The sequence below is a fragment of the Nicotiana tabacum genome, chromosome 15 (assembly GCF_000715075.1).
Source record: "Nicotiana tabacum cultivar K326 chromosome 15, ASM71507v2, whole genome shotgun sequence".
In the NCBI taxonomy this organism is placed as follows: Eukaryota; Viridiplantae; Streptophyta; class Magnoliopsida; order Solanales; family Solanaceae; genus Nicotiana; species Nicotiana tabacum.
The window spans coordinates 49954476-50098654 of record NC_134094.1 but is presented as its reverse complement, the minus strand read 5'-3'; the positions used below and the strand labels follow the sequence as shown (position 1 = coordinate 50098654).

Sequence of the window (144179 nt, the reverse complement as noted above, 5' to 3'; positions counted from 1 at the left end):
TAATGAGATTCTTATATTATCATATTATAATATGATAGAGGCAGTGAGCCGCGAGGCATTGGGATTGAAAGGGGCAAGGTTGCGGTCCAGTTTTGAAAGGAAGATCATGAGTTCTAGACAGCATAAGAGATTTCATATGTTTGAGAGAATGATAGCAATATCGTATATCGTCTGAGAAGGGTGTATGTTGTAGAAGACACATTATGTATTGATTCGCGGATGCTTGACTAGTGCTACATGGTCACTGATAACCATCGATGTTCAGGTTTTGCTACTCGACACGGAGGATTTATGGAAGTAATTCTCAAGATGAGATTGCTTATGCATGTCATAACAGTTATTTAAGTGGTAGAGGTAGAGGCGAGGTATGGAGATTCTTGTATTCATGAAGTTTAGAGATTCAATTTTCGAGAGACGGACTATCCCTCGGGTTGCAGGTTCTGAAAGTGTGCTCAGGATTGGATAGTTGATGGTAAGTATCATGGATAGTGCCGCTGTGGACTTTTGGAAGGATATTTACCTATTTTGGAATATTTTTGAGATGGCTTGAGGGCCTATGGGTAGCCTAACGAGAATGTGTATCCTACATTGGGTTGGATTTGCTTACTCAACGCAACATTTGCTGTGGTGTTTCATCGAGTGGAATTGATTTTTACTCATGTCCTGATCTACTTCATGTGTTACTCTCTTATGCTATGATGGGTTGTGAGATAACTTGATTATTCACATGTATGTTATGGTTATATTTAGGCGTGTGACTCTATATGAGTGATATGGATCTAGGAATATTGAGCTGCTTATTGCACCTTAGTCGTGCTTACCTTCTTCATAGGTCATTATACTATCTGTCTCCCCATGGTTATGTTTTATGCACTTTTACGTGTTTGTTGTTGATACACGTGTGTTTGTTGATTTTGAGCATTATGGCTCGATGGGTATTCCAGGTAGATTGATATGTTTGGATTGGGTTACGCGTTGCATCGGAGCTATAGTTGTATATGATTCCTTGGGCTTACTCCTTGTGATTTGTTTCTCTCTTGTGAGGTGGATTCATAGAATTGTGCCTTTGCGGTTGTATCTGTTAAACTTGTTGAACAGTTCTCTTATTTGGTTCTCTTTCCACTATTGGTCACATTCGAGTTGTTGCTTGTGTGGTGCACGAATTGCATCGTATGTGGTTCTAGGTGGCATTTGGCATGGCATGCCGGTTGTTTACGGTCAATTTTGACCCTCCCTTTTAAAAATAATTTATTTATACTTAATAATTTACAATAAATATTTTGAAAGTATTTTCTATCAATAAATGCCTATTAACAAAAATTAACTAAGTATTAGTTTTGAAATTAAAATTTTAGTATTAGTATTATATAACTACAAATATACTTACTATTTTAAGATTATTAAAATAACCTTTAGGCTTTATAATTAATTTAACAAATTACTCCTCAATTTCTAATTAATTAGACTACTATGTGAATAATTTGAATTAAATATTTTGTAAGTAGTGGATTACAATAATAGTATATTTGACAATTATAATTTCCACTATATTTTATTAAAAATAATTAAATTTATTTAAATTAATTTCGAAAGGTTTAAAAGCCAAATGGCTATGGTTGCAATTCTTTAATTAAATGAGAATTGGCTATTTTTTAAACCAATTTTGGCCCAATGCACCAGCTGAATCCGAAAAATGACCCAGGTCCAATTCCCTCACTCTCCACCTTGGCAATCCATGCTACTCTCGTTGAACCAATCTGGTCCTGCCACGTCTCCCGTCTCCTACCCTCACAAAATAAACACAACAAATCTGGGCCGTCTGTTTCTTAGATCAACGGCCCACGACTTTTAACCTCATCTCCTCTTTAATGTTTAACATCCAGAGATTTAATCTCGATAGTTGAATCACAAGGATCCAATGACCACAACATTTTCCCACAAAAACCTTTTAAACACCAAAATACCCCCTCACTCTTAATTCGGAGACGACCCCCCAATCTCCTAACCGTAATCTCGTTTGACACTCCCACAACTGCCTCCCTTTCCTCTTTACCTCTTTCTTCTCTCGATCTCTCATGAACATTAATCAACAGACCTTGCACACATCCGTGCAAGGTCATGAAATCTCACAAATCGTCCTCTCCTGCTTCCCTATCCACGAATCCCGCTGACTTTTCCTTTTTTGTTCTTCAAATCTGAACTGTCAGATTCTGAACCTTAGCATCGAGACACCATTTCATCTTTTTCCTCAAGTCCAACTGGCAATATCAATAGCTTCATCCCTAGGCTATGAAGCTTGAGATTTTATTTCCACTTCAGTGATTGGATTTCAAAACCCTAGACTAATCGGTGCAAGGTCGAATCCTCAGGGATTCTTTGTGCTCAGTCAAAATTAGTGGCATGCATGGCCACTTTACAGCATTATCATCAATATTCTTGGTCCAGAGGTCAAGCGCAGAGATCTTTGGACATTGGGCCTTTATCCGGTGGTTTTTGTTCTCAACGGGTAGTCTTCCTCCCTCAGGTAAAAGCTATCCTTGTTCTCACCTCTGTCATCTCTGATTTCACTCGAGTTTGCTCACGTCATCCACTCTCCGTCATCTTCCACTATCTTAACTTTGAATCTGTAACCTAGGGCATTGATTGCCACAATAAATAGAGCTTTGAATGCTCTCGCCTAATAGACCTAACAAGAACAAAAATCCCTAATATGAGTATCAAATATCACTGATATTCGGCTAAAAGTATGTATATTTATATGCATATTGCCTCCTATTTTAGTCATATTTCGTAGATTTTGGATGTGTAATGTAATGAGTTGTGCTAATTAGTGGTATTTTTATGTGTAAGAATCATCCGGAGACAATTTGGGACGAATGTGCGTGAATTGAAGCGAAAAGGGGAAGAAAGGGAAAAAAGTCACAAAGTAGTGCCACAGGAAGCGAGGGGCACTACCTGTGGCGCACAAGTCAGGAGCTCCAAATTTCTAGCATCAGGGCTAGTTCCCCATGCTACCCTGGGTGCTGGTGACGTGAAGTTATCCCATTTCGTCCGGGACTTGGTTATTTCGACCCCAAGACGCCCCCAACTCATATAAAAGCAAACCTAAACCTATTTTGGCAGGGGGAGACGTGACTTTGAGAGAAAAACAAAAGTACGAAACACTCGGGAGCATGAAATTCATCAATTCTTCCATCCTTCATCTAGTATTCATATCTTTTATGTGTACAAACAATATTTTGATTATTGTTGTGAATATGAGTGGATAAAAACCTTATTATTCTGAGGTTATGGGTCATTTCTGACTATTGTAAAATGACGGTTGATTGTTTTGCTTGACTTTATCATCGTAATTTGTTTATTCAATCTTGTACATAATTATTTTGTTGCATAGCTAACAATAGAGTACTATGTATGAATTTATAGTTGAACCCGAAAGTGGGAATTATAAATTTCATATAGGATTGAATAGAGTAAGTTCTTGAATCCGGTCATCGGAGAATAGAGTCGTGATTAGGATAGACATATTCTAGTTGCCTTAGTTATTTTTATAGGAAATATACATGCGTTCTTGTCAAGTTTGATTCTATAGACATATAATTTTAGGTTGGCTTGAATAGGCGAGCAAAGCATCGAAAGAACTTCACGAGCCTAATAAACTATGTTAAGAAACAAATTAGATAAGTCAAGTGATTACATCAACCCGAAAAACACAATAGGAGAGACGTTAGTCCCATAACCCTGGAATATCTCCATTTCATTGAATTCTTCCTAAGTATTTGTTTACTCTACTTTCGATCTTATTTTCTTGCTTGCTTATTAGTTCGTAGTAATTTAGTTATAAAAACACAATCATCTTCTTCACACTCACTTGAGCAGTAAATATATAAATTGCTCAGATTGGAAAATAGTTTATAAGAAATCCCCGTGGGAACGAAACTTTCTTATCACTCTATTACTTGTCGACCGCATATATTTGCGTATGCATTTGGACCCAACAGGTGTTTGGTGCCATTGCTGGGGATTTAGAAATTAGTTATTGCCTAAAATGAGATATTATTTGTTTTTGTTCAAGTTTTAATCTGTTTGACTGTTTCTGACTCTACAAGTTTTCACCTTGAATGCTAAGAAGAAGCAACAATTTGAAAAACCTTCCTCCTCTTGATCCTGAACCCAAAAGACTCTTCCACAGGTTAAGGAGGGAGGCTGAAGAAACAGAAAGAATTGCATAGTTGGGTATTATAGTCCAACCACAGCCAATCGAGTGGCAGAAAATGAAGAAAGACCGGTGATTGAGGTCGTAAGGCCTAGTCTCGCAAACATGACTCTGGCTATCGTGAAGCCTGAAATAACTGGGCACTTTCAGCTGAAGTAGTTTATGGTGCAATTGATTCAATCCACAGGGCTATTTGTGGGGTTGGCAAGTGAGGATCCCCAAAGGCATATACAAAATTTCTTAGAGATTACGGATATATACAACTATCTGAACGTCTCTAAGGACTATGTCAGACTGACTTTGTTTCTCTTTTCTCTAATGGGGGAAGCAAAAGAAGGGTTAAACAAAGAGCTTGCAAACTCGATCCACACTTGGGATGATCTGGCACGAAAATTGTAAATTAAGTTTTTTCCCGCTAAGAAGACAAAGTCATTGAGGAGCCAGATTCTTGGGATTCAACAACGAGATGGTGAGACTTTTCATCAAGCTTGGGAAAGATATAAGAAACTACTCAGAGACTACCCACATCATTGTCAGACTGATGAGGCATTGGGACATACTTTTGTGGAGGGATTAGACGAGACCTCCAAGTTAAATCTAGACTCAGCTTGTGGAGGAAGTTGCTTGCAAAGGTCATACAGTGAGATTCAGACTCTGCTCAACAATTTCACTACAAATGATCATAACTGGTAGGGGGAAGGTGCCTCAAGAAGGATGATAAAACAGAAAGCAGCAGGTACACTCAAGCTGGATGAGATGTCAGGCGTGTGAGCAGAGATTGCTAAACTAAAAAACCAAATGGCTAAGATGGAAATGGGTCAAGGGCATCAGATATAGCAGAGGATGACCATATGTTGTGAAATTTGTGGAGATGGTCATATGAGAGACCAATGTTCGGTGAATCCTGAATCTATCTATTATGTGGGCCAGCAAGGTAGAGGTCTAATGAACCAGAATAATCAATATGGGAACACCTATAATCCCAACTGGAGGAATCACCCGAATATCTCCTGGAGTGGGAACCAGACCACTCAGAATCAATATAGGCCTCAAGGGAACTATAATCAGCTTCAAAAGCCACCTCAACATGTAGAAGAAAGTACCCATGATATGTTGAAAAAGCTGTTTAATGACAACCAACAACTTCGAACAGATAATCAGCAATTGAGGACTGAATTTTGAAATATAGAGAGGCAGGTTGGGCAGTTGGTTGCACAACAAAATACTTGACATGTCGGGGCCCTTCCCAATGATATAGATTAGAATTCACAGGTAAATGCTATAACTTTGAGGAATGGCAGAGAATTAGAAGAAGTCCCAAAAAGAAAGAAAGAACAAGTCACTTCTAAGGTTTAACCGATCCCCAAAACTTTGGGAGAAGCTAAGAAAGAAACTGAAGAAAGAAAAGACTTCGATTGCAAGGCCACCACCTCCTTTCCTACAAATATTGAAGGAGAAAAGTGATGGTAGGATGTTCAACAAATATCTTGATATGATGAGCCAAATTCAATTAAATCTTCCATTGGTGGATGTGCTATGTGAAATCATAAAATATGCTAAGTACATAAAAGATATTGTGGCAAACAAAAGGAGGTTGATAGAGTTTGAGACTCTAGCACTTACTGAAGAGTGCACCTCGAGAATTTAAAGAAAATTGCCACAAAAGTGGAAGGATCCGGGGAGCTTCACCATACATGTCTGAATTGGTGAGGTAGATGTGGGGCGAGCACTCTGTGATTTGGGGGCTAGCATAAATTTGATGCCTCTCTCAATTTTCAGTCAATTGGGGTTGGGAGCTCCAACGCCAACCGCAGTTATGTTGTAGCTTGCTGATAGATCTATTGTCCATCCCGAGGGGGTGATAGAATATGTGCTACTACAAATTGGGCAATTTAATCTGCTCGAAGATTTCATTATACTGGATTATGAAGCTGATGAACACGTCCCCATCATCTTGGGACGACCTCTCTTATCCACTACTGAGGCTGTGATCAAAGTTCGTGAAGCAAAACTGATTCTCCGAGTTGATAATGTGGAAGCAGTCTTTAATGTGTACAAGGCAATTCAGCTGCCAAGTCAGTATAAGGACCTAGCTATGATATCTGTGATTGAAAAAGAATAAGAAAAAAATGATGTGGGTACATATCTGGATAACTCTCTAGAGAAAGCACTTATGTTGTTTGACAACATTGATTTGGATGACGAGGTGAAAGATATGGTATATCATCTGGATGCATGTGCTTACATCAAGGGATTGATCGATTTCGAGCCTCTAGATAGACCAACTGGGCCACCTCCCAAGTCGTCTATCGAATAAGCTCCTAAATTGGAACTCAAGCCCTTACCCTCCTATCTTCATTACGCCTATTTGGGTGTCAATTAAACTTTACATGTTGTTATATCTTCTGAGTTATCTGTTTTGCAGGAAGAAAAGCTACTTCACATGCTTAGAGAGCACAAGCGGGCGATTGGATGGACCATGGCTAACATTCATGGTATTAGCCCAGCATTCTGTATGCATAAAATTCTCATAGATGATGGGCACAAACCGAGTATAGAACACCAATGCCGCTTGAATCTAGTCATGAAGGAAGTGGTAAGAAAGGAAATCATAAAGTGGCACGATGCAGGTATTATCTTTCCCATCTCTGATAGCAAGTGGGTAAGTCCAGTCCAGTGTGTACCAAAAAAGGTTGGAATGACGGTGGTCATAAATGATAATAATGAATTAATTCTAACTAGGACTGTCACTAGTTACAGAATTTGCATTGACTACCGGAAACTAAATAATGCTACTAGAAAAGATCACTTCCCCCTTCCCTTTATTGATTAGATGTTAGATAGGTTAGCCGGACAAGACTAATAGTGTTTCCTTGATGGATATTCCGGCCATAACCAGATCTCAATTGCACTAGAGGACCAAGAGAAGACCACCTTCAGTTGTCCTTATGGCACTTATGCTTTTAAGCGAATGCCATTTGGGTTGTGCAATGCACCTATGACTTTTCAAATGTGCATGATGGCAATCTTCACTAATATGGTAAAAACAATTCTTGAAGTATTTATGGATGCTTTTTCGGTCTTCGGACCATCTTTTGATGAATGCTTAACGAATTTGAGTAAAGTGCATGCTAGATGTGAAGAGATGAACTTAGTGCTAAACTGTGAGAAGTGTTATTTTATAGTGCGGGAAGGAATTATACTCGGGCAAAAGGTGTCCAAAGATGCGTTGGAGGTGGATAAGGCAAAAGTGGATGCAATTGAAAACTTGCCGCCTCCAATCTCTGTCAAAGGAGTTAGAAGCTTTTTAGGACATGCAAGTTTCTATCGTAGATTCATTAAAGATTTCTCTAAGATTTCTGCTCCCTTGTGCAGGTTGCTTGAGAAGGATACACCTTTCAAATTTGATGAACACCGCTTGAAGGCGTATGAGGAGTTGAAAAAGAGATTGGTGACTGCACCAATTATCACCGCCCCAGACTGGGGAGAGTCTTTTGAACTGATGTGTGATGTTGGTGACACGACAATTGGGGTCGTATTGGGCCAGAGGAAAAATAAAGTGTTCCACATACCATGCATCCATCTGGTATTTGTTTGAGAAAAAGGATGCTAAGCCTAGACTAATTCGTTGGGTTCTTCTCTTGCAGGAATTTGACTTGGAAATCAAAGATCGAAAAGGGACAGAAAATTAGGTGGCTGACCATTTGTCGCATTTGGAAACGCGCTCACATGTTGACGAAGGGGCCAAAATTTAGATAAGCTTTCCTGATGAGCAATTGCTAGCCATCACAGCTGAGATAGCCCCTTGGTATGTTGACTACGTGAACTTCATTGTAAGTGCGGTGACTCCGTCATAGTTATCTTCGGATGGTAAGAGTAAATTCATACATGATGTGTGGCTTTATATATGGGATGAGCCATTTTTGTTTAAACAGTGTGCAAATCAGCTGGTGCATCGATATGTTCCTAAGGAGGAGATGTAGGCAATTTTACATGATTTCCATGCATCAGCATATGGGGGGCACCATAGGGGAGACAAAATTATTGTAAAGGTGTTGCAGTCGGGATTCTATTGGCCTAAGCTATTCAAGGATACACATGCTTTTGTGAAAATGTGTGATAGGTGCCAAAGGATAGGTACAATTTCGAGAAGGAATGATATGCCATTGAAGGGCATACTTCAGGTTGATATCTTCATTGTTTGGGGAATAGACTTCATGGGGCCGTTTCTAGCATCAAATGGCCATTGGTACATCTTGGTTACATCTGACTATGTGTCAAAGTGGGTTAATGCTGTGTTTTTGCCTACGAATGATGCTAAAGAGGTGGTGAGTTTTGTGAAGAAAAATATTTTTACCAGATTCGGGACTTCGCGTGCTTTGATCAGTGATGGAGGTACTCACTTTTATAACAAACTGTTGGGCAACCTCCTAGCTAATTATGGGGTGAGACACAAGGTCGCAATTGCTTATCATCCGCAATCCAGTGGACAAGTGGAGGTCTTAAATAGCGAGGTAAAGCAAATTTTGGAGAAGACAGTGAGTGCAAGTAGGAAGGACTGGGCTAGCAAGATAGATGACGCTCTATGGGCATATCACACAACATACATAACTCCAATTGGTGCTTCGCCGTACATGTTAGTTTATGGAAAATCTTTTCACTTGCCTGTTGATCTTGAGCACAAGGCATATTGGGCAATCAATAAGCTCAACTTTGATATGGATCTAGCTAGGGAAAACAGATGTAGCAACTGAATGAGCTTGAAGAGTTTCGACTACACGCATATGAGAATGCGAAGTTGTATAAAGAGAAAACAAAGAGATGGCATGACAAACACATTGTGCATCATGAGTTCGATGTCGATCAAGCCATTCTATTATTTAATGCAAGGTTGAAGCTCTTTCCTGGGAAGCTCAAGTTTAGATGGTTGGGTCCATTTGAAGTAGTGCGGGTTACAAAGCATGGAGCTGTTGAGCTAAAGGATCCCGAAAGCATTGGAAATTTTTTAGTCAATGGGCAGCGAGTGAAACATTATTGGGGTGGTGACATTCGTCATCACAAAACCTCAATAGAATTGGTGGATGCGTGAGGGAACGTGTTGCATCGTGCCGCGATGTTAAATTAGACGCTTGTTGGGAGGCAACCCAATGTTTATTACTTTCATAGTTAGTTTTAGTTAGAGTAGATTAAAGTTATTTTCTTGTTTCTTTGTAGTCATAGAAATCATAGGTAGAATGGTGTGGGGTGTGTATAATGGATATATTAAGTGTTCGGGTAGGGGGAATGTTTATATAAAATAAAATATTTTTTGCAAACTAGCGCCCAGGCCAGCGCCCCACGCTGCCTAGAGCGGAGAAAATAGAAACTTCAAAACCCCCAGCGCCAGGCCTAGCGTGGGGCGCTGGGCTGGGGGTCACAGGTAAGATTTTTTTTTAATTTCGTTTCATTAATTTTTTTCTTGTAAATCATTAACCTATAAAACCTGACCCGAATACCCATCTACACTCACCTAATAACCCATACCCAGTACCCTAACTAATTAAAATAACTCTAACCCCCAAACCCCCATTCTCTCTCCCCGCTACTCTCTCTCGCATGTTTCCCTCTCTCTCTCTCTCTCTCTCTCTCTTTCAAGTTCTCCATTGTTTTTCTTGTTTTCATCTCAAAATCACAGGTATGTCTTCTTATTCTCCCCTCTTTTTTTGTATTTTATAATTTCTTTGTGTTGTAATACTCCCCCCATCCCAAATGACCCCCACTCCCCAATCTCCCCTAAGTTCTTTTGCACTTTATGTTGCTATGGTGGGTGGCCCTAATGTGCAAGAAATTAATTGTCAAAAATAGGTTTTTGTGTTGTATATGGAGTAGTAAACTACAGTTCTCTCTAATTCTTTTAAGATTTGGGAGGGCACCATGTTCCACCATTGTTGAATAAAGAGACACAATTTATTCCTGCCACTTGTTTGACAAAATGCTTGAAAGAGTAAATTGTGCACCTGTGAAGTCTGAGTAGCCGAGTGTCATTGTATGTGATGTTAGGCTAAGTGTGGGGTGTTTTGGGTTAGTTTTCAATAGCCCGAGCTTGTATTCCATGTTCACCATGCCATAATCACTCCACCCACACCATGTATCTTGTATTGTGTATGTTGTATCACTTTGTTAGAATCAACTAGTGTAGTATATTAGTTGTAGAGATTGAGGACCATGTGTTACTTGTTTGCACTAAGGCTAAGCCACTTCACCATGTTCGACTACTTGAAATGTGTGGAATAGTTAGTGAATTACAATTGTGTGGCATGGGGAAGTCTTGAGTACCCATCGTCTTGCGGTGCAATATTTGTGCACTTTGAACCACTATTGTGAGTAAATTACATAAAGCCTTTGGTTTTAAGTGTAGGGTCATCTCTGTTTCTCACGATGACCTTGGGCGAATTTCTTGATTCATTCTCATATCATGTTTATCGTGTGTAGGTTGATATGGCTCTTGATAGTGCTACCAAGGGAAAAGGAGAGGATAAGTCCTCTACTACTGATCCCCCTCCCATAAAACGCAAACAGGGTGATGGTTCATCTCGGCAAGCTAAAGTGAAGCAGGTTGCTAGCGGGTCTAGGAAGGCACCATCAGAACCACGACCTCATTTGGATCTGGTTTGTGAGGATGCCATCCAATGGTATCATACCTTTGTGCCATATGGGCGGTACGTCTTCGAAATGGGAATTAATGTGAAGACTCTGGAAAAGAACTTCCCGGATGTGTTTGTCCGATTGATAAATATGAAGATGGATAAGTTCCTTGAGTGCCTGGGGCATGCAAATTTGAGCATGGTGAGGCAACTCTATGTAAATTGGACTGGGGATCGATTCATGTCGTGGGTTTGAGGAAAGGAAGTACCATTGGACAGGGAATCCTTATGGGAATTCTTGGGAGTTGATTGCCCTAACCCACGGAGGCTACAAAAGTTTGTCAAATGCACAAGCTACCAAGCTATACGTCACACTATATGTGGTGTCAATTCTAATGCAAAGTGGACAAGGACTAATGGGGATGACCATCTTGAGATGATCCGATTCAACTTCAACAAAACTGCTTAGGTGTGGCGAAACTTCGTGCAGGCCAGACTGATGCCGGTTGACCACAACAGCGAATGCACTCGAGCCCGAGTGTGTTTGATATTTATTTTGATGACTGGGAGACCCATCAATGTGGGCGAGATCATGCTAGGGGAGATGGCCCGCACCCGCTTTAGGCAAAAAAAAAAGATTCTTCTTTGGCAACCTCTTGACGCAATACATGCTCTCCCGTGAGGTCCATGAGTACCCCGGCTATGATGAGGTGGTGGAGGCACCAAAGGGATTGCTGGACATTACGTCTTTTGTTGGAGTCTACATCCAAGCTAAGCCAGCCTACGAGGAATGAGAGGGACGGAAACTTCAACAGGTATCTCTATAGCTCCCTAAATGTGATAATGAGCAGGCTAGGCGTGACGGATGAGGAGCGTATGCATCTACACAATGATCTATCCAGTTCTTCAAAGGAGATGTTGGGGATTGCGCCTAGCAGTCCCATCCACCCATCAGAGGATGAGAATACCATCAAAGGCTTAGATAATGAGGATGATATTGGTGATGATGTCACTGGGCCAATGGCTTTGGTTCCCCTGGGAGCGGATAATGATGAGCCCGGAGCTGCGGCTGGTGGGCATTTTGAGGAGGAAGGATCGAACTAGCAGGGAGTTCTTCTTTCCACCTTACTATGTTTTGAATTTTTATATGTATCGGGGATTATGCATTATCTGTGTGTGGGGTGGGGGAACTACTTCCTGACTTGTAATTGTATAAAACTATTTTTTTATTTTTTTTAGTTTAGTTTAGAACTCACATAATCTAATTAGTTAGTAGTAGTTGTGAGAAAAAAAACCAAAACAGAAAAACAAATTAGAAAACGCTCGGACTCTTCCCGATGATGGATCTCTTGGGAAGTGTTCTTGAGGGATTAAAGTCCGATTGAAATACCAAAAAGATTTTCTTTATTTTTTTAGATAGTTAGTATCCCTTGGTTTTTCTTTGGACGCCGGTTCTTTTCCAAGGGTGTAGCTTGAACCTGGTATTTTGTATTTAATTTTTTTAGGAGTAGGATAGGAAGAAACCGAGTTGCTCTCAGATACCTACTGACATGTTTGGTGCTGGCACATTAGGAAATGGCATGCGCCCTGTCTTCTTCTATATTCGATTTGAATTGTAATGCCTAAGTAAAATAAGTAGCTTACTCTATGACGCCTTTTTCTCAGTTGTTTGTCCTGTATGTCACCTAGTGCATTATTGCTTAATATTTCTCAACTATATGTGCTTGCTTGACTTGAAAGTTGAATAGAACCGTCTTGATTGAGTCATGTGCAATGTGTGTGTTAGGATTTATGTTATTCTGTGCTATTCTGTGAAGTCTAGAACTTGCCCCGTGTGTTAATCAAACATAAATCATTTAGTTGTTCTAGTCTAGGAGACGACGTAGGCGTTTCTTGCTTGATCATAGAGGTGCTTGTCACTCACAAATAAAAATTTTCCGTTGCTAGCCCCTTTGAGCCTATAGACCTTTTCTTTGGCACCCAGATTACAAGTCGTATCCCTATTTTGTTCGTAACTTGAGCTTGTTGAACCTTTAACTCCGAAGGCACTTAGTTTTGTAAAAGAAGTAAGGTGAGAGATTTGGGAAGTAGCTTTCGAGTGGAACCATGGAAGAGCCCATAAGGTGCACTAAAGTTGTGAAAAATACCGCTAGCCGATGAGCCTTAATGTATGGATTGTGTGTAGAAAAAAAGAGAGAAAAGAAAATTTCAAGAAATAAATAGATAAATAATGTTGATAACCAAAAATAAGAAAAACACACACCTCCTAATATTACTAATTCGTGCTAGTGGGGATGTAGAGTGCTTAATTGATGAAAGGGCTAAGTTTTGTATGGTTTGTGGCGAGTGAATTGGTTGAGAAAAAAAAGTGATTGATGTTACACCCCATGTTTTTGTACCTGGAAGTACGCCATAAGTGCATTGATATAAGCTCGGAAATGAGATGTTACATTCCTCATTTTCGTATGGTAAAGTTTCGTCGTAAGCTAATCGACGTAAGTTCGAGAATGAGATTATTTTGAGATTATAGGCATTATGCTATTTCAAATAAGTGATGAGTAAATTCATGAAGGTGAGAGGGTAAGCAAATCGAAGAAAATGAATTTTCGCCGAAGTTTGATATTTTTGGATAAAATACAATCCGAGCTAAAATACCCGGTATTTATGGACTAGTACCATACAGGGTACCACATGGCCATGATAGTAAGATTTATAAAGTGTATTAAAAGTGAGTAGTATTTTAAGTAAATTGAGATAATTTTTAATTATGTGGATAATTGGATAATTATGGATTTTTAAGTGGGAGATTAACTTGTAAATTGAATTTTGTGGATAATTATTTGGATAATTGTTAAGGGGTTAGGGGGGGACAAATCCACGTGTGATTTAGGAAGACTTGGCAGCAAGATAAAGCCAATTTAATGACTCTTAAAATCATGAGAAAGGTGGCATTTTAAGAGATTGATAGGTGGCTAAATTAAGCCTTATAAGTGGGGCCCACACCACTCTAATAAGAGACCTTTCTAACTTGTCCATTCACTTAGGAAAGATAGCATAACGGATCTGCTATGGCAACATAGATAGCTTCAAAAACATTTCACATGATGTTATACTGTGTAATAGCAACGGGATTTTGCGATTCTAAGGGAATACAGTGCATTCTTTCTCAAGAATATCATACGGATTTTCTCCTACTTTGATCCGCCATTACATGTTTTGTCGCAATCAACGTGTGTTAGAGGGATTGTCAAGAGAGCCTTAATGCGCTCAAACAAAGATGACTGTGAAACAACACAAGTAAGGACTCTGCTTGGCTCCAAAATATTCAATCTCATCAATTAATTGGCAAACTCCTAAACATCCATATCTAAAGGCCTCTACCCAGCTGGTATAAATGCTAAACTTCCTATACTCTCCGCCTTTCTGCTCAAGGTGTCTGCTACCACATTAGCCTTCCCCGGATGATAAAGAATGACGATATCATAATCCTCCACCAGTTCCAACCACCTCTACTGCCTCAAATTCAAATCTTTCTGTTTAAATAGATGTCGGAGACTCTGATAATCTGTATACACCTCACAAGACACTCCATAAAGAGAATGCCTCAAAATCATAAGTGCATGCACAATAGATGTAAACTCTAAATAATGCATTGAGTAGTATGTTCTCATAGGGCTTCAACTGGCGTGATGCATAGGTAGTCACCCTACCATCCTACATTAACACACACTCAAGGCCAACCCTCGAAGCATTACAATAAACGGTATATGACCCCGATCCTGAAGGCAAGATCAAAACTGGAGTCGTAGTCAAAGCAGTCTTGAGCTTCTAAAAGCTCTCCTCACACTCATCCGACCACCTGAACGACTTAGTCAATAGGGCTGCAATAGATGAAAATACCTCTATTAAGCGACGGTAGTAACTAGCCAAACCTTAGAAGCTCCTAATATTTATAGTAGTAGAAGGTATGAGCCAACTCTGAACAGCCTCAATCTTCTGTGGGTCCACCTTGATCCCATCACTAGATACCACATGACCCAAGAACGCAATCGAATCTAGCCAAAACTCGCACTTGGAGAACTTAACATACAACTTCATCTCCCTCAAAATTTGAAAAACAATCCTCAAATGTTGTTCGTACTCCTCAGCACTATGTGAATATAACAAGATATCATCAATGAACACAATGATAAAACAATCCAAATTAGGCTGGAACACACTGCTCATCAAATGCATCAAAGCTGCTGGGGCATTAGTCAAACCAAAAGACATCACCAAAATATCATAATACCTATAACGAGTCGTGAACGCCGTCTTAGGGATGTCTGAAGCCCTAATCTTCAATTGATGATACCCCGACCTCAAGTTGATCTTCAAAAACACCTTGTCGCCCTAAAGTTGATCAAATAAATCATCAATGTGTGGCAACATATAGTTGTTCTTGATGGTAACCTTGTTTATTTGCTGATAGTCAATACACATCCTATTAGACCCATAATTCTTCTTTGCAAACAACACTGGTGTGCCCCACAGTGACACACTAGGCCTGATGAACCTCTTATCTAGCAATACTTGAAAATGTTCTTTCAATTACTTCAACTCTGCTGGAGCCATGCAATTCGGAGGAATATATATGTGCTACATACCCGACACGAGATCAATACTAAAAACAATATCCCTATCGGGTGGCATGCCCGGGAGATTTGCAGGAAACATATCTGGAAATTCCTCACTACTGAAACTGAATCAACAGTAGGAATATTATCACTAAAATCTCGAACAAAAGCATGTATGTCAAACACCCCTTCTCAACCATCCGTTGAGCCTTCAAAAATGACATCATTCTATTAGGAGTGTGCCCAAGCAAACCTCTCCATTCCAACCTCGGCAACCTCGGCATAGCCAACATCAAGGTCTTAGCATGACAATCAAGAATAGCATGGTATAGAGATAACGATTCCATACCAAAAATCACATCAAAGTTCACCATACTAAGCAGTAGAAGATAAACAATGGTCTCATAACCACAGCTAATGACCACCAAGACTAATACACATGATCCACCACAAAAGAATCACCAACAATTGTAGATAATGCACATGTGTATCAAGAGAACCACAAGGAATTCTCAAATAAGGAGAAAAGTATTATGACACATAAGAATAAGTAGACCCCAGATCAAACAACACAGAAGCATCTCTGTGACATACCGAAACCATACATGTGATCACAGCATCGGAGGCCATCGCCTCGGGTATCCCTGGAAAAGCATAGAACCGGGGCTGGCCCCCACTGGTCTGACTACCACCAACCTAACCTCCTCCTCTCAGGCGTCCTCTCAATGCGTGCCCTCCCCATATTGCTGTTAGAACAAAGGGTGATGCAACTGGTATCGGAACTACGGAATGAGAACCCTGATGAGTTGTGTCTCTAATAAGTCTGGGCAATACTTCCTCACATGCCCAAGCTCTCCACACTCATAACAACCCCAAGCTGAATAAGGGTGTTGAGACTAATACTGCCCTTGAGGGCCTGAATGCCCACTAGAAGAACCCTGAACTAACTGAGCATGGTACGAGCTTGCTAGCACTGAAGGATGATAGAACAAGAGAATTAAAATATGACTGAAAACCACACTACAGACCCCATGTTAAGTTAACTGAGCTGGCCTACCCTGATGGCCCCTAACAATCTAACCTCTACCTCTAGATGAGGTACCACTAAAACCACAAGAATGACGAGGCCTCTTGTCCCTTATCATGACCTCTCTACTCTGGCTATGAACACACTCGATCCTCCAAGCTATCTCTACCGCCTGATGAAAAGTAGTTCCTATCTCTGACTCTCTAGCCATAGTAACTCTGATGCCATAAGTCAGACCCTCAATAAAACTCCCTACCTTATCTATCTCTGTGGGGATCAAGTAAGATGCATGACCAGACAACTCTGTGAATCTCTCCTCATACTCGGTCACTGATATACAACCCTACTGAAGGTGCTCAAACTAGCCTCTCAACTCATCCCTCGTGGTGAGTGGAATGTACCTCTCCAGGAATAGATGTAAAAACTGAGCCCATGTAAGAGGATATGAACCAGCTAGCCTACTCAACTCATACGACTACCACCGCCTCCAAGCCACTCCTCTAAACTCAAAAGTAGTGAAATCCACTTTGTTGGACACTACCAAGCCCAAATTGCATAACATATAATGGCACTTGTCTAAAAAGTCCTAGGAATCCTTTGAAGCACTGCCCTAAAAATGTGGAGGAAACAACCTCTCTAGTCTCTTTTACTCATCAACAGACATGCCATGCAATGTCTTAGGTCTAGCTGCTACAATTGGCTGCTCTAGAGTACAAGTGAAAGAGGTCTAAGCTCCCCCTCCTGTCTGAGATGTGGCTGGAGCCACTAGAACCACCTCGGTCGAGGTCAATAAATTGATGAAACTGACCAGTACATAGCCTCCTAAAACATCAGTGCAGCAATAAAACCCTCTGGTTGTTGGGTGTGCACAAGAGCCTCAATATGCTCGTCTATGGTTTTCTCCTCAACTTGCTCCACAGGTGGGCCCGCTGTAACTTCCCTAGCATGGCCACAGGCCTCAGTAGATGCTCCACCCATAGTTGTTACAGTAAGTCCTCTAGTAGGGGCTTTGGCCCTACTCCAGCCTCTTTCTCTCCTGGTCACAATCGGCGGTACTGACTTGTATACTCTATTGCTCCAGATGTGCAAGTCCTCACAATCTGTGAGAGAATAGAATAGAAGGATTTAGATTCAAGACAATAATCAATGCACAATGAGGAATCAAGAAAAGGAAGTTTCCTAAATCCATATTGCCTCTCGAAGATAAGTACAGACGTCTCCATATCAATTTGCAAGACGCTACTATGCATGTTTATGATTTGTGAGACCCTTAAAACCTATTGCTCTGATACCAACTTATCACGACCCGAAATTCCACCAAAGGTCGTGATGACGCCAAACCCGCTCACTATGCAAGCCTACACAATAACAATCATAATTCTAAGGTAGATTAATCAACTTTAAATAAAATGCTCAATAAGATAAGAAATAGGATAATCTCAAGTCTAACAACATAGATAAACTATTCAAGGCAAGGTCTAAACACGAGCACAACTGCCAATATCACCCCAAACCCGGATGTTACAATCATCACAAGCATCTATCAAGAGTATGTAAAATTATCTGAATACACTATATGTCTGAATTAAATAGATGGACATAAGAAGTAAGTAGGGTAGGGGATTCCGTGTGCTGCAAATCAATCAAGTAGAGCAGCTCACCACGAAGTCTCCACAGATCCTTCTACTATCTCGGATGAATACCACTCACACCAGCCTCAGAACCTACACAAAATGTGCAGAAGTGTAATATGAGTACAAACCATGATACCTAGTAAGTATCAAGTCTGGCCTTGAAGAAGTAGTAGTGAGGGGTCGACTTCGACGCTCACTAACAGTCAAATAAACAAATGAGAGAATAATCCAACCTGAAACTAGACATGATATAATCAACATGTATAAAAGCTCGAAATACAGCTCATACGGAATTTAGTCATGCCTTTCAAATAACAAAAATCAAATAAAATATCAGTGTCTTAATTCTCGAATAAAACTTGACACTAGTCAACAATACTTACATTAATTCACAGCACGAGTCTAAGCAAATTTAAATATGCATGCTTAGTATCCCTTTCTCAACAACTCACAACACAAATTCATGTGTTTGACACAGACCACGTGTCAAACAAGCACCAAAGGAATCATGGGTGCCTACGCTCACAACGCCCAAACGTTACATGGTAATCACCTGACTCCGGAGGGACGAATCTATAATCCGAGAGTTTAATGATCATCAATCAATCATTTCAGTGTGCAATCTGATCCAATCATAACATCTTCAATCAAGTAATGAGAACCGATATATGTTCAAGTGTCTTAGTGCCAAAATTCTCAATAACCACCTTTTTCACTCAATGTGTCTAAGAAATAATATAATAAAAGGGCACAATGTATGATAATAATAATGCGGATAAAATCTCAAATGGATAAGTGATGGCTATGACAAATCATGAAACTCAATTTATCACAACGGTTCAATATGCTGTTTAGCATGTTCTAGCTTAATCATATTATTATTTTGAGTTAATTAGGCCAAAGAAACCCTCGAGATCATGGAGTAAATAAGGAAAGTATATAACTTTGAACTTATAATAAAGCTCGACATGGCAAAGTAATCCTCATGTCAAATCAACAAGTCATAGCCCTAGGTATGCTCCTAAATTATGAATATAAATTATCACGTAGTCGGAGAATAATTTGAACATGAATAACAACATCACATAATTCAATAAAAGTAAAACTCAAGTAAATCATACCGATGGTCAAACCTAGCTACGCAATATGCTCGTCACTTGCATATATGTGGCTCCTAAATCATGAATCAAGTGGCAATCATATCACCTATGGGGAGAATTCCCTCTTACAAGGATAGACAAGAGACTTACCTCCACCCCACAAACTCAAATCAAGAAAAATTTTCATAATCATCCAAATCCAACTCCAAATGACCCAGATTTAGTAAAAAAATAACTCAATAACACTAAATAAAGCCATAAAAAATAACCCCAAACAATAAAGTTTCAATCTTTACACAAATTACCAAAAGTCACCTCGGGCCTACAAGGTCAAAATCCGAGTTAAAGGATAGATCACGACTACCCATAACCTTATGAATCCAAATATGTTATTAGATTCCAAAACCAATTCCAAATTGACCTTCAAATCTCCAAATTACACCCTCTTAAGTTGTACACAAACACCCCAAATTTTTCCTTAAAATCCATGTTTATTGTGAATTATATATAAAGTCAAATCCCAGTGAAAATTGCTTACCTCCAATGTAGTAGTGAATTTGCTCTCAAAAGTATCCACCTCTTGAAGTCTAGGGTTCAAAATATGAGAGAATGGATAAAATCCTAAAATTAACATTACATACTCTGCCCAGTTATACCCTTCGCGAACGCGGCTACTGCCTCGGCGTTCCCGAAGCTCACACTGCCTAGCCTAGAAATCCTCCTTCGTGAACGCGACGGGGACCCGCAAATGTGAAGGCCAACAGCCTCTCCCCTTCGTGATCGCGGCTCACTCCCTCACGAACACGAAGCCCTTCTCCCAAGCCAACATCCTTCTTTGCGAACGTGACTTCCCTTCCGTGAACGCGAAGCACAACAGTCCCTATCCCCCAATTCCTTCATTGTGAATGCAGTACCATCCCCGCAAACGCGATGAACACCTGAGAACAGCAAAAATCTAATGCCTCAAACTCATGGAAATGATCCAAAATCACCCGGAATCACGCCTGGTCCCTAGGACCCCATCCAATCACACCAACAAGTCCCAATTTCTAATCCAAACTTGTCTGAATGCTCAAAACACCAAAACTAACATCAAAATGACAAATCGACAATTAAACCACATGTTAATCTTCTCTTAAGTTCATCAAATTCCAAACTTTAAACCAAGCGTCTGATTCAAGCCTAACCAATCCGGATTACATCCAAACTTTCCACACAAGTCTCAAATAAAAAAAAAACCTATTCCCACTTCCAAAACTCAAATTCAAATCCGATATCATCAAAGCCAACCCCCGGTCAAACTTAGGAAGTCTCCAAACCTCTAAATTGCCAACTTTTGATAAATAACACCAAAACATCCTCCGAACTTTTGAATCCAAATCTGAATATACGCCCAAGTCTAAAATCACCATACAAACCTATTGAAACCCTCAATTCACAAATCTGAGGCCATCTATATGAAAGTAAAACCTTGATAAACACTTACAACTTAAGCTTTCAAAATGAGACTAAGTGTCTCAAATCCCTCTCAAACCTTCACGAAACCAAACCAGCCATCCCCGAAAGTCACAAAACAACAAACACATATACAAGATGCATCAAATAGGGAAACAAGGTTAAAAGATAAGCCGGGTACTAAAATGGAAGAAAAATGCCTCAATAAGGTATTGGCGTCAATCTTGGTGAACTTTGATAGTGATGATATAGAAGGGTATGTGGAGACCATGAATGCACTTGAAGGGTTAGGTTCATACACCTACAAATCGAAGAATTTTTCTCTTGAGTTAGAGAAAGTGTCACTCCGCTCACTAAGCCATCAAATGTTGAGCCACCACAACTTAAGCTCAAACCACTACCGCCACACTTGAGGAATTAATTTCTTGACCTTGATGATACTTTACCCGTAGTCATTTCTTCTTTGTTGAGTGATAGGTAGGTTAAAGAATTATTGGAAGTCTTGAAAGAGTATAGAAGGGATATTGGTTGGCCAATAGCGGATATTCGGGGGATTTTCTCCAGTACTTGTGAGCACAAGATAAAACTTGGAGAGGATAGCAAGCCAAGTGTGAAGCACCAAAGGAGACTGAATCTCTCCCTATAATAAGTAGTTAAGAAGGAATTCATCAAATGGTTTGATACAAAGGTTTTCTACCCCATTTCAGATAGCCCGTGGGTGAGTCTAGTACAATGCGTTTTAAATAAAGGAGGCATGATCATGGTGCAAAATGAAAAAAAAACTCATCCCAATAAGGATGATTACTGGATGAAGGGTGTGCATGGATTATCGGAAGCTTAATTGAGTCACTTGAAAGACCATTTTCTTATGCCTTATATTGATCAAATGCTTGATCGGCTAGCGGGAATGTCATTTTATTGCTTCTTAGATGGATATTCCGGCTATAATTAAATCAATATAGCCTTGGAGGATCAAGAGAAGAAAACATTCGCTTATTCATATGAGAGCTTTGCTATTAGTAGAATGTCATTTGGGTTATGCAATGCCCCGATAACATTTCAAAGGTACATGATGCCTATCTTCTTGGATATGTTGGAATATTTCATTGAGGTGTTCACGTATGACTTCTCTGTGGTTGGTAATTCATTTGAAGATTGCCTTGACATCCTGGTCAAGTTCTTAAAAGATGTGAAAAATCCAACCTTATGCTAAATTGGGAGAAATGCCACTTTATGGTGGATGAGAGAATTGTTCTTGATCACAAGATTTTCAAGAGGGGTATTGAGATTGATCAAGCTAAAGTTGAGATTACGCACAAGCTTCCTCCTCCTACCTCCGTCAAAGGTGTTAGAAGTTTGTTGGGGAATGCCGGATCCTATTGGCAATTCATCAAAGACTTCTCAAGAATCGTAAATCCCATATAAAAGCTTCTTGAAAAAGAGGCAAAGGTTTTGTTTGATGAAAAGTTTCTCAAAGAATTTGAAGAGTTGAAAGAATAGCTTGCCACGACACCTATTATTGTTACTCTCGATTGGTCTCTTTCCTTCGAAATTATGTGTGATGCTAGTGGAGTTGCTATTCGGATTGTACTCGGCCAAAGGCACGATAAAATTCTAAACCCCATTTATTATTCTAACAACAGCCTCAATGGAGCGCAAATGAATTATACAGTGACCGATCAAGGTTTACTTGCCATTGTATATGCCTTTCAAAAAATTTGGACATACTTGTTGAGGTCAAAGGTGATAGTCTCCATAGATCATGCCACTCTCCATATCTTATAGAAAATAAGGATGTCAAGCCAAAGTTGTTAGATGGGTTCTTTTATTACAAGAACTTGACCGTGAAATTAAAGATAAAAAAGGCACGGAGAACCAAGTTGTGGATCATCTATCTAGACTTAAGGAATTAGGAAGACAGAAAGGAGAATTTGATATTAATGATGCTTTCCCAGATGAGAAACTCTGGAATTGTATAGTACTCTAGCTCCATGGTATACCAATATAGCTAATTCCTTGGTTAGTGGTCTCATTTCCGATAAAATAGAATCTTATCAAAAGAAGATGTTTTAGAAGGAGTGTAGGCACTATTATTCGAAAGAGCCGTATTTGTTCTGAATATACACCGACAGCATCATTAGATATTATATCCCGAAAGATGATGTGATGCATATTCTCAAAGCATGTCATAGCTCTATAGTTGGGGGTCATCATGGTGGAAATTGGATGGCGGCAGAAGTTCTTGATTGTGGCTACTATTGTCGATCTATTTACCAAGATGCCAATTTGATGACAAAATTGTGTGACCAATGCCAAAGACAAGGGTCAATTTTCAAAAGGTAGGAAATATTTTATGTGAGGGGCATCGATTTCATGGGTCCCTTTGTGAGCTCATATGGCATGACATATATCTTGGTAGCCATAGACTATGTATCAAAATGGGTTGAAGCAGCATCTTTTCCAAAAGATGAAGCGAGAAGTGTGATGGCCTTCTTAAAGATATACATCTTTACTAGATTTGGCACTCCAAGGGCCATCTTTAGTGATGATGGAGCTCATTTTTGCAATAAGGCCTTTGCGGGGTTGCTAGAGAAGTATGGTGTAAAGCACAAAGTGGTCACTCCGTAACCTCCTTAAGTGAGTGGCCAAGTTGAAGTTTCAAATTGAAAAATCAAGAGCATCATAGCCAAAAGAGTTAATGCAAATATGATCGATTGGTCGAGGAAGTTAGATGATTCTCTTTGGACTTATAGGACGACGTTCGAAACTCCTATCGGGACTTCACCTTACTAGTTAGTTTTTGGTAAGGCATGTCATTTGTCGGTTGATCTAGAGCATAAAACCATGCGGGCATTGAAGAAGTCGAACCTTGAATGGAACGAAGCATCTAACTTGAGAATTTCTCAACTCAATAAGATAGATGAATTTCGATTCTATGCTTATGTGAGTGCATCCATGAACAAGGAGAGAATGAAGAACTTTCTTGATAAAAAGATCTTGAAGCGGGAGTTCCAACCCAGTGATTGGGTCTAACTATTCAACTGAAGAGTGAGACTCTTTTTAGGCAAAATCAAATCCAAATGGTTTGGACCTTTCAAGGTAGTTAGTGTATCTCCTTATGGTGCTATTGAATTGGAGTTTGGAGATGGCACTCAAACTTTCAAGGTAAATGGATAAAGGGTGAAACACTATTTGGGACTATTGATGAAGGAAATCTTGTGGAGAAGTTCCGACGAATAGGCGGATGCATGCCAACCTCCATGATTGCAATAAAGTGAAGTGGTAAAATTATCATGACACAACGTTAAATCAAGCACCTCTTGGAAGGCAACCCATGTTTATATTTCATATTTTCTTCTTTTACTATTTTAATATTCGTTTGCGTGTTAGATTCAAAAAATCAGAATAAATCTGGTGCAAGAAGAGTGGAGTTGTGGTTTACATGCGGAACAACATACAGGGTGCTTATCTTACATGTGGCCCACATGTGAACCGCCTGTGAGAAGTTCAAAGAGTTGGCATTTTTGGATGGTTTTTGTGGTTCACATGTGGAACACTATATGGCTCGTATATCAGACATGGGCACCAAATGTTAATCGTTTCTAGAGGATCTAGGAGTTGAAAAAGATCATGGTTTCAGTGGTTCACATGCGGACCAACATACGGCTCGTATATCCTGCCTACGGCCGACAGCTGAACCACCTGTTAAAGACCTGGTAAAGTCCTGAGAGTTGGTGAATTAAAGCAAAGTGAGGAAGGACATATGCTAAGGATGCAGGCCGAATCGCATATATGCGAAAGAAGATACACGCGTATCTCAGAAGGCCAGGTCAGCTCTTGAAAAGGCCGCATGTTGAGCCATATATTCCAATATGCGGTCGTAAGTTCCACCATATCGTGGGAACCATATAAATACTTGAGCCTTCTTCCCAGTTCCTACCTTTTTAAAAAATTTCACGACATTCTCTGAAGCTACTAAAGCTACCCACTCACTTCTTCCCATAACTTTTTACTGCTAATCACTCACTTTCTCACATGATCACTAATTTTGCATGAAGTAAAGGATTCGCTCCCCGGTCTCTTTTTTGAGGTCTTCCAGTCAGTCTCAACTCATGTATGCCTCTCTCTACTCATTTTATTACTGTAATTTTGTTGCAATTTGTTTGTTAAGAATGGTATCAAGGTTTGCAAGAAAGTGTAAAAAATTGCAAACCTAAATTTTGCCTTGTTTGCCTACTTTGAAATTGGGTATGGACGTAGAAATGAACTTTTGGGGGTGTGGGTGTACGTTTGTGATGGATGGATGATGAATTTCTGGGCTAGACCGTGACTTGGTTCAAAAAATGGACTAGGGACTTCCCCTTTATATGCATTGTTGAAAATGAGAAATTGCTTTGGGGCATATGCGGTTGGATATAGAGAACAAACAATAGATATGCGGTCTGTAGATTCACCATGCGTTGAGCTCTAAGACTTGCAAAATCTTAATTTTTTCTCTTGGGCGTATGCGGCTGGACATACAAAACGCATAAAAGATATGCGGTCTGCATGTCCACTGTTTATTGGGTTGCAAAATTTGTTAAGAAAATGAAGTCTTTGATTCTCAACATGCAAAAGGAGATACGGAATGCATATTGCACATGCGGTCTGCATCTCCATCGTTTGTTGAGATCCTAACACTTGTAAAAGTTAAAATGTCAGCTTCTCAATATGCAGTTGGACATATGGAGCGCATCTTGAACATGCGGTCAACATGTCCACTTCTGTTTCAGATCCTGAGATAGCTGAGTTCTAGATACAGTCTGTATTTGGGAACATGCATCTCATATCTTGAACATAATGTCCGCATATCTGAGATATTGTTGGCATGTCCCATATACAACTGGTATTTGGAAATTTCCTAGACGTTTTTCTTACTTTTTTTAGGTTTGTTTGCACCTCATTGGTTCTTTTACTTACTTTTACCTATAAAAACTACAAAATAGATCTATTTGGTTACTAACTATGTGCTTTTATAGGATGCCACCTAAGTATGCTCCAAAGCCAAGGGCTGCGAAGCAAACTAGCAGGGGTCGAGGTACAGGGGCCTCTTCCAGGGCACTACCTCCTGCCGCTACCCAGAAGAGGTAATTTGTGGATGAAACCTCTTAGTATGAAGAGGAGGGGAATTTGGCACCACTCATCACCTGCATCATGAGGCAACAAAGAGGTACAAATCCAGAAACCTCCCAATTTGAAGAGGACAAAAATTCTACAACCGCATCTCAGACTCAGGAAAGTGGGTCTAGTAGTTCTGAGGCTAAATAGCAGCGTGAATCTAGTAACTCCGAGATCAGTCAAGCCGTTGAGTTGAGAAGGAAATACAAAGTGAAGCAAAGCATTCGATTTGGAGTCGCCGGCTCCAGAGAAAAGTACTTGGCATGGTTGAGGCTCAACAACAAGGGGAAGTCGAGAAGAAACATCACTGAGAAAACATAGTTGAGCCTCAACAATTTAAAGGGTCATCCGACGATCCTTTCCTAACTCAAATCTCAATGCTAAGAGTGCTTTTCACAACCTCCCTAAAAGTATTGTCCAACTATTTTTTGGGAGTTCTTTGCATCCTATAATGCTACACTTGACTTTATAAGGAGAGTGCCCAAAAGGCTACAGCCTTCCCTCGACACTCTCCGGGTCCGTGGGGTTGAAGTCGATATCACCAGTGCATCTATCAACCAATTCTACTTTGGTGAGGGTAATAAGGGACCTAACAGACTGATGAGAATGATCACAAGCTGGAAATGACACTTTGTCAACCTCTGATAGCTCGTGGCACTCTGCAATGGGTCTCCAACCATAACGCAAAAATCTACAAATCGGACCTCACTATTGGGGCAAAGTTTTTATTGAGTTTCATCATTAATAGGCTTCTCCCAATAAAGAGTGACAACACCATCCCCGTAGAGAAAGCCGTCCTAATTGCATCAATCATGTCCAATACCTTATCAATGTAGGGAATATCATTCTCAGGAATATAAAGAATGAGAGCAACAATCAGGCGCCTCTCTAGAATTCCCTTGCCTCAACACTAGGTTGTGTGAGTTGGAAGATATACCTCAGATTCCCCGAGAGGACAACTACATTGAGGCATTGCAGGTCACTGATATAACCAAGAGCAAGGATGAGGCCAACCCCGTATTGGAGAAACAGAACCTTATTTATTCTGCTAGTGGTCCTTTGATAGATCTATTATTTAGAGACACTGTAGGCCTGAGTAAGCATATTACTGATACCACTCGAGCACCACACCAGAGTCTCATTCCACATGTCTTATGCCTGCCTCTTCAACGTCTCCTTCTTCCTCAGCTACCCCTGCCACCTCCACTGCTGAGCCTTCTACTTGTAAGGCCCCGTAAAAGTTTGCCAAGAATTTTAGGTTTTATAGTGCCAAGTCAAGAAACATGTTTGGAAGGTTGTAGGAAATTTTCGTTGCGAGCTTGCTTACTGCGGTACAAATTTTAGACTGTACAATGCATCATGAAGTAGGTAGGAGAATTGTCAAAAAGGGCGATTCTGTGTTCAATTATATGGACCGCGTATCGGTTCCGCTGACCGTAGAACATCATAGAATGAGTCAGAAGTAACTTTATTTTGAGGAGCATTTCGTAGTGGGTTATGCAGATCGCATAGCCATTTCGCGGACCGCGTATCCGTCGTATAATCAACATGGGAATTTTTGAAAGGAGACTTCGTGGTTCAATGTGCGATTGCAGTACCGTTCCACTAACCACGGATCCGTCGCGGACCTGACCAGACCCAACCTAGATCTGGAGGTGCATTTCGCAGTCCATTTCGTGAACCGCAAGCCTTTCTGTTGTGCATTCCGCAATCGTGAATTTGACATCAGGGGTTATTTTTAAGAATTTTCTAACCCGGCCTTATTTTTATAAAAAGACTTAATGGGTTATTTTTTAGGGAGAATCAGATTTTCTTGAGAAGGAGATACACTATAGAAAGAGAAGGAGAGAGCTCTAACACTTGTACTCCTCAATTTCTTGCTCAATCTTGGAGATTCAAGGAAGATACTCACAAGGTCTTCAACTAACTGGGTAATATTTTTCCCTAAGCTTTCATGCAAAGTCTTATAAAGGATTTGAGTAGAAATTTTATTGTGTTGGAGCTTATGGGATGGTGATCGGAAGCCATAAGCCCTCAAACTTGAATGAGGGTGTGGGTGAAGGCTAGGAAGTATCGTTCTTGAATTTGGAATAGATGGTTAGGAATGCACGTGCCAATGAAGGTTGTTGGTTATTGTAGGACTATTGTAGATTGATTATTTTCTTGGTAATTTATTGTGGGGTGAAAGAATTCCATTATCGAACCTTGTAGGTGATTTCACATGTTGGGTATTTGACGAAATGCCTAAAAGACCTATATCGTGAGAATCCTTCTAATAATGGTTAAATTGAACTATGTTAATGTAGATTGATTTGCTAAGAGTAGTGGAACGCCGTAGTGATTCTAAGGAAAGCTCAATCAAGGTATGTTGGCTAAACTCTCTCCATAGAATCGGGTTCCATGATCTCACTATGAACTCCAAGTAAGGTTGCACAAAGTACCAATTCTTATTGTGTTAGATTACCTGAAAAAAATAATTTATCAAATGTCTATATGATCAAGTCTTGTTATAATTACTATCCTTATGCTCTCCTTGAAATATACTTCAAATGAGAATTGATTTAACGAATTTCTATGATTCCAATTTATGTTTCAAATAAAATGGCTATGTTTTTTGTTGAAATGTTCCGAGTGTTCTAAGCTTTTATTACTCATGTATTTAAAGCTATGATCTCCAATGTTTTACATGTCATTGATGTTTTATGACGACCTGTGGCAAGTGAAAGTATGAAATATGAAATGTGGTCATTTGTGCAAAATGATAATGATGATGCATGTCCCAAATGACAAATGAAAAGGAAAGGATTTTATGAAATCCTTATATGAAATATTTTGGGAGTATCGTTAGGTCACCGAGGAAGGGTGGATTATAAAAGCCTAAACCCGATAATACACGTACCGGTGTAGGAGATGATTGAGGAACAAATTCCTTTGTATTATATTGAGATTATTCCCCTTGATTGGGATGAATTGATTGCTAGGAAAGACCATGTTGACCCACATGGCATTATGGTGAGACGGCCTAGCTTTCCGGCAGAGATCGAACGCCATGCTGCGTACATTATGGTTTCACATTTCTATTATATCAACCCACATATATTGGGGTGAGACGACTTAGCCGATCGGGTCAAGATCGGACTCCATGCCACGTGCATGGTGGTGTGTCGGTAACTAATGATCTTCCAACAAAAAATGTTAATGCTTATTTGAAAATTGATTATGTTTTTACTTGGCATTTCAATATTATTGATCTTCTTACTGCTTCCATGTTTCTCTCTTCTTATGTTGGTATTCCATTCTATGTGAGGGTACTTAGCTTTAATTACATACCGGTACTATTCCATATGTACTAACGTCCCTTTTGTCGGGGATGCTACATCTTTAATAGATGCAGGTGGTACCTCAGCAGGCGGCATTGATCCTTGATAGCAACATTGTTGACAACAATTCCGGCCCTCCCTTTTTTCAATTAATTTATTATGCTTCTTGATCAACAATGATGTAATAAAGAATTTTAAATTATTATTCAGATTACCCATTACATATTTTTCTAACATAAAATAATAAAAGTAGTAATCGTTGTTAATATTATTGAGGCACCCATAATTATAGTAGTAATTTAATATCAAGAATTACGGTTATATCACTGCTATTTTTAATTAATTAATCAATCAACCCTTTATGCAATTTTTAAATATAGCTACAAGATATTTATTATTTTTGATAATATAAACTAGCTTATAAGTACGTATACATATAGTAATTTGATAATAGTATCTTATTATACCTTATTGGGATTAAAAAAGTTTAATTAAGGCAATACATCGCCAGTCCCTTGAAGTTGTCCACACTTTTTACTTAGACACTCCATTTTAAGGTCGTTCCATTTTAACACTCCAACCACAACTCAAATGTGTCATTTAGACATAATTTGGTGATATGACATAGTGTGTGTTACTCACCTCTTTAAAGAGCGTGACATGCTTGTATAATGATATTGTTGTGGGTCCCAAAGAACAAGTGTCAATAAAAAAAAGAAATAAAAAAATAAAGTAACTTTTTCTCTCTCATCCATCTATGAATAACACCGCATTCATTCATATCATCTACATATTTATATTCATGCATTGGACTTATTAGTAGGTTGTTGGACACTTGGAGGGTTCAAATCGATATAAAGTTTGAGTCTTTATCATGCGCACACACATACATGTATACACATATACATACATATACACACACACACTTATGTAGAAGCATTCGAATTAATGCTACTTGTTGCATATCTTCTTTATATGCGAATTTGGTGAATTTTATATACGCTTTTGACCTTGCTATATGAAAAAACATGCTTATTATCTTCTTCTTTGGTTGTACATCTTATTAATTACATCCGCTGCTTCTTGGTTGCTTCTCTATTATTATATATGGTCATATACTTGTCCAGGTTATTTAGTCCAGTAGGTGTCTTCACTGTTCCTCGTCACTACTCCACTGAGGTTAGTCTTGATACTTACTGGGTACCGTTGTGGTATACTCATACTATACTTATGTATATTTTTGTGCAGATACGGATATTTCGGAGTCAGTCAATTACTAGTTAGTTGTACGAATCCTGCTGCGGAGACTCAAGGTAAACGTGATACTGCCTCAAAGTCACCTTTTGTCATTATATGTTGCTATTCTATAGTCGCTCATGACTTGTACTACCAGTCCCCAGTGGATTCATTTTGTATTCCACACTTGTACTTGGTGGTTCCAGACTTATGTTATGCTATTATCCATCTTGTAGGCTTATTTATGTCTTTCTAATATTTGGAATTGTTGTTTCGCCTGGAGAGTTGGGTTAGGTGCCATCACGACTTGATGGGACTTGGTTCATGACACTAACGATGCAAAAGTAGTGATGAACTTTGTGAAGAAGCACACCTTTACACACTTTGCGACTTCACGGGCTTTGATAAGTGATGGAAGTACTCATTTCTGTAACAAGTTATGGAGCAATGTTCTAGCAAAATATGGGGGTTAAGTATAAAGTTTCTACCGCATATCATCCACAAACCAGTGGACAAGTTGAGGTGTCAAATAGGGAAGTGAAGGAGTTTTTGGAGAAAATGGTTAGTGTAAATAGGAAGGATTAGATCGTCAATCTTGACGACGTTTTATGGACGTATCTGACTTCATATAAAACTCCTATTGGTGATTTGTCATATAATTTGGTTTATGGGAAGCCATGTCACATGCTAGTTGAGCTTGAGCACTAGGACTATTGGGCGATTAATAAGCTAAATCTTGATATGGACTTGGCCGGTGAGAAGAGGTTGTTGCAACTTAATGAGATTGATGAGTTTTGGTTGTATGCGTATGAAAATGCTAAGTTGTACTAAGAAAAGATCAGGAGGTGGCACGATAAGCACATCCAACTTGACTCAGACCAAGCAGTTCTCTTGTTCAATTCGAAATTAAAGAATTTTCTTGGAAATCATAAGTCTAAATGGTCGGGCCCGTTACGCCTCATTGAGTAGTAGTGTTGCAAGATCTGATTTCAAATGGTACATTCTTGGTAATGGGAAAAGAGTAAAGCACATGGTGGTTGCATTGCACGTCACAAGACCTTGGTGGACTTATCCGACACGTAAAGATTGGTACCTTAGTGCCACGATATTAAATAAGGTGATTTTTGGGAGGGTTCGGAGGCAACCCAACTATTTAACTTGTTTAGTGTTTAATTCTATAGCTAGTCATAGTGTAGTTGTAGTTCGAGTTTAGATCTCAATTCTTACTCGATGGAACTAGTAGATTTTTTTCATCCTTTTGCTATTTTCTGAGAATATTTGAGCTAAATGAACGATGGAGTATGGAAAGAAGTAACAGAGTCCAAAAGCGCAAGGTTCACGTGCTAAAACCAGCACTCCACGCTTGCAATCGTGCTCAATTTTGGAGGAAACTATTTTCAGGTTCGATACTACTGCGCCACACCTGTTGATGCATGTATTTAGCCGCAGTTTCTAGCACCCCATGCCCAATAGCGTTCTCACAAGCAGGCAACAAATTATTTTAGGCACTATCTTCAACGCCTCGCGCCTCTGCGCGCACCTCAACTAGGTGTAATTGTCATCATGTCGCGCTTATTGTCGGGGGAAAATAAAAACTTTTACACTGTGATTAAGCGTATTAAACTGACCCACCCCATAATCCCCTCTTTACACATTAAATCCAATCCCTCTTAACCGTATATCACTTAACAACAAGAACTATTGTTTACCCGAAAAATAGATAAAGTTAAATTTATACGTAGTTCTAAGAGTATGTGGTATAACTTGATACAAATCTTAAGAATGAATAGAGATATCGAGTGTTGACTGTATAAAATGAAAAATAAGCAAAGTTGGAAAGAAGATGATTTATGGATTAAGCAAGATGAATCAATCTATCAAGCTAAAAAAGGATAACTCTTCAATATAGGAGTGTATGATATCTCAGTTACAATGTATGTGAACTTGGTCCCTTACAGAAATAATAACCATCCCCTTTATAGTGGAGGGATCCTACTTTAGATATAATTAAAAATACATAGTAGGAAACTCATGATAAATCAGTTTTTCCATAATTCCTGCCATGATTCTCTCCTCTAGTGCGGTTGCGACGGCTCTTGTCTATGAGCTCGATATTTCTCGAGCTTGATATCGAGTCGAGCTCTCGATCTTGACTCGAGATCGATTCTGACTCATAGCCTTATATTGATTCGGGGTCAGTGTTGGTCGGTCTCTGCTTCATAAGCTCGATAATTCCACTTCGCATCATAGTTCGATTTGGAATCGAGCTTGATAATGATAACGAGCTCGACATTGATCGGTCCTAGGGCTCGAAGCTTGATGACCTGACTTCGGTCCTCAACATGATATTATGAAGACGCTCTTCGATCCAAAGCATTACCATTTCGACCAGTTCGTACGAAAGACTAACCGGTTTTGATCGTATACAGATAGTCCCCTCGTTTCTCGGGAAGGATATAGCGAGAAATGACATGATTTTTCAACGGTATGATTAGATATATACTGAAGTTTGCACCGAGACCGATCATGATGTGTGTGATAGTTGTCCCATCGATTCAGTTTACCGAGGCATTTAACGCATGTCAGATGATGGTCGGCCATTATCGAAATTGAACCGCCATTGCTCAACCTATAATTAACCTTTTTTTCCACTTTCAATCACTTTTACATCTCCAAACTCTAAATTTTCTAACTTCTTTCTCGCAACTTCTGAATTCATCTGTAAGTCTACAAAAATTTTCTTCTGCATTTTCTACTGCAAAATCTTTCTTTAAAATACCATATCTTTGATATCTCCTTCTTTAAATCCAAAAATGGTGAAAACATCAAAAACTGTTCCCCAAAAAGAAAAAGCTTCCTCTTCCCAGCCTGCCGCCGACAAAATACCGGTGGATCCACGGCCTGAGGAGTGCGTTCCCGTGGCGTGTGTTCTTACTTCCGATTTTAAGGTCGACAAAGGCTCATTGGTTCCCGGCCGATGTGAGCCAGTATCGAGGTATATGTGTTCGATAACCGGGGTATCTCGAATAGATAAGAAAAGATTGTAACTGGGAGAACAAAGAAATGGTAATCCCCTCTCCCGAAAAGGATATTACTACTCACGTGAAAGGGTTTTTAAGTGTGTACACTTACCCTTTCAAGTTAGGCCCCCTCGACCCTGTTATTATTGATTTTTTCCGTAAATATCAAATAACCTTGGGCCAAATCCATCCTTTTTTTTGGTGAATCGTTATTCTGATCCGTTTCTTTGTGAACAAAATTGAGGGGATGTCTTTCACCCTCGACCACCTCATTAAACTGTACTGCCCCCGCCTCTTTCGAGGCGGGTTAATAAAACTACAGCGCCTGGCCACCAAGGTTCTATTCTCGAGCATAGATGAGGACAAGGATCGAGGCTGGATGGGAAGGTTCATTCGAGTGAAAACGTCGGACCTTATACCGGCCGAGAAGATGCCATTTTCCTAAGAATGGAACATGAAGCGTAATTGTATCTGTTGTAATCTCCCATTATTTTGCCCCTTCGTTTCCTTTCTAACTGATATCCCCTTTTATGGTGAAGCGGTTCCTTGGATACCGGGTGCGGTTCCCAACCTCAAGGACTGGGTGCTGGCCTTGGCTTCGACTTCTACGTACGTCAAGCGCTTATGGCGCGATTTGTCAAAGGGCCGATGGGAGGCCAATAATCATGGTAATCTCATTTCCCGCCTCATTGATAGTTCGAACTATTTTCCATACACTCAAATCAATTTTCTTGTGTGTAGGTCTGGGCAAGGATGCGGTTTTGAGACCCCTGTCCGGCGAGGAGAAAATTTTGGCCCCGGTTTCTAAACCGGCGAAGGACAATAAGAGAAAAAGGGCCTCTACTTCCGAAAACCCAAAACTGAAGGCTCGTAAGTCGAGGAAGAATACCATCCCTTTAACCTTAGAATCAGTTCGACGTCTAAGGGATGAAGACGAGGAAGAAGAAGAAGACGACGAGTCCATACTGGTGGCCTAAGTGAAAAAACCATCGATGCCCCACAGGCAGCTGGATCGATGGTGGTTTACAAGGCTCCGCCTCGAACTGAGGGTATATCGGAGAAAGATTCGGGCAAAGTCCCCGAGCCGTTGAAGATCGAGGATATCTCCCATCGAAGTCAACAGATGGTGGATATGTCTGAAGGGGCCGTCCCTGAATCTCTTCAAACCGAAGAGAACGCCCCAAGCGACTCACTTGGGGCAGTAGTAATCGAAGACTCGCCCACTTTCCCTGTTTTTCCGAAGGGGCGATTCGGGAAGCCCAAGCTTTGGGGGCCCTCGAGGTAGATGGATCTCATGAGGGAGAGGACCCTTTTCGTGATTTGTTTACCGGTGTCGAGGACGTTGCCGGCACTAGTGATGTATCGGATCTTTCCCTCGGAGTGCAGTAGGCTTTGAATCGGGTAAGCCTTAACTTACTTCATTGGTATTACCTTTATGATTGTTTTTCTTTAATAACTTTATTTCTTCTTTCTTTGCAGGCCGCAGTAGTTCATCGAGAAGCATGTTCTCGGTCTCGAGCCGAGCTACGTCGATACGAGGCCGACATTCAACCTGTGATGTTTACACCGATCATCGCATCTTGCAACATTTGTTCAAGCAAAGGGACCTTAATTTGAGGCAGCGCGGGTGGCTTGAGTTACAAAAAGATTATGATATTACCATTCTTTATCATCCGGGCAAGGAGAATGTGGTTGCGAATGCCTTGAGCAGAAAGGCGGAGAGTATGGGTAGTTTGGCATTCATTTCAGCAGAGGAGAAGCCATTAGCTTTGGACATCCAGTCCTTGGCTAACAAACTTGTGAGGTTGGATATTTCAGAGCCCAGCCGAGTTCTTGCATGCGTCGTCTCCCAGCCTTCACTATTCGAGTAGATCAAGGCTCGTCAGTGCGACGACCCACACTTGTTGGTTATCAGAGAGATAATACTACAGGGTGGTGCCAAGGAGGTCACTATCGGTAAGTATGGTGTTCTGCGACTCCAGGGTCGTCTATGTGATCCTAATGTTGATGGATTGAGGGAAAAGATTCTAGAGGAGACATAAAGTTCTCTGTATTCCATTCATCAAGGTGCTACGAAGATGTATCACGACCTGAGGCAGCATTATTAGTGGCGGCAAATGAAGAGGGGCATAGTTGAGTATGTAGCGAGGTGCGTAAATTGCCAGCAGGTTAAGTATGAGCATTAGTAGCCAGGTGGCCTACTCCAGTGGATGGTTATACCTGAGTGAAAATGGGAGCGCATCACTATGGACTTCGTAGTTAGGTTGCCACGGACCTTGCGAAAGTTCAATGTAGTTTGGGTCATTGTCGATAGGTTAACCAAGTCGGCACACTTCATTCCGATTGTGACCTCGTATTCTTCGGAGAGATTGGCACAGATTAACATTTAGGAGATTATTCGGTTACATGGTGTGCCTATTTCTATCATATCGGATAGAGGCCCTCAGTTTACTTCGCATTTCTGGAGGGATGTACAAAGTGAGTTGGGGATCCGTGTAGAGCTCAGCACATCCTTTCATCCGCAGACCGACAGGCAGTCAGAGCGGACGATTCAGATATTGGAGGATATCTCTGAGCATGTGTGATTGACTTCAGAGGGCAGTGAGATCGATTCTTGCCTTTGGCCGAGTTTGCTTACAACAACAGTTATCAGTCCAGCATCGAGATGGCGCCATTTGATGCTTTATATGGTGGGCGATGTCGTTCACCTTTCAGATGGTTTAAACCCGGTGAGTTGGTTAAGAATGCAAAGTTGATTCAGGAGCGACTTTGCATAGCACGGTCCAGATAGAAGAGTTACGCGGATCAGAAGGCGCGTGATCTATCATTTATGGTGGGCGAGAAGGTTCTCTTGAAAGTCTCACCGATGAAGGAAATCATGAGGTTCGGGAAGAAGGGCAAGTTTAGCCCATGGTTTATATGTCTATTGGAGGCATTGAGACGAGTTGGGGAGGTTGCTTATGCGCTTGCCTTACCTCGCAGTCTATCAAAAGTTCATCTGGTTTTTCACGTGTCCATGCTCTAAAGTATCATGCCGACAGGTTGTATGTGTTAGACTACAACACGGTTCAGCTAGATGAGAGCCTGGGTTATGAGGAGGAGCCAGTTGCTGTTGTTGACAGGCAGGTTCGCCAGTTGAGGTCCAAGAATATTTCTATGGTAAAGGTTCAATGGATGGGTCAAACAGTCTAGGAGGTGACTTGGGAGACCGAGGAGGATATGCGGAGTATCCACACATATTCGACACTCCGGGTACGATTCTAGACCTGTTCGAGGACGAACATTTATTTAAGAGGTGGAGAATATAACGACCGTACCGGTCGTTTTGTTTTCTAGATCCACGTTCCCTAAAATAAGACTCCTCGTATGTGCTTTTACTTTTTATGACTTGCGGGGATGGTTAGTTCGGGTTTGGAAGGGTTCGGGTTGAGTTTAACTTAGGTCTACATTTGTAGTAGACGACCTCAAAACCGGGATTTGACGGTCAGGATTGGTTAGTATGGTGATTTTAGACTTGGGCGTATGTTCGGATCAGGTTTTGGATGACCCCGGGAGCATTTCAGTGCTTAATATTGGAAGTTGGCACATTGAAGGTTCTTCAAGTTCTTTAAATTTGGTTTGGAGTGGGTTTTGGTGTTATCGAGGTCCGTTTGGGATTCCGATGTCACGATCCCAGTATCCCTCCATAGGATGTTGTGACGGAATCTAGTCTTTAAGACTAGGTAAGCCTAAAACTTAATGAATTAATAGAAGAAATCAACCATCAAACAAAGGATATGAGATAAAAATCTTATACACAATTACAATTTCCAAAACTGGTAGTACAAGTCATAAGCTCTATTGAGTTTAGCTAAGAGAATCCTTAAGCACAACTATTCGGAATGGAAATCAAATAGTACAAAAGCGAAATCAGAAGGTGACTCAGAGGCCTGCGAACATGGCGGCAGGTTTACCTTGAGTCTCCACAACTCGACCAACTAGCTAATAATCAACAACAACCGTGGAACCTGGATCTGCACAAAAATGTGCAGAAGCGTAGTATTAGTACATCACAGTGGTACCCAGTAAATATCAAGACTAATCTCGGTGAAGTAGTGACGAGGGACAGTCAAGACACCTACCAGACTAAACAACCTGAATAAGTGTGAAGGTAAACTAAACAGAGGAAACAATATTAATATAAAGCTAAGCAGGATAAGGAACACAAATTAATACTTGCAATGATACACTAATAACAACAATATTTAACACAAAACAGTCAGGTAGTCATGCTGTATAGTACACTGAACACAGTCTATGTTAGTGAAACCAAGTAAAAGAAAACGAGCAACAACTGAATAAGAACAATCGCTTTCACATCAGATTTGTTCAAGAATTTCCACGAGGTACCGAACCTCATAATCACAACTCACGGATCCCAATTCTTGAACCCTAATCACTTGGCACCTTGTGCCCACATTTTAATCCATAACCTCATGAACTACTCACATGCCAAGAGGACCACTCTCACACAGAAGGCAAGTAGACAAGAGTACATGTAATGGTCAATAACGTCAGGACTCATCACCTTAAACCGATATGGGTGATTCATCTACGTGTATGCTTGTGCAAGTGTTCTATCACAATTTAGGTCCACAATTGGGATTGGAGGTAAGGAATGACACATAAGGAACGATCACCACGAAATATACAATGTAAATAAGACAGCAATGAAGTGGACGTATGACAAGCACAAAAAGATTAGCAACATAGAACTGAGAAAATAGAGCAACACAGAGGAAAACAATTAGCAGTATGCTAAGGAAAACAACAATCAAAGACAAGTGCACAAAAAAGGGGAAGTGACAACAGAGCCCTCCCGAGGTACGGAGGATAGGAACGCCCTTAAACTCCTCTTAGGGCAAAGGGGAGAGGAAATCAAAGAACTCCGAGCTGAGTTGGGCAAGGCTCACCAAGATCAGACCGATCTGTCCGAATAGGTAATGATACTATTAAAAGCCTATGGGCTCGATATTGGAACGATGGCTAATTTTTTGGTCTCACACCTGTAGCAGAAACTTGAGATGATCGGGAAACTCCGTGAGGAGGTCGATGTGATAAAGGCGGAGTCCTTGAAGTGGAAAGAAGATATGGACCACTTTGCTGCAGAGAAAGAGGCTGCTCGAGCCCAATTATCATCAGCCGAAAACCAACTTCAAAGCATGAAGGAGAAAAGCTTGGTTCAGGCGAGAAGAATAGATGAGCTCGAGGCTCGGTTGGCCTCCGAACTTGCTAAGGCCAAATCTAATGCCGAAAAGGAAAAGGCTGATGCGGATGCATTCGTGGCCGTCTATCGGGCCGATGCTGAAGCTGCTCAGGTACAAGCAAGAGAGGCAGCCGAGACCGCCAACACTCGAGCACATTGGGTTGCTGAGAGCTCGAAGCCGATGCTGAAGCCTTGGCTTCCGATGATTATGATAGTGACACTGATGATGATGGTGATGATGGGATCAAGAGTGGGTCTGAGAGCGGGGAGGAGCCCGATGGAGAAGAGACTGCCCCCGTAGATAATCAAGAAACTTAGCCCTTAGTTTTCATTTTGGTTTTTGGTGTAGGGTCCTGTTCGGACATTGTAAACATTCTTGTATATATAAAAAGATCTTTTCTTTTCCCGACTTTCCTCTGTTTTATTCTCTGCCTCGTGAAGATTTTGTTTCATTCATGCCTTATGAATATTTCCATAAGGCTTTAGGCAATTTGATCGTATTTGGACCTTGTAGCCTTTATAACCGAGTGAGTGTTTGCTCGAACTCGAAATAAGGTAGCCCGTAGGCTTAGTAGTCGAGTGAGTGATTTGAACTCGAAGTAATGTAGCCCGTAGGCTTAATGATCGATTGAGTGATTCGAACTCGAAGTAATGTAGCCCGTAGGCTTAATGGTCGAGTGAGTATTTGCTCGAACTCGAAATAAGAGTAGACGTAGGCTTAGTAGTCCAGTGAATGCTTGCTCGAACTCGAAGTGATGTAGCCCGTAGGCTTTATTAGTTGAGTGAGTGATTCGAACTCAAAGTAATGTAGCCCATAGGCTTAATGATCGAGTGAGTGATTCAAACTCGAAGTAATGTAGCCCGTAGGCTTAATGGTCGAGTGAGTATTTGCTCGAACTCGAAATAAGAGTAGCCCGTAGGCTTAGTAGTCGAGTGAGTGCTTGCTCGAACTCGAAGTGATGTAGCCCGTAGGCTTTATTAGTTGAGTGAGTGATTCGAACTCGAAATAATATAGCCTGTAGGCTTAATGATCGAGTGAGTGATTCGAACTCGGAGTAATGTAGCCCGTAGGCTTAATGGTCGAGTAAGTATTTTCTTGAACTCGAAATAAGAGTAGCACGTAGGCTTAGTAGTCGAGTGAGTACTTGCTCGAACTCGAAGTGATGTAGCCCGTAGGCTTTATTAGTCGAGTGAATGATTCGAACTCGAAGTAATGTAGCCCATAGGCTTAATGATGGAGTGAGTGATTCGAACACGAAGTAATGTAGCACGTAGGCTTAATGCTCGAGTGAGTGATTCGAACTCGAAGTAATATAGCCCGTAGGCTTAATGGTCAAGTGGCAGTCCCCGATGTGTGGGGTAATCATCGGCCCTTGAGCCTGTTTGCGTAATAGATCATAAAATAAAGGATGGGTTGTGAGACATGAAATATGGGCAAAGAAGTTTCTTTTCATGTTGTTATACATGTGTTTATATTTTGTACCAGGGATCGAGCAATCTACATGAGCATGGTTCGTTTTGACCATTTGGCTCTTACAATTTTTCCTAACGGAACCCTGTTGTTATGAAGTAACTTTCTTGTATCGAACTTGACATCGAACTTGATATATTTGAGGGTAATGCCCCACCAGTATTCGAGGTTGATTGTAAAGAGGTCTCGGATACTGTTAAATTGTTCTAAGTTAGCACGATCAATGGTTGCCTTATTAAAAACCTTGCCGAAAAACCCATTTAGGATAAAACCGGTCTAAGAAAAAAGAGTGCAATGCGTGCTTTTATACCTAAGGCTTCGTGTTGAATGATCCATCCTTGTTCTTGATTGGACTCCTACAAGGGTTAGTTTAGAAATATAAACGAACATGGGAGAGTCGTACCTTAGCAGTAGTATCGTTTTAGGTGTGACACGTTCCAATTGTTTGGTAGTTGTTTGCCGTTTATAATACCGAGTTTGTATGATCCTTTACTGACGTTTTTGAGTACTTGATACGAACTGTTTTCGAGTACTTGATACGGTCCTTCCCAGTTCGGACCTAGTTTTCCTTCATTTGGATTTCGGGTGCTGAGGGTGACTTTTCTTAGCACTAAGTCCCCGATTTTAAAATGGCGAAGATTGGTTCTTCGATTATAGTATCTTTCGATCCGTTGCTTTTCGGCGGCCAATTGGACGAGAGCGGCTTCTCATTTTTCATCGAATAATTCGAGGCTAGTATTCATAGCCTCATGATTTTACTCTTCTACTGTATATCAATACCTAGCATTGGGTTCCCCGACTTCGACTGGAATCAAGGCTTCGGAGCCATATACTAAGGAGAACGGGGTTGTCCCCGTACTGGATTTTGATATTGTCTATATGCCCAAAGAACTTTGGATAGGATTTCTCTCCATTTTCTCTTAACGTCATTCAACCTTTTCTTTAGGTTTTGAATGATAGTCTTGTTCGTTGATTCGGCCTGTCCGTTCCCACTAGGGTGATATGGTTTCGATAATATCCTTTTTATTTTGTGGTCTTCGAGGAATTTCGTCACTTTGTTGCCGATAAATTGTTTCCCATTGTCACACACTATTTCGGTGGGTATCCCAAATCGACATACGATATGATCCCAGATGAAGTCTATAACCTCTTTCTCTCTTACTTTCTCGAACGCCTGTGCTTCAACCCATTTAGAGAAATAGTGAATCATAAATAAAATGAACTTAGCTTTACCTGGGGCCGATGGCAAAGGGCCGACGATATCCATTCCCCATTTCATGAATGGCCACGGGGATAGGACTGAGTGAAGTTGCTCTCCGGGCCGATGGATCATCGGTGCAAACTTTTGACATTTGTCACATTTTCGAACAAACTCCTTTGCATCTTTGCCCATATCGATCAAATAATATCCTGCTCTGATTATTTTTCGGACTAATGAATCGGCACCAGAATGATTTCCACAAGTACCCTCGTAAATCTCACGTAGGATGTAGTCGGTGTCTCCTGGACCTAAACATACTGCCAATGGTCCATCGAATGTCCTTCAGTATAAAGTTCCATCTGCAATCAATGTGAATCGGGCAGCTTTGGTTCGCAAGGCCCTCGAATTTTTAGGGTGCGATGGGAGTTTTTCGTTCTCCAAGTATTCAATATACTTATTCCTCCAATCCCAGGTTAAGCTTGTAGAATTTATCTCGGCATGGCCTTCTTCGATCACGGACCTCGAGAGTTGAACGACAGTCCCTGAGCTGATCTCATCTTTCTCGACCGATGATCCCAAATTTGCAAGTGCATCGGCCTCGTTGTTTTGTTCTCGAGGTATATGCTGTAAAATCCATTCTTTGAAATGGTGCAAAGTTACCTGTAGTTTGTCCAAATACCTTTGCATTCTATCCTCTCGAACTTCGAAGGTTTTGTTTACTTAATTTACCACCAGTAAAGAGTCACACTTGGCTTCAATGACTACTGCTCCTGAGCTTTTAGCTAACTCGAGACCTGCAATCATGGCCTCATACTCGGCCTCGTTGTTAGTCAATCTAGTAGTTTTGATAGATTTCCTAATAGTGCTACCCGTAGGCGGATTTAAAATGATGCCTAGCCCGGACCCTTTTAGGTTCGAAGCCCCGTCTGTGAAAAGGATCCATACCCCCGATGATGTACCCGATTTCAATATGAGTTCTTTTTCGACTTCGGGTATGAGGATTGGCATGAAATCGGCCACAAAGTCTGCTAAAATTTGAGACTTGATGGTCGTCTGGGGTTGATATTCGATATCATACCCACTGAGTTCGACGGCTCATTTGGCCAATCGGCCTGATAGTTCGGGCTTGTGTAAAATATTACGAAGTGGGTAAGTGGTTAATACGCATATGGGGTGACATTGAAAGTATAGTCTTAACTTTCGAGAGGTGCTTATCAGTGCTAGTGCCAATTTCTCTAAGTGTGGATATCTAGTTTCTGCTTCCCGTAATGTTCGACTTACATAATAAATCGGAAATTGCGTACCTTGCTTTTCTCGAACTAGGACACCACTTACCACGATTTTCGATACTGCCAAGTACAAGCAAAGTTTCTCGTCTGCCTTTGGAGTGTGCAGAAGTGGTGCATTTAAATTCCTCTAATGCATGTTGGCATTCCAGGGTCCAGGGGAAATCGTTCTTCTTTTTGAGCAGAGAGAAAAATCTGTGACTTCGATCCGACGACCTTGAAATGAATCGGCCTAAGGTGGCAATCTGTCCCGTTAACCTCAGCACGGCTTTTACACTGTCCATGACGGTGATGTCTTCGATGACCTTGATTTTATCGGGGTTGATCTCGATCCCTCGATTCGATACCATGAAGCCAAGAAACTTGCCCGAACCGACCCCGGAAGCACATTTCTCGGGGTTGAGATTCATGTTGTATTTCTTTAAAATCTCGAATGTTTCCAGCAAATGAGCCAAATGGTCCTCTGCGCGCAGGGACTTAACTAGCATGTCATCAATATAAACTTCCATTGATTTACCTATTTGTTCCTCGAACATTTTATTTACTAGGCGTTGGTAAGTAGCTCCTGCATTTTTTAGCCCGAAGGGCATTACATTATAACAATAGGTTCCATACTTGGTGATAAATGAAGTCTTTTCTCGGTCCTCCGGGTTCATTTGGATTTGATTGTACCCGGAATAGGCATCGAAAAAAGTAAGGATCTCGTGGACGGCCGTGGCATCGATCATGCGATCGATGTTAGGCAGTGGAAAAGAATCTTTGGGCATGCCTTGTTTAAATCCTTGTAATCTACACACATTCTAAGTTTGTTCCCTTTCTTAGGGACTACATCTACATTGGCTAACCATTCGGGGTATTTCACCTCCCGAATGGACCCTATTTTAAGAAGTTTAGTTACCTTGTCCTTTATGAATGTGTGCTTTACCTCGGACTGGGGTCTTCTCTTTTGCTTCACCGGTTTGAACCTAGGGTCTAGGCTTAGCCGATGCATCGTTATATCCAGTGGAATCCCTCTTATATCTAAATGGGACCAAGCAAAACAATCTATGTTATCGATAAAAAATTGAATAAGCCTTTTCCTGAGTTCGGGAGTTAGTCCCGTTCCCAGGTATACCTTTCGTTCGGGCAAATGCTCGATTAGTATGACTTGCTCCATCTCTTCAATCGTTGATTGGTTAGCGTTGGAATCATAGGGGACCATGAAGGATCGAGGGATCCTTTGATCATCATCCTCGTCAATCTTCTGATTTTCTAGTTGGGTCGAAGCTGACATCTGTGATTGCTATTTGGCATCTCATTCCCCTTTTGAGTCCAACTCCTTTGTTGACGAAAGTGAGGATATCGGAATTGCTTCTTAAACGGCAAACATTTCTCTCGCGGCTGGTTGTTCTCCATATACTGTTTTGACTCCCTCCGATGTTGGGAATTTAAGAACCTGGTGGAGGGTCGAAGGTACAGCTCTCATATTGTGGATCCATGGCCTTACAAAGAGGGCGTTGTACCTCATGTCGCCTTTGATTATATGGAACTTCGTTTCCTTGATGGTCCCGATCACGTTTATAGGCGGAATTATCTCGCCTTTGGTGGTTTCACATGCCATATTGAATCTGCTTAGAACCAGGTCGCGGGTACGACCTGGTCCTGTAGACGGAGCTGTTCTACAACCTTCGATCTAATAATGTTGGCCGAGCTACTTGGATCAATTAACACACGCTTAACTTTAGTTTTACTCATAAGTACGGATATTACCAGTGCATCGTTGTGAGGTTGCATGACTCCTTCTGCATCTTCATCATTAAAGGACAAGGTTCTTATGGGTGCGTAATCTTGAGTTCGAGATCGCTTTTCTCTCATAACCGACGTTTTAGTGCGTTTAAGCACGGCCCCTGAGGGGTATCGACGCCACCGATGATTATGTGGATGATGTGTTGTGGTTCTTCCTGTTCGTTTTGTTTACCGAAATCCCTATTTTTGAAATGGTTTTTGGCCCTGTCGCTTAAAAATTCTCGAAGGTGCCCCTTATTGAATAACCGGGCAACTAAGACTGATCCTCTCTTAGTTGCCTGCAATCTTCCGTTCTGTGGCCATGGGTGCCATGATATTCGCACATTTGATTGGGTTTCCTCTGGGCAGGATCAGTCTGCATGGGTCGAGGCCATTTAGTATCTTTAATGCATTCGATAGCCAACACGATAGCGGATGCATCAATGCTGAAATTATATTCCGATAACCATGGTGCTTCCATAGGTTTGGTAGGCCTGTCGAACCCATTTCTGTTCATCAGCCCCCGAGACCTTTGACCTCGATCACTCTTTTTATTGCCTTGTCCGGGGTTACGTCTCGATTCATTGATCCTATGGTTTCCACTATATGGTCGGTATCGGTCCCTGATCGGATTGACATCCCTTCTAGCAGCGGGTTCAGAACCTAGCTGATCGTCTTCGACTCTAATTCTTGACTGGTACCGATTGTGCACGTCAGCCCAAGTAATAGTTGGGTACTCCATTAGGTTATGCTTCAACCGTCGTGAAGCCGTCGAACTTCGTTCGTTCAAACCTTGAGTGAAAGCCTGAAGAGCCCAATCGTCTGTGACTGGTGGCAGATCCATTCGTTCTATTTGAAAACGAGATACGAACTCCCTTAGCATCTCGTTATCCATTTGTCTTACCTTGAACAGGTCTGACTTCCTGGTCTCGACCTTTATGGCCCCAGCATGTGCTTTTACGAAGGAATCTGCAAGCATAGCAAATGAATCGATAGAATTAGATGGTAAATTATGATACCATATCATTGCTCCCTTTGACAGGGTTTCACCGAATTTCTTTAATAATACGGATTCGATTTCATCATCCTCTAGGTCGTTCCCTTTGATAGCACATGTGCAAGAGGTGACGTGTTCATTGGGGTCGGTAGTTCCGTTATATTTAGGAATCTCGGGCATGCGAAATTTCTTTGGGATCGATTTAGGAGCCGAGCTTGGGGGGAAAGGCTTTTCTAGGAATTTTTTGGAATCTAAGATCTTCAATATCGGTGGTGCCCCCGGGATCTGATCAACCATGGAGTTATATGTCTCCACCTTTTTGTCATTTGCCTCGATCCTCCTTTCTCCTGATTCTATTTGTTTGGTCAGTTCTTCGAACATCTTAGCAATTTCGGGATTAGTCCCCGATTCTTGCTCATTTGACTTTTCTATAGCCAGTTCCATTCTATGGGTGACTTCTCGGGGCGGACTGCGCTCCGGCCTGCTCGGTACCTGGATTTGACTCTGCAACTGAGCTATCGCTACCTGTTGAGCTTGCAACATTTCAAAAATCATACGCAAGTTGATTCTGTTTTCCTCAACGTTATGGGTTTCTCGAGCTGCAGATCGAGTGCTACCATGAATGCTATTTTCAGGTTCAGAATGTAGATTCGCCTCAATGGCCACATGCGAATTAACGTCTATTGGCACTTCGACTAGATCTCCAACTGTGTCGACGAGCGGCATTCCGACCCTGTGCGTCAAGTTGTTGTTCATACCTTGAAGGCCAGCTTCGTTGTCGATAGGTAAGGCCATTTAATTTAGAGAGCTCATCGTTGCTAATCCGAAATCAAAGGCACTTCCGAAAATAAACGTAAAATGGTGTGTTTTTGCAGATTCGTATCAAATAATCACTATTATCCTTAGCCCCATGGTGGGCGCCAAATTGTTTACCCGAAAAATGGATAGAGTTAAATTTGTATGTAGTTCTAAGGGTATGTGGTATAACTTGATACAAATCTTAAGAATGAATAGAGATATTAAGTGTTGACTGTAAAAAATGAAAAATAAGCAAAGTTGGAAAGAAGATGATTTATGGATTAAGCAAGATGAATCAATCTATGAAGCTAAAAAAGGATAACTCTTCAATATAGGAGTGTATGATATCTCAGTTATAATGTATATGAACTTGGTCCCTTATAGAAATAATAACTATCCCCTTTATAGTAGAGGGATCCTACTTTAGATATAATTAAAAATACATAGTGGGAAACCCATGATAAATTAGTTTTTCCATAATTGCTGCCATGATTCTCTCCTCTAGTGCGGTTGCAACGGCTCTTGTCTATGAGCTCGATATTTCTAGAGCTTGATATCGAGTCGAGCTCTCGATCTTGACTCGAGCTCGATTCTGACTCGTAGCCTTGTATTGATTCGGGGTCAGTGTTGGTCGGTCTCTGCTTCATAAGCTCGATAACTCCACTTCGCATCATAGTTCGATTTGGAATCGAGCTCGATAATGATAACGAGCTCGACATTGATCGGTCCTAGGGCTCGAAACTTGATGACCTGACTTCGGTCCTCAACCTGATATTATGAAGACACTCTTCGATCCAAAGCATTACCATTTCGACCAGTTCGTACGAAAGACTAACCAGTTTTGACCGTATGCACCTACCATTACTAAATTCAAAACAAAGAAACTAAAAGCCCTCTCTTCCCTCGTCTATCTTCTTCTCCATTGCCATTGTTGTACTCCACCATGAGACAAGGTAAATCTCTCCTATCTTCTCTGTTTCTGTTAGTATTTTCGTTCTTTCTTTCTCTTCTTCTTATTTCAGTTCTAGCTTGCTCTTCTTTCTTCTTCTTTCCCATCATAGTAATAACTCAACAATAGTGGAAGTAGTGAAAGTGAATCCCAAACCCACGTCCTCCATACATATTCTATTGGCTGCTAATAGAAGTATTAGAACTACAATTCCCAAGTCGATTTGGGAGGGTGAGGCAGTCCCTCAGGTGCAAACACACTCTTACACAGTTTGTGCGCATGCCCCAATTATTTGATGAATTCGAGTCCCCATCGGATCCCGAGTCTCTGGGACTGATCTGATTTAGTGTTGTGATAATTTTAAGCATAAGAATTAAGTATGGGGTGGCTCAACGGAGATGGGATAGTTGTTGGTAGTTGTTGGAAGCTTTAAGACCAATGTTGCTCGAACGTTGCACGAGGCCAATATCGTATGGATTTGGATCCATCCCTCTAGAGGCCATGATTAGGATTGACTCTCTTACTCCACGTATTGCTTTTTTATTTTCGTGCTAATATTTTTTGTATATATATTTTTCTATTACTCCACGTATTGTATATATGTCACGACCCAAAATCCACCTAGTCGTAACGGCATCTAACCTAACCCGCTAGGTAAGCCAAATAACAGTCAACACAACTCTAATAAAATTAATAAGAAATTAATAAGTGAAATAACTAAATTTTCATACAATAACCCAATGATTAGTAGTACAAGTCATGAACTACTAAGACTTAGATTAAAAAGGCTGGCATGAAAATAAATACAATATATGTTTGGACTATACATAAACAGATTACAAATCTAAAAATACCAAGAACAAGTGGTAGCTATATCCGAAAAATATGTATGTCTTCAGTGCCAACTCCCGTCATCCATATCATCTTAACTCCAAGATCTGCACGCAAGGTGTAGAAGTGTAATGAGTACAACCAACCCCATGTACTCACCAAGTATCATAACTAACCTCGGCGAGGCAATAGAAGTAAGAATTATAATGATACTCGCTAATCACCTGTACAGTTCATAATTCCAACAAATACAGAACAGTAACATGATCAAGTCATGAATCACAATAAAACCACATTGGTGCACAAAATAACTTAACTTACTGTGCACAATCAACAATCCAACATATAAGGAAGATATGCAAATAAATTAGATAAACAGCCAAGAAAATTGTAAGTAAAGATGAAATGCAATAAGCAAATATCAATCTGTTGCGGCGCACAACCCGATCCAAATAGGAATCACAATACGGCTCTAAGGCCCACATCAGAATCTCAATAACCGAACCAACCCATTGTTCAGCTTTCCCAAAGCCCATATCAGCCAGAAACCCATCGACTTCTCACAATCTGTGTGTACACCATCAAGAAGACACATGAGAGGGTGACCCTACGAGGATGGATCCATATCCACAAGCTACACGGATAACTCACGTGCTGCACGAATAACTCACATGCTAATAATATATCAACCGCACGGATAACTCACTTGCCAATAATATCAATATCTAATATCTACACGGACAACTCACATGTTGCACGGATAACTCACATGCCAATAATCACAATTCGCCCGTCGCGGTCATAGGCTCAATATCATAATCCGCACGGCGTGGTCACATGCTCAATATCACAATCTGCCCGGCATTGTCACAGGCTCAATATCACAATCCACTCGGCGTGGTCAAAGGTTCAATATCACAATCCGTCCAGCATGGTCACAGGCTCAATATCCCAAAGTCCGACGTGGTCACATGATCAATATCACAATCCATCCAACATGATCACATGCTCAATATCACAATCCGTTCAGATTGATCACAAGCTACCAGTCCAATCCAAATCACACAGAAAGCAGATATACAAGAATACATGTACATGATTAATGAACATAAAATTTCATACTCGTAGACTGGTATAAGTGACATGTTAAGGTGTATGCATGTGCAAAGTGTGCTATCATAGCTCATTCGGGGAAATACATCACGAAAATAGCAATTATCAGGTTCAATCAGGAAATTAACCCATATGTAACCTCAAACATAGCTCAAATAGTTCACAACAAGGGTACAATTATTAAAAAAATAATCATAGCACGAAGCTTAACAATCAATTCAAGGCATATCATAGCCTAAGCACTAGCCCCGAGCATGAATAATTATCCCGGTAAATGCACATGGGCCCAACCCCACCCATATGCACCACCCATAGCACGTAGATATCACAAATAACTCAGGCAACTAGTGCCTCAACTAAGTTTAGGTAAGATACTTACCTAGAAGCATCATCCCGCACAAATCGACCTCCGAACGGCTCAAAACTAGCCAAAAACAACTCATAAATATTAAATAATGCCATAGAAAATGAACCCAAACGATAAATGTCGAATCTTTAATCAAATACTCAAAGTCAACCAAAAGGTCAACCCGGGCTCGAGCCCCAGAACCCGACAAAGCTCACAAATTCTGATAACCTATTCGAATACAAGTCCAGCCATACTAGTTTCACTCAAATCCGACTTTGAATTGATGTTCAAATCCTAATTATTCACTTTTAAAAAGTTTTTGACAAAAAACTCTCCCAATTTCTCTTTTAGATTCATTAATCCAATGCAAAAATCAAAGATAGAATCATGTAAAATAACTAAATCCGAGTTAAAAATACTTACCCTAATCAAAATCGTGAAAATCCCTCCAAAATCACCCAAATTCAAGCTCCCAAACTCAAAATGTGGTAAAATGAGTAAAACCTTCGAATATATAAAATTTGCCTAGGCATATCCGCATCTGCGGAACCAAACAATAGCATCTGCGTTGTCACATCTGGGACAAATACCTCGCATTTCCGAGTTCCCTTGAAGCCCCGACCAACCGCATCTGCGGACTCGCAGATGCGGAAAGAGCTTCACATCTGCGCACACTCCCAGCCTCCGCTAACATCGCATATGCGGACACCCTAGGGCATTTGAGCTTCTGCTTTTTTAGTCAATCTCCGCATTTGCGGACTATGCTCCCAGGCCACCTCTTCCGCTTCTACGCACTAGTTACCGCAGATGCGCCATCGCATCTGTCCACCTCCCTTCGCATGTGTGATTGCACCAGGCCTGCCAACCTTCAGCCAAACTCAACCATCTTTTGGGTGATCAGAAACCCACCCGAGCCCTTCAGGACCCTACCTGAGCATACCAACAAGTCCCAAAACATAATACAAACCTACTCAAGGCCTCAAAATTACACAAAATAACATCAAAATCACGAATCGCACCTCAATTCAAGCTTAATAACAAATTTCAAAATTCCAAACTTACGCTGAACACGTCTAAGCAACTCGAAATCACCTCAAATTTTGCATAAAAGTTTCAAATGACATAAATACCCTATTCCAATTTTCGGAACAATAATCCGAACCCGATAATATCAAAATCAACTCCCAGTCAAACCTATAAACTTTCTAAACCTTTAAATTGCCAACTTTCACCAATTAGAACCAAAACCTTCTAGAAACATCCAAATGCAAATTCAGGAATATATCCAAGTCCAAAATTACCATCCGGACCTAATGTGTAATGATTCGGCTGGTCGTTTTGAGAGTTGTAGCCATGTTCCCTCATTTACTGCTCATTCCCTGCTTAATTGTTATTATGTGACTTGCGGGGGTAGTTGGTTCGGGTCCAGAGAAGTTTCTAAATGAATTGAGATACTTAGTCTCAAGGTTGGAAGCTTAAGTTGAAAAGGTTGACCGAATATTGACTTGTGTGTAAATGGCTCCGGAATAGAGTTTTGATGGTTTTGTTAGCTCTGTTGGGGGATTTTAAACTTAGGAGCGTGTTCAGATTGTGATTTGGAGGTCCGTAGTTGAATTAGGCTTGAAATGGCGAAAGTTGGAAATTTAAAAATTTGACTAAGAGTTGACTTTGTGGTTACCGAGCTCGGATTGGGGTTCCGGGAGTTGGAGTAGGTCCGTCATGTCATTTGTGACTTAAGTGCAAAATTTAGGGTCAATCGGATGTGATTTGATAGGTTTCGGCATCAGATGTGAAAGTTAGAAGTTCAAAAGTTCATTAGGCTTGAATCGATGCGCGATTTGTGGTTTTAGTGTTGTTTGATGTGATTTGAAGGCTTGACTAAGTATGTATCATGTTTTAGGACTTATTGGTATATTTGGTTGAGGTCTCAAGGGCCTCAGGTGAAGTTCGGGTGATTATCGGATCAAGTTTGGAGTTAAAAGGGGTGTTGTAGCTGGAGTCTTGTGGTGCAATCGCACCTGTGAATCTTTAGTCACAGGTGCAAGCTCGCAGGTATGAGCTAGGAAGCATAGATGCATCCAGGAGTGAGGAAGGCTATGGTCACAGATGCGAAGGATTGTCCGCACCTGCGTGGTCGCAGATGCGGAGAGGTTGAGCGCAGAAGAGAGGGGTCAGCGCAGGAGCGGGAAGATGGTCGAACCTGCGTTTGCGCAGAAGCGGAGTATTTTCCGCAGGTATGAAGGCTTGGTTCCAGTGTTTCACTACATAAGCGGAAGGATTGTTGCTTCTGCGACACCGCAGATGCAGTTAAGTTGTCGTAGGTGCGGAAAGCCTGGGTAGAGTATTAAAATAGAGTGTTTCGTGATTTTCTTCATTTTGAATATTCCAAGCTCGGGATTAGGCAATTTATGAGAGTGATTTCGAAGGGATTCTTGAGGTAAGTCACTTGTGGTTAAATTTATTCAATAATTATGTTCCCCATTAAATTTCCCACCTAGATTGTGTAGTTTTGAGGTGTAATTTTGGGAGTTGAGGCTAGTGATTTGGAGAGTTTAAATTGGGGATTTGGGTATCGAATTGGTGTCGGGTTTTGATAAATTTGATATGGTTAGACTCGTGGTGGATGGGCTTTCAGATTTTGTGACTTTTATCAGATTTCGAGACGTGGTCCCAAGGGCCGACTTTTGAGTTGACATTTTGACTTTTGATTAAGAACTTAGTGTTTTCTTATGGAATTGATTCATTTGTCTCGTGTTGATTGTATCGAATTGTTTATGGCTAGATTCGAGGCATTCAGAGGTCGTTTCGCGGGGCAAGGGCTTGTTGGAGTAGAGTTTTGCACAGTTTGAGGTAAGTAACATTTCTAAGCTTGGTTCTGAGTGTATGAAACCCCGAATTTCGTGCTATGTGATTTATGTTGAGGTGACGCGCATGCTAGGTGACGGGCGTGTGTGCGTGTAGGCGTGCACCGTAGAAATTATGATTTAGTCGATTCCCTGGAACTGTGTAGCTATTTTATCTGAACATTTTGTTGTACTCTATGTGTTAGAGCACTTGAGCTGTAATTCATGCTAGAAACCATGTTTAGGCTATATGCTGGTACTATTGGGACCCACAATGGTCGTTCTTCGTTGTTGAGTTATCTGTTTAATTGCAGTTGTGTACTCGGTCGGATTCATCATTACATGTCATATATATATATATATATATATATATATATATATATATATATATATATATATATATATATATATATATATATATATATATATATATATATATATATATATATATATATATATATATATATATATATATATATATATATATATATATATATATATATATATATATATATATATATATATATATATATATATATATATATATATATATATATATATATATATATATATATATATATATATATATATATATATATATATATATATATATATATATATATATATATATATATATATATATATATATATATATATATATATATATATATATATATATATATATATATATATATATATATATATATATATATATATATATATATATATATATATATATATATATATGTGTGTGTGTGTGTGTGTGTGTGCACGCCGCAACGGGCCTTATGGTCATATGTGGATCGGGCTACACGCCGCAACAGGTATTGTACAACGCTGAGTGATTGAGTATGCAGGAGCGAGAATTGAGACGAGCAAATTGAGTGCTCTAAGAGTGTGAGTACTTGGGATTTCACTATGTTGCATCACATATGGTTTTCACATCGGCATGTAGCTATAGAGACGTTATACTCTTCTTATCAATCATACTTGGCATAATTTTTAAATTTAACCATTGAACCCAGAAGCATGCCTTATTTTTCTGTATTATTAAAATTTATATCTTTACTGTATTGTTGGAGCTCGTCACTGCTTTCAGACCACAAGTTATACTTGTTAATTATTGAGTTGGTTGTACTCACGTTACACCTTGCACTTTGTGTGCAGATCCAGGTATTTCCGGGTACGACAGTTGCTGATTCTTGACAGTTCATCAGTTCGGAGATCATCGAGGTAGCTGCCTTGGCGTCCGCAGTCCTTGACTCTCCTCCTTTATCTTTTAGTCTTGTTTATACTGTTCTACTTTCCTAGACAGTGTTCCATTGGTTAGACCGTGTTATTTTGTAGATGCTCATGTACTCCGTGACACCCGGATCTTTTGCGAGAATTTTGTACTGAGTTACAATGTCTATATCCAGTTTTTATGAGATTCTCACTTATTTAAATTTATTTCAGTATATTTGGAATTTTAAAATGTGGTATGTGTGAGATGTCGACTTGCCTAGTACCATGATAGGCGTATCACGACATGTTGAGTTTTTGGTCGTGACAAGTTGGTATCAGAGCCTAGGTTACATAGGTTTCACGAGTCATGAGCAGGTTTAGTAGAGTCTTATGGATCAGTACAGAGACATCTGTACTTATCTTTGAGAGGCTGCCGAACACTTAGGAAACTTCACATTCTTGTATTCTTGTTGTGAGAATTTGTTGATTCCGGGAACTCAATTTCTTTTTTTCTATTCTCTCACAGATGGTGAGGACACGTGCTACCGAACAGGACAGATAGACACCAATACCACCAGCTAGGGCCGTGAGAGGCCAGGGTCACGGTAGGGGCAGAGGTGCAGCTCGTACAGCAGTTAGAGCAGCACCTGCAGATCCACCAATTGCCCCAGCTCAGGAGCAGGTTCCATATGTGGTTGAGCCGGTGGGACCAGCTCAGGCACCAGTTGTGCCTATTGTGATTCTAGGCCTTTAGGAGGCTCTAGCCCATATATTAACTATTTGCACTGGTCTTGCTCAGGCGGTCTCAGTTCACCGCAACAGCCACTTCCCAGGCCGGGGAGGTACTCAGACTCCCGCCGTCTGTATTCCAGAGCAGGTGATGCAAGGTTTTCACGCACCGGGGGTACTACCAGCCCAGCCGATTGTAGTTGCTCAAGCCTAGTTAGGTCCCGTTATGACTGATGATGAGCAGAGGAGACTAGAGAGATTTGGGAGGCTCCAGCCTCCATCATTCAGTGCGGCTAAGTCTAAGGATGCCCAAGACTTCTTGGATAGGTGCCAGCAAATTCTTCGCACGACAGGTATTTTGGAGACCAGTAGGGTCTCATTCACTACTTTTTAGTTTACTGGGGCTGTCTTCAGATGGTGGGAGGCTTATGAGAGGCGTAGGTCGGTCGGTGCAGCACCACTTACATGGCAGGAGTTCTCCGTTCTTTTCTTAGAGAAGTTCATGTCACAGTCTCGTAGGGAGGAGCTGCGCACACAGTTTGAGCAGCTACGTCAGGATGGCATGTCTGTGACCCAGTATGAGATGAGGTTTTCAGAGTTGGCTCATCACGCAGTTTGGTTGGTTTCCACTGAGAGGGAGAGGATTAGGAGGTTCATTGATGGCCCCACCTATTAGTTGCATTGGCTTATGATTTGGGAGAGGGTATCCGAAGCTACGTTCGACGAGGTGGTTGATATTGCCCAGCAGATAGAGATAGTCCATAGTCAGGATAGTGAGGAGAGGAAGGCCAAGAGTCCTCGTGGTTTGGGTGGTTTCAGTGGTGTTCCTTCTAGGGGCAGTCCCACCACAATAGGGCTCGTCCTTATAGGCCTGCTCAGATGACTTGTTAAGTTCATCGCGGTGCATCATCTAGCCATGGTTCATACAGTGCCCGTCTGGTTCAGTCATCTCCCAATGCTCTCCCAGCTCAGAGTTCATCCTGTGCTCCTACAGTTCAAGGTTCATCTACACCGGGTTCCTCTAGAGGGTATTCTGGTTCTCAAGGCCCGATCCAGTCCCCACCACTATTGTCGGATCGGGGTTGCTACGAGTGTGGGGAGATTGGTCATATCAGGAGGCAGTGTCCCCACCTCTTGGGAGGCCCAGTTCAACAGAGGGGCCAGACTATGACTTCAGGACCAGTTACATCACCACCCGCCCAGCCAGCTCGGGTGGGGCTCAGGCAGCTAGGGTCGCCCTAGAGGGGGAGGCCGATCAAGTAGCGCTCAAGCCTGATTTTATGCTATTCCTGCCAGGCAAGATGTCGTTGCTTCAAACACAGTGATCACATGTATTGTCTCAGTATGCCACATGGATTCTTCTGTATTATTTGATCTTCTCTCCACTTATTCATATGTATCATCGTATTTTGCTCATTATCTGAATATGACTCATGAGTCCTTAGTTTCATTTGTTCATGTATCTACGCTAGTGGGCGATACTATTGTTATGGACCATGTATATCGGTCATGTGTAGTGACTATTGGGGGATTAGAGACTAGAGTTGATCTCTTATTGCTTAGTATGGTTAATTTTGACGTGATCTTGAGTATGGATTGATTGTCTCCATGTCATGCTATTCTTGATTGTCACGCTAAGATCGTGACATTGGAGATGCTGGGATTGCCAAGGATCGAGTGGAGAGGTTCCCTAGATTATGTTCCCAGTAGGGTGATTTCTTATTTGAAGGCCCAACGGATGGTTGGGAAGGCATGTCTATCATATTTGGCCTTTGTGAGGGATGTTGGTGCTGATACTCCTACTATTGATTCTATTTCGGTGGTGCGAGACATTCTGAATGTGTTTTTTGCAGACCTATCGAGCATGCCACCTGACAGGGATATTGACTTTGGTATTGACTTGGTGCAGGGCACTCAACCTATTTCTATTCCTCTGTATCGTATGGCACCAGCTAAGTTGAAGGAATTAAAAGAGCAGCTTTAGGAACTTCTTGATAAGGGGTTTATTAGGCCTAGTGTGTTGCCTTAGGGTGCACCGGTTTTATTTGTGAAGAAAAAGGATGGTACTATACGGATGTGCATCGACTATAGATAGTTGAACAAAGTTACAATCAAGAACAAGTATCCTTTGCCGCGTATTGATGATCTATTTGACCAGTTTCAGGGAGCGAGGGTGTTCTCTAAGATTGATTTGAGGTCTAGGTATCACCAATTGAAGATTCGAGACTCGGATATTCCAAAGACAGCATTTAGGACCCGTTATGGTCATTATGAGTTCCTTGTGATGTCTTTTGGGCTGACCAACGCCCCAGCAACATTCATGCATCTAATGAACAGTGTATTTCAGCCTTATCTCGCCTCGTTTGTCATAGTATTCATTGATGATATCCTGGTGTACTCTCGTAGCCAGGAGGAGCATGCCCAGCATTTGAGGATTGTGTTGCAGCGGTTGAGGGGGGAGAAGCTTTATGCCAAGTTCTCCAAGTGTGAGTTTTGGCTTAGTTCGGTGGCATTCTTGGGGCATGTAGTGCCCAGTGAGGGGATTAAGATGGATCCGAAGAAGATAGAGGCAGTTCAGAGTTGGCCCAGACCGTCTTTAGCTACGGAGATTCGGAGCTTTCTGGGATTGGCTGGTTATTATCGTCGCTTCGTTGAGGGTTTCTTGTCTATTGCATCGTCGTTCACCAAATTGACCCAAAAGGGTACTCCTTTCAGGTGGTCGGATGAGTGTGAGGAGAGCTTTCAGAAGCTCAAGACTGCATTGACCACAGCTCCAGTTCTAGTTCTACCTTTAGCTTCTGGTTCTTATACAGTGTATTGTGATGCTTCTCGGATTGGTATTGGGTGTGTCTTGATGCAGGGAGGTAGAGTAATTGCTTGTGCTTTACGTCAGTTGAATCCCTATGAGAAGAACTACCATGTTCATGATTTGGAGTTGGTTGCCATCGTTCATGTATTGAAGATTTGGAGGCACTATCTCTATGGTGTGTCTTGTGAGGTATTTATAGATCATTGGAGTCTCCAACACTTGTTTAAACAAAAGGATCTAAATTTGAGATAGCGAAGATGATTAGAGCTGCTAAAGGACTATGATATTACCATTCTGTATCATCCCAGGAAGGCCAATATGGTGGTTGATGCCTTGAGTAGAGAGGCGATGTGTATGGGTAGCCTAGCATTCATTCCTATTGGTGAGATACCACTTGTAGTTGATGTTCAGGCCTTGGCCAACCAGTTCGTGAGATTAGATATTTCGAAGCCCAGTCGGGTTCTAGCTTGTGTGGTTTCTCGGTCTTCCTTATTTGATTGCATTAGAGAGCGCCAATATGATGATCCCTATTTGCTTGTCATTAAGGACACGGTTCAGCACGGTGATGCCAGGGATGTCACTATTGGGGATGATGGGGTATTAAGGATGCAGGGTCGGATTTATGTGCCTAATGTAGATGGGCTACATGAGTTGATTCTTGATGAGGCCCACAGTTCGCGGTATTCCATTTATTCGGGTGCCACGAAGATATACCAGGACTTGAGGCAGCATTATTGGTGGAGGATAATGAAGAAGGATATATTGGAATTTGTAGCTCGGTGCCTAAACTGTCAGCATGTGAAGTATGAGCATTAGAGACCGGGTGGATTGCTTCAGAGGCTTGAGATTCCAGAGTGGAAATGGGAGCGTATCACCATGGATTTTGTAGTTGGGCTCCCACCGACTTCGAGAAAGTTTGATGCTATTTGGGTGATTGTGGATCAGCTGACCAAGTCCGCGTACTTCATTCCAGTTGGGACTACTTATTCCTCAAAGCGATTTGCTGAGATTTACATCCGTGAGATTGTTCGCCTTCACGGTGTGCCGGTGTCCATCATTTCAGATCGGGGCATGCAGTCTACATCGCAGTTTTGGAGAGTCGCGCAGTGAGAGTTTAGGCACTCAGGTAGAGTTGGCACAACATTTCACCCTCAGACGGACGGATAGTCAGAGTGCCTATTCAGATATTGGAGGATATGCTACGCGCTTGTGTCATAGATTTCGGGGGTTCTTGGGATCAGTTTCTGCCGCTCGCGGAGTTTGCCTACAACAACAGCTACCAGTCGAGCATTCAGATGGCTCCGTATGAGGCTTTGTATGGGAGACGATATCGATCTCTGGTGGGTAGGTTTGAGCCGGAGGAGGCTAGGCTATTGGGTACTGACTTGGTTCAGGATGCTTTGGACAAGGTTAAATTGATTCAGGATCGGCTTCGCACGGCGTAGTCTAGACAGAAGAGTTACGCTGATCTGAAGGTTCGTGATGTTGCTTACATGGTTGGGGAGAAGGTGCTACTCAAGATTTCACCCATGAAGGGTGTTATGAGGTTTGGGAAGAAGGGCAAGTTGAGCCCTCGGTATATTGGGCCGTTTGAGGTGCTTCAGAGGATTGGAGAGGTGGCTTACAAGCTTGCCTTGCCATCTAATCTATCGAGTGTTCATCCAGTATTTCATGTATCTATGCTCCGAACGTATGTCAGCGACCCGTCTCATATTTTGGATTTCAGCACGGTTCAGTTGGATGGTGATTTGACTTATGATATGGAGCCGATGGTCATTTTAGGTCGGCAGGTTCGAAAGTTGAGGTTAAAGGAATAACTTTCGTGAAGGTATAGTGGAGAGGTCAGCCAGTTGAGGAGGCTACTTGGGAGACCGAGCAGTAGATGCGGAGCAAATATCTACGCCTATTTGAGACTCCAGGTACGTTTCTAGACCCGTTCGAGGATGAACGTTTGTTTAAGAGGGGGAGGAAGTAACGGCCCGGACGGTCGTTTTAAGAGTTGTAGCCATGTTCCCCCATTTACTGCTCATTCCCTGCTTAATTGTTGTTATGTGACTTGCCAGGGTAGTTGGTTCGGGTCCGGAGAAGTTTCTGAATAAATTGAGACACTTAGTCTCAAGGTTGGAAGATTAAGTTGAAAAGGTTGACCGGATGTTGTCTTGTGTGTAAATGGCTTTGGAATGGAGTTTTGATGGTTCCGTTAGCTCCATTTGGTGATTTTGGACTTAGGAGCGTGTTCGAATTGTGATTTGAAGGTCCGTAATTAAATTAGGCTTGAAATGGCGAAAGTTGGAAATTTAGAAGTTTGACCGATATTGGACTTGTGGTTAACGGGCTCAGATTGGGGTTCCGGGAGTTAGGGTAGGTCCGTTGTGTCATTTGTGACTTATGTGCAAAATTTGGGGTCAATCGAATGTGATTTGATAGGTTTCGGCATCGGATATGAAAGTTAAAAGTTCAAAAGTTCATTAGGTGTGAATTGATGCGCGATTTGTGATTTTAGCGTTGTTTGATGTGATTTGAAGGCTTGACTAAGTTCATATCGTGTTTTAGAACTTGTTGGTATATTTGATTGAGGTCTCGGGGGCCTCGAGTGAAGTTCAGATGATTATCGGATCAAGTTTGGAGTTAAAAAGGGTGTTGTAGCTGGAGTCTTCTGGTGCAATCGCACCTTCGTAGCTTTGGTCGCAAGTACGAGCTGGGAAGCGCAGATATGGCCAGGAGTGAGGAAGATTGTGGTCACAGGTGCGAATGATTATCTGTACCTGCGTGGTCGCAGATGCGGAGAGGTTGAGCGCAAAATCGAGGGGTCAGCACAGGAGCGGGAAGATGGTCGCACCTGTATTTGTGCAGAAGCAGAGTATTTTCCGCAGGTGCGAAGGCTTGGTTCCAGTGGTTCACCGCAGAAGCAGAAGAATTGTCGCTTCTACGACACCGCAGATGCGGTTAAGTTGTCGTAGGTGCGGAAATCCTAGGCAGAGTGTTGTGAGCCCGAGAGACTGGAGAGAGTGGTGATTGAGTTGGGGCGTGAGTGTCATACTACAAATATCTATATATATATATATATATGTGTGTGTGTGTGTGTGTGGGTCGGGTTGCACGCCGCAACAAGCCTTATGGCTATATATATATATATATATATATATATATATATATATATATATGTGGATCGGGTTGCATGCCGCAACTAGCCTTATGGCAATATATATGTGGATCGGGTTGCACGCCGCAACAAGCCTTATGGCTATATATATATATATATATATATATATATATATATATATATATATATATATATATATGTGTGTGTGTGTGTGTGTGTGTGTGTGTGTGTGTGTGTGTGTGTGTGTCTTATGGCTATATATATGTGGATCGGGTTGCGCGCCGCAACATGCCTTATGGCTATATGTGGATCGGGTTGCACGCCGCAGCAGGTATCGTACAGTGATGAGTGACTGAGCATGACGAGCGAGAATTGAGACGGGCAGATTGAGTGCTCTGAGAGTGTGAGTACTTGGGATTTCACTGTGTTGCATCACATACGGTTTTCACATTAGCATGTAGCTATAGAGATGTCATACTCTTCTTATCAGTCACACTTGGCATATTTCTATCTGTGTTAAACTTAACTGTTGAACCTAGAAGCATGCCTTATTTTTCTGTATTGTTAAACTCTGTATCTTTACTGTATTCTTTGAGCTCGTCACTGCTTTCAGACCACAGGTTATACTTGTTACTTATTGAGTTGGTTGTACTCACGCTACACCTTGCACTTCGTGTGCAGATCCAGGTATTTTCGAGCATGGCGGTTGCTGATTCCTAACAGTTCATCAGTTCGGAGATCATCGAGGTAGCTGCCTTGGCGTCCGCAGTCCTTGACTCTCCTCCTTTATCTTTTAGTCTTATTTATATTGTTCTACTTTCCTAGACAGTGTTCCATTGGTTAGACCGTGTTGTTATGTAGATACTCATGTACTCCGTGACACCTGCATCTTTTGGGAGAATTTTGTACTGAGTTACGATGTTTATATCTAGTTTTTACGAGATTCTCACTTATTTAAATTTATTTCAGTATATTTGGAATTTAAAAATGTGGTATGTGTGAGATGTCGGCTTGCCTAGTACTATGATAGGTGCCATCACGACATGTTGAGTTTTGGGTCGTGACATAATGGAACCATCAAAACTCCGATCCGACGTCAAATACAAAAAGTCAAACTTGGTCAACTCTTCCAACTTAAAGCTTCTAAAATGAGAATCATTCTTCCAAATAAACTCCGAACCACTCAAAAAACAAAGCCGACCACACACGCAAGTGATAATACACCATATGAAGCTACTCATGACCTCAAACCATCAATCTGAATACAGATACTCAAAACGATCTATTGGATCATTACAAAGAACGAACATGGGTGGATGAACTCGGGTAAAAATCAAAATTACAATTGTTTGTCAAGGGTATTTTAATAACAAAATAATACCACAACAAGAGCATAAGAGATCGTCTTACTGAGTGAGTTGGCGACGTGAAATTTTTTCCTCAAAACACACTGATGCTAGAGATTTGTTTTAGCCAAACTTGGCTAAACCCACACCATTACAATATAAAATTCCTCACCAAGGAACCAACAAGGAAAAATATGACAGTGATGAAATATTGATCAAACAGAGAGTGTAAAAGAAAGAAGCCATAGTTGTCTTTCTCGTGAATAAATTGATATTGCCGATGCTTGTAGTCTAATTAAATAACGTCGTTGTGGGGTTCGTGGCAACTCTTTTGTAAGCATTATTTTTTTCTCTCCAACTTTTAAAAGTTAAATTTTTTTTTCTAAGTAGGGTATTTTAAGGTTTAAAAAGGTTATTAAAGCAATTTAACATTTCAAAAAAAGGATTATTACATTTACATAGAACTAGTCTCTATGTCACATGCGAGCACGTGTAACTCCTAAACTATTGCAAAAATTAGATAGAAAAACTATTACTATGAGAAATATTTTTGTATAGGGTGAAATATGATATGGCACGTGGTCATCTAAGGGAAAGACACGTGGAATCCAAGACGGGGGTGGCCGAAGACCGAACGCGGTCATTCCACTTGTCACCGGAAGGGATAATATTCATAAAGGTGTATTAAATGCTCTGCACCCGGTAGCATTTAATAAGAAATATTCGGAAACATTAAGAGCGATGGCCCGTTAAAGAGAATTTGACATTTATGTCACTGTTACATCTTCATTAATGATCCTCATAATTGACATTAAAGGAGGACATGATCCTAGGACCTTCTTCCCTAGACACAGCTATAAATAGTGAGCCCAGTTATCATTACAGAGGGGACGAATTTTTTTGGCTAAACTTACACTACATTCTATACCTTCTTAATACAATCTTACTTTTCCGCTTTTTGATCTTATCATTATTGTGCTCGGAAACCTTGTTCCCGAAACTATCATTTCTGTTGTTTCATCTATATTTTAAGGCTAAGTATTGTACATTTATTCAATTATTATATTATTTCCAAATCAAATTAGTTCACTTGTCTAGAAACCACGTATAAATTCAACTGTACCATTTTACGGATAAACAGTGCCAGCCCATCGTGGGGCCTAAATAGCCGTGCAATTAAATTGATCCTTGCCTTTTTTTACTAACGTGATTTGATTATTTTGTCTTAGAAAAAATCACAAAACATGGCAGTTAACACTGTTAACAATACACACAACCCTGAAATTCGAGGGGATCAGCCTCATTTCAAGGATTCAATCAGTGACACCCGCAAAGAGGGGAATGACGTCATGCCGGTGCATGACAGGCAGAACCCTCGACAGGTTCGGGAGACAACTCCCGATGATGCTGATGAGGAGCATGTCGTGGATGCGGTAAGGGTCCTGCAAAAGCAATAGGCGATCATTCTAGGCTATCTCACGCGGCAGGATAAGGTTATGACGGAGCTGAAGCAGGCGCTATAGGGGGCTTCGAATAATGCAAACAGACGAGATCCAATTCCTCCCGATGTTCCCGCAAACCAAACAACGCAAAGAGTCGACAACAACACTCTCAGGGGTGAAGTTGGCTCCGATGGGTCTTGGGGAATGGATCCGATCTCAACAACGAGAACGACCCATTCAAGAATGAACTTTTATGGTTTATGAGGGAAGTAAATGCCCGCATGGACCAAATCTCGGGCGCGCCACCAGTATTGAAAAGCACGGACTCGAAGAAGTATACTCAATTGTCATACAAGCCGAGTACGACACCAAAACTAATCCCGAAGAGATTCAAAATGCCTGATGTGCCAAAGTACGATGAGACTTCAGACCCATAGGAGCATATTACCACCTAAACAACGGCGGTTAAAGGAAATGATTTAGCTTCTCACGAAATTGAATCTGTGTTGCTAAAGTAATTTGGAGAAACTCTCACGAGGGGAGCTCTAACGTGGTATTCATTATTACCCGAGCATTCCATAGATTCCTTTGAGATGCTCGCAAATTCTTTTATCAAGGCTCATGCCGGGGCTAGAAAAGTACAAGCCCGGAAGGCCGACATATTCAGGGTTGCACAAGGATAATCCGAATTATTACGAGAGTTCGTTACCCGATTCCATAAAGAAAGAATGTTACTCCCGGCTATCCCGGATGAATGGGCGGCTGAAGCATTCACCAAAGAATGGATGTCCACAACCGGTACGAGTCAAAGATAAGGATAGAAGATGACCAGGTTGGTTCTACATCATCGGCTAAAAGGACGGGAGAAGAGTAGAGAAAAATCAAAGAATGACTACGACGCGGACAGACGAACATCGAGGGGCCCATTTTTTGCCTTACGAGCGGACCGAAGGCTGCGGCAGAAACTTTCGGGTAGCAAACAAGTTCACCGTTGACAAAGGGACCGATCGTGGTCGAAACAACAAATCACTTCAGAATAAAGAGACGTTGGGGTCTCGGGATACTTCTTACCCCAAGTTATCAAAATATAACTTCAACATCAGTATAGTGGAGTTGGTGTCAGCCATGAGAAATACTAATGAGGCACGATTCCCGAGACATATGAGATCCGATTCCAGCCAGAGGGATCTCAACAAATGGTGTGAATACCATGGGATGAACGGCCACTGAATAGAGGACTGCCGACACCTCCGGAAAGAAGTGGCAACACTATCGAAGAATGGTCACCTCAAAGAATTCTTGAGTGGCCGAGCTAAGAGAAATTATGGTCGTAAGAGAGACAACGCGGAACCTTCGAAAGCAGGAGAAGCATCCCTATGCCAAACGATCAATATGATCTTTAGAGGGAATGAGATTAACGGGGTCACCTTTTCGGCAGCGAAGAAGAAGAAAGTATCAATAACTCATAGTAAACGACTCCGAGAAGATGATATCACTTTCACGGAGGATGACGCAGATGGATTGCTGTTACCACACAATGATGCACTGGTAGTTTCTTTAAATGTGTTGGATTTTAAGATTAAACTTGTTCTAGTGGATCCAGGAAGTTCGGCTAATATCATACAATGGAGAGTATTGTAGCAAGCTAAACTCACCGGAAGCATTATTCAGGCAACAAAGCTCCTCGGTGGATTCAACCTTGAGAGCATGACGACCCGGGGGTAGATTTTGCTGCTCACGAATGCTTAAGGAGTAATGAAAACAACTCTATTCGAAGTAATAGATGGTGACATGGGATACAATATCATCCTGGGAAGGCCATGGTTACACGAGATGAAAGCTATACCCTCAACATATCACCAATTGTTGAAGTTTCCAACACTCGAAGGAATCAAGAAGATAAGAGGTGATCAACCGGCAGCAAGGGAGATGAATGTAAATTCAGTTTCCAGTAGCAAAGGGAAGGAGCACACAGCATAGCAACTGCAGGAACCGACACCTACTCCTAAGCTAGAAAAAGTTAGCCCGGGAGCAGAGTCGTCAGAACATTATCAAGTGCCGAGATATTTCTAAGTTCCAAAAGAGACGGACTCAACGAAGTCCACGGCAGAGGAACTGGAGCAAGTTGCATTGTTCGAAGAATTCCTAGAAAGAAAATTCCATTTGCGGATAGGACTACACCCGGAGCTCAGGTCTGGTTTTACTGAATTCCTTAAACTTAATGCCGATTGTTTTGCATGGTCGCACGAGAATATGACAGGTATCCCGACGGAAGTAGCCATGCACAAGTTGAGTTTGGATCCCAACGTACCTCCGGTGAGACAAAAGAAATGCCCTATTGCCGAGGCCAAGAATAAATTCATCAAAAAAGAGGTAACCCGCTTGCTTAATATCAGTTCGATCCGAGGGGGTAAGATATCCGAACTGGCTAGCCAATGTAGTAGTAGTTCTGAAGAAGAACAATAAATTTTGCATGTGTGTAGACTATAAAGACATTATTAAGGCATGCCCGAAAGACTCGTTCCCACTGCCAAATGTCTATCAAATGATTGATGCCACGGCCGGCCATGAGTTAATGAGTTTCCTCGATGCTTATTCCGGGTGCAACTAAATCAAGATGAACCCAGAAGATCAGAAAAAAAACTTTGTTTATAATGAATTTCGGTACATATTGTTACAACGTGATGCCCTTCAGGTTGAAAAATGCCGGAGCCACTTATCAACGGCTCGTAAATAAAATGTTTGAAAAGCAAATAGGAAAGACTATGGAAGTTTATATAGATGATATGCTCGTTAAGTCTTTAAATGTAGGTGACCACCTTAAGCATTTGCAAGAAACATTCGACATCCTGAGGAAGCATAACATGAAACTTAATCCCGAGAAGTGCGTGTTCGGGGTCAGTTCTGGTAAGTTTCTGGGATTTCTGGTCTCACAAAGGAGAATTGAGGTAAACCCCGACAAAATCAAGGCCATAGAGGATATACCGGATCAATTGTCAAATGTAAAGGAAGTCCAAAGGCTCACAGGAAGATTAGCAGCTTTGAGCAGGTTCATTTCCCGATCATCGGAAAAATGTCATCGCTTCTTCACACTGCTCAAAAAGAAAAATAATTTCGAATGGACACCAGAGTGCCAGCAGGCTCTGAGGGGCCTGAAGAAGTACTTATCAAGCCCTCCATTGCTCTCAAAACCAAAAGAAGGTAAAAAATTACTAGTTTACCTCGCGGTTTCAGAAGTTGCGGTAAGTGTGGTTTTAGTCTGGGAGCACGAAGGTACTCAATTTTCCATTTATTACGTTAGCAAAATTTTAACAGGAGCAGAAACTCGTTACCCACATTTGGAAAAACTGGCACTTAGCTCTCGTAGTCACCGCTCGGAAGCTAAGGCCCTACTTTCAATGCCACCCGATAGCTGTGGTGACTACTTTCCCTTTGTGGAACATCCTCCATAAGCCCGAGCTCTCAGGAAGATTGACCAAATGGGCCATCAAAATGACTGAGTTCGACATAGAATATAAACCAAGGACTACAATTAAGTCGCAAGTCTTGGCTGACTTCGTGGTCGATTTCAATCCGAGACTATTGCCTCTGGCAACCAAGAAGGCAGTAATGGTGTCGGAATCGACATCGGGGGTTTGGACCTTATTTACGGACGAAGCCTCCAACGTAAAAGGGTCTGAACTCGGAATAGTCTTAATCACGCCTTCGAGGAAAACCTTAAGGGAAGCCATCAGAATGATCCCTTTAATTAACAATGAAGCAGAGTATGAAGCTTTGATTGCAGGGCTCGAATTGGCCCGGGGACTTGACTCCGAGGTTATCTAAATCAAATGTGACTCACAGATGGCGGTAAATCAGGTCTATGGGATCTTCGATACCCAAGAAGAACGTATGCAACAATACGTGGTAAAGGTCCAGGCTCTTTTCGCACGATTCCGGGAGTGGTAAATTACTCATATCCCGAGGGAGGATAACGTAGAAGCGTATGCATTAGCAAACTTAGGATCATCGACGGAAATAAAGGGATAGGAGTCCGAGATGGTAGTGCAACTGATGAACTCAGTCCTGAATACGGATGGTTACTATGAGGTAAATTCGACTAGTCTGGTCTGGGACTGGAGAAATAAAATAATCGACTATCTCGAGCACGAGAAGTTGCCCGAAGACCCCAAAGTATCACGGGCGTTACGCGCCAAAGCTTTACGTTATAGCTTCAAGAGAGGCCAATTGTATAGAAAATCCTTCCAAGGCCTGTTGGCCCAGTGCTTAGGAGCGTCATAAGCTAATTATGTCATGAGAAAAGTCCACGAAGGGATATGCGGCAATCACTCGGGCGCATATTCTTTGATTCTGAAGTTGGTACGGGCAGGGTATTACTGGCCTCGCATGGAACAAGATGTCAAAGACTTCGTACGAAAATGTGATAAGTGTCAATGCTATGCACCACTAGTACACCAGCCGGCAGAACCCTTACATTCGGTTCTATCCCCATGGCCGTTCATAAAATGGGGGATGGACATCGTCGGACCGCTGCCACCGGCTCCCGGAAAGGTAAGTTTTTTTTTAAAAAATTTGACTGACTATTTTTCTAAATGGGTGAAAGCATGCCCTTATCAGAAGATCGGAGAAGTGGTCGATTTCCTGTGGGAAAATATAATTTGTAGGTTCGGAATACCAAAAGAGATAGCATGTAACAATGGACCACAGTTTATCGGTGCAAAAGTTACAAAGTTCCTCAAAGATTTGAAGATAAAGAGGATAACATCTTCTTCTTATCATTCGAGTGCAAACGGTCAAGCGGAGTCAACAAACAAAGTGATTATTCAAAATCTCAAGAAAAGGTTGGAAGCAGCAAAAGGCAAATGGCCCTAAGAATTGCCCGGAGTTCTATGGGCCTACCGAACAATGGCCAAATCGAGCACAGGAGAAACTCTTTTTTCCCTTGTGTACGGTGCTGAAGTGTTGCCACTTCAATAGTGACCATTTTTCAATAGTGTTGCCACTTCTTCTCGGAGGTGTCGGCAGTCCCATGTTCGGTGGCCGTTCATCCCATGGTATTTGCACCATAAGTTGGGATCCCTCTGACTGGAATTGGATCTCATAGGTCTCGGGAATCGTGCCTTTTTTAATGTTTCTCATAGCTGACACCAACTCCACTATACTGATGTTGAAGTTATATTCTGATAACTTGGGGTAAGAAGGATCCCGAGACCCTGGCGTCTCTTTATCCTTAAGTGATCTATTGTTTCGACCACGATCGGTCCCTCTGTCAACGGTGAACTTTTTTGCTGCCCGGAAGTTTCTGCCACGGCCTTCGGTCCGTTCTAAGGCAAAGACCGACCCCTCGAAGTCCGTCTGTCCGCGTCGTAGTCATCCTTTGAATTTTCTCTGCTCTTCTCCCGTCCTTTGGCCGATGATGTAGAACCGACCTGGTCATCTTTGATCCTTATCTTTGACTCGTACCGGTTGTGGACATCTGCCTAAGTTGTTGCTTCAAATTCAAGCAGGCTCTCCTTCAGCTTCCGGAAAGCGTCTGAGCTTCTCGGATTCAGTCCTTTGGTGAATGCTTCAGCTGCCCATTCATCCAGGACAGCTGGGAGTAACATTCTTTCTTTCTGGAATCGGGTAATGAACTCTCGAAATAATTCGGATTCTCCCTATGTGACCCTGAATATGTCGGACTTTCGGGCTTGTACTTTTCTGGCCCCAGCATGAGCCTTGATGAAAGAATTTGTGAGCATCTCAAAGGAATTTATGAAATGCTCGGGTAATAATAAATACCACGTTAGAGCTCCCCTCGTGAGAGTTTCTCCAAATTTCTTTAGCAACACATATTCAATTTCGTGAGGAGCTAAATCACTTCCTTTTACCACCGTTATGTAGGTGGTAATATGCTCATGTGGGTCTGAAGTCCCGTCATACTTGGGCACTTCAAGCATTTTGAACCGCTTTGGGATTAGTTATGGTGCCGCACTCGGCTTGTATGACAATTGAGTATACTTCTTCGAATCTGGGCCTTTCAATACTAGTGGCGCACCCGGGATTTGGTCCATACGGGCGTTTACTTCCCTCATAAACTGTAAAAGTTCATTCTTGAATGGGTCATTCTCGTTGTTGAGACCAGATCCGCTCCCCCTAGCCCCGTCGGAGACAACTTCACCCTGGGAGTGTTGTTGTTGACTCTCTACGTTGTTTGGTTTTTGGGAACACCGGGAGGAATTTGATCTCGTCTGTTTGCATTATTCGAAGCCCCCAATAGCACCTGCTTCAGCTCCGTCATAACCTTATCCTGCCGCGTGAGATGGCCTAGAATGATCACATGTTGCTCTTGCATGACCCTCACCGCATCCACGACATGCTCCTCATCAGCATCATCGGGAGTTGTCTGCCGAACATGTCGAGGGTACTGCCTGTCATGCACTGGCATATCGTCATTCCCCTCATTGCGGGTGTCACTGATTGAATCCTCAAAATGAGGCTGGTCCCCTCGAATTTCAGGGTTGTGCATGTTGTTAACAGTGTTATCTGCCATTTTTGTGATTTTTTCTAAGACAAAATAATCAAATCACGTTAGTACAAAAGGTAAGGATCAATTTAATTACATGGTTGTCTAGGCCCCACGGTGGGCGCCAAACTATTTACCCGTAAAATAGTACAGTTGAATTTATACGTAATTTCTAGACAAGTGAACTAATTTGATCCGGAAATAATGCAATAATTGAAGAAATGTACAATACCTAGCCTTAAAATATAGATGAAATAGCAGAAATGACAGTTCCGGGAACAAGATTTTCGGGCACAGCAATGATGAGATCAAAAAGCAAAAAAGTAAGATTGTATTAAGCTTTGTATAGAATACAGTATAAGTTTAGCCAGAAAATTCGTCTCCTCTGCAATGATAACTAGACTCACTATTTATAGTTGTGTCTAAGGAAGAAGGTCCTAGGATCGTGTCCTCCTTTAATGTCAATTATGAGGATCATTGATGAAGATGTAACAGTGAACATAAATGCCAAATTTTCTGTAACGGGTTGTTGCTCTTAATACTGCAGAATATTTCTTATTAAATGCTACTGGGTGCAGAGCATTTAATACACCTTTATGAATGTTATCCCTTCCAGTGACAAGCGGAATGGCTGTGTTCGGTCTTCGGCCATCCCCGTCTTGGGTTCCACGTGTCTTTTCCTTAGATGACCACGTGTCATATCATATTTCACCCTATACAATCTTACCGAACACTTCTTTGTAGACGATGTTTTTGTGTGTGTGTTTCTTTCTAATGTTTGGGCTACTCTGCTATAACTAGAACTCTTGTTGTCGATATTGATATCCCTCTTGAAAGTGCAACATATAGTTGTTCGTACAAGAAAACATATTACAATAAATATAGTCCAATATTTAGGATGTTTGTCCTTGTACTTTATTTATTATTATAATTGCAAAACATAAACATATTGAAAATTATTTTCACACAAATTTAAAAGGTTATTCTTTAGTTTTGGAAGATGAAAGTTGAATTCAAGGATAAAAATATACTTAGAAGTATTGACCAGTATCATAATTTTTGCATGTATGACGTTATTGTCAAAATTTCTATATACCATCTGTATGCTATTACATAAGCTATTTGGCATAAGTTTTTAGTAGCATAATGTGCATATTTTTCTTCATAATCAACATGTATGCAATGGAAGATCAATTTTAACTTAGTCTATTATATATACGGTGACACTAACATTATGTAAAAAATAATAAACTTGACAACAAATATGTATGGTAGAAGGTCATTTGGTATTAAAGTATTTAAGTATTTTTTTGGTAGTAATTGTTGGTATCATCTTCTACTAAGTCAAAAATTAAAAAATATTTTATTTTTACCACAAAATTTTACAATCAACTTCTTATTTAGTTGATCAAATTATTCATTTCTGCTAGCTAAGATTGCTTTTTAATTTCTATCATGCAATTTACACAAATAGTATTTCAATCTAATGATGAAAATATTTTCCTTATTAAATGCATTATTATTATCATTGGGACTAATAACCAAGTATTCTGGAAGAACCAAATTATTTTTTATATCCGACATGAAGTAATAAATTACTAAATATTGGATATGTTCTTACTTTATATTTCTTCTCAGTTGAATCTTTTTCATTTGAGACCATAAGTATAATTTTGGCAAGCTACCTTTTACAGTCTCTGCTTTCGTCGATTTTGGAACTACTGGTAGTACTTGACAGAAATCACCTTCCAACCCATTAATTTTCCACCAAACTGTTCATTGATATCTACTTTATCTCTAGAACTCCGAGCAATTGTTTCGATCGTTTGACACTTCCCCATAAGCGCTTCATCTCATATTATCAATTTTTCTTATAAATTTAGCATTATTGCTCTGCTTTGATATATTTGTGATGGTTATTTCAGTTATTTGAAGAGGTGTATCAAATCTAAAGTGTGTGGTCTCATAATAAAATCGTTGCTGGTACACCACTTGTTATTATTGCTGACAGTATCATGCCTATTGATCTGGCATTTGCAAGTAATTGACACAGAATATATTTCGATTCAATCGAAGGCATCTACAAAGGATAATCCCGCTATACTAGAGTCGACTCTTTGTAATATAGTCTTGAAAGCTTATTCTTGTTCAGGATTTCGTTTTGATTGTACTTCTTCAAACACTTGTATGGCCTTTTAATTCTTAATACTACACTAACCTTTTTTACTTTTTGTTCTAATATTTTTAATGTTTAACGCTCTTTTTATGGAATAAATCTATGTACCCTAAGATTTTTTTTAACTTAAAAAATAATTTTACTCATATGATGAATTTAAAAAATAATTGAAATGGATTCTCTAGCTAAATAATTAATTGAAAGAATTAATTAATTGGTCTTAACATACAAATAATTTATTTTATGTTGATTCAAATTCTTAATATTAGTTCATATTTTATTTTGAATATTTAATCTTAATTATAATTTTATCCTCACATAAATTTTATTTTCAAAGAGTAAAAAGATTGACCTAATGTTCCACTTTTAGATCTTTATATATACAGAATCATTAGTGGTATTGATTCTTATCATCCATTTTTCTTTTTCTTTCTCACACATTTATATTCTTAAATATTTTCTTAGTTGTTGTTTAATAATTGGGTATGTTTTTTAATATTACACGAAAATTTGATTAAAAAAATATTATTTGAGTAGGAAAATAGTCCAAATATAAGATAAAAATATATTATCATTGGGATATTTTTTTTCTCAATTTACACGCTTTTTGCAGTCCATTTAACATTACTTTTATTGTTTCTTGGTATTGGACATTATGGAGTGGAAATCATGGAAGATTCTTATGAAATTGATTTTATTAAACCTTCATGCATATTGTTAATAAGAATTTAATAGACAAATATTTATTAATTTTAAAATCTTATATATTAAAAAAACTAACATAGAAGGTATTGTAGTCCAAAAAATAAGTTATTACAGTTATGTCCTTTTCATATGAGTTCTTCTATTTAATATTTTAGGGCTCTTTTGGTCTATCAATATTGTATTCGTGCTATAATATATAGGCTCTCCTTTTCTAAAAATTAGTAATAGAATTTTTTAAGAAGTATACCCTAAAAGTAATAGGATTCATGACTAAAAATATGTGTCTATCCCGAAAGTAATTATACTAAAAAGAAACCTAATGTGTTCCTAAAGGTAATAGGTTTACACGATAACATGTAGTATTATATGTCTATGCCCGAAATTAATTATACTAGTAGTATTCCTAAAGGTAATAATGTAAAATTCCTAACATGTAATATTACATCCTAAAACTAATAGGATTACAAGGCTAATATCTAGAATTCCAGTTATGTTCTTTTATTGTGAATTGTTATGCTTAATATTATAAGGTTATTTTTGTAAAACAATATTGTATTCATGCTTTTATAATAATATAGATATAGATAGATATAGAATAGATAGATAGATAGACTAGTTTTAGGGTACGTGCGTTGCACGTGTGTATTATGTCTTATAGTACAAATTTTTAAAAACTACATAAATATTATTAAAGCATGTGTATGAAGTATAAATAAAGATTGAAGGTTAAAAAATGCTAGATGAATTAGCAAATTGTGAAGTCAATATTAACTATTAAGTGTTTTGCTATCACAACTTGTTAAATGTCAGTACTACCAAAATCAAAATTTCCGACCGGAAGGTCTGGAAACAAAAATAGAGGTTTGGTAGCAACCATAGGAAATACTGACAATAAAGCAAAAGGTCAGCTATCTCATAAAAATGTGAAAAATATTTATTTGTTTGTGTAGCTCGAACTAACGTTTTTGTTTAAATCTTTTTTTTAAAAAGGCGTGTTTGTTTAAATTTCTTTTAAGAAGTTTTTGTCATTTTTAAGAAATTGCTTTTAGATATTTTTCAAAGAAAAATAATTTTTTCACTATGAAAATAATTAAAAATCTTGCCAAAAACTTTTAATTATCCAAAAAATAAAGTTCTGGAGCGATTTTTGAACTTTGCTCGCTTAGCATGTAATGTCCTAAGAAGTTGATGTGTTCTGAAATCTAAATATAAAGAACCAAAAAAAAAATTAAAATCATCCATCGAAATAAAAATGCCAGGAGTAATTAGGGAAGATTTTTGTCCATATGTAGCACCTCAAACTATTATCCATTACAAAAAAAATATTGAGAGAGAGAGAGAGAGAAATCGGCAAAAATACTAAGACTTTACTGGTTAGATTGACTAAATTAGATAAAAATAGACTCTTGAAATATGTTATTTATCTATAAATTGTATGATTATAGACTTGTAAATTTTCTAAATTTGCTATGAAAATTAGTCATGTATGATATTTTGTAGTAAAAATGAATATTCAACTATTTGTACTAACTTAACAGAGCTAGCTTATCAACATAAAAGTATAAACTAACAAATGATGATTGATTGTAAAGAACATTGTAATTTTCATTAAAAGTTATCACTGGCATTTTAGTGTTTAAATTCACCATAACATAATTTGCTGATCTTTTTATTCCGCTCGAGCAACTGCACTCAACCAGAATGGTTGTCTAATATGTATTATATTATTTTGATATCTCATACGTTTGTTTTCACAAGTTATAATTGTGCATTAACGTAGTTTACTAACAAATGAAGATCATAGCATCTGTATCAATCAAAGAAAGGTTATATAATCAAGCAAAAAAGATGAGTTGAGAAAAAAAATATTGCTACTCCATTAAGTTTTTGAACCAGAAGTTTTGAAGGCACTGCATATGTCTAAAACTTCTTTAAGACACTATCATTTATTAACACATGGTTTACTTAATTAAGGAGGAGTGTGCGTGGTCAAGCCACGAATGGTATAAATAGAATAAATCATGTGAAACGAATAGTCCGCAAGAGAATGTTAATAGAATATTACTAATAGTATTATTATAATGTATATTGGCATCACAAAATTAAAAGATGGATACATAATAATGATATGTTAATTGAAGAGTATTTATATCTAATAGCTTCATTAGAGTATATATTGACATCACAAACTTGATAGAAGATATCACAAACTTGTTAGGTTGCAGCATAGTTTGATATGTGGCATAAAAAAAAAAAAAGATTTTGCATAAACTGAAATGACAAAAATTTTCTTGCTTTTCAGTGCCATAGATTCAAGCCAAAACAAGTTAAATCTCCCAATCTAGCTCCCAACGCCACCCCACCTTTGTAAACATTTGCTAGCGATATTAATTGTTTGGATACTATTTGCTAGCGATATTAATTATAGCTAGCTATTACATGTTCGACACAATTTTGGTAAAAGAATCCTAAGTCTAAATTGACATTAATTGTTGGTTCAATTTCGATAATTTTTTTTTTTTTTTGTATTTACAAATTACAATTTTATCCAACATAAAATACACTTATGAAGGATAAAAAAGGCGAATGACATTTCGCTAAGGACCTTCGTGCTTTTAATATAGTATATGTCTGTATGTGTGTGTGTATATATATATATATAGATAAATAGGTATAGACAAATAGATAGATTACCAACTACTAGCCCACAATTGGTGTTATTACTAACTACAGGGATCCAATTAAAGATAAACTAAAATTGAAAGGATTGAAAATGCAATAATCAGAAATTGGTGTATTTTCTCCTTTCGTGACTCTCTAATCTCTATAAACCTTTCTGATTCTACAATCTACAAGCCACACACACATCGAGTCCCTCATTCCATAGTGCTCTCTGATAGACTTACTCTCTGATAGATTTACTCTGTTGTGGATGGCGACACCGATGGCGGCAGAGGACGGCAACTTCGAAGATGACCTGTATGCCATGTCCACTGATGATATTATTAGGGCTGCGCGTTTGCTTGACAACGAAATCCGAATTTTAAAGGAAGAGCTGCAGAGAACGAATCTAGAGTTGGATTCATTCAAGGAAAAGATAAAGGAGAATCAGGAGAAAATTAAGCTCAACAAGCAGCTTCCTTACTTGGTCGGCAACATTGTTGAGGTATTGTTATGTTATCTTATTGTTAGGGTTCACCGTTTGCATTTATAATTCCGGATTTATGAAACTAGTGCTTTAAGACACTCACTAAAATCATTGGCAGTGTAATTGGTACTTTCTAATAGTGTAAGTAGACCAGCGACTAATTGTTTTTTATGTTATTTGTTGGGCATCAACTTCTCCTGGAATCGGAACCTTAAGTTGTTGTATGTCGGAAGAAAGGAAAAAATCTGTTCACAATGAGACTATGAATCGTAATAGAGCCAATGAGAAAGCCTTTAGGGTAAGAGAATGCAACAACAAGGCCTTAGTTCCAAACAAGTGATGGTCAGCTATTAAATCCTCACTAACCATGTTTCTCCAATTAAATCCATCTCAAGCCAACATTATACAAAATAGATACAAAAATAAAAGTATCAGAAGTTATCTATGGTTTTTGCTGGCACAAAAATCTTTAATAGGGTCAAAAGACTCCTAAAAGTATAGGACCTAAAATAAACGTACTAACATGACTGATACAACAACAACAAACTCAGCTTGATCCCTTACAAGAGGTTGGGAGGGTAGTGTGTACGCAGCCTTACTCCTAACCTATAAAGGCAGAGAGACTGTTTCCCTCGGCTTAAGGAACAGTAAAAATAAAGCAACAAGCAACAGCAGCAGTAATGTAATATGGTAATGGAAGCGAATGACATAACAAGTAATAAAGAACCAGGAATAATAGAATACAAGAATAATACAAGTACTACTGGTAAACTAAGAGAAACTCACAACTACCTGTCAAACTACCACCTTAATCCTCGACATCCACACCTTCCTATCGTGAGTCATGTCCTCGGTACGGTGATGCAATAACATGTCCTGCCTAATCACTTCTCCCAATACTTCTTTGGTCTATCCCTGCCCTTACTCAAGCCTGCCATGGTCAACCTCTCACACCTCCTGACCGGGGCATCTATGTCTCTCCTCTTCACATGTCCAAACCATCGCAGCCTCGATTCCCGCAACTTGTCCTTCTCAGAGGCCACTCCCACCTTGTCTCTAATAACTTCATTCCTAATGTTGTCTTTCCTGGTATGTCCGCACATCCATCGCAACATCCTCATTTCAGCTACTTACTAACATGACTGAAACATATTTCCTATTAATTGGTATCACCTATATAAATATATTTCTTTCACTGTGCCTTATCTTTCCCTGAGTCTGCATGGGTTCCGAAAGATGGTAGGTCATTCAAGACAATTTCCTTCTATGTTCATTTAGATCTATCTCGGCCGCCTTGGTGCATCTGAAGGTCAACGCAGGAGATGATAAAACATTCAAACGATATCTCATTTTATCCTCAAATGTGTGCTACCTACACGTTCTGGTGGATGTGGTAAATTTTTTAATCTTGTAGAGCTTGTTGTATTGCTATACGTGTATCTTAGCATCCGCATCTTTGCGATACTCATCTCGTGGATGTGTTGATGAATGAAAGAATTACAAGAAAATACACATGACTTCACACCATAACAAAAAATGGCCCATGTTTTTAAGTTTTACCCTACCTAGCCCATATTGTACATATTTTGAAAGCACTAGCAAATTCAAAACCTGTGTTCTTACAACCATTGCTTCTAAAAGCTATGGAGTTAAATCTGTGTTCTCACAATCATTGCTTTCACTCTCTCTTCTTCTCACATCTTCTACATATGCTTCAAGGGGCCGTGTATTTTCTGCTTCTCCTCTTGTGTCACCTGGTTGCAATGTAAGAAAATTGAAGAGTAGAAGTCCACCATTGAAGGCCATTCAAAGCTTTGCTTTCGAAAATAAGATTTTTTGAGTTTGTTAGTTTGGATTTGGTGTTGTTCCAATTGATTGAAAATATCAAAAGGAGTTCAAAATTTAAATTTGAAGTGATTTGGAGTAGATTTGAGCAAGATTTGAGTTAAATTTCAGAAAAGACGCAAGGAAGAAGACGAAGTCAGTTTTTTGTATAATTATGTATAATCTTGTATAATAGTGTGTATGAGTGTATAAACACATCTTATACACTATTATACACTTTTATACACCTTTATACAAGCGTCTATAGACGAACTTCTTTCACGATTTTCAGTTGCAATTCTTGTTCAAAACCAGTCCAAATCTCCATTAAATGACTTCAAATTTTATACACAACCTCCTTATACTATTTCTAACAAGTCTAAATAACATCCACTCCAAATTTCTCACAAAATCAAATTCGAAATTAAACCCACATATTTAAGCTTGTTAAAAATCTAATTTTCACCACCCAAATGGATTTGGTTTGTTGAACTAATATTTGAGTCACAGTTATTGATTTAAAAATTAACTTAAAAGCTTGAACAATCTTTTTAAAAAATTAAATAGTAATTTCGAGAACCTATTGGAGTTGGATGTTGAATCTTAGCCTATTATTTTTGGGCTAGTTGGTTGTAAATTGAAATGTGGGCTATAAAATTGATAAGTAGGGAGCCCGATTGTTCTTATGTGAAATTTTCCCTTGATGAATCTTATAACTTTTCCATAATACTTACCTTTTCACTTTGGTAGGCATCCTTCTATTACTTTAACACCCTGATAGTCTTTTACTGTTAAAAATACCCCGGTTTCAGCTGTCCGGTTTTGATTCAATGTGTATCTGTTTCATATGTAATTATTCTCCTGGAACAACAAGTCTAAATATTTGAATTGCTTCTATTTAGGCACCTCAATCTCGTCTAATCTCACCTCAATTTCACTCTTCTTATGCTGACTAAACCGAGCATATACTTAGTCTTATTTCTGCTTATCCTAAAATCCGTACTCTCTATAGTGCTTCTTCATAGTTTAGCTTTTAGTTGACACCCCTCGTTAGTTTCATTAATTAGTACAATATCATCACCAAATAGGATACTCCATGTTACTTGATTAGGGTAATTTCCAATTTGATATATTGGATGACAGGATAGCTTGCACGTCTTATTCTACAATATATTTTATGAACCTCAGTTAGATGAAGCATGATTTGTCCCCGAGCAATGGGACTGGACCTGATCGTTTGGAGGGGTAATGAACAATGTCAATAGTGTTATTACTTATTAGATGGGTAGAATGGGTGCGCAGCCAGGGAATATTCTTTGCCTTTGACTTCTGATTGCGCCAGAAGTGTAGAAAGAGAAGTATTGGCAAATTATTTATGACCATTTCATTAATGTGAAGAACAGCTATCTACCGTGCTAAAAATCCGAGGGTGGAGCTAGTGGGGTGGCCGCTAAATCTTTTCAATCCTAGCTTTGAAGAAGCAAACTTCAATCTCAAACTTTCACTGCAGTACTTATTCTCCTTTCGAGCCAGTTCCAGTGGGGAAGGGTAGGGCTCTAGTTGCAGTGGCTTAAGGAGTTAAAAATAGAGGGAGATCTGAAGTACTCAAAGGACCAACTCTGCTTGATATCTTCTCCAATTTATGAAACGTGCACTTTTGTAGAAATTGCTGTGACTATGCTGGCCTGAGCCCCGGGGTCTTTCGGGAACGGCCTCACTACCTGCACCAGGTAGGGTAAGGTCTACGTGCAAACTACTTTCTCCGGACCCCGCTTGTGGGATTTCACTGGGTTTGTTGTTGTTGTACTTTTTGTGGAATTGTATCGTAATAGTTATCTTCATGCTTCATCTTAGTGACTTGGCTCCGTAGATATCCTGTTCTGTGGAAAATGAATTGAGATACTTAACAATCTTTAGGACATATTGTGAACTCTGAATTGGACAGCCATTCAGGTCTGTATTGTAAAGGATGGTTGAGAATGTGAAGAACAGCCATCTACCGTGCTAAAAATCCGAGGGTGGAGCTAGTGGGGTGGCCACTAAATCTTTTCAATCCTAGCTTTGAAGAAGCAAACTTCAATCTCAAACTTTCACTGCAGTACTTATTCTCCTTTCGAGCCAGTTCCCGTGGGGAAGGGTAGGGCTCTAGTTGCAGTGGCTTAAGGAGTTAAAAAGAGAGGGAGATCTGAAGTACTCAAAGGACCAACTCTGCATGATATCTTCTCCAATTTATGAAACGTGCACTTTTGTAGAAATTGCTGTGACTATGCTGGCCTGAGCCGGGGGTCTTTCGGGAACGGCCTCACTACCTGCACCAGATAGGGTAAGGTCTGTGTGCACACTACTTTCTCTGGACCCCGCTTGTGGGATTTCACTGGGTTTGTTGTTGTTGTACTTTTTGTGGAATTGCATCGTAATAGTTATCTTCATGCTTCCTCTTAGTGACTTGGCTCCGTAGATATCCTGTTCTGTGGCAAATGAATTGAGATACTTAACAATCTTTAGGACATATTGTGAACTCTGAATTGGACAGCCATTCAGGTCTGTATTGTAAAGGATGGTTGAGACTTTAGTGATTATTTTTCTGGACTTGAAATAAGGGTCTCCTAATATGGAAAATATTTGTTTATGTAGAATTTTGCAGTACTGATATGATCCTTATATTTTTGAGAATTTAATATGTATGCATGTATAGTATATGGGTTTCGTCATCGCATTAGTTTAAGTAGATGGAGAGTTCACCTAAGAAACCTAATTGAAGTGCTAATCTGGGAATGACAAATGCATTTGGTCAAGACGATAGAGATGGATAAATGTATTTTGGGAAGACAAAAGTTGCTTGCGAGAAACACCGGTTGGTGCCAGGGGAGAGAGGAGAGGGCTGGTGATTGATTTTTATGTTCTGCAATTCTTAAGAGGTTTTTCTTGCAATGTCTACTGTTGCTTGTTTGGAAGTGATATTTTTCCCCATTTGTTGAGGCTATATGTGTGTATAAGAAGGCATATTTCGGCATTTCTGTCATGTGATTTTAAGAAATTGAATTGCCTATAAGACCTTGGGGAAGACAATATTCTTGCACATACTATTATGTCTTCCTTTCTCTTTTTCTTAATACTAGTTTTAGAGTACGCGCGTTGCGCGTGTACTTTTATTTAATATATATAAACTTTTTTAAAATCACATAATGATTACTAAAGAATGTTTTGAGTAATAAAAAAATTAATAGAAAAAATCAAGTCCCTGAACATGATAATATTATTTAACTAACTCAACAAAGAAAAAATTTTACCTCAAAAAGTTCCCAAATTCTTTACTATATTATTCAGATATTACTGAATTTTACTAAAATGGCATGAATGCCACCTTTTTATTAATTTATTTGAAATTGCCAACAGTTTTTCTGTATCAACAAATGTTAGAAATATTACTTCACCAATTTACAGCAAAATGAAAAAAAAAAATCACCAAAATCTTTTTGAGTTCCTCTCCAAGGTATCGTAATACATCTAGTCTCTAGACTCTAGTGAAGATCATATTTATTTACAGCTATTACCAATTTTTCTATTAAAAATATGAAATCATCAAATGTTATAAATCTGAAACAATATTGCACACACATATCTATATATTAAATTTAAATTAATGTGTGTAAATAATGTTAAAAAGTGACGCTAAACAACTCATCCGAACATCAATTGTTCAAACAATTGGAAAGGAAACTTTTCATGTGACTATTAAATATTGATCAAGAAAACAACTCAAGACTGGATAAGATCATGCAATTAAGAGCAAAAAAAATCAAAAATATTTTATATGACTGTTGATAATAAAAAGATACATTAATTTCTCAATAAAATTTTTGTATTTTGTTTCCACAATCTAGGAGGAGAGGGGGAGAATGACCATGTGAAAGATTTTTTTAATCAATAATCCAAAGTTGGGTAGAAATTAGTGTCTTAAACCAATGCACATTGGTTTGGAGGTTCACCGAAGTAAGATTTCCGGAGTACTTACCGCGTAGAAGGTACTCCCTCCGGTCCACTTTAAGTGATTTTTTTGGCTATTTTCATACATATTAAGGAATTCACCTTTTAGCATTAATTAACAATGTAATTGACCGTATTAACCTTAATTTGTTCATTGGAAATACAACAAATATTCCTAGGCTCTTTACTCCAAGAGCAACTTTGGAAAAAAGAAATTAAGTCTTTCTTGATATTTGAAAAAATCAAATACTGTGTACCACAAAAAAGGCAAAAAAATCACAAAGTGAACTAGAGGGAGTATAAAAGAACCAAAATCCTAGGGATGGAAAAAATATTTTTGAAGACAACACCAAAACACATTCCCTAACAAAACATGTCAATTGTTAAGTATATATGAAATTTTTTAAGAAGCAATTGACTGAAAAAGGTAAATAATACATTCCTAAAAAGAACTCATAGAATCCTAGAGTTATTTACATTAGAATTATATTATTAGTCATCTTACTTTTTTATTTACGTACGTCAGAAACTTTGGGAATATTTTTTAACCTATTTTTATTTACCTAGGATTATGGAAATGTTTCTTTTTTAACTCCTTATACAATTTAATAACTGTCTCTACATTTCACAATGAATATATCTTCTCTTATATAAAAGTTGATTTTAAAGTACTAAATATTACATCAAATAATATGAAAAGGATTATAGTTATGTTACATAATTAAAATATGAAAATAATTTGTATAACGTCAAATCTTAATGGATTTTAAAGTTCTATATATTTGAACTTCCTACATAGTTCAAAAAAGTAACTATTTAATAACAAAAATTTAGTTGATTTAGAAGTTCTAAAAATTAGAAAAATAATTAAATTATAAGTTTGTCCCATATAAAATCTCTATCGGCAAGGTAAAATATTCTAGAAAAATAAAAATGAAAAAGTTCATACTTGACTTCAAATTCTTTAAATTATATTTTAAAATTATTATAATATACTCTTATACGTAGTTCTTTTTTGGGTAACGTACTTATAGTGTTAACCTATGTTTGCTTTATATCTATTACATAATTAAGAATCCAATTATCACGTGAAATTCGTCTCTCGAATTTGATAGGAAGAAGTATCAAAATTGTAATTTGGAACGAATTGAATTGGGATTTAGTTGTTCTTCTTCTAGTTGACGTCAAATAAATTTCTAAATATATTTAATTGGTTTTAGTCCTAAATATTAGGATTTCCTAGAATTTTCAAATAGGAAAATATTTAATAACCAAAATTTTAGTTAATTTTAAAGTCATGTATATTAGGAAAGTAATTAAATGACTATTGCTAAATAGTAGGAAAATAATTAAGTCTATTTCTAAATATTATAAAAATAATTAAATGACTATTATATCCGGTGTGAACTTTATTTTTAAAGGGCAAAAAAGGCGAACGACATTTCGTTAAGGGCCTTCGTGCTTTTAATATAATATGGATTTTGTTTTGTTAATAAAGGGTGTTATGCAGAGATGGAGGGTAGAGCAGTTTATCTTTGAGGCACTCATTTGATCCTCATCTTTTCAGATTTTGGAAATGAATCCAGAGGAAGAGGATGAGGAGGATGGTGCAAATATTGATCTTGACTCACAAAGGAAGGGCAAATGTGTTGTACTGAAAACGTCCACGCGCCAGGTGAGTCGTTATACTCATAAAATTGTATGACTATCTTTTTTGGGATGCAATGTCACAGAAACTGCCTAAATTCTCTTCTTCTAATTAGTGCTCTTTTAATATATACTACCACAACTTCTTTGGCATTTATATCCTTTTTATGGTTGAACTTCACAACTAGATCCTTGTTCTCCATTTGAAAGCCATTTGGATTTAGCAAATGTCTTTTACTAATTCAGTCCTTCTTCATGGCAATTGTAGACAATTTTCCTGCCTGTTGTTGGCCTTGTTGACCCGGATAAGTTAAAGCCTGGTGATCTTGTCGGAGTAAACAAAGACAGTTATTTGATATTAGATACATTGCCATCTGAATATGATTCTCGGGTAAAGGCAATGGAAGTTGATGAAAAACCAACTGAAGACTACAATGATATTGGAGGTCTGGAGAAACAGATTCAAGAACTCGTAGAGGCAATTGTTTTGCCTATGACACACAAAGAACGGTTCCAGAAATTAGGCGTCCGCCCTCCAAAAGGAGTCCTTTTGTATGGGCCTCCAGGGACCGGGAAAACTCTCATGGCCCGAGCCTGTGCTGCACAGACAAATGCCACTTTTCTTAAGCTAGCAGGGCCGCAACTTGTGCAGGTGGTTTTATTCTACTTCCAGTGATTGTTGTGTTCAATTGCTTGAATTCATACGAGATACTCTGTATGTGCAAGTTACTCTAGTATCTTGTATCCACTATTCTTGTTTTCTTATTTTTTTTATTTTTTTATTAGTAATGTATCCCCTGTTTGCTTCTTTCCTCTCAATTGGGACAAATGGTTGCTCTAAAATGCAACAACCACCACAACCACCCAATAAAATCCTACAAGTGGGGTTTGGGGAGGGTAGAGTGTACGCAAACCTTACCCTTACCCCAAGGGGTAGAGAGGCTGTTTCCGATAGACCCTCGACTCAAGGAGACGAAAAAGACAATATATCAGTACCATCAACAGAAACCATAGAAATAATAACAGCATCATAAGTCCCAGAATATAGATGAAAAGCAATAACAATAACACGTAAGTAAGGTTCGGTACTATGAAAAGTTGAAGAATAGTGCGGACACAACAATAACCACTAGCAAGTTAGGACACAACCTTATCTGACTCCTCTCACCCGGAACGAGGTAGAAAAGTGCTCCACTACCTCCTAACCTACAACCCTAATGTTCGACCTCCACACCTTCCTATCAAGGGTTATGTCCTCGGAAATCTGAAGCCTCGCCATGTCCTGCCTGATCAGCTCTCCCCAATACTTCTTGGGCCGCCCTCTACCTCTTCTCGTACTTGCCAAAGCCAACCGCTCACATCTCCTAACTGGGGCATTTGGGCTTCTCCTCCGCACGTGCCCGAACCATCTGAGTCTTGCTTCCCGCATCTTGTCATCTATCGGAGCCACGCCCACCTTCTCCCGAATATCTTCATTCCTAATCTTATCCATCCTAGAGTGCCCGCACATCTACTTCAACATCCTCATTTCTGCTACTTTCATCTTCTGGATATGTGAGTTCTTAACTGGCCAATACTCTGCCACATACAACATGGTTGGTCTAACCACTGCTCTATAGAACTTACCTTTGAGCATCAGTGGCACTTTCTTGTCACATAGGATTCCAGATGCTAACCTCCATTCCACCCTACCCCTATACGGTGCACGACATCCTCGTCGATCTCCCTTTCCCCCTGGATAACCAACCCAAGGTACTTGAAACTACTTCTCTTGGGGATGACCTGTGATTCAAGCCTCACGTCCATGCCCGCTTCCCTCGACTTGGCGCTGAACTTGCATTCCAGGTATTCTGTCTTAGTCCTGCTCAACTTGAAACCCTTAGACTCAAGGGCCTGTCTCCAAACCTCTAGCCTCTCTTTAACGCCGCCTCGCGTCTCATCAATCAGAACTATGTCATCAACGAATAACATACACCATGACACCTCGCCTTGAATATGGTGTGTCAGTGCGTCCATCACCAGGGCAAATAAAAATGGGCTGAGCTCAGATCCTTGATGCAACCCCATAACAACCGGAAAAAGCTCCGAGTTTCCTCCTACTGTCCTAACCCGAGTCTTAGCTCTATCATACATGTCCTTAATAGCCCTAATGTAAGCAACCGTCACACCTTTCGCCTCCAGACATCTCCAAAGAACCTCCCTAGGTACCTTGTCATACGCTTTCTCCAGGTCAATAAACACCATGTGCAGATCCTTCTTCCTATTCCTGTATTTTTCCACCAACCTCCTAATAAGGTGGATAGCTTCCGTAGTTGAATGACCCGGCATGAACCCGAACTGGTTGTCGGATATAGACACAGTCCTCCTCACCCTCGCTTCTACCACCCTCTCCCACACTTTCATGGTATGACTTAGTAACTTGATACCTCTATAGTTGTTACAATTCTGGATATCGCCTTTGTTCTTGTACAACAGTACCACCGTACTCCACCTCCACTCATCCGGCATCCTCTTCGTCCTGAAAATAGCATTGAACAGCCCAGCCAGCCACTCCAAGCCTGCTCTACCCACACTCCTCCAAATTCTACCGGAATTTCATCTGGTCCGGTCGCTCTACTCCTACTCATCTTACGCATAGCCCCCACAACCTCCTCAACCCTAATGCGTCTACAGTACCCAAAGTCTCGGTGACTCTCGGAATGCCCCAATTCACCTAGCACAATCTCCCTGTCACCATCTTCATTCAGAAGTTTATGAAAGTAAGTCTGCCATCTCCTCTTAATTTATGCCTCTCCCACCAGTACTCTACCGTCCTCATCTCTGATGCACCTCACTTGGTCCAGATCTCGAGCCTTCCTCTCCTAGCCTTGGCCAGCCGGAATAACTTTTTATCCCCGCCTTTGTCCCCCAGTTCCTCGTACAGACGACCAAACGCAGCAGTCTTAGCCTCCGTGACTGCCAACTTCGCCTCCCTTCTAGCTACCTTATACCTCTCTCTGTTCGCTCTCCTCTCCTCCTCGTCTGTGCTCCCTACTAACCTCAGGTACGCCACCTTCTTCTCTTCCACTTTACCTTGGACCGCTTCATTCCACCACCAGTCGCCTTTGTGCCTGTCCGAGTAACCTTTCGAGACCCCTAACACTTCTTTCGCAGCCTCCCTTATACAGTTCGCCGTCGTCGTCCACATAGCGCTTGCGTCTCCACTACTCCTCCAGGCTCCCAAAGTCGATAACCTCCCCTCCAACTCCTGAGCTTTATCCTTAGTCAAGGCTCCCCACCTGATCCTCGGTCGTCCTCGTGCCAACCTCTTCTTCCTCTTTATCATGATACCGACGTCAATCACCAAGAGCCTATGCTGCGTCGCTAGGATCTCCCCCGGGATAATCTTGCAGTCCTTACACAACCCTCTATCACACCTCCTGAGGAGGATGTAATCAATCTGAGTCCTTGCCACCGTACTTTGGAAAGTAACCAAATGCTCCCTCCTCTTCGGAAAATTAGAGTTCGCAATCACCAGCTCAAATGCCTCAGCAAAATCTAAACAGCAAAGTACCTCCTCTGTTCTTAACCCCAAAGCTGAAGCCGCCATGCACCAGGCCATAGCCATCAACAGTCGACCCAATATGACCATTGAAATCCTCTCCTATAAATAACCTCTCAGCAGGCGGGATACTACACAATCTCATCCGACCCTTCCCAGAAGCGCCTTTTAACCTCCTCATCCAAGCCCGCCTGCGGTGCGTAAGCGCTAACTACATTTAGAGTGCACTCCCCAATCACTAGCTTAATAGTCATTAATCTATCACTCACCCGCCTGACCTCTACCAGTCTCGAAGATCCCAGTCCAGTGTCCACCAAAATACCCACTTCATTCTTACCCTTCATGACTCCAGAGTACCACAACTTAGAGCATTTTAGGTTGCTCTAAAATGCATTTGTTGCAATTACATTAAGTAAGATGCTAGGTGGTTCTCGTATTGAACTTACTGATGATCTTGTCAAAAGCTTGTTCGTTCGATTTACTTACATTTAATACACATTTATAAATCTCAGTTAAAGCCTATGTGCTTGAAGGGGAGCCTAGGCGTAACTGGTAAAGTTGCTGCCATGTGATCAGGAAGTTACGGGTTCAAGCCGTGGAAACAGCCTCTTGCAGAAATGCAGGGTAAGACTGCGTACAATAGACCCCTGTGGTCCGGCCCTTCCCCGGACTCCGCGCATAGCGGGAGCTTAGTGCACCGGGTTGCCCTTTTTAGTTAAAGCCTATGTGTTTGATATATCTAGTTTTTGGATTTTTCGAAAGATGTGAAAATTTGACTTTGGAATTCATCAAAGAGAAAAAGTTACTACTTTTGTTAAAAAAAAAAACTCAAACAAACACTTTTAAAAAAAATGTAGTTTGCACACTCGAAAACAAGTGCCACCTTGGAATATGTCTAGGTCATTAGGCTACTTTGGGGGTGGACCTAAAGTAAATCAAGGAAGCAGCATATCTATACATACACAAGGGCAGGATGCCACTCTCGCATTCATTCTCAAATCATTCCTGAGGGAAAGTCCGCCCAATCATGATAGAACAAAGAAGTAGCCCGGTGTATTGCAACCTAATAGAATTTTTTGAGTTGACTCCCGGCATGTTCAATAGTGATCTTTTGGCCATTGAAAGGGCACCCAACGGTAAATCATGGTTTACTGACATCAGGGAATATATTGAACACCAAACGTATCCCAAACATGCAACGGAAAATGATAAGAAGACAATCAGGAGGTTGGCAATGCAATTCCAGGTCCAGATCTTGCATTTGGCATTCCCGCTGTTGACGTCCCATCAAGTTAGCTAGTTAAGGGTGAAAGGGATTTAGGAATGAATAGCAGGCAAAGTCCTTGCTAGGAATTCCGGGTAACTTTCTGTATTCCTTAAGGTTACAGGTGAAGCTGACTTCCTGCGGTAGCCCCTTGGACCTTAGCCTCTTAAGGGTTGGGTTCTAGTGGCGGGTTCTTGGGTTGTCCGGGCCCATATCTGATAAAAGTGGTGGTCTGGTTGTCCCCACACCCCCTTATCATGCGTGTCTGTGGGAGCAGTTTGTGCTAGCGTTTTGGCGCTCGCCTTATGGTTCTCAGTCTTCTTTCGCCGAGATGCTTTCAAAAATCATCATATAATAATCCAGAAATTGCAATAGAAAAGAAATAAGGGAGGTTTGTGATGATTTTTCAATCTTTTCTACTGGGTAATCTAGTATCCTTATGCATGTAAGATAATCAATTCGGTCGTTGTGGTCGGACTTTATTATGGATTTCTGACCACATTCTCCATAGGGCCCTCTTATCTCTTCCTTATCTGAGCTCTGGTTATGGAAGAAGGAACCGAGAAGAAGGTATCAACAACAACTGGTTTTATTACGGGACAATTCATGATGTTCATATCGATCTATTATGCGCCTCTGCATCTAGCATTGGGTAGACCTCATACAATAACTGATTTTGATCGACTTGCCCGCACAACGTCTTTTTTGAGAGAAGAGTTCAAGGGGATAAGCGACTCTCGAAAGTCGTCTTTTGTATCGCGTCAGTGGGTAGCTCCAGTAGACCCATAGATCATGGAACAAATAGGGTGGGTAGGCCTAAGCACCACACTACACGTATAGACGCGAACCCCCCCGCTACCGTACGTGCGACTCTCACCGCATACGGCTCGCACAAAGACTCCTAAATCCATCCCGAGCCCTTTCTTCCACCTTTCCTCTCCAATCCTCGATCAAACTTGCGTTCCCCAGGCGTTATGAAATGGGGGTCTTTCCTTCGCCTATCGTATGTATCGGCTTGGCTTCGTCCCGAACCAAGGAGGCATTTTGGCGGACGCATGCGTGTAGGAAGGCCGACGACTACATAAGCTAAAAGACTACGACTACAAGACAGTCCGGAAGCGACTCGCTTCTATTCTCGTTGGGATTGGATATAGATGGGAAATCTATAGATCGTAGTAGCACTGCTGCTCGCTTTGGAGACTAAACTTTTGAATTGCGAGGTACCATTACGAGCTCAATATATACGAGTGTTATTCCGTGAAATTTCATCTCTCTCTAAGTTATTTGTTTACAGTATGATTTGGATGTCAAGCAACCATCTCCCTGTTATCCATATGTCCAGTGCGTGAAAATACTCTTATCTTCTTGCTAGTAATTTTAAAGTAATGCTATGCGGACCTTATACGTGACAGATTTTCGCAGCATGGGATAGGCATAACTTGCTATTGATATTGAATTTGTCAGCTAATTTCCATAAATTGATTGACTAGAGTTAATTGTTTCTGAAAGAAAACTTGATATCATGACAGATAATTTGCATTTAGAAGATTACGTTTTACTGTTCGGCGTTCTGACTACCCAAGTAGTGCATAAATCAACTGCATCTCATTTATACTGCTTATCAATGGAATCTTGTACTAAATGCAGATGTTCATTGGAGATGGAGCAAAACTTGTCCGTGATGCTTTCCAGCTGGCAAAGGAGAAATCACCTTGCATCATTTTTATTGATGAGATTGATGCTATAGGCACAAAGCGTTTTGATAGGTAACTATGTGGCTGATGTTCTTTTCACTTAGAAATGTTTTAATCTTGCACACACACAGAGAGTATGCAGACTCTTGATATTTGGCAAAATCTATGGCCAAACGGGTCCTAAATCTCCTTATATAATATGCAGAGTCTTGCTTTCACTTACAAATGTTTGAATCTTACAGACACACACGCATGCACACACGGATGCACACACGGATATGCGCGCGCGCGTGTGTAGACTGTTGATATATGTTATGACTGAAAATATGATTACTTTGTACTTCATGAAAGAAATGTCACTCCAAACTTCCTTATAGATGCGATACTGCTGGACCTTAACTTACTAGTTTATGTTGTTTGATTGCAGTGAAGTTAGTGGGGATCGAGAGGTCCAACGAACTATGTTGGAGTTACTTAATCAGCTCGATGGTTTCAGCAGTGACGATAGGATAAAGGTTATTCTCTTGCCTGTACTTTCTACTTTTACCCATCTTAAACTAGTTTGGACATTGAGAAAAATATTCCCTTCCCAATTTTCTAGTATTTGTTGTTGGGGTCGTAAAATTTAGCTGCACATCAGTGCAAAAAGTTTCATGGTATTTTTACTATTCTGGTTCTCTATGTTTGAGTGAATTGTATTAGTCTCTTTCCTTTACTTCAGGTTATAGCAGCAACAAACCGGGCTGATATTTTGGATCCTGCTTTGATGCGATCTGGTCGATTGGATCGTAAAATTGAGTTCCCCCATCCCACAGAGGAAGCTAGGGCTCGAATCTTGCAGGTAGGTCTTCCTCTAAAATTGGTGTATATCTGATGCGCCCTATCCCTAATCTAAGAAACAAGTTCTTCAATATTTTTGGTTTCTTTTGATTCTCTATTGGAATTGCAGATTCACTCTAGAAAGATGAATGTTCACCCCGATGTGAATTTCGAGGAACTGGCTCGATCCACAGATGATTTTAATGGGGCTCAATTAAAAGCTGTATGTGTTGAGGCAGGGATGTTAGCACTCCGCCGTGATGCCACTGAGGTCTCTCTCTTTCTCCCCTCTTTCTCTACTATTTGTGGCTGCTCCCACTTGTGCATGACATGCTCTGTTGTGCTGATATTCTGGCTATGATCTTTATCTGTTTGGCTTAGTTTCTGTAATTTAATTCAGGAAAAAATTGGATCCGTCAAAAAAGAACAAGAAACAGAGGATAGCCACAATGTTTCTTGCATCTGATCATTTTAGCTGGCCTAAAATCGGAAAAAAGCAGAAGATAGCCACAATATTTCTTGCGTCTTATCATGTTAGTTGGCCTAAAAAGTTGAAGATGTTTGAATTAACTGAAGATGTTAGAAGCTTAACATCCAAATAACTTGAACAAGGCAAAAGTTTAAGTATTGAGAAGCATATTACAAATTTGTTTGTGAAATGTGATCTGTTCATTCTAATATTACATGTAAAAGCTATGTGAAAAGTCACAAAGATGCAAAGGAGTGTTTTTGGCTAAAAGAGTTGTATTGTATTTTAGATTGATGGTTGACAAATTCTTATTCCCACTTGTTGTATAATTATGTAGCACGCTTGTAAACTTCAGTTTATGATACACTAGTTGGGACCTTCAACTGGTAATTAAAAGTTCAGATTATATCATTACACCGGTCCAAATAAAACAGGCCCTTAAGGTCTTTGGTTTTAGCAGTCAAAAGGCGGATTATGATGGTGATATGTATCCTCTTATCCTTGTCAAGAGGGTTTCAACTAGTTTGGTTTGATAGTTGTTGGTTATGAACCATGAATTAAGATTGAAACTAATCAATAGTAGAGAAACACATTCCCCAATTTTCCTATGGTTTGCAAGCTATAAGCGTTTGTTTTAATTTTACTGTTTTGCAGGTTACCCATGAAGATTTCAATGAAGGTATCATTCAGGTTCAGGCTAAGAAGAAAGCCAGCTTAAACTACTATGCTTAAACTAACTAGATGTGCACCTTTTGACGTCTTAAGATAAGATGGGCACTGCCATTCACTCCCGTCCCGGGTTGGCCTTGTAAGTGCTAGAATGTTTGCTGTTAAAACCGATCATGGAGGGTGTGAAGCGTTATATTTGATCTCTTCTTAAATTTCTTCTCTTTATAATTTATTGTTGTATGACTCGATGACCTCTAAAAGCCTAACAGAGGTACATTGGGAATTAGATTAATTGGAAAAGAGACCTTATCACAAAAAAAGAAGGCATGTTAATTGAAAGAGAGTATTTCCTTATTTCTGTAAAAGACGAAAAGATGTTTCACCCTCAAGGGGTGAGTACTGTGAAAGTATGAACCGCGCATGCCAGTAAAATCTAACTGGGGAAGCTGCAGTGATAGGCTCTTCCGTGCATAGTTTGTATTGCACATAGATTTATATTAGAAATCAACCGCTGTATTCATAACGTAGAGAATCTAGAAGTTTCTTACCCTCTATGGCTATCCGGCACTCAATATATACCTTTTATCCAATTCCTTTTTTATTAACCACTATCAATTTTAACAAAAAGAATTTCAGCCTATACCCTCCTAATCTATCAAGTTCTTCCAAACTTTTTCCCTCCTCTTTCTGTCTCTATCTCACTCCAAAATCTATGTGCCTTATCTTTCCCTCTGTCACCCAATGTGAATGGTTTTTTAGCTTTCCGATCTTCAGATCTGAAAGTTCGAAGGTGAGATTTTGGATAAGGTGTGGGGTTGCATGTGTTGTTTTTCCTGAAAAAAGAGAAGAGAGGAGAGTGAGGTCTGGACGTAAAAAGTGATCGTCGGAGTGGAGTTTTTTGTAGAGGCTCTGTCATATTCTCGCGCAATACTCCAATGGTGTTTTTCTTTGAGATCTTCTGATGGAATGTCAAGTTTTTAGGCGGTCACATAAAAAGTAAAAAAGGGAGTAGAACATTAGTGGGAGAAAGAAGGTTGCAGAGTTGAGATTTTCCGGCCAGATTTGCTGGTGTGCTCGCTTTTATGGACTTCTGCTGGTGCGTGGCATGAACTGCTCCAAAAAGACCTAGGAGAATTGAGCCCATTGTAAGAGGAGGTGATCTTGCTAGTCGACCCATTTCATAAACCTACCACCACCTCTTGGCCAGACCCTACATTTGGAAGGCGGTGAAGTCAACTCCGTTGGACTCAACTAGCCCCAAGTTGCGCAAAATCTCATCACAATGATTCAAGAATCCCTGAGCATCCTCTGAAGGTGTACCACTAAAGTGAGGAGGACGCAACTTTGTGAACTTGTCTAACCTCTTTAGCTCATCAGCTGACATCGCAGGCCTATCCTCAGGTTACGCGACAATAGTAGGTTGAACTCCCCTAACTAGTAACACTGCATGAATGTGATAACCATGGGCCACCTACTCTGGGGTACGGGTAGCTGGAGTCCGCGCTCCACCCCCTACATGGGAAGTAGCTGGTATAGTAGGAAATGCCCCGGCCTAAGTCAAACTCTCGAACAAACCAACCATGCGGATCAAGGCATCCTGAACAGCTGGAAAACCAATTAAGCCTTGGGGAACCTGAGCGGGTTCATGCACTTGCTCCTCAACAGGAGCTACTGGTGGCTCAACAACAGTTTCACGAGCATGGGCTCTATCTGTGGCGCGTGCTCTGCCCCTATCTCTGCCTCGACCCCGGCCTCCCACGGCCCTAGCCTGGGGTACCGGCGTCTGCTTAGCTGCACCAGATGATCGTGTTCTCACCATCTATCAAAGAATAGAAAATCAAGGATTCAGACTTAAGGATAAACAAATCCGCGCTCCCCCCCTACATGGAAAGTAGCCGGTACAGTAGGAAATGCCCCGGCCTAAGTCAAACTCTCGAACAAACCAACCATGCGGATCAAGGCATCCTGAACAGCTGGAAAACCAATTAAGCCTTGGGGAACCTGAGCGGGAACCTCCGGCTCTACATAATCATGCACCTGCTCCTCAACATGAGCTACTGGTGGCTCAACAGCAGTTTCACGAGCAGGGGCTCTAGCTGTGACGCGTGCTCCGCCCCTATCTCTGCCTCGACCCCGGCCTCCCACGGCCCTAGCTTGGGGTACCGACGCCTGCTTAGCTGCACCAGATGATCGCGTTCTCACCATCTATCAGAGAATAGAAAATCAAGGATTCAGACTTAAGGATGAACAAATCTGCATGACATAGAATGAAATAAGTGAAGTATCCTAACAACCATGTAGCCTCTCGAAGATAAGTACAGACGTATCAGTACCGATCTGCAAGACTCTACTAGACTTGTTCATGACTTGTGATACCTAAGAAACCTAGTGCTCGGATACAAACTTGTCACGACCCTAAATCTCACCAAAGCCGTGACGGTGCCTAACACTGCTTGCTAGGCTAGAAAGCAATAAATAAGTAGAAACAAACTTAAATAACAGAGATAAATAGTCTCAACATCGGAATAATCATAAATAACTGAAGTCATTAGCAATAATACAACTAAAACCATCCCATGATCTAGGTGTCAACGAGTACATAAGTGCCACATAATTTAAATATAGAGTCTGTTCAAAATACAAAATTATCTCAAAGATAGAACACTAATGACATAAGCTAAGAGAAAAAGGGACTTCAAGGCTTGCAAACGGAACAACGGGTACCTCGAATCTCCCAAAGCTGATACCGGTGACACACCCTAGCAATCACCCTTCTCAGCAGCACCTGGATCTTCACATAAAGTGCAGAGTATAGTATGAGTACAACCGACCCCATGTACTCAATAAGTAATAAGCCTAAACTCAAGCTGAAAGCAGTGATGAGCTCGTCAAGGTCCAATACTCATTACCAATAACCAATTACAACAACAACGGTAAATAAATGTAGCTCAAGTAATATCAAATTCAACCTTTCACAAATAACGGGATACTAAGCATGCTTTTCAAGAATAGCAGTTAAGGCATAACTTCTTCCACAGAAATCATCTAAGCATGGTTTAATCTAACTGATTCCAAGTTCAACACATCAAATACATACATCAAGTATCAATAATCATAAAAGAAGAAATACAACTCGATACCTGCATGACAAGTATACATACCAGAATCGACAATATCATAGTTAAATCATTAAGTATATCAAATCTCAGCACATGTATAGTGCATGACACCATTGCCCTTGATGAGCGCAAAACACACTTAAATTCTGCTCGCTAATCAAATATAGTATAGTATAATATCGTATCCACAGTGATTTGATTTAAACAATATTCTCGTAGTTTCTAGCTTGGTTGCTATCCAAGATGATCAACAATTGAGATTTATAAGATGTCTAACTAAAATTAACTAAGAATCTAAAGTTGTTGACTAATGACAATCGAAACAAGGAATAAGCAAAGAAGGTTATCAATGGGAGAAGATAGGGTTTCGATAGGATAGGTGTAAGATAATTATTCGGGATCTAACTCTAGATAATTCACTTCTAATGTTCAAGTGAGTCTTTTGAATTCACTCAATTATTAGTCCAAACGTTCGGCAAAAACTCCCCTCTCGATTAAGTTTTAACCTCACAAGATGAACCAATTTAAGAACGTGAAGACATGCAAGAATGCGTAATGGATTAGTCTTTAGGAAAACCTCTTTCGGTTATTCTCCTAATTAGGTTTAATCAATGATTCAACTAGCCTCTTTCGATTACTTAGAAGAATCTATGAACTCAACCAACAATATAATGCAAAGATATCACAAGTTATGCCTCTTTCGATTACATGAACTAGTGAATAAAGATGCAACAATTAAATCATCCAAAAAAACGTTCAATACATAAAACTAGAGTTATAATCCACAAACACTCATCAATACACCAAATCCATCAAACCCTAAATAGAACTACTCCATAGATATGGAGAAATTCATCACAAATAAAATTAAAGTATAGAAAAACATAAATTCAATCCAAACTCGGGTCTTGAGTGAGGAAGGAATGATGAAATCCTTGTACTTATGTTCTTCCAACTCCTCCTTAGCCTCCTTAGGTCCAAAGTATGTCAAAAGTCCAGAAAATAATATTTTTTCATGTATTTATACCAAGTAGGGTCAGGCCCAGACGAAACCACCCTTTCCTAGCCACAATAGGACTTTTACTCTATAAAAATTGCACAGGCGCGCCGCATGGGGCGACACGCCATGCGGGTCATTAGTGGGGAAATCCAGAGAGCCAACAATTTGCAGGCAGCAGGATTTTGCACAGCCGCTGTACCCCACGCGCCGCGGCAAGGTACTTTTCTCAGAGTACAGCTTCAAACTTGATTTTTGACGTCCAGACTTGGTCCTCGATCCCCGAACACGATCCCGGCTTAATCCCTTGGGCTTTTACTCAGACTTCAAAGCTCCAAATAGCTCGAATTAGCTCCACAATATCTACATAGTTCGGAATAACTCCTACAAGGCATAAAACACACAATAAGTGCAAAACACTACCAATTAAAGCTCAACACAAGTAAAGTGCAGTGAATTAGAGTGCAATAAGCGACTAAAACATGAGATTATAGCCTACCATCAACACCCCACACTTAAACCATTGCTCGTCCTCGAACAATCAAACTACAATTCATATGGACATGACCTGTTTCAACAACTCTCATAACTCATCACACCAAGACTATTTAAAACATATTAAGCACAATACCGTAACATCCTCGCCTCAAGATTTGACTCAAAAGCACCACGTATTTTTCACAACTCGCTCACTTACTCTAACACAGAGGTCAACGACATTACCTTTCCTTCGTGAATCAAGTGCCCTCACACAACAATAGAGAGTATTTTCACACACAATGAAATTTAAGAACAATTAGGAACTCAAAATAGAAAGAATTCGCTCACTCTCAGAAACAACATTCATATGCCACAAAAGACGTAACATAGGCTTGCCCTTAGTGTACTACTCTACTAATTGAGCTCATTCAGTCAAGGATCAAATAGGACTTTAATTGGTTGTAATGTAGGCTGCGGGATGGGTATGATACATTTAGATATAAAAGTGACTACACCTCCCTAAGCACTTTAATACATACAATTAAACGTTCAAAACCCCACACTTATGTAAAACCATAATTCCACCTTCACATCAATATACTTTAACTCCCTACTTCTTTAAGCACAATTACATCAAGTTACCACTATCAAAGAATATATTTCACAATCATATACTTATATTTTTTCCTTTCTTTTCCAATTTAAGTGGCTCTTGCTTTTTCAAAATAGTGCACTTTTCTCCTTAGTTCAATAGTTCCACTCAAAAGCCAAACCACCCACCCCACACTTCAACTTTTACAAAGTTCATAACAAATTCAAGTGCTCACTAGAGGTACAAGGTTCAAATAGACGGTCAATTCAAACAAATGAGTAAGACTTATAATGTGGTTGCCAAAGAAACAGGATTACATGCTCAAAGGGGTTAACTAAGATACATAACAATTAGGAGGGTAGTAGCACATATCTGGCTCAACAAAGAAATGCCTATATCACTTCCAAGACTGAATAAAACTACTATTTCGTTTTGCAAATACACGGGGCAAGTTCTAGACATCAAATGCAATGCACAAAATACACAAAACCTCTCACACACATGGCATATAACTCACTCAGGATTGGACTATCAAGACACTCTAGTCAAAGCAGCTAAGCAAAGCGAAGATCATACAAATTAAGGTACTTATACAAGAGTCAAAATCTGAGCCTAAGCATCACAACTAAAGCACTTACTATTCTCAAGGCATAATAAAGTTATGGGATATTGCCTTCAATTCAAATCACAGTACAAGGTTTCCTACTGCTAAAAAACAACAACTACTAACTACACCCGGTTCAAACAAAACCCTTGGAAAAGAACCGCGGCACAAAGAAAAACCAAGGGGGAATTATTACACTACCTAACAAAAGAAAATCTTTTTATCTTTTTTCTTTCGACTTTAATCCCTCAGAAACCTGTCGATGATATCCATCGTCGGGAAAAAGTCAAAAATTTTAATTTTTTTCTCGTTTTTTTTCAAAACTAATATACATAGATACAAATATCCCCACCCCACACTTTAAGTTGTGGTATGTCCTTGTGACACACAATTAAAAAGCATAAGGTAAAGGAAACTTCCCTGAATATCTAGTCGGGGTCTGAGTCGAAGTCAGGCTCCATTCCTCGCGCCCGAACTAATGCACACATCCATGCAGACAACTTCTTCTCAGCCTTTTTGGGGTACACCCCACATTTATCTTTCTCGCTCACTACAGCCTTCTCTTTCGAGCCCTTCACTTTCCACTCAACACTTGTAGCTGGTTTTTCTTTTTCCACCCCCTTTTCTACATCCATCTTGAAAGTCACAGTCTCCTCACCCACTCTAAGCATAAGTTTTCTCTCATGTATATCTAATATCGCTTTGTCCGTCGCTAAGAATGGTCTTCCTAGGATGAGGGGGACCTCCTTGTTTTCCTCCATATTCACCACTATAAAATCCAAAGAAAATACGAAATTATCCACCCGAACTAACACATCTTCCACTATCTCCTCGGGTATTAAAGTCATTTGGTCTGCCAGCTGCAACGATATTCTCTCCAATCTCCTTCTCAAGTTTTCTGTAAATAGATAGAGGCATTAAATTAATCGAGGCACCAGAATCACATAAAGACTTATCAAAATTAATAGTTCCTAAAGAGCAAGGTATAGTAAAACTCCCTCGATCTCCACACTTTTGTGAGAGTTTATTTTGTAATATCGCACTGCAATGCTCTGTGAGTTTGACCACTGAGGTCTCCTCTACTTTCCTCTTCTTCGTAAGGGTCTCTTTCAAGAATTTAGCATAAGAAGGCATTTGTGAGAGCACTTCTGTGAATGGTAAGTTTACATGAACCTGTTCCAGCACATCCAGAAATCTCTCAAATTGCTTGTCCAGCTTTTCTCTACATAGCTTTTGAGGGAAAGGTAGCGCAGGCATATGCTTGCTCTCCTCATGTTCCTCCCTTCTCGATTTTTCTTCCTTCTTCTTTTTCTCAGCTTTCATTGGGCCTTTCTTCTTCTTGTCATCCTCACTTTTCAGCTGTTCCCTGCTCTCTTTTTCAAGTATCACATCTTTTTGGATCGGGGTGGGGTCTTTCAACACTTGCCCACTTCTCAAGGTTATAACATTCATTGTTTCTTTGGGATTTCTTTCAGTATCAGCAAGGAGAGTGCATGGAACCCTCTCAGATAATATTGTTGCAATCTGTCCCACTTGCTTCTCTAAATTTCGAATTGCTGCCCCTTGTACTTCAAATCTTTCATCAGTTTTCATAATGAAGGCCTTCATGAGATCTTCCAGACCAGGTTGATTGGGCTGTTGGGGCTGAAACTGCTGCCTCGGCTGATTCATAAAACCAGGAGCTCCTTGTCCCTGAAATCTGGGGTTGTTTTGTTGCCATGCATTAGCGGTACCCCCCAGAGGTGAACTCCATGAAAATCAGGGGTGTTTCTAACCCATTGCATTAAAATTATAATTTCCAACAACATTCACTTCCTCAGTTGAGGCTTGACACTCATGAGTAGGGTGTCCTCTTCCATATATATCACAAGTAGCTTGATGCTCACTTTGTATCATGGCTAAGGTCAACTTCCGTATTTCTTTAGCCATAGCATCAAGCTGTGCCTGCACAAATGTATTAGCATCCACTTAGTGTACACCAGTTGATCTTCTTCTTTCAGTACTCTCAGAGGGCCACTGATTGGCATCTTCAGATAACGCATCAAGAATTGTAACTATCTCCTCTGGAGTCTTCTTCATCAAAGGGCCTCCAACTGCATTGCTCAATGTTCTACGCGAAGTCGGTGTCAATTCGTCCCAAAAGTCCTGGAGTTGCATCCAGAGTTCAATTCCACTATGTTGACAATTTCGAACTATCTCCTTAAACCTCTCCCATGCTTCAAAAACAGTTTCAGTCTCTTTCTGGCAGAAGTTATGGATTTCTCTTCTAAACTTGCCCGTCTTAGCTGAGGAGAAATATTTATCAAGGAATTTTCTGGTCATCTCCTCTCATGTTCTAATCGATCCCGTGGGCAAGCTTCGAAGCCACTGCTTTGCATCATCTTTAAGTGAAAAGGGAAATGCCCTTAAGTACACTGCATCTTGTGACACCCCATTGTATTGAAAGATGTTCATAATCTCCTCGAAGTCCATTAGATGTGTGTTATGATCTTCGTTCATATTTCCTCTAAAAACACAACAATTCTGAATGGTTTGAAGCAACCCTTGCTTAAACTCGAAATTGTTAGCTGCAATTGGAGGTGGTCTAACACTTGATAAGCCTTGATTATAGAGAGGTCTAGCATAATCGCCCAGTGATCTCCGAGGCATGTGAGCTATATTTCCGAACAGGTCTGCAGCCAAGGGTTGATTTTGAGCAATTCTCTGACCCCTCTCTTCTTCATAGATAATCTGTGCATCTCTGATAGCTGCTTTCTCAGCATCCCGTGCAACTTTTTATCATTGTTGGGCTGCCTCCTTTGCAGCCAAATCTACATTATCATCACCGTTTCCAGCCATAAGTTCTATGGTTGAGGATTGCCCAACCTTTTCTAATGTCTCGGTGAGATCTCTTTCTTTTCTTAGCCGTCGCAATTGTTTTTCTATCTCGGGCTCATATGGTAGCACTTCTTTCGCAGAAGCTCGAGTCATGCACCAATCTAAACCTGTAACCTGCGCACAGTCAACGAATACCAAACGTAAAAAGAGAAAATAGAAATAAAAAGAAAAAACAATTCCTGAAAAAAAAAATATTTCAAACACTATTGATTGCCAATCCCCGACAATGATACCAAAATTTGACGAGCACAAAACACACACTTAAATTCTGCTCGCTAATCAAATATAGTATAGTATAATATCGTATTCACAAGGATTAAATTTAAATAGTATTCTCATAGTTTCTAGTTTGGTTGCTATCCAAGATGATCAACAGTTGAGATTTATAAGATGTCTAACTAAAATTAACTAAGAATCTAAAGCTATTGACTAATGACTATCGAAACAAGGAATAAGAAAAGAAGGTTACCAATGGGAGAATATAGGGTTTCGATAGGATAGGTGCAAGATAATTATTCGGGATCTAACTCTAGATAATTCACTTCTAATGTTCAAGTGAGTCTCTCGAATTCACTCAATTATTAGTCCAAACGTTCAGCAAAAACTCCTCTCTCGATTAAGTTTTAACCTCACAAGATGAACCAATTTAAGAACGTGAAGACATGCAAGAATACGTGTGGATTGGTCTTTAGGAAAACCTCTTTCGATTATTTTCCTAACTAGGTTTAATCAATGATTCAACTAGCCTCTTTCGATTACTTAGAAGAATCTATGAACTCAACCAATAATATAATGCAAAGATATGACAAGTTATGCCTCTCTCGATTACATGAACTAGTGAATAAAGATGCAACAATTAAATCATCCAAAAAAAAAAACGCTCAATACATAAAACTAGAGTTATAATCCACAAACACTCATCAATACACCAAATCCATCAAACCCTAAATGGAACTACTCCATATATATGGAGAAATTCATCACAAATAAAATTAAAGTATAGAAAAATATAAATTCAATCCAAACTCGGGTCTTGAGTGAGGAAGGAATGATGAAATCCTTGTGCTTGTGTTCTTCCAACTCCTCCTTAGCCTCCTTAGGTCCAAAGTATGTCAAAAGTCCAGAAAATAACATTTTCCATGTATTTATACCAAGTAGGGTCGGGCCCAGACGAAACCACTCTTTCCTAGCCAAAATAGGACTTTCACTATGTAAAACATGCACAGGCGCACCGCATGGGGCGACGCGCCATGCAGGGCATTAGTGGGAAAATCCAGAGAGCTAACAATTTGCAGGCAGCAGGATTTTGCACAGCCGCGGCGCCCCACGCGCCGCGACAAGGTACTTTTCTCTGAGTACGGCTTCAAACTTGACTTTTAACATCCAAACTTGGTCCTCGATCCCCAAACACGATCCCGACTTAATCCCTTGGGCTTTTACTCTGACTTCAAAGCTCCAAATAGCTCAAATTAGCTCCACAACATCTACATAGCTCGGAATCACTCATACAAGGCATAAACACACAATAAGTGCAAAACACTACTAATTAAAGCTCAACACAAGTAAAGTGCAGTGAATTAGAGTACAATAAGCTACTAAAACACAAGATTATTGCCTACCATTAGCCCTCTCAATCCATCACAAACAACAACACTTAGTAGTGTACGTGTGCCTCACACAAGTTGTAAGGCCCTGGAAAATTTCGCTAAGGAATTTAAGGTTCCGTGGTGTCAAGGTAGGCTAATTTATTGTATTTCCGGAATTTTTGGGTTGAACAGTGTGTTGGGGAGTTGAATCGTTTCGACCTCGCGAAGCCAGGTCTGTAGCATGCTAGATCGTGCTATATACCTCGCGAAGCCAGGTCTAAAGCATGCTAGACCGTGCTATATACCTCGCTAGGCCAGGTCTGTAGCGCGCTAGACCGTGCTATAGAGCTCGCGAGGTCAGGTCTGTAGCGCGCTAGACCGTGCTATAAAGCTCGCGGCGCAAGGTCTGTAGCACGCTAGACCGTGCTACAGAGCTCGCAAAGCCTGGTCTGTAGCCTGGTCCGGATTTCGGAGGGTCCATTTTTCTATCCTTATAACCTGACCCTATCTCGATAAATAGACTTAAGGGACCATTTTTGAATGGAATATATGATATTTTTAGAGAGAGGAAGTGCCCTAGAGTGAGGAGAAATCCCTAAGTGAATTGTTCATCAAAATCTTGCTCCAGCCTTGAAATTCAACAAGAAACCTCACAAGTTCTTCATATAAGAGACTGGGATTGCTAGGATTTTCGGAATGTTGTAGTAATTTAAGAAAAGTTCAAAGCGAGGTATGTTGGCTAAACTTCTCTCTTAGAATCGAATTCCATAATGTTCCCATAAGTTTCAAGTATGGTTGACTCAAGTTCCTTGTTCCCATATTCCGAGTTATTCCCAATGACTTCGATGGTTCCGAGTAAGCAAAGTGTCAAGAGTTATGTATTCAAAACGTATTCCGAAAGTTCCTATCATATTATGTTATCCTTCGGGAATGTGTTCAAGTACGATTTATGTGTTAAAGCGTTATAACTTCAAATCATATTTCAAATTAAAGTCCATTATTCTTGACTTGGAAAGGATACCCAATGCGCCTAAAACTCATATATATATATACACACACACACACACACTTAAAGCCTTGATTTCGAATGCTCTCACTGTTGATAATCTATAAAAATGTTTGGAAGTGAAATAAGTGAATTGGGGATATAGAGTGTGGCCAACGTGCCAAGAATAAAAGTTATACTTGTGGCTAGTTGTGTCAATGGAATAAGATGATGTGAGAAAGATTATGAAATGAGCTTTGATTCAATTTTTTCAAAATTATTTCAAAAATAGAATTGCCTAAAAACTTATGTACTCAAGTCATGCCCATATGTGGCTGTTTTAACTAATGCTATGCTTTGTGAGTATTTTTAATGTGTTTTACATTCTTACATATTCATGAGTGGAAATTGTGTATTGCCCTTTTTGGGGAAAAGTATTTCAAGAATAAATGGTGTGTTACTTGTTTATGATTTTTACTTGCGCATCGATTGCCAATAATTTTACTCCATTTCTTGGAAAGAAATCTATTGTGCTTAAATTCTTCATTTCTAATGAACTTAAAGTTGTGATTTTCGGAATATTCTATTTGTTGATATTTATGATGATGATCCGTGAAAGGAAAGAAATGAAAATGTGGAATATGAAATACTGCCATTGTGCCATGAATGAAGAATCATATGTATGGCCACGGGAGCTAATGAAATAATGATGTTGTAATTGATTGAAAGTGCCAATGAGGCTATATCCGGTATGAAATGTTATGAGGTAAATGCATTTGTATTGCTGTTTCCTTTGTATGCAAATCAAAAATATTTTTGAGAGTATCATTAGTTACCGCGCTCAATCGAGATAACCCGGCTGAGCAAGCCTGTTAGATTTTCTTCTACCCAAACTCATCCATGAATAAAGAGGATATGTACTCCATTAATCAAACATTGAAAATATTTCATTAACAACTCCCATTTCAATTCCATTAGTAGCTTCATTTATAATTTTCAAATTATTACAAGTTTATAGATATAATTAAAAACATGTTTGCCAAAATGCCAACACATCTAGTTCAATTACCAACATCAAACACCACCCACAACCTGTCTACGGAGCCTCTAAGTACAACAGAAGAGTAGTATGGAAGTGCCGACAACAAGGCCCCGGCTATATCTCAAAACACAATGTACAACATCAAATGACATCAGGCCCGGAATAGAGTAGGGCTCACCAAAACCTGCTGAAAAAGGAGTAACTGCTAACGATGACCAAAGTTGCCCGCTGATGAACCCCCTGCATCCATTGAAGATGCTGCGCCCCCAGCAAAAGGGACGTTAGTACATATGGAATAGTACTAGTATGTAAAGCTAATTGTCCTCTTTCAAAATAGAATGCCAATATAAGGAAGGTACAACCATGGAAACAACAAGCGACAATCAATGATATCCAAAAGCCAAGTTAAAACATAATGATTTTTAATTATACGAAGATAATACGGTGAAGATGATAATCAAAATATGAAGATAATATTATTTTCGGTTGGGAGATCTTTAGCACCGATATACCACCGTTCACAATACCACCGTACTTTTAGCACGGAGTCCGATCACGACCCGATCGGCTAGGCCGTTACAATTTCCAGCACAATCACCACCATGTGTGCGGCATGGCGTCCGATCACGACCCAATCGACAAGGCCATCTCACCACAATGTCGTGTGGATCGACATCATCCTTTTCTATCAATTATCTCATCCCAATTAAGGGGAAGTATTTTTATCACATCAATCTCATCCCAAATAAGGGGAATAAGCACAATCCACTCCTACACCCGCACGTGTAGTTTCGGGGTTAGGTTATTTCAACCTACCCAGATCGTGCGATAGAGCTCATGATAGGAAGCTAATTTCCTTGTCATGTCTCATTTTCCATATGAGTAACCCACAAGTTCGAGGCAGCGAGGAGGGAGTGAAAGAACCAGTTGCTTGGGGAAGTGTCCTTGTTCCTATTAACGTCACCACGCCACCAGATCATGTGGTGAGGGCACCTAAGAAATGAAAGAGGATTATTTGCATCAATAAGCCAAAATGTTTGATATGAAAGAAGTGCCACTCGGGTTTATGTTGGATGATTCTTGAAATATGTTATGGTTGTGGAAAGAGGGGGCACAAGAAGAACAAATGCCCTTAGGTTGGGTACACCCATCCCGGTTTGCCCGATATGCGGGCGGGAACATTTTGCGTCGTGTTGTGAGTATGCTCATGAGCGTGTTATGGGTGTTAGATTTGGGTAATTCCAAAAGCCCATACAGCGATCTGGTGCAGAGTTTGTTAATCCCGTCACGGGGTCCTAGAGGAAGGATAGGGGGAATGTTTACGATGTATGCAAAAAGGGTAAATATCAGGTCGGTGGGGCGAGTCAGTTTAACGGACCTCATCCTCGTTGTGTGAAGTGTAGGAGATGTCATTCAGGGGTATGTCACTATGGTACCAATGTATGTTATGGATGTGGAGTCGAGGGGCATCAGTTAAGGCACTGCCCCGTCAATCTAAAGTTACCAAGTAAGTCACTCTTTAGTATATCATTCTGAACACCACATGCTTTTCCTTGTTGTATATTTACATCTATATCGAGAGCCTGCATAAATATGGTCTTAACCAAAACGTTGAATCACAGAACATTGCATGTACCTACTCTTTGAGCGAGACGCAGTATTCGTGAAGCTTCATGATCACAATTCTTTTATTTACGACCTCTTGAGGAATTGAGTTCTATAATTATGCCCTTGAATTGAGTTATAACTCTAGGATTTACTTCCCACTTGCTTTCCTAAATTCTCAACAAGGGACTATACTTGATGAATTTCTTACAGAACCTTTTGATTCAAATAGATAACATCTGCTCACTTGTGATTATACATGCACAGTCATAAAGTTTACCTATGTGGCATCAAATCCAATGTATAGCAGCCTAGTGTTGAGATCCTTCTTGAGCCACTCTTTTTCTCTCCGGTGTATGTGGTTCCTATGGTTTGAAAAATTATTTTACTCCTTTGTGAATATTATCATGAATCCTTTTCACTGTCTAGTAACATGAGAGCATATCTCAGCACCTATCATATGTGTACATGTCAGTTGAACTTGTCCGCATAAAAGTTTCTGGGAAATTTGAGATTTTCACAAATTCGTCATAGGAAGATCTTTTTGTTTGCCCATCTCAGTATGACTTTCATGTCCACTTAGATCATTCTGCCGTAAGTAGATCACTTTGTTCCTAGTATTGTAGTTTCCCATGAAGTGGCCTAGTATCGCAGCTTGAAAGTTATTATGGCGGAATGTGTCTAGCTCATAGCAAAGTGTTCATACTCTCTAACCAATACATGATTTCACCCCAATGTTAAGATGTCCTAGCTACATGGTTTCACTCGTGTGCGGTTGAAAGTTAAGTAGCCTTACCGCGACCTTTCCATCCCAACCTCAGGTGGATGTTTAAGATTCTAGCACATATTTTGAGCATATTGATTTGAAAGACAAGTTTGTCGTATCTCTAGTCCTCTCAGGATCAACTATTGTGAAGGGTTAAGCTATCAGAATGATAATAATCTTGTAAGTGTTCAACTTCTTTTTCAACCTCGTGGGCTTGCGGCATAGATTCCTTGTGCTAGTTACTGTTAAGAGCATGATGCAACTTCATCTATTTTGAAACCCATATCAGATTCAGGGTGCCATAATATTCTAATTTGAGATAAACCAATTTTCCTTACAATCAAGAAGGCAATTAGTGTCACGTACTTGCCTATTTCTCTTTAAGGCTTACTATTGCCGAACAAGGCACATAGGGAATGAAACAATTGTTACTGTCCTTTTCATAACTCATAGTCTTCCAAGAATAGCTGATGCTAATGTCTTTATCCTCCCGATCATGCCTCCCATATATCACATGTCTAAAATGACTCACTTGTTATACATCTTAGGATCATGTACACGGTTCCCACATTATTAATGTGTACTAGTAACTCTATGCCTCGTTTGTTGAATCGATGATTTCGTCACAATGATTAACCGTGGCAACACTATTGGTGGTCACCTTCATGTCTCTTAGAATATAACCTCTTAAAATGCCCTTCTCAGTACAATGATGGATTCTTAAATAATTTCAGCCCAATCTCGAACCACGTTGTTCCTATTTGTGGTAAATCTATCGAGAGTTGTAGGTTCATATGTGTCAAAGAAGAAGCATCATTCCATGATCGAACATATTGGGTAGGAACTCTATAGTAATATTCATTCTAGCACATCATAGAATAATGGTTGAAGGTTGCCAAGGGTTTAGTTTGGGTGTCCGACATAGAGATTTAGAGCTGAAGAAAGTGAACGGGTTATTCTCAATATTTTCCCCATGAGGATGTTATGTGAATTGCTAATAAAGGTAAAGTATGTGTAGTCACATTAGGCCTTATGAAATTTTGAAGGAAATAGGCCAAACTATGAGTATGATGTTTCCCTATCGTTGTCCTCCATGTATCCGGTGTTTCATGTGTCTATGTCTAAGAAGGTAGTTGGAAATCCTTTGTCTATCGTTCCTGTGGAAGCTAGAGAAGGTGAAGTTAATGGATAATCGGCTTATGAGGGGTATCTATTTTTTATCCTTGTTAGGTAAGTTCAGGAGTTGAGATTGCCTCCATTAATGTGTAATGGCGAATTCTGTGAGTCGAGAAGGTCACCTTGAAGGCCGAAAGTCTTGTGGAAAGAAAATATTTTCGCTTGATTGTATAGAAAAGGGTTGTGATTTGAAAGGTACATTCTATGTGTTATGATTTAAATTTGTGTAGCTCATGTCCAGATATCACTCTTGATAATATAATACATGTAATGTTGAGATTAGTGCTGTTGATATACATTGTGATGCTTTGTCGAGTTGTGGATGTGTTGATAGCGTGGTTTTGGTGATTCTCTGGCAGGTTGTTAGGCCCAATTGCAGAGGAGACTTTGCCGAAATTTCTGAAAAATTTGGGAGAGTCAAATTTGGGAGCTTAAGATGTTTGGAAGAAGAAACGAGTTATGTTAAGTGTTTGGAGACGGACTCTACTCCTCATTCGAGGACGAATGATCCTAAGCGGGAGAGAATGTAAGGCCCTGGAAAATTTCGCTAAGGAATTTAAGGTTCCGTGGTGCCAAGGTAGGCTAATTTATTGTATTTTCGGACTTTTTGGGTTAAACAATGTGTTGGGGAGTTGAATCGTTTCGACTTCGCGACGACAGGTCTGCAGCACGCTAGACCGTGCTATATACCTCGCGAAGCCAGGTCTTTAACGCGCTAGACCGTGCTATATACCTCGTGAGGCCAGGTCTGTAGCGCGCTAGACCGTGCTATAGAGCTCGCGAGGCCAGGTCTGTAGCGCGCTAGACCGTGCTATAGAGCTCGGGGCGCAAGGTCTATAGCGCGCTAGTCCGTGCTACAGAGCTCGCAAAGCCTGGTCTGTAGCCCGGTCCGAATTTCGGAGGGTCCATTTTTCTATCCTTATAACCCGACCCTATCTCGATAAATAGACATAAGGGACCATTTTTGAAGGGAATATCTGATATTTTTAGAGAGAGGAAGTGCCCTAGAGTGAAAGGAGAAATCCCTAAGTGAATTGTTCATCAAAATCTTGCTCAAGCATTGAAATTCAACAAGAAACTTCACAAGTTCTTCATCTAAGAGATTGGGATTTCTAGGATTTTTGGAACGTTGTAGTAATTTAAGGAAAGCTCAAAGCGAGGTATGTTGGCTAAACTTCTCTCTTAGAATCGAATTCTATAATGTTCCCATTAAGTTTCAAGTATGGTTGGCTCAAGTTCCTTATTCTCATATTCCGAGTTACTCCCAATGACTTCGATGGTTTCGAGTAAGCAAAGTGTCAAGAGTTATGTATTCAAAACGTATTCCGAAAGTTCCTATCATATTATGTTATCCTTCGGGAATGTGTTCAAGTACGGTTTATGTGTTAAAGCGTTATAACTTCAAATCATATATCAAATTAAAGTCCATTATGCTTGACTTGGAAAGGATACCCAATGCGCCTAAAACTCTTATTGCTCATATACATACACTTAAGGCCTTATACACACACACTTAAAGCCTTGATTTCGAATTCTCTCACTGTTGATAATCTATAAAAATGTTTGGAATTGAAATAAGTGAATTGGGGATATAAAGTGTGGTCAACGTGCCAAGAATGAAAGTTATACTTGTGGCTAGTGGTGCCAATGAAATAAGATGATGTGAGAAAGATTATGAAATGAGCTTTGATTTAACTGTTCCAAAATTATTTCAAAAATAGAATTGCCTAAAAGCTTATGTACTTAAGTCATGCCCATATGTGGCTGTTTTAACTAATGCTATGCTTTGTGAGTATTTTCAATGTGTTTTACGTTCTTACATATTCGTGAGTGAAAATTGTGTATTGCCCTTTTTGGGGGAAAATATTTTAAGAATAAATGGTGTGTTACTTATTTATGATTTTAACTTGCACATCGATTGCCAATAATTTTACTCCATTTCTTGGAAAGAAATCTATTGTGCTTAAATTCTTCATTTCTAATGAACTTAAAGTTGTGATTTTCGGAATATTCTATTTGTTGATATTTATGATGATGATCCATGAAAGGAAAGAAATGAAAGCGCGGAATATGAAATACGGCCATTGTGCCATGAATGAAGAATCATATGTATGGCCACTAGAGCTAATGAAATAATGATGTTGTAAGTGGTTGAAAGTGACAATGAGGCTATATCCGGTATGAAATGTTATGAGGTAAATGCATTTGTATTTCTGTTTCCTTTGTATGCAAATCAAAAATATTTTTGGGAGTATCGTTAGTCACCGAGGAAGGGTAGGTTGAAATAACCTAACCCCGAAATTACACGTGCCAGTGTAGGAGTGGATTGTGATTATTCTCCTTATTTGGGATGAGATTGATGTGACGAAAATACTTCCCCTTAATTGGGATGAGATGATTGATAGAAAAGGATGATGTCGATCCACACAACATTGTGGTGAGATAGCCTAGCCGATCGGGTCGTGATCGGATGCCATGCCACACACATGGTGGTGTTGTGCTAGAAATTATAATTGAAATGGTGATCGAGATTGTGATTGTGGTGGATGTCTCGGATGAGACGACCTAGCCGATCGGGTCGTGATCGGACTCCGTGCTAAAAGTACGGTGATATTGTGAGCGGTGGTATATCGGTGCTAAAGATCTCCCAACCGAAAATAATATTATCTTCATATTTTGATTATCATCTTCACCGTATTACCTTCGTATAATTGAAAATTATTATGTTTTAACTTGGCTTTTGGATATCATTGATTGTTGCTTGTTGTTTCCATGGTTGTCCCTTCCTTATATTGGCATTCTATTTTGAAAGAACAATTAGCTTTACATACTAGTACTATTCCATATATACTAACGTCCCTTTTGCTGGGGGCGCTGCATCTTCAATGGATGCAGGGGGTTCATCAGCGGGCAACTTTGGTCCTCGTTAGCAGTTACTCCCTTTTCAGCTGGTTTTGGTGAGCCCTACTCTATTCCGGGCTTGATGTCATTTGATGTTGTACATTGTGTTTTGAGGTATAGCCGGAGCCTTGTTGCCGACACTTCCATACTACTCTTCTATTATGCTTAGAGGCTCTCTAGACAGGTTGTGGGTGGTGTTTGATGTTGGGAATTGAACTAGATGTGTTGGTATTTTTGAAAACATGTTTTTAATTATATTTATAAACTTGTAATAATTTGGAAATTATAAATGAAGCTGCTAATGGAATTGAAATGGGAGTTGTTAATGAAATATTTTCAGTGTTTGATTAATAGATTACATCTCCTCTTTATTTATGGATGAGTTTGGGTAGAAGGAAATCTAACAGGCTTGCTCGCCCGGGCTATCTCGGTTGAACACCGGTCGCGCTCCCCGAGGTCAGGGAGTGACACAAGTCCCTCACTCAAGCATATATATGACCATGTGTCTACGCCCACGGTTAATACCTGACTCTGGAGGGGCGGGTCCTTTCCCAAGCACTAATCTGATCTAAGTCAACAATCAGTATCACTTAGCCCAATATGGGGCCTGGTGTACATCGCCTCAAAACTAATACCTCCTCCCGATGCGAGGCTTGGCATACGCTTCACTTCAAAATCAGTGTCAATTGGCTCTATGGCCCAAGCTCAATCATCAACCGCTCAAATTTCAAATATTCAATCTCATAATACTCATCTCAAACCATGTCACACATATAAGGTCATCAACAGAATGTGAGACAACATATAAAGAATACACTAAGACAGTGATATAATGCACTGATATAGCATTATGACTGAGAATATGACTACAATTAAGGCAACAACTCAATATCGCAAGAATAGCCCTATCATGTCTCAAACAGATAAGCACATAGCCTAGATATGATTTCTAGCATGAATAAAAGCTCAAGTAGTAGTACAAGTAGAGAGAACACAGAGATAACGGGACATGATAGCAAAACAAGGCACATAATAGCCTAAGGTCTACCCGGATCATGAATAACCTCTGTGTATGTACATATTCCCGTCACCTAGCACGTGCATCATCCCCAACATATCTCAAATATCATATCCAACGAGGAAATTACCCTCAAACCAAGTTTAGAAATGTTACTTACCTCAAAGTGCATGAATTAATACTCCAAAAAGCCCTTCCCACTCGAATCGACCTCCAAACGTCTCGAATCAAGCCAAAAACAACTCAATAACATCAAACAAGGCCAAATAAATTGGTTCAAAGTAATAAAGCTCCAATCTTTATCAATTTGCTAAAAGTCACCCCGAGTTCGCTTTTCGAAACCTGGCAAAAGTCACAAATCCTAACTACCTATTCGAATACGAGTCCAAACATACAAGTTTCATCCAAATTTAACTTCGAATCGGCATTCAAATCTCCATTTTTCACTCTCCAAAATCATAGTCAAAATCCCCAATTGTCTCCTTCAAATCCCATCATCTATATGTAGTAATCTATGGGTAAATAAGATATAATATTAAATCAAGTAAACATCACGTATCCTCTTGTCTTGTGTGAAAATCCCCTTCAGCAATTGCCTCTCTCCAAGTCTAGGGCTCAAAATATAAAATAATAGATCTAAATCCCGAAATACAACTCTTTAAAAAATCTACCTAGCGATACCCTTTGTGAATGCGGCCATTGCTTCGCGTGCATGAAACAAAACAGCCCCTCTACCAATTAACACTTCGTGAATGCGGACCCCAGCCCGCGAACATGAAGAACAAGGTCCCACTGGCCTATGCAAACGCGGTCGCCTTCCTGCGAACACGAAGACCAAATGCCTGGCCAACCCCCAGCCTGCCTTCCTTCTACGCGAATGCCATGCCATGGTTGCAAACGTGAAGGCTACTGCTTACAAATCTCCACGAATGCGACACGCCAATCGCGAATGCGAAGAGCAAATTGCCACTTCACCCCAAATAAGCCTTCATGATCGCGAGACCTGCTCTGGGATCGCGAAGCACACCAGAAATGAGTAGTTCTTCAGCAGTTCAACCAAGATCATATGATTTGAAATCCATCTGAAACACTCTCGAGCCCCTATGAACCCCGTCAAAACACACCAACCATTCCCAAACAATAACATGGACCTGCTCGAGGTCTCAAATCACACATAGTAATATCAAAACTACAAATCACACCTCAATTCAAGCTTAATGAACTAATCAACTTCCAACATTCAAAACTCATGCCGAACCATGTCTAACCAACTCAGAATGACTCGAAATTTTGCGCAAAAGTCCCAAATGATATAATGAACCAATTCCAACTTTTGGAATAACAATCCGACCCTAAATAGCCTCAAAGTAACTCTCGGTCAAACCTATGAATCTTCCCAATTTCCAACCTTTGCCAATTAGAACCAAATCAACCTAGGAACCTCCAAATCCAATTCCAACATACGCCTAAATCCAAAATCACCATACGAACCTATTGGAACCATCAAATAACCAATCCAAGGTCATTTATACAAAAGTTAAATCTCGGTTAATTCTTATAACTTAAGCTTCCAACCATGAAACTAAGTGTTCCAATTCACACTAAAACATTCCCGAAACCAAACCAACCATCCCCGCAAGTCAAATATAAACAAAACACATATAAAAGAAGCATCAAATAGGGAAATAAAGCTCAAATATATAGAACGACCAGTCGAGTCGTTACAGCTCTAAAGGCCCTAGTAAAGAATCAGAAAGTGCGAATGCTAGTACCGGTGTAGAAGCTCCCGAAGCCCCTGGTCAACAACCAGGTTCTTCTGCTGAGTGCGTAGAGGCTGAAGGAGAGAATACTAAGGAAGTTCATATAGCAGAGAATATAGGTGAGGATGTTGGGAAATATGTTGAAGAGTTCCAAGAACCTGAATCTTTGCACTCTAACAAAGATAATCCTCTTCACTGGGGATACAATTTATTGACATTAAGGAGGAAACCACAGGGGAGAAGGAGGGAGAGATTAAAGCAAACCGGACATAGAGTAGTGACAATGATGATGTAGTCTTGGATGAGAGAATTGTTCATTTAAAGCAAAAGGGTGTGAGTGATGGAGGGAAACCATCAAGGAGGATTAAACATGTAGCAACGAAGACAGTCAAAAAGGGTAGGAGTCCAAACATTAGGATAAGAAGTAAGGCTGCTCTTGAAAAAGTAGTTGAAGAGAGTAGACGAAAAGGAAGCAGAGACAAGAATTCAGGTTGAGGGATGAGTATGATGTGGAGGAAGTTAATTTGCTAAGTGAAGAGGAAGATTCCTCTTCTGAGAAAAGGGAAGGAGAAGGTTGGGTCATCCTCACTCACTCCTAAAGAAAAGAGGACTCCAAGGAAGAGAAAATAAATTAACTCTGAGGTGAAAGGAACCAGTTCCAAATGCCGAAAGAAAACCTAGAAAAATATTGTTGTTGTAGGAAAGTAGCCGCGGTTCAGTGGCTTGATGATGCTAAAAGGTAGAGTTATCGACCCTGTAATTTCTGAAATTTTGGGATAAAGCAACTGTTAGAAAAGCTTGAACACCATAAGTGGATGAACTTGTTCCTATGCCCACTCCCTGTGATGTATGGTGAAGTAATGCTGCATTTTTACTCAAATTTCAAATTGCTTGAGGATGACACAATGAGTAATGCGGTGAGGGGAGGGCACTGGCTTTGAATGCTGAGCTTATGGAGAAATCTTGAGGGTTCTTGTGAATGGATTTGATACTTATGTTCGATGTGAATGACCAGATTTGAGAGAAAAGATAATGATATGTATTTGACCTCAAATATACTCAGGTAAGGAGAAGCAGAAATCACAGAAGGTGGTAAAAGGTGAAATGAAAATGGTTCAATAGCTCTTGTTTGTGTTTGTGAACAAGTGCATGTTGCCTAGGTCTAAGAAGCGCCATAAGTCCACATATTGGACTTGGCAATCATGGAGGTTCTGGATTAGAGTACGCTCCTTAATCTACCTTCCTTTATGATTAAATACATGGCACGAGCAACTAATTAATTAAAAGGCACTCATGCCTTGCCATATGGATTTCTGCTGGCTAAAGTGTTTGAACACTTTAAGGTCCCTCTGAGAGCACCAAAGATGGGGATAAAGAAGGACATGCTTGATGGGCAGAGGGAGTATGACTGAATTGCAATACCATTGTTTACAAATAGCAAGAGCATGATCATAAATTTGTTGGAGGAGTTGGTTGTTGCCAAATGAAGAAAAGAATAGGCTACAGGCTGAAATTGCTTCTTTGAAGGAAGAGAATAGACAACCTAAAGAGAAGATGAAGCAGCTGGTCCTCCATTCTCTTAGTTGTCCTTAAGTCTTGTCCCTAGGCAGCTTTTTGTTCCCAGTACCTTCTAAGACAAGATTATGGAATATTTTTTTTACTTAATTGTGAAGTGTGGAAGTTTGACGTGTTTGTTCCACCGTCTTATGGTTTGGGCACTTTGAGCTTAATATGGTACAACATATAAATCAATATAATTTTTGCTTTTTTGGGCTCAATTTGTTTCTTTAAAATATGGATAATTTATTAGATTAAATGTCTGAGCTCTTGACATTATGTGCATGATAGAGTAGCTCGAGTAACAATGAGTTTGATATTTCTTAATTCTCGCTTTTGAATATGCTAATGCTTTTTTTTTTATGATGCCAAAAGGGAGAAGTTAAGGATGTGCACATATGCTGATGAACAAACCTAGTTCTTATGCACTTGAATTGATAAAGCTGTGTTGAAAGTGTGTCTATTTGCATAATTTAAAATGCTTTAGGCCTAGCCATCTATAGGATTGCGATGAATGAAAGATGAGTTTTTACACCTATGCAGAACCGGACGAACTGTACAAGAATGTTCACAATGAAACTAGTTCTTGAGATAAAGAAAGCAGAAAATTTATTCAAACTGTTGGGCAGTTTGCACATGGATTTGTCATCATCAAAAATGAAAAATTTGTTGAGATGAGCATGTTCTAGCATTAAATTAAGATTTGATGATTAACAAATATTTTCAAAGAACTAGATTTTATTGATGTTGTTTGTTATTCTATAATAGTGTATTAAGATTTGATATGCATATAATGAAGGAACCAGGTTAGTAGTGGATGAAGCGGATTGTTGAAGATGTGAATAAGTTTAGGGGGAAAGTTGTGCAAGTTGGATTCCGTAAAAGTGGTACATCATGCACAACAAGGAAAATACTCGTTGGAGAAATTCATGTTCAAAAAGGGTTTCAACAAATAAGAAAAACTTGCAAAGAAGAAAAAGGTTAAGGAGATGGAAATAAATAAGGAAACCATATCAAATAAAGAGAGGTTTTTCTTAACCGAAATATTCTAGGTTTTGTAGCATTAATTGGAGAAGGATTTCGGCCAGCCTCACACCTATATAAAGATATCTATTCCCGACGTTCCAGAATTACACTAGTCATGCAGATCAAGTATATTACTCTTGGAAATAGGAATCACAACAAGTAGATCTTCTCAAGGATTCAAGCCGCTCAACTAAATAACTTGTTCCTGAAGACAAAAGCTGCCTAGTTCTTCAGCTCTTAGATTAAGTCAATTATTCTTGAATTGTAACCTATTTTCTTTTGAGAAGTGTAATCATAGATTAGCACAATACTGACGTTTTTGTTTTGCTTTCTAGACTAGAGTTAGTTTAGAAAGGGATCACTACACTTGAGTTGATTGTAAGGGTTAGGGTACTAGAGTTAGTCTTCTTGGTTATTGAGATATAACATAAAGCCACTCTTTGAAGTTAGTGAAGTTTTGAAATAAAATCCTACGAGAGTAGGTCGTAATTTTTACTTTCTTGAGCAAGGATGTTTTCCACGCAAAAATCATTGTATCTTTATATTCTGCAATTCACTAGCCGTTTGTATCGGTTTTGGGTATATCAAAGAACCTAGTTCTTTTGATTCGCAAAAATTGGATAAGACACAATTCTCCCCCTACCCTATTGTGTCACGTTGCAACCTTAGAATAACATATACCATACAAACGAATTATCTCCCGGATATGAATCTTGGCCAACCGCTCCGAAGTATAAGTATTGAACACTGTTATGAAGTGTGCGAACTTATTCAGCCTATCAATAATAACCCAAATAGTATCAAACTTCCTCAAAATATGTGCTAAGCATACCACGAAGTCCATGGTGATATGCTCCTACTTTCAGTCCAGTAAAACTATCTTCTAAGTCAAACCACCTAGTTTATGATGTCCATACTTGACTTGTTGGCAATTCAAATACCGTGAAACATGCCCAACAATATCTTACTTCATCTTCTGTCACCATTAATGTTGCCTCATATCATGATTCATCTTCGTGCACCTGGGTGAATAAAATACCATGAACTGTGAGTCTTCTCAACTATCAACCCTCAATCCATCAACATTAGGAGCATAAAACCGACCTTAGAGTCGCATAACATCATAATTTCAAATGATAACCTTATTGGCACCATCTCGATGCACCGTGTCCTTAAGCACTAGCAAATTGTTATCATCATACTGACGAGCCTTAATGCGCTCAGACAAAGATGACAGTGCAACAACACAAGCAAGAACCTTACTAGGCTAAAAAATATTTAATCTCAAATATCTATTGGTGAAGGCATGGACATCCAAAGTCCAAACTACCCATACTCTCCACCTTTCTACTCAAGGCATTTGCCACCATATTCACCTACCTATATGATACAAAATAGTGATATCATAATTCTTAAGCAACTCAAACCATCTCTTCTACCTCAAATTTAAATCTTTCTGCTTGAACAAGTGCTGTAGACTACGATTGATTAGTATAGATCTCACATGAAACACTATACAAGTAATGCCTCTAAATCTTGAATGCATGCACAATAACTGCTAGCTCCAAATCATGAGCTGGATAATTCTTCTCATGAGGATTCAACTACCATGATGCGTAAGCAATCACTCTATCATCTTACATCAATACACCACCAAGACTAATGTGTGCAGCATCATAATACATCATCTATGACCCTTAACATGTGGACAACACCAATATATAAGTTGTAGTAAAAGCAAGTTTGAGCTTCTAATAGCTCTCCTCGCACTATTAGACCATCTAAAAGGAACATCTTTATGAGTCAACTTAGTCAATGGAGCGGCAATGGATGAGAATCCCTCAACAAAACGATGATAATAGTCTATCAAACCCAATCTTCGTAGCTGTAGTAGGCCTAAGCCAATTCTGATCCTCCTCAATCTTCTTAGGATAAATCTTAATACAACCAAACATTACGTGACCCAAGAATATAACCAAATCCAACCAAAACTCATACTTGGATAACTTTGCATAAAGCTTCTTTTCCTTCAAGTTATGAAGTACAATCATCAAATATTGCTCATGCTTCCTCTCTACTATGAGAGTAAACCAAGATATCATCAATAATTGGTTTCATAAAAGAATTGAACATTCGATTCATCAAATCCACGCTAGAGCATTAGTCAAACAAAATAATAGTACCAAAAACTCATAATGACCATAATGAGTTTTAAAGAATATCTGAAACCCTAATAGTCATCCGATGATAACTCAATCTCAAGTCAATCTTAGCGAATATCTATGTCACGGCCCAAAATCCACTTAGTCGTGATGACACCTAACCCAACCCGTCAGGTAAGCCAATTAACAACTATCCAATTCCAATGAAATTTAATAAGACAATTAAGTAAAAGAAAATATCTGAATCTTATACATTCCCCAAGGACTGATAGTACAAACCATGAGCTTCTAAGATTAGAATTTACAAAGCTGGTATAAAATAAATACGTCATCTGTTCAAAATATACATAAACAGATTTTTATAAATCTAAGGCTACCATGAACAAGAGGAAGCTACAACCAGAACTCAGGTACGTCTTCAAATCCCGCTTCCGTCGATCATAACAATAGCCACATCCAATATCTGCACGCAAGGTGTAGAAGTGTAGTATGAGTACAACCGACCCTATGTACTCAATAAATAACAAACCTAACCTTAGGTTGAAAGTAGTGACGAGCTGGAACACCGGTCGGGGTCCAACACGAATAGCCAACAAAAGTTCATAACAACATAATGGAAGTAATAAAAGAAGTAGCTCAGAGATAAAATGCTCAGTTCGTTCACAGTTCCAGAAAAATAGGCTTGCTTTTCAAGTATATCAGTGAAAACCCAAATCCTTTACCGAAATCACCAAATTTATGAGTGAGTTTGAAAACTGTCATTTTTCCCGAAAACTTTTCAACAACAGGTAAAATGTTTCATTATCAAATGGCATGAGAAAATTACATCTCTATGCCTACATGTCAATATGCAGGTGGAATCATGAATGACACTAACAACCGGAGCGGCAGAAAGAAATGCATCTCTATGGATGTATCTCAAGTATGCATGTCAAATGCAATGTATCTCAGTGATGAGCTCATGCACTCACTCTCAGAGTACTCAATCTCACTGTCTTATACTTTCCACTGATCATGCTCAATCACTCGACACACTCAGTCACTCAGTACTGTATATGGCCAATTCAGCCCAGGGAAGATCCATCCCAAATATATATATATGAACTGACAGTCAGTCACTCAGTACTGTATAGGGCCAATCCAGCCCGGGGAAGATCCATCCCTAAATATAAGTGCTTTGGGCAAGATCCATGCCCAAGGAAGATCCATCCCTCAATATAATCAACTGCGCTCACTGGGGGTGTGTACAGACTCCGGAGGGGATCCTTTATCCCAAGTGCTAAAATCCGCACGGACAACTCACGTGCTATAGTATCAATATCTGATTCCGCACGGACAACTCACATGCTATAGTATCAATATCTCAAAATCAGTCCCTCGGCCTCACTCAATCATCAATCTCTCCAGTCTCTCGGGCTCACAATGTCATGAAACTAGCCCAAAATGATGATATGATGTATCAATAAATAATAACATAGACTGAGATATGATGTGCAATGAATGAATATGACTGAGTATGAAATTATAGTTTAAACATATTATTCGACAGCATAAATGACCTCAGTGGGTCCCAATAATATCAACATTTGCCTAAGCATGATTTCTAACATGAGTCACAACTCCGTTTCTCTAACACATGAAAAATACAAGTTAATTGACTATACAGCTCTACGGAATCGACTGAGTCACAATTTCTACGGTGCACGCCCACACGCCCGTCACCTAGCATGTGTGACACCTCCAAACAAATCACATAACACGTATAATCAGGGTTCATACCCTCAACTCCAAGTTTAGAAGTGTTACTTACCCCGAACAAGCCAATTCCAATACCGAGCAAGCCAAGCGATGCTCCAAAAATGCCATTTCGCGCGCACCGACCTCCGAACGGCTCGAAACTAGCCACAAGTAACTCAAATATATCAATTTACTCCAAAGGAAACAAACCCAATCGATAAAGATCGAATCTTTAATCAAAAGCCCAACCCGGGCCAGCGCCTCAGATCCCGATGAAACTCAAAAATCCGATAACCCATTCAATTACGAGCCCAACCATACTAGTTTCATTCAAATTAGACTCCGAATCAACATTCAAAACTCAAAAACTCACTCTATGAAGCTTTAGGCTAAAATCCCCAATTTTCTCTTTAAAACTCATAATCCAATTACCAAAAATGAAGATAAAATCACGAAATATAATCAAAATCGAGTGTAGAACACTTACCCCAATCCTTGTGATAAAATTTGCCTCCAAAGTTGCCTCAATCCGAGTCCCACATCTCAAAATATGAACAAAACGACCAAACTCCCGATTTAAAGCTTCTCCCCAGTCATTTCTGCTTCTGCGGACACAAGAGCCGCTTCTGTGACGTCGCTTCTACGACACGAGCTCCACTTCTGTGGACTCCACTAGCTAGTCAACCCCTCGCACCTGCGGATCTCCATTCGCTTCTGCGCAGCCGCAGGTGCGAAGCCAAACGCGCTTCTGCGCTCCATCTTGCTTCTGCGCCCAAGACCATCGCTTCTGCGGGGCCGCAGATGCGCCCCAATTTCCGCTTCTGCAACTTTCCTCACCAAGATTGTCACGACCCAAATCGATAGGCTGCGACGGGCACCCGGTACCTTACTCAACCGAGTACCAACATAACGTATCTTTTTGTATCATACTATCATAGATAACTGAGCCGGAGAGGCTGCCGTGAGATAAGTAGAATACAACATGTAATACCAACTTATACATAAGATATATGGGCCTATAAGACCAAAATAACCACTCGTACACTGAACATAGGCCGACAAGGCCATACAATCTTTTACGTACATGACATCTATCTACAAGCCTCTAAGAATACATAATTGTCATAAGGGTAGGGACAGAACCCCGCCATACCAAATAATACACATCTAAATCATACTGACCAAACAAGAAACTCCAGAGCAAATGGAGTGCACCAACATCTTCCGCTGAGCTGATCGCCTACTTGGAGGACTCTCGACCTATCTATCGAGACCCGCAGGCATGAAACACAGCGTCCCCAGGCAAAAGGGACGTTAGTACAAATAATGTACCGAGTATGTAAGGCAATATACTGAAAGCTGAAACTGAACTGATAATATAATAACTGAAAGTAACTGGGAGTCAAAGATAATCTGAAGATATACTCACCTGCTGATACTGACTCAACTCTCCCAATATGGTAAGTAAAATAGTTGTCCGACCCTATAAGGCTCGGTATATATATAACTGCTCTGCCGTAGTAGGCTCGCTCATAGGCGCTCAGCCCTACTAGGCTTTGTATCTCGGCCAACTGGGCTCGCTCATAGGCGCTCGGCCACATCAGGCTCGGTATATAACTTACCATCTGATCAGAGGTTGCCCAATAGGGGCCTGTCCATCGATTATAGCTCGATGATATGAAGTCCCGATAAGAAGAATACTATAATTTATGAGACTAGGATAATGTATATAAATTCGGGAGTATGAACTTCTCTTTATGCCTCGTTATCAAACACATGTAGTTACGAGATCATGCCAAAATGAAGGAAGGGCTTAGCCTTAACATACCCGAAGTAGGGAAAGATCCGTATGATATTCTTGGAAAAGGTTGCACCGTACTCCCTTAGAATCGCAAAATCTCACGTTGCTAAGGTGCTAAGAAATCTCGTTGGAATTTTTGTTTCAAGAAATCTTGTTGAAATCACGTTGGTTTGAGGTTGCTAACGCTGGAATCCTTGTAGGAATTGGTTGAAGATGTTATGAATTCTCTTTATATATATTCTTAACGTCTGTTTTGTAATCTTTGCAATAGGAAAATATTATAAGATTACTTACTTGAATATCTAAAGTCCAAATGAAGCCAAAATGCCAATCTTTTATGTCTTTACACGTAGAGGGATGTAGTGTCTTGTATTTAACACTTTAGCTTGCCACCTTTCAACTAGATCTATGAGTCACTTAATTTGAAGGGGGGGGGGGGTGCCACATAATGCAATTTTAATCCTCATCCAATATATCCCTAATTAATTAGGTAATATCCCATTACCCAATAATTAACCAATTACCCACATAATTAAGAATTGTCTCAAATTACTTAAAATACTATTCACTTTTAACACACTGTGTACACCTTACTATTATGGTCATGTGGTACCTTGTATGTCATTACTCCATAAATATCGGGGTATTATAGCTCGGGCCGTATTTTATCCCAAAATGTCAAACTTCGACGAAAATTTATTTCTTCGATTTGCTTACCCTCTCACCTTCACGAATTTATTTATCCCTTGTTTGAAATAGCGTAATACTTATAATCCCAAAATAATCTCATTCCCGAGCTTACGTCGATTAACTTACGACGAAACTTCAACATACAAAAATACGGGATGTAACATCTCATTTTTGAGCTTCCATCAATTTACTTATGGCGTACTTTCACGTACGAAAACATGGGGTGTAACAAAGCTCTCCTTCGCTTATGCGTCCATTCTTCCGCAGATGCGGAAGCACCAGAACCAACATGCCTTCAGCAGCAACATGAAACGAAAATGATCCGAACATCATCTGAAACTCACTCGGGCCACTTGGGACCCCGTCCAAATATGCCAACAAGTCCCATAACATAATACGGACCTACTCGAGGCCTCAAATCACATATAACAACATCGAAACGATGAATCGCACCTCAATTCGAACTAGAATGAACTTTGAACTTTCAAAACTCGCGCCGAAACATATCAAATCGACCCGGAATGAACCCAAATTTTGCACACAAGTCCCAAATGACATAACAAAGCTATTCAAATTCCCGGAACCACAATCCGAACCCGATATCATCAAAGTCAAATCCCGATCAAGCTTATGAACTTTTCAAACCTTCAAATTTCCAACTTTCGCCGATTAGCACCGAATCCTTTTAGAAATATCTAAATGCAAATCCGGGCATACGCCTAACTCAAGAATCACCATACAGACCTAACAGAATCATCAAAACCCTGTTCCTGGGTCAAATTCACAAAAGTCAAACTTGGTCAACTCTTCCATCTTAAAGCTTAAATCATGAAATTCATTCTTTCAAATCGATTCCGAATAACCTGAAAACCAAAATCGACGATTCACATAAGTCATAATACATCATACGGAGTTACTCATGCCCTCAAACTACCGAGTGAAATGCAAATGCTCGAAACGACTGGTCGGGTTGTTACATTCTCCCCCACTTAAACATACGTTCGTCCTCGAAAGTGCCAAGAGTTATTCCAAAGCCGTCAAACTACCGTGTAACCTTACCCTGCACATACCCGGGGGTGAACCCACGTCACCCTATTCTATATAGGCCTGAAAACTCAACATAACTTAAGATCATTACTTCAACCTAAGCCTGTAAACCACAGAATTCAATTTCCAACATCCAAAATTTTCTATAAGTCCCAAATCTCGCATCTATACACTGTATAAGTCTGAACCAACTACATCAAGTCATAAATATAACACAAGACAAAATCACATGATATATCACATAACTCAAATACTCATAGCAATAACTTTCGATCACATTAGTTTCTCAAAACAACTCATTATCGGTAATAACCTCATTTCAAACAAAACCTCGTTCAAAAATCTTCGTACACTGCCGACGATGAAATAAGAACGCAAAAACTCATAACCACTCATCAGATCAACAAGACACGGAGCTCCCTCTCCTTCGACAAGAACTATAGCCAACTTCTAAGCCGATCAGCGATATTAACCTTTCAAATGTACTGTAAATAAATCCGATGGCACCCATTCTAGGTCCAATGACCTCACTTTATCAAGCCCAACTATCCTATCGACATGCCAGACCAATACTACCTAGAATCACGACCTGTGCAATCCGTGCACCAATAAGCAACAACTCAAATATACCCAAAATGAAAAATGACTCAAACGAGAGAACCACCCTGCAAGTTCAACAAGTACCACCACAACCGCAATGTTGCAAATCCATCTTACATAGTAGTACCAAGACGCACGAATCTAACACAAAGGATCATATCTCAACATATTTTCGCTGCAATGCGTGACCCCATCCAAACACTGGTCCTTATGAAATACCTCAAGCCACCATGCTCAAAATCAACAACCACGCGCAATTTGACTTATAGTACCAAAAGTGCATGACCGCAACCATCGAGAAGAAAATAACACCATACATCATAACCAGACAAAGGCCATAACCAAAGCGCATTCAACCATTCCGAACCCCAATAACCATTCTGCTCGAATTCCGTTATAAGGCCCAAATAGGACCGCACTATGTGTGCATATAACCAACAGATCCAAATCCCTCGTGGCATAGAAGAGTAACACATAGATCATATCAGAGCACGGATAAGATCCACTCTAACTGAATGGCACATTCCCCAATAATAGCAGTACAGAGTCGACCAATCCGACCTGGTGTAGAATACACATCCTCGTTGGGCCTACCAATAGACCCCAAATCAACTATGGTCATCCAGAAATAGATAAATACTCCTCCGAAAGTCCATAATGACCTAACCATAACATATACTATAATCTGGCTAGCTTTGGCCACGTTTTCACAGTCCACAACCACGAATCAATATGCTTCTAAGAACTCCTGGTCTCCAAATCCATAGAACAGATGATTCACCATATCTTATCCCAACTCCCCCGCCCGAATGTCTAAAACATATCTCATACACGACCATCCCACGAAGAATACTTCTATAATCCTTTCTTCCACATAGCAAAATCTGAATATCAGCAGTCGATCAACTAGGCGAGTACCGCAATACCAAATGAAGCATCTGTAAGTCAACACACAATGCGCCTTCTGAAATGCGCACCCTTCTCCGGAATTACCAAGCAGTTATAACATCAATCTAAACATCGAAAACTGTCCATGCCGTCTAAGAATTTATGATCTTCCCTTCAAAACGGACCTAAGACCTTGCACATGCAAATCTCAATCCCACATAACACGCCATATCTATCATGCCATCATAGGAAAAGTACGAGAATCTCATAATCAACTCTGAGTCACAAGCAAACTACATACTCAACTGTCCAGGAACCTTCCATTTGATCTCATCCAGGAGAAAATCACAATACGCAACATGTTCCTCACGCTGGTAGGAAATATACACCTCTAACCGTGGTAGAAATCCTTGAGGGCATATTGAAATCCATTTGCACACAATCAAGCCGTCAGAACTAAATCTCTCTAATTCAACCATGCCACGCGAGTCTCCAAACCCAAGAGTACTGCTACAAAACACCTGTAGAGACTCACCACATCATGAGAACCAAAAGAATCGAGCATACCATTACCCTATTGATCCAACCTACTACCAGGCTACCATATTTCTTCATGTTCCTTCCGAATTACCCTCAAGTTGACACTCCTCCTGGCCATAATACCATGATCCTCAACCAAGACTTACCCCAAAAGATCCTAGAATGAAACCACACCATCCTAAGGCTTATACGCCGTTGCATTCCCTCTTAAACACCCCAAAAGTACCACAACCGAGACACCCACTCTGAAGAGACCTTCTGTGAATCTAAAGTCGTTTTCCTTCACCTTTATGATGCTGAAATGTAGAATCCATAATGATATAGAAATGCCACAAGTCTCGACACCTTCCAATGAAAACTCTCAGATCCTAGCCATATACAAATCCGGAAAATATTTCACAATTGCTACATAAAAGTCTTGAATCCATTAGAACCTTCTCGGGAGTCATCCACTTTGCTCAAATCTCAATTGTACCGGCCGAACGGGCCGAATGACCTGTGCCCCCTTAGCACACCAACACCCTAAGAAGTAATCTACACCTTTAAGAAACCGAGCAATTTCTTACTACACGCGCACTACATCCTTCACGAATAACAACTCAATCATTCAATGATTCCTATATACCCATAAAGTGTAACACATCCCATATCCAGAAATTTCTTTACTCGGGTCATCCTTGATCTCAACCTCTTCAAGTAATAACCGCTCCACAAGTATGCCTCAGACCAAAACCAATATAACACGCAACCATGCAATCAAATTATCGATAGCAGACTCCCCCACTTAGCTCAATGCCATAGAATAGAACATCTGATAACTCACCATACCCATACTCTGTTACTACCATAATACCGCAGGGAGATTCAACTAAATCATTCATAAGCTCACATAACACAAACCATATAGTACCTCAAATCATCTACTAAGCTCGCATACATCCACATGGCGGTCATGTCAACTTTCTCAACCAAATTCAAATTCAAATCTCAATATATATACCCCGCTGGTAGAAAGGAAACTCTCCACACAACATTATAAGGATCACACCTCCGTAGATTGCTCCGCAGGAGATAACCCACATGCTTAGCCTCCAATTGACATATTGCTATACCCTTTCGCAGCCACGATTACTACGCTATCAGTTAATCTTGCTGAATCTGAACTCACAACAAGGCATGAAAATCTACTTCGTTGCACAATTAAACAACATGAAAAATATTTCAACACTTTCATAACTCGAGACCATACGTCACATCAAGACAAAAATCTAGCACCCAATAGTCCTTTTTACATCTCAAGCAAGCTATTCTCGTCATAATCAAACCATCTGAACACATTCCGCAGTCACATCATGCTCACCATATAGCCATCCAGCCACTCATCGAGCCACAAATTCCACTCATAGGGACGCTACCGGACATATAAGTCCAAAAGTACGGGCTCAGACAACCGAAATACCCATGCTTGAGCTACAACCAAAACTCGGCCTGAAGTCCTCTAGACTGTCCCATCATCAACACGCCAAAATTACATCTCGCACCTTATCCATGGAATCACAAGCCGTCGATGCATAGCTGATACTGAGCCCTCACATGCGCATATGAATGCGTGGAAGGAATTCAAAGAGTTACACTTCAAGCTGAATCAATACCGCACGATAAGGAAAGAAAGATGGAAAATTTATCCTAAATGCCCAGTAGCCTCTCGAAGATAGGTATGGACGTCATCATACTGATCCGCAAGACTCTACTAGACACTTGCTCAAGACGCGTAGAACCTATGAACCCAGAGCTCTGATACCAACTTGTCACGACCTAAAATCCACCTAGTCGTGATGGCACCTAACCCAACCCGTCAGGTAAGCCAATTAATAACTATCCAATTCCAATAAAATTTAATAAGACAATTAAGTGAAAGAAAATATCTGAACTTTATACATTCCCCAAGGACTGGTAGTATAAATTATGAACTTCTAAGATTAGAATTTACAAAGCTGGTATGAAATAAATACATCATCTGTTCGAAATGTACATAAACAGATTTTTATAAATCTAAGTCTAACATGAACAAGAGGCAGCTACAACCGGAACTCAGGTACGTCTTCAAATCCCGCTCCCGTCTATCACAGCAACATCAACATCCAATATCTGCATGCAAGGTGCAGAAGTGTAGTATGAGTACAACCGACTCCATGTACTCAATAAGTAACAAACCAAACCTTAGGTTGAAAGTAGTGACGAGCTAGAACACTAGTCGGGGTCCAACACCAATAGCCAACAACAGTTCATAACAACATAATGGAAGTAATAAAAGAAGTAGCTCAGAGATAAAATGCTCAGTTCGTTCACAGTTCTAGAAAAATAGGCTTGCTTTTCAAGTATATTAGTGAAAACCCAAATCCTTTACCGAAATCACCAAATTTATGAGTAAGTTTGAAAACTGTGATTTTTCCCGAAAACTTTTCAACAACCGGTAAGATGTTTCATTATCAAATGGCATGAGGAAATTACATCTCTATGCCTACATGTCAATATGCAGGTGGAATCATGAATGACACCAACAACCGGAGTGGCAAAAAGAAATACATCTATATGCATGTATCTCAAGTATGCATGTCAAGTTGAATGTATCTCAGTGATGAGCTCATGTACTCACTCTCAGACTACTCAATCTCACTGTATCACACTTTTCACTCATCATGCTCAATCACTCGAAACGCTCAGTCACTCAGTACTGTATATGGCCAATTCAGCCCAGGGAAGATCCATCCTAAATATATATATATATATATATATATATATATATATATATATATATATATATATATATATATATATATATATATATATATATATATATATGAACTGACAGTCAGTCACTCAGTACTGTATAGGGTCAATCCAGCGTAGGGGAAGATCCATCCCCAAATATAAGTGCTTCGGGCAAGATCTATGCCCAGGGAAGATCCATCCCTCAATATAATCAACTGCGCTCACTGGGGGTGTGTACAGACTTCGGAGGGGCTCCTTCAGCCCAAGCGCTAAAATCCGCACGGACAACTCACGTGCTGCACTGACAACTCACGTGCTATAGTATCAATATCTCAAAATCAGGCCCTCGGCCTCACTCGGTCATCAATCTCTGCAGTCTCTCGGGCACACAATGTCATGAAACTAGCCCAAAATGATGATATGATGTATCAATAAATAACAACAGAGACTGAGATATGATATGCAATGAATGAATATGACTGAGTATGAAATTACAGTTTAAACATATTATTCGACAGCAGAAATGACCTCAGTGGTTCCCAATAATACTACCATTTACCTAAGCATGATTTCTAACGTGAGTCACAACTCTGTTTCTCTAACACATAAAAAATACATGAAAAATACAAGTTAATTGACTACACAGCTCTACGGAATCGATTGAGTCATAATTTCTACGGTGCACACCCACACGCCCGTCACCTAGCATGTGCATCACCTCCAAACAAATCACATAACACGTATGATCTGGGTTCATACCCTCAACTCCAAGTTTAGAAGTGTTACTTACCTCGAACAAGCCAATTCCAATACCGAGCAAGCCAAGCGCTGCTCCAAAAATGCCATCTCGCTCGTACCGACCTCCGAACGGCTCAAAACTAGCCACAAGCAACTCAAATATATCAATTTACTCCAAAGGAAACAAACCCAATCGATAAAGATCGAATCTTTAATCAAAAGCCCAAAATCGACCCAAAAGCCCAGCCCGGGCCTATGCCTCGGATCCCGATGAAACTCACAAAATCTGATAACCCATTCAATTACGAGCCCAACCATACTAGTTTCATTCACATTCGATTGTGAATAGACATTCAAAACTCAAAAACTCACTCTATGAAGCTTTAGGCTAATATCCCCAATTTTATCTTTAAAACTCATAATCTAATTTCCAAAAATGAAGATAAAATTACGAAATATAATTAAAACGGAGTGTAGAACACTTACCCAAATCCTTGTGATGAAATTGCCTCCAAAATCGCCTCAATCCGAGTCCCACATCTCAAAATATGAACAAAACGACCAAACTCCCGATTTAAAGCTTCTGCCTAATCATTTCCGCTTTTGCGGACACAGGAGCCGCTTCTGCGGCATTGCTTCTATGACACGAGCTCCGCTTCTGCAGACTCCACTAGCCAGCCAACCCCTTGTACCTGCGGATCTCCATCTGCTTCTGCGCAACCGCAGGTGCAAAGCCAAATGCGCTTCTGCACTCCATCTTGCTTCTGCAGGGCCGTAGATGTGCCCTAATTTCCGCTGAAACACACTTGGGCCACTCGGGACCCCGTCCAAATATGCCAATAAGTCCCATAACATAATATAGACCTACTCGAGGCCTCAAATCACACACAACAACATCGAAACGATAAATCGCAACTCAATTCGAACTAGAATGAACGTTGCACTTTCAACTTTCAAAACTCACGCCGAAACATATCAAATCAACCCGGAATGAACCAAAATTTTGCACACAAGTCCCAAATGACATACCGAAGCTATTCATATTCCCGCAACCACAATCCGAACCTAATATCATCAAAGTCAACTCCCGATCAAGTTTATGAACTTTCCAAACCTTCAAATTTTCAACTTTCGCCGATTAGCGCCGAATCCTTCTAGAAATATCCAAATACAAATTCAGGCATACACCCAAGTCCAAAATCACCATCCGGACCTAACGGAATCATCAAAACCCTATTCCGGGGTCAAATTCACAAAAGTCAAACTTGGTCAACTCTTCCATCTTAAAGCTTAAATCATGAAATTCATCCTTTTAAATCGATTCCGAATAACATGAAAAGCAAAACTGACAATTCACATAAGTCATAATACATCATACAGAGCTACTCATGCCCTCAAACTAACGAGCGAAGTGCAAGTGCTCGAAACGATCGGTCGGGTCGTTACAATCTAGCACTTTGAAACTAATCACAAATCATCATTACAAAGAAATGGATACTTGTTCTTGATGGTAACCTTGTTCAATTGCCTATAATCGATGTACATCCTTATAGTACTATCCTTCTTCTTTATAAATAATATCGGTACACCCTAGGGAAAAATACTCGGTGTAACGAATTCATTATCAAATAAATCTTTTAATTGCTCCTTCAACTCCTTCAAATTCAGTTGGAGCCATGCGGTATGATAGAATAGATATAGGCTGAGTGCCCGACACCAAATTAATATCAAAATCAATATTTCTATCTGATGGCATACCCGATAGATCCAAAAAAAACACATTCAGAAACTTTCTTACCACTACTTCCAAATCCATGGAAGGATCCTCCGCATTAGCATCCTGAATGAAAGCCAAGTATACTAAACATTCATTCTCAACCATACATTGTGCTTTCAAAAATGAAACTACCCTACTCGTAGAATGACCAAGTGACCCTTCTACTCTAACTTAGGCAATCCTAGCATAGCTAAGACTACAGTCATCGTGTGACAATTCAAGATGACATAAGGGGATAACCAATCCATGCCAAGGATCACCTCAAAATCCATCATATCCAATTATAAGAGATCAATCATTGTATCTTATCCATTAATAGTAACCACACAAGACAGATAAACCCAATAAAAAAATAAAATCTCCAACAGGCGTAGACACATAAACAAGAATATCCAAAGAATAACGAAACATACCTAGATATGATGCAAAATATGATGACACATATGAATAAGTAGAACCTGGATCAAATAACACTGAAACACATGTATTACAGATTGAAACAATAATTGTAATGACCACATTAGATACAACTGTCTCAGGTCTGCCAAGAAAAATATAGCAACGAACATGAACTCTAGTTGTCTAAAAATTATGCCTGCGGGAAAATGGTTGTGTGTCGCACTCCCATGTCTTCTCGGGCATGAAATTTTGGCCCGGCTTCGCAAATGTATATCTCCCAATCTATAACGAATTTGGAGATACTTCAAAATTAAAAATGGTAGCTCTTTCAGTCTAGTTTTCAGTGGTTTAATCCGTTTGTTATTTAAAAATTTATATAAAAAGTTTTTTCCCCCATTTTACTAAGAGTGGAAGTGCAGTTACTGTGCATGCGATGGGTGAACGACACACGCTCATTTCCCTACCCTGAATTTTCTACAATCTTTTAACTTCACCCCAAATGACCCGAAACTCACCCGGGCCTCCCGGACCGCTCCAAGCCATTCCGACAAGTTTGTAAGTACTATATAGGTCTGTCCAAGGTCTCGAAATATGAGGCCAAGCGCAACTACTTAAATAAACTCAAATTTGAATGCAATGGTGCTGCAAAAACCCCGAGCCCTTCGGATCTCCCACCAACAATACTCGCAAGTTCCAAAATATCATATAACCTAAGGAAAGTCTCGAAACATGCAATAATACTTAACAATACAAAAAGAGAGGTTGAGTTGTTACAAATAGAAAATCATAACTTTGCGTAGGAGAGTACAAATGACAAATTTTTTGAATCATTAGAACCTAGGCTCGAAGCTCTAGATATTCTTTCAGGAATTATGATAAAATTCATTGTGGATTGGCAGATATAGTCTGTTTTAATTCGGGTCATGTTTTACTTACAGAAAATATTGCTCCAAATTCTAACTCCCAAAATCTATTGCTTAAATCTTCACTAATTATCACCATTTGACTTCAAAAATATACTTTTTTACTTTTTTCTTCTAACGTGTAAGCTCACAACTTCTCTGTATATTGTAATAATAAAAAGTAAGTTTGCTAATAATAATGTCACTAAAATTACTCAAAAAATGACTAATCACCATACGAAATATAACCAAATTAAACCCTTAGAATTCACTAATCAGTGCGCACATGTTTGATATAATGAAGTACTAGAAATGTCTATTTATGATTATGGTTTATCATGCCTGATTCAATAAGACTAGATGCATATCATATTAATGTCGGACTTGTGCATATCTATCTTATATTATTTTTGTGCTATATTATTAGTATTTTTGATGTTACCCTTGTTACTATTTTGTTGGGACAATCGATGATACTTACTGAGTACTTCTTGTACTCATGCTATACTTCTGTACTATGCATGCAAATATGGTTCTTTGCACCAATGGATAGCGTGAGGAGCAGATTTTGATCCATTGGTGATTCCAGTGATGAGCTTCCAGTAGTTCGTGGTAGTTTAGAGTTGATTTTTGTTAATTTCCATTCAAACACATTATGTATTTCTTTCGGACAATGTTGTATTATTTTTTCTTAGATGCTCATGACTTGTATTATAATTTCTGAAAATTTATTTAGGAGTTTTTGCGTTGTATCAGTTTTCAAATATTGATATTATCTATCTATGTCTTTTTCCTTGTTAGATTTTAATAACTATTGCTGGGAATGCATTTTAATTGATAATTGCGTTTTGATTTGCCCGACGGGGGATTGTAGGGTACCATCATGTCTGGGTAAATTGGGTTGTAATGTATTATCTCAAAGAGGAGATTGCATGTGTATTTTTATTTGTCACAACACGAGAAACATGTGCCATAAAAAGATCAAGAAACTATCAATATTTCAATAATAAAGTCTAAAGAAAAAATTAGCATTTGTGACAGATAGATGTGTCGTAAAACGATGAAGAAACTACCAATATTTCAATAATAAGGTCTAAATAAAACATTAAGCATTTGTGATGGATAGATAATATCATTCAAGATCATTTTTGTAAATTTTTATAAACTTGAATAAAAAATAAAACATAAAAATAATGAAAAAGAAAATAAATGCTCTGTACATTTTGGTGATTCCTAAATATATTTGCACATCCTCCATGGTAAATTTACTATTTATATATTTTAAAACTGTTTATTGTCTTACGATTTTTTTGTCTTTTTCTTTAAATTCTTATCATCTGCACCAGTGTAGCTTAAAAAACCTCAAACCAACTTCTTGAGTCCAACATTACTGCCAACCAGGGGCGGATCTATGTACTAGATTTGGGGTAATATGTCACCCGTAAGCTTAGCCAGAAACTATATGTGTATATGTATAATAAATGGTACTGATGTATAGAGTGTCACTGTCACAACCCGCAGTTTGGGGTTGTGACTTCGGCTAAGATCTGGTGAGAAAAAGCCCTTCTGATTGTCTGACGTAGAACTGTCTACTTGGGCAACTTGGGCTTTTTAATTTTAAGCATATATAAGGGGGGTATAGGTGATGAAAGCTCCGACCTGCCTCCCCCATACGTGCTGCCACCAAGCCATATCGAACGAGCTACCTTGGGGGCAACCTCAAGGGCCTGCCTAGATGACTCAAAGGAGTGTCAAAGGTATCCATACGAGTTTGAGAACTCTATGGACGAAGCGACGCCTTCGGACTAGCGTTGGGCATCAAGTAGGTGCTGGAGGCTCGATGTGTGGGATGGCCAGCCCCGCAGGCTGCCGAATGATAGAAGAAGACCTCAGTGCCGATTGGATACTTGACGCACCTGTCATAGGGGCATCATGTGTTGACTTGTGAGCGTGGCTTGGGTTCAACCATGCAAGCAAGGGTCCGTTGGCCTAAAGGTGCAGTTGTGGGGCGACACTGCACTAGACGGGATGGAAGCATGTCGCGAGGGCTGTGTATGGGCATGGCACGAAAGACGCGCATGACAATGGCCAAGGGCTAAAGGTTGCCTTACTCGGGCGAGGCACGAGCTAGTCACGGATGCACTAGGCGAGTGTAAGCTTGAGGATTGGGCTATGCACGCGGGAGCGATGCTCAGTCTTGGGCGAAGGACAAGACATGTCCTAAGCTAATCCTCCCAGGGCGCGCATGGATTGAGATCCTAAGATGAAGCGCCACGATATGTCTAGGGCCAAGTGCCTAGACATCTTACGGGCGGCACAAGTTGGGGCGAGCCCTATGGGCGAGTCCCACCAACAGGCTGGGCGAGTCCCATCAACAGGCACAGGATCATGCTTGAAAACCTGGGAAAGGAAATAGGCTGGCCTGCAGCGAGGGGAACTCCGGGCGCCGCACAGGCGAATTGGTGTCGCTGGCTTATGTAGGGAAACAGGCCCGTGACATGTGGTATCAGAGCTGATTAAGGCCATACTATGCCATGGCACAATGTCAAGGCAAGGGTGGAGATGGCGAGTACATTTTGGATGTCAGTGCGGAGATCGCGTCAAAGCAGAGATTGATGTTCATATGCCACTAGAGATCGAGAACCCGATACTACTGGTCGAAGAAAGAAATGGGTGATTCAATTGTCTTTCGAAAGTCTAGGTCGCTACTGAATGAGGTGATATGCCGATGAGTCGGATGGTCAAGAGAAGGCCATGTTTGCCAGGTCGTGCAACCATATTGCAAAAGAGTGGGAGCCGTGGACTATAAACTTTGGGCATGATCAAAGCAGAGATCTTGCCAAGGATGCGTGCGACGCATCAGTTGAGTGTCTTTCCTACGGGATAGACTTGTGAGCTGCCTGAGGGCATTGCCAAGGTGAGGAAACGAGTTCGAGGGTATAGCGAAGCTTTGGAATTGGGCGAGTTTCCAAGTTAGAAGGTGTCATCATTCTAGAAAGGGGTACGCCGAATGATCGGGGACTGTTGAGAGTCCAAGTGCGAGGTACACCGAACCGGGAAGCCGTGCTAGCAGGACCAAGAGAGTACCTGTCTATAGGGCGAGTATTGAAGTACTACCGGGAGCATTGGGTACTTGTTGAGGAAGTGACAGTTGGAAAACAAAGAGCTTTGTTCGGGAATGCGGCGATGCTATGACTTTGAGAATGTAGTACTTACCAAGAGTCATCCCAAGAGCTGGCGGAATGCCGACGGGAGCCATGCCAGAGGGCACTTTAAGGCTACGGGAGCCAAAGGCTACTGGAGTAGCGCCAGAAAGCACGTTGAGGTACTTACCATTGAAGGAAAAAGCTTCAGACGGACATGAAGGCCATGAGGGTCATGGTGTAGTTGACTAGTGTGGGTCAACTACAAAGTGAGACACCAGAGGGTGCAAGTGCGGAGGCACTTTCCAAGTGAACATCAAATGGAGGTGAAGTGCAGAGGCACGCTTGGAAGATACTTAGGGGAGAAGTGCATGGGGCACAACTCCTTTTGAGACAGGACTTCGAGGAAGTCCAACCCACAGGACAAAGGGAGCCGAAATGGGGCAGGCTTGGAAGATACTTAGGGAGCCAAAATGAGAGGGCAGACTCCAGGATGTCGTAGGCCATGATGTGTCATCGGGGATGATGACATTATGAGTGTGGGAGGATGTCACAACCCGCACTTTGGGGTTGTAACTTCGGCTAAGATCTGGTGAGAAAAGGCTCTTCTGATTGTCTGACGTAGAACTGTCTACTCGGGCAACTTGGGCTTTTTAATTTTAAGCATATATAAGGGGGGTATAGGTAATGGAAGCTCCGACCTGCCTCCCCCATACGTGCTGCCACCAAGCCGTATCGAACGAGCTACCTTGGGGACAACCTCAAGGGCCTGCCTAGATGACTCAAAGGAGTGTCAAAGGTATCCATACGAGTTTGGGAACTCTATGGACGGCATGATGCCTTCGGGCTAGCGTTGGGCATCAAGTAGGTGCTGGAGGCTCGATGTGTGGGACGGCCAGCCCCGCGGGCTACCGAATGTTGGAAGGAGACCTCAGTGCCGATTGGATACTTGACGCACTTGTCATAGAGGCATCATGTGTCGAATTGTGAGCATGGCTTGGGTTCAACCATGCAAGCAAGGGTTCGTTGGCCTAAAGGTGCAGTTGTGGGGCAACACTGCACTAGACAGGATGGAAACGTGTCACGAGGGCTATGTATGGGCATGGCACGAAAGACGCGCATGATAATGGTCAAGGGCTAAAGGTTGCCTTACTCGGGCGAGGCACGAGCTAGTCGCGGATGCACTAGGCGAGTGTAAGCTTGAGGATTGGGCTGTGCACACGGGAGCGATGCTCAGTCTTGGGCGAAGGACAAGACATGTCCTAAGCCAATTCCCCCAGGGCGCGCATGGATTGAGATCCTAAGATGAAGCACCACGACATATTTAGGGCCAAGTGCCTAGACATCTTACGGGCGGCACAAGTTGGGGCGAGCCCCATGGGCGAGTTCCACCAATAGGCACAGGATCGTGCTTGAAAATCTGGGAAAGGAAATAGGCTGGCCTGCAGCAAGGGGAATTTCAGGCGCCGCACGGGCGAATCGGTGCTGCTGGTGAGCGTAAGGAAATGGGCCCGTGACAGTTACGCTCTGTAACAAAAGGGACGAGGTGCCAGTGACAGAGGATTAGCTTTTCTTCCCATTGGTTGAGAGTTCCAGTCCCGTTGTGAGTGAACTTTTTTTTACTTGCATTAAGTCTAAAGAAACTTTTTTTTTGCTGGAACGGAGAATTGCATTTATAATAGGTAAAGTTAACGAAGTACAGTAGGATGGACTAAACGAGTAGTTCGCGTTTCTTTTACATCAAAATCTAAGTGTGGTAAGATAAAAGGTGGAGGGTTTTCAAAAACTATAACATCTTGTGAATAGGATTCCATCCTTTTTTTGTCAAATTTTTCTAGTGCATCCGCCACTCCATTACCCTCTCGATACGTGTGGACAAGATTTTGTACTTGAAGATCATGGAGCATCAACCTGCATGCAGTAAATAAATGTGAGTGTTTTGGATTTCCCTGAGTAATAAGTTGGAGCAAGAGCCCGTTTGGATTGGCCGGAAAAAAGTGACTTTTAAGTATAAGTGCTTAAAAGTACTTTTTAAGTTCTTGAACTTGTTTTACAAATAAGCAGTAACGTGTTTGGATAGAAGTGTTTAAACTGAAAAAAAGCTATTAAAATATTTGGTAAACAAGTGCTGATAAGTACTTTTTTCATGTTAAAATGATCGAGATGCCCTTAAAGTTATCAACACTAAAAATAAGCTTATTGATGCATTTTTAATTTTAAATTAACTCAAATGCATATTAATTTGTATATCAATTCAGTTTAATTTATAATACTTATTAGATAAAATTATTTTAATTAATATAAAGTACTTATTAGGTAAAACATCAATTAATAATTGTAATTAAAAAATATACTTGAATTATATAAACAATTCATATAATATTACCACAAATTAAGTAAAGTAACGTAAAGTACTTTTCAAAATTGAAGAACCACGTAAAAGTTACTTTCTTGCCTTCTGCTTTCATTTTTGATTAGGCAAATGAATCAAAAATGGAATCTGAAGGAGTTAGAAAACTTTTGAAGTTGAGAAACAAGTATTGCTAATCAATTTAGAATCTTCCTAAGGTTATGATACCAGTTAGGAAGAAATGGGAAGAAAAATAAACGGGTTAGAGGTTAGAGAGGGTACTTTGGTAATTATAGAAGTATGTAAGGGATAATAGGGTAAATTATTTGGTCAAACTCAGGTAGCTTTTAAGCCCAAAAAAATAAGTTGGGATAGACCAACTTATTGCTTTTGACTTATTTTTAGTTTTTTTGGCTTAAAAATACTTTTTTGTATTTGTCAAACACCAAAATAACCTAAAAAGTACTTTTAAGCTGGTTTGACCAGCTTTTAAGCCAATCCAAACACCCTCCAATACTTGTGAGTCTGTTTCCATGACTAATGGTCGAAAATTTTGATTAAGGGCAATTGTTAGGCCATGGAAGAGTGCTAGTAGCTCAACTTGTAATACATCAGTGTAATGGCGGAACCCCCCCCCCCCCCCCCCCCGGATCCTTTCTTAGTTTAATCGATCATTAAGCTCCATTAATATTTAGCTTATAGTGGTCAGGCGGTCGTTTCTGGTTGGTACCCTTGTAAGGAATTAATTTGGGTGGTAAGTGTGATTAGAGATGTGAGGTTGACCATGTGTTTTGTATTGTCAAAGACTGTGATGACCCAATAGATCATTTTGAGTTTTAGCCTCTATTTTCATATTTCGAGACCTCGATTAGCTCCGTTTAGTATTTTTCAATTTGCGTGTGCAATCCGTGTCTTATTCAAAAAAGCCTTTATGTGAAAAACTGAAGAAAGTGTGATTTTTTGCCTTAAAAATAGTTTGAGTTGACTACGGTCAATATTTTGTATAAACGGACCCGGATTGGTATTTTGACGATCCCACTGGGTTCGTATCGTGATTTGGGACTTGGACGTATGTCCGGAATTGAATTTGGAAGTTCCTAACTTGTTTTGATGTGATTTGTTGAAAACTAGTAAATTAAAGGTTTAAAAATTCCAAAGTTTGACCATATGTTGACTTTATAGCTACTGGGTCCAGATTTAGGTTCCGGGACTTATTATAGGTTCATTTTACTATTTATGACTTGTCTGCAAAATTTGGTGCAAAACGGAATTGATTTTACATGATTCGGACGCTCGATTGTGAATTTGAAAGTTCTTAAGTTTCTTTGAAAATTTCATGCATTTTGATGTTTAATTTATAGTTCTAGGTGTTATTTTGATGTTTTGATCGCGCGAGCGAGTTCGTATGATGTTATTACACTTGTGTGCATATTTGATTTGGAGCCCGGCTACAGATCGATTTTGGACTTAGAGGATCTGCTGGTTTTGCTGATATTTGGTGTCTGAGATTTTGTGCTTCGCAATTGCGAAGGTACTCCTGCGATCGCGCAGGGAAAACTGGGATAGGGTCAGAACTCCTTTATCGCAAACGCGATGACTTGGTTGCGAACGCGAAGCACTGGGGTTTACCCTTCGCGAACACGACCAGCCTCTCGCGAACGCGTAGGGTTATGAGATTCTGGGGGAGTTGGTCAGATGCTCTACGCGAACTCAAGCCCATGCTCGCGAACGCGAGCCCAGGCTCGCGAACGCGAAGGCTGGGGGACAAGCCATCGTGAACGAGAAGGCCATTTGGGCCGCTGCTCATCGCGATCACGTCAGGCCCTTCGCAAACGCGAAGAAGGCCTGACGCCCAGTGATTTAAATGTCTCAAACTCGGGATTTATCCCATTTTTCACCATTTCCAAGTTTGAGCTCGGCCTAAAGGCGGTTTTGAAGAGGTTTTTCATTCCAACTTCATCGGTTAGTAGATTTTAACTTATTTTCTTCCATTTTCATAAACACCCATTGATTTTAATCTTTAATCTATACTTTTCCATAATAGAAATTAGAGATTTAGGTAGAAGTTGGAGATTTAGATCTCAAATTGAGGTCAGATTTTGAAACTAATCACATAACCGGGCTCGGGAGTGAATGGATAATTAGGTTTTGGTCCGAATCTCGAATTTTGACCAAGCGAACTCGGGGTTGACTTTTTTCAAAATCATTAAAGATTGAATCTTCTTCACTCGTGTGTAGTTTCTAAAGCTTATTTTGAATTGTTTGAACTATATTTGGTTAGATTTGATTGGTTTAGAGGCTAGTTCTACAGGAAAGGCCCCGGTTGAGCTTTGATTTTATTGCGGAGTAAGGTAAGTGTTGGATCTAACCTTGACTTGGAAATTAGGAATTTTTGAACTATGTGTGGTGTGGATTATGTAAGAAAATGGCGCATATGCGAGGTGACAAGTGTATATACGCCGTCAAGATATCTGTTTTGCATGTTTTTCATTATTTCATGAATTATCTTGTTTCATGCCTTGATTGTTACATGCTTTATTGGACTTCTATGCAATAATTGTTATTTGTCACTTAATTATTATCGTATTAAATTGTTCGTCCCTTCCATGACTCCATGCTTATTTGCTACTTGCCTTTAATTGTTCTATTTGCACATCTTGATTGTCACATGTTTTACTTGTCCTATTGTCTTTGTAATATTTGTTGCATTCTATGATGTAGTTTCATTTGCGTGAGTTTGTTTAGTTTGTTACATACCGATAAACTTGTAAAGTTAAACGTTCGCATTGTTAGAGATTCTTTGATTATTATGTGGTCCTTTATTGCATTATACCTTTATCCTCTTGATGTAGAAATTCTTGTAAATTAGGCTATCGGATTGTTTAAGTTAATTGAAATCATTTGGGGAATGGGTTGCATGCCGCAACGGAAATTGAAAGGTAAGGAATTGAAATGATGGAATTAGGACGGATTTTGACATTGATAAATGATGATATAGTGGGACCGGGTTGCGCGTCGCAATAGATTGTACATGTTGTACTTGACATTAATAAATGATGATATGGTGGGATGAGGTTGCACGCCGCAACGATTTGTATATGTTGTACTTTTTGTTATTGTTGAGTTGGCCTCAGTATTTTTTTTATATGAGATCAAGAGATGAGTTATTCTGGGATTTTTGATAATGAGGTTTAAGTTCATTTTCTTGAGTTAATTGCTTTACTTCCAATTCCTGTTTCTTTTCATGTTATTATCATTATCACTGCGTACAGGTTGTTGTAAGTGGCCCGCTTTAGCCTCGTCACTACTTCATCGAGGTTAGGCTTGACACTTACAGAGTATATGAGGTCGTTTGTACTCATACTACACTATGCACTTCTTATGCAGATACCGGAGTTGGTCCTAGGGGCGCTCAGTTGCTTTTGATCGGATTCAGTCGCTGTCAGAGACTTGAGGTATAGCTGCACGGTGTCCACAACCCTGAAGTCCCCTTCCCTTCTATCTTTACTATTTTATTGAGTTTCAAAATAGTGTATTTTTTTCAGACCTTGTTTGTAGCACTCTAGATGTTCATGTACTCGTGACGCCAAGTTCTGGGTTATGTTTAAACTTCGTTGTTTGGTATTATCTTACTCTACTTAAGACTTATATCATTATCATTGCTAATATTTTGTTTTCAATTGTTAAAATCAGTTAATTTTCTGTTTCATGTCGGCTTGCCTAGCAAGTAGATTTTAGGCGCCATCATGACCCCGAGGTTGGGATTCCGGGTCGTGACAAATACGTATCAGAGCACTAGGTTGCTTAGGTCTCAAGAGTCATAAACAAGCTTAGTAGAGTTTTGAGGATCGATACAGAGGCGTTTGTGCTTATCTTCTAGAGCCTATGGAGTTTTAGGAAATAATTCACTTCTTTCTTTCCTTATCATGCGAATTTATTCTATCATTGATGATTGAATCATTGCATTCTTGCTCTCTCGCAGACGGTGAGAACACGCACAACATCTACAACCAGGCTAGAGCCGAAACCCCTTGTTGCAACTACTACCAGGGGAAGAGGCCGAGGCCGAGGCAGATCTCAGCCCAGAGCTTGAGCAGAAGCACCCACAGTGGAGCCTCAGATTGATCATGAGGAGGAGATCCTCTCTCAGACCGTACTAGTTGGATCAGCTCAGGTCCTGGAGGGATTCAAAGCCACTCCAGTGCTTGAGGACGCTCTAGTCCGCTTGGTGGGCCTTATAGAGAGTGTGGCCCAGACTGGTGCATTACCAGTGGCACTAGCCGTCTCTCAGGCTGGGGGAGGAGCACAGACTCCCGCTACTCACACTCTAGAGCATATGGCTCCCCTATATCAGACTCCAGCAGCCCATCCAGTTAGGGTAGTTCAGCCAGTTATTACAGCACAGACCGATGAGAGGCCCACGATGTCTACGAAGGGATTCATGAGATTGGACAAGTTCACAAAGCTCTTTCCTATTCACTTTAGTGGTGCACCTTCTGAGGACCCACAAGATTACTTGGACCATTGCCACGAGGTATTGCTCAACATGGGTATTGTCGAGACCAATGAGGTCAACTTTGTAGTGTTCCAGAAGACCGGTTCTGCCAAGAGATGGTGGAGAGATTATGTGTTGACCAGACCATATGGTTCGCCTTCACTTACCTGGGATCGGTTTTCACAACTATTTCTAGAGAAGTTCATTCCTTTCACTCTGAGAGAGTAGTATCGCAGGCAGTTTGAGCGCCTTCAGTGGGGTGGCATAACCGTCACCCAGTATGAGACTCGATTTATGGACCTAGCTTGCCATGCTGTTGTCTTGATCCCTACTGAGAGGGAGAGAGTAAGGAGATTCATTGATGGACTCACTTTCAGTATCAGGTTACAGATGGCCAAGGAGGCTGAAGATGATATTTCTTTTCAGAGGCCGTAGATATTGCTAGACGGATCGAGATGGTTCGTGGTCAGGAGAGGAGGCCGGTGTCTGATAAGAGGCCTCATCATTTCGGTAGTTTTAGTGGTGCCTCATGTGGAGTCAGGGGTACTTTTGATAGAGGCCATCCTCCTAGGCCGTTCCAGTCAGCGCTTCAGGCATTCCACAGTGCTTCTGGTAGTCGTAGTGCTTATGTATCTCATATTAAGCAACTAGCCTACAGTGTACCATCAACTCTTATTAGTGTGCCTTTGATCCAGAGCTACCACAATGGTTATCCAGTCTGTCCGGGTCAGTCTCAGTTTCAGCAGCCACAACAATCGAGAGGGTGTTTTGAGTGTGGAGGTACAGATCACATTAGGAGGTATTGCCCTAGATTTTCGAGCAACATGCCACATCAGAGTTCTCGTGCCATAGTTCCGGCACCAGTTGATTCACCGCCCGCTCAGCTAGCTAGAGGCGGGGGTTAGGCTGCCAGAAGTGGAGGTCAGGCCATTTGAGGTGGAGCTTAGGCTGTTAGAGGTGGAGGCCAGCCAGCTAGAGGCCGTCCGAGAGGCGGAGGTCAGAGTGATGGGGCCCAACCCCATTTTTATGCATTCCTAGCTAGACCTGAGGCCGAGTCATCTGACGCCATTATCTCAGGTATTGTTCTAGTTTGCCTTAGAGATGCTTCAGTTCTATTTGATCTAGGCTCTACTTATTCCTATGTGTCATCCTATTTTGCTTCATATCTGGTTGTGCCTCGTGATTCTTTGAGTACTTCCGTGTATGTGTCCATGCTTATAGGAGATTCTATTATTATAGACCATGTTTATCGCTTGTGTATGATTATTATTGGGAGTTTTGAGACTAGTGTAGATCTCCTACTTCTTGATATGGTAGACTTTGATGTCATTTTAGGCATGGATTGGGTGTCACCTTATCATGCTATATTGGACTGTCACACCAAGACGGTGACCTTAGCCATGCCGGGGTTGCCTCGATTAGAGTGGAAAGGGACTCCTGACCATTATACCAGCAGGGTTATCTCTTATATGAAGGCTCGGCGTATGGTCGAGAAGAGGTGTCTAGCTTATTTGGCTTATATTCGTGATTCTAGTACAGAGGTTCCTTCCATGGATTCGGTACCGGTTGTTCGTAAGTTTCCTAAGGTATTTTTTGTAGATTTGTCGGGGATGCCACCCGATAGAGATATCGACTTCTGTATTGACTTGGCCCCGGGCACTCAGCCCATTTCTATTCCACCATACCATATGGCCCCGCCTGAGTTGAGGAAACTGAAGGAGTAGTTGTAAGATTTTCTTTATAAGTGATTCATTAGACCTAGTGTCTCGCCCTAGAGTGCACCGGTGTTGTTCGTGAAGAAGAAAGATGGTTCGATGAGGATGTGTATAGACTATCAATAGTTGAACAAAGTCACTATCAAGAACAAGTATCCGTTGCAGAGGATTGATGACTTATTTGATGGCTACCAACGGTTGAAGATTAGGGCATTGGATGTCCCTAAGACAACGTTTTGGACTCGGTATGAGCATTATGAGTTCCTAGTGATGTCATTTGGGTTGACAAATGCCCCAGCAACATTTATGGATTTGATGAACCAAGTATTTAAGCCCTATTTGGATTCTTTTGTGATCATATTCATTGATGATATATTGATCTACTCTCGTAGTCGAGAGGAGCATGAGCAACATCTTCGGGTTGTACTTTAGACCTTGAGAGATAGTCAGTTATACGCCAAGTTTTCAAAGTGCGAGTTTTGGTTGGATCCGGTTGCTTTTTTGGGACATGTTGTATTGGCCGAGGGAATTAAAGTAGATCCTAAGAAGATTGAGGCAGTTCAGAACTGGCCTAGACCTACTTTACCTACAGAGATTTAGAGTTTCTTGGGTTTGGAGGGTTATTATCGCCGGTTCGTGAAGGGGTTTTCATCTATCTCAGCCCCACTTGACTAGATTGACCCCAGAAGGGTGCTCCATTCAAGTAGTCCGATGAGTGTAAGTTGAGCTTTCAGAAGATCCAGACTGATTTGACTACAACGCCAGTGTTGGTGTTGCCTACAGGTTCAGAATCCTACACGGTGTATTATGATGCATCGCGTATTGGGCTCAGTGCAGTATTGATGCAGGATAGCAGGGTGATTGCATATGCGTCGCGGCAGTTGAAGGTTCATGAGAAGAATTACCATGTTCATGACTTAGAGTTGGCAGCCATTGTTCATGCATTGAAGATTTGGAGGCATTACCTTTACGGCATGTCA

General features: G+C 40.2%; 1 protein-coding gene and 1 non-coding gene across 10 annotated transcripts; both read left to right on the top strand.

Moving 5' to 3' along the window:
• Window positions 1-75119: 75119 nt before the first annotated feature.
• LOC107800555 (26S proteasome regulatory subunit 6A homolog) lies at window positions 75120-115937 on the top strand. Of its 9 annotated transcripts, none has more exons than XR_012699259.1 (10): window positions 75120-75456; window positions 82817-82924; window positions 83165-83548; window positions 89349-89467; window positions 89823-89910; window positions 90117-90236; window positions 90345-90485; window positions 91338-91362; window positions 107541-107758; window positions 110077-110437. XR_012699259.1 is itself a non-coding variant. In XM_075230822.1 (9 exons), the coding sequence occupies exons 1-9, from the start codon at window positions 75223-75225 to the stop codon at window positions 114801-114803; spliced, it is 1230 nt and encodes a 409-aa protein (XP_075086923.1). In that variant the 5' UTR covers window positions 75120-75222; the 3' UTR covers window positions 114804-115035. The 9 variants fall into 9 exon arrangements, 3 of the variants coding, with proteins under 3 accessions (XP_075086923.1, XP_075086922.1, XP_016479233.1); XR_012699255.1 differs by having other exon boundaries at window positions 91338-91491; XR_012699256.1 differs by lacking the exons at window positions 107541-107758; window positions 110077-110437 and adding an exon at window positions 115217-115937 and having other exon boundaries at window positions 91338-91491.
• Window positions 99312-99418, top strand: LOC142169968 (small nucleolar RNA R71). The gene has a single exon (XR_012699587.1). It is a non-coding gene; the product is annotated as a small nucleolar RNA R71 (small nucleolar RNA).
• Window positions 115938-144179: the final 28242 nt, after the last annotated feature.

What these genes read in the sequence shown, in the direction of transcription:
- LOC107800555 (XM_016623747.2), top strand. Translation starts at nt 75,223, where the DNA reads ATGGCGACACCGATGGCGGCAGAGGACGGCAACTTCGAAGATGACCTG. An exon ending in TGAAAACGTCCACGCGCCAG is followed by an intron (nt 82,925 to 83,164) that starts GTGAGTCGTTAT and finishes TGGCAATTGTAG; the next exon opens with ACAATTTTCCTGCCTGTTGT. An exon ending in CTAGGGCTCGAATCTTGCAG is followed by an intron (nt 90,237 to 90,344) that starts GTAGGTCTTCCT and finishes TTGGAATTGCAG; the next exon opens with ATTCACTCTAGAAAGATGAA.